At 42.3% G+C, this 122304-nt stretch overlaps 1 protein-coding gene across 16 annotated transcripts; it reads right to left on the reverse strand.

Annotated features, from left to right (window-relative positions):
• Positions 1–47874: 47874 nt before the first annotated feature.
• TRIM33 (tripartite motif containing 33) lies at positions 47875–121439 on the reverse strand. 16 transcript variants are annotated; one of them, XM_084853524.1, is made up of 21 exons: positions 120833–121438; positions 88013–88131; positions 87737–87884; positions 85945–86077; positions 83393–83509; positions 82081–82195; positions 78095–78241; positions 75521–75638; positions 73520–73696; positions 70408–70655; positions 70007–70168; positions 69190–69390; positions 67176–67308; positions 65575–65638; positions 63260–63419; positions 61815–62161; positions 59824–59947; positions 57611–57685; positions 56418–56570; positions 53124–53174; positions 47875–53042 (listed from the first exon to the last, which is right to left on the reverse strand). In XM_084853524.1, exons 1-21 carry the CDS (start codon positions 121347–121349, stop codon positions 52830–52832), a joined length of 3522 nt encoding a protein of 1173 aa, XP_084709650.1. In that variant the 5' UTR covers positions 121350–121438; the 3' UTR covers positions 47875–52829. The 16 variants fall into 16 exon arrangements, with proteins under 16 accessions (XP_084709650.1, XP_084709647.1, XP_084709649.1 ...); XM_084853521.1 differs by having other exon boundaries at positions 69998–70168; XM_084853523.1 differs by having other exon boundaries at positions 73520–73699.
• Positions 121440–122304: the final 865 nt, after the last annotated feature.

The raw sequence follows: 122304 nt of genomic DNA on the forward strand, positions 1-122304 counted from the left end.
GCCTCATCTCCTTGGCTGGTGTGTGTCCCTCTTGATCACCACTTAGTAGTGGTGTGGGAGACATGCAATGATGATAACGTTTGGCTCTTAAAGGTACAGGCCCCTTCTCTTAGTTGTAACTATTCGCGTCTACTTCTCTGGATTCCAGATGTGAGGTTTGCCATTGTTTTATTCACAATTGTATTTTTGTGCAATTCTCTGTGTGTGTGTGTGCGCGCGCGCGCCATTTCCCAAATTAAGCCCTAGCTGCCCTCATGTTGAAAACTAACAAAATACAGAAGAAACTGGGACCTCACCACCAATCACAAACACTTCATTGCTAGGGTTAACATCTGGATGTTTTGTTTTGTTTTTAAGGACAGAGGAGGTGGTAAAACTAACAGGGGCTCTCTGTGCTTTTAACTTCCACAGCAGATAGAAAAATCCATCTTCCCGGCAGGAAAAACTGCATCTATTGAATTTCTGCTTTTCACGTACTTGTTGAATGCAAAAAGACTCTCTCTGGGGGAAAAAGTTGACCATTCTACCTACAAACATCCCATGTGGACATATCCACTGTCACTCCTAGAACAAGTAATAAATCATGCTACACATATAAGATCAGAGTATTTACTGAAAGGTGGTGCAGGGGGGGCAAAAGAGGTGCTGATCTGTCGCGGGCTATTAGGCTAGAACAAAGAATCCAACTGATGAGGCTTGCCGCAGGACTAACTTGTTCTCCTGCTGCTGGAATCTAGCTAGAATCTCTTATGAGCTGCAACCAGCACATTTAACAAATGATCAAATGCTTTTGTAAAATATTCATTTCAGAAGGGAGGGAAGCACAATTACACAAGTAAATGCCAAGCATCTGCTAATGTGCTAGCAATGAGCAGGCACACATATCATTCCGATCCATTATTCATGCACTATTCTTAATCCAGGATTTCAACAATGCACATGCGTAACCCAAGAAACACTTTGGAGGAGCTCATGCTTGCTGCAGAGTATCTAATGAGACTGACGGGAGCAAATGGGAAAAAGCAGTTTCACACCTAGCTATATGTCCTCAGTCCTGGCATCCGGCATCTGCTTATTGAGGATGTAAGGGCTGAGCAGAAGACAGGGTGCTCTGGGGCAGAAGCGTGAATACAGTGTTATCTCTGGGAATCTTGCTTCACATTCAGAGGATTAGAACTGAAGATTAGGAACTGTGTCCAATGTTAGTCTAACTTAAGTCCCATTCATTTCAGTGGGCCTACTCTAAGTAGGGCTAACATTGGATACAACCCAAAGGATGCTTTTCTCCAGTGAACATATTCCTTTTGTGGGCGACCAGAATGGTGATTGACTAGACATCCACACAAGCCAGTTTTCAGTCCTTCTGATTCCCATGCTGATTGCTAGTAGTCCAAATTAGGTCTGTGCACCATTTCGGTCCTCAGCCTGAATAACGAGGCAAAGAGGGCTGATTTGGAGGTGCCTTGTCGCGATCAGAAGCAGATCAGGATAGCAACGAGGTGCCCCAAAGTGAAGTGGCTTCATTGACCAGGCGCCTCGTCCGCCTCAGAGATTTGTAGCTCTTCTTATGCCTTCTGAGCAGCCCAGACAGGCTGTCTCCAAAATGTATCAGCTTGTGAAAGATCACATGGAGGAAGAGGAGGAGAAGGAAGGGGGAAGGGGAGAGGAGACAGAAGTGCTAAATGTATCTATTTGAGAGAGATCCAGCCATTGGGAGGGGCAGAAGACAAGGAGGGATGGGGGAAGGGGAGAGGAGGGGGAGGAGGAGGGAGTGAGCTTTGCTGTGAGTCAGCCTCCGTTTGCTCATTGTGAGAGAGGTGGTGCTACTGGAGCAGAGAGGGCTGTCTGAACGTTATTTGGCTAGAGCAATGGTCTCCAAAGTGGGGTGCACCCACCCTAGGGGGCACACAAGATGATCCATTGAGGTGCATGAGCCACCTGATAATTGGCCTGATGAGCTGTCATTGTGTGCAACAGTGGTGGTGGAGATGGCAGGATGGGATGGGAGCCGAGAGGGACACTCCATGGCATTTCTCCCTTGGCTCCAGTCCTATCCTGCCTCTGCTGCGGCCACCGAGAGCAAATGCACCAGTCTCTGCCAGGCATGGCAGAGGAAGCCGCAGCACTGGAGCAGCTGGCATCCTGCCAAAGGAGAGCGGGAAGGAGATTAACCCTTCCCACTGTTTTTTGGCAGAATTAAGCCCAGAAGAAAGCACATTCTATGACAGCTATGTTAGTCCCTCCCCATCCCACCCCACCCTTCTGTAATAGGTTTACCATTCATTCTTCTTGTTTGTTCATTTAAAAATCCAGAAAATTCCACAGCAGTTGCTTATCTTCCCCCCCACACACACACACACACACACCCTTTTCACTTCTCTCTCAGCCATTAGTTTGCCCTCACTTTAATTCTGTCTGGATTTTTTTTATAAATGGTTAAGACACTGAACTGCAGACTGGAAGGTCGGCAGGACAGCAGTTGGAGACCCGAGTGCCACATGACGGAGTGAGCTCCCGTCTTCAGTCCCAGCTCCTGCCAACCTAGCAGTTCGAAAGCACGAAATTGCAAGTAGATAAATAGGTACCGCCTCGGCGGGAAAGGTAACAGCGTTCCGTGCACCTCGGTGTTCAGTCACGCCGGCCACATGACCACGGAAGCGTCTTCGGACAGCGCTGGCTCTTCGGCTTAGAAATGGAGATGAGCACCACACCCTAGAGTCGGACACAACTGGTTGGGGACACCTTTACCTTTTTTTTAAATATAGTACTTTCCTTTCCTTGTTCTTGGCTCCCCTCCCCCTCCCATTTCCTGTATTCCTTCCCTTCCCATTTGTATCGCTTTTCCCTAAAAAATTAAAAATAAAAATAAACCCCCTCTCTCTTCTGTCAGAATTATAGTTAGTCTCCCCCACCCTTTGCTTGAAGTTTAGTGTTTGCTTTTCTTTTGCTGATGTGTGTGCGTGTGCGTGTGTGTGCTGTGTGGACAAGCAAACGGAGTGTGTCAAAGGAGGACACAAAGTCCACATTCCCGAAAACAGTGGGCAAAGCACTACACACATTAACAGCTATTATTTAAATAATATAATACTACACTGTGTGTTGCAAAGCAAGCAAGCCCAATATGAGGCATCTTCGGGGTCTTGGCAGGGGCAGAGGTAGGCGCGGTGCTGCTGTGCCCTCCTGGCAGGGTTGCTATGTTGCTCCCTGCCTCTGTCAGTCCACAGACAACTGTCCTTGCTCTTCATTCAAGTCAATGTGCCCACCTGGCAGGGTTGCTGTCTTTGTTTGCTTCCTGCCTACCAGACAGTGTTTTCCCAGTCAATTCAGGCAAAGAGAACTCTGAGGTTATTGACTGTCAAGAAGTAGTACTAGGTGAAAGGGGTTATTTGCACTTCAAGAAACCTACAGCAGAGTTTCAAGATAGTGACCTCCTCCCCACTTCAACACCTGAGGGTGCAAGCCTATGGGGATAAGAGGATGCCTCCAAGCTCGGAGGCGACTGCCTATCCAATGCAGGGCAAGAGAAGCACAGAGGAGATAGTCCTCTTCCCAGTTCAACCTTGCTGCATTTGCAGCAATTTCAGCTGTCTAGCCACAGGAAGGCAGAGCAGGGGAGAAAGCTGCCAGATAACACATAGGATGTGTCGTACTGGCATTTCTGCCTTCCCCACCCCAGAATGCCCCCCAGAACACCCCATTTTCACCACTTCTCACTCCTCTTCTGAGTGGGGAGCGCAGGGCCGTTCCGACCTGCCTAAGAGGCAGCGCGGGAGGGGAGGAAGGTCGGTTCTCCAGGAACTGACCTCAGACCACAGGCTCTGAGGTCATTTCCCAGAAACCCACATATCCTATGGCCGTCTATTATTCCTGTATGAACTTTTGGTGAACCACACATTTTACCTGTGACTAGCACAAACCCCCCTGGGCCAAACTGTCTGAAATGTGGCAGCTGGGATGCCCTCCAGGAGGGCTGTGCATTCCTCAGCTTTCATGCATTTCTGTGCAAGCAGTGAAAAGTTATAACTCTTTGCTTTGAGAGATTTCCTTGAAAAAGCACATTTCACCTGTGCCTAGCACAAAAGCTATTGGGCAAATTGCCTGAAATCTGGCAGGTGGACACCCCTCCAGGGGAACTGAGAGTTCCCCAAATTTCAAGTATGTATCATGAAAAGTGAAAACGTTATGGCCATCTGTGTTTTCCCATGCAAGTCAATGGGGAAACTCCAAAAACGAGTGATTTGGATGTCCGAATCTCGCTTCAGATTCAGATCTGAGTCAAAGCGGATGGGGTCCAAATCAGTCCGAAGTGAAGCCAGGCTGCTTCGGAAGGTCTGAAGTGGCAACTGAGGCGAAGCAGGGGTCCCGTGTACAGCCCTAGTCCAAATGCACTTGCATGATTGTAGGGGAGGTGGGTGGAGGATAGCAGTCATTGTACGCAACCAACCAAGGTAGTTCCAAAAGTGGTGCATTTGCTATGAGATACTTCCTGTTTCACTTTGCACTGGATAACTGGATATCTGGAGGGATGCTTTGTATCTGGATATCTGGGGGGATGCTTAGTATCTGGAGGGATGCTTAGTATCTGCCCCATATCTGGATATCTGGAGGGATGCTTAGTATCAGCCCCTGTATCTGGATATCTGGGGGGATGCTTAGTATCTGCCCTATATCTGGATATCTGGGGGGATGCTTAGTATCTGCCCCATATCTGGATATCTGGAGGGATGCTTAGTATCTGCCCCATATCTGGATATCTGGAGGGATGCTTAGTATCTGCCCCATATCTGGAAATCTGGGGGGATGCTTAGTATCTGCTCCATATCTGGATATCTGGAGGGATGCTTAGTATCTGCCCCATATCTGGATATCTGGGGGGATGCTTAGTATCTGCCCCATTTCTGGATATCTGGAGGGATGCTTAGTATCTGCCCCATATCTGGATATCTGGAGGGATGCTTAGTATCTGCCCCATATCTGGATATCTGGAGGGATGCTTAGTATCTGCCCCATATCTGGATATCTGGAGGGATGCTTAGTATCAGCCCCTGTATCTGGATATCTGGAGGGATGCTTAGTATCTGCCCCATATCTGGATATCTGGAGGGATGCTTAGTATCTGCCCCATATCTGGATATCTGGAGGGATGCTTAGTATCAGCCCCTGTATCTGGATATCTGGGGGGATGCTTAATATCAGCCCCTGTATCTGGATATCTGGGGGGATGCTTAGTATCTGCCCCATATCTGGATATCTGGAGGGATGCTTAGTATCTGCCCCATATCTGGATATCTGGAGGGATGCTTAGTATCTGCCCCATATCTGGATATCTGGAGGGATGCTTAGTATCTGCCCCATATCTGGATATCTGGAGGGATGCTTAGTATCTGCCCCATATCTGGATATCTGGAGGGATGCTTAGTATCTGCCCCTATATCTACCCCTTCTGGCTGAGTTCAGAACCTAACAAGCTTTTCCCAGGGTAACTGGGCAGTGCCACTCTTGGGGCAAAACTACACATTAATGTTTAGTTCCATGATTCTTTTTGTAGACTTTTTTATTTTAGAAAATGCAAGTGACAGTGACTGGGACCGAGAGAAGATTTGGGTTTTGTTCTGTGCCTGTACCGCACCTATGGTATGGATTGTATTAGGCTGGTCGGTGCTGGCTTGATATTATTTATAGGTATATTTTTTGGGGGAGGAATAGCTGGACAATTTAGACTGGGGTGGATGAACTGTATCCCTCCAGATGTTTTGGCCTACAACTCCCATTTGCCCTAGCCAGCAAAGCCAGTGGTGAGGGATGATGAGTGTTGTAGACTAAAACATCTGGAGAGCCCCACAGGTTGCCCCCCTGATTTAGATGAACAGAGAATATTATGTGGGGTCTGCCTCCTAACCCCTGTGGGTGTTGTCCCTGGGTGCCTAGGGTGGCCAGACACAAAAGAAAACAAGGTTCCCGCCCCTTTAATAGATATGCAGACGAAGGGATTGCTGGACACAGCTCTTCCACACAGCTATTCCAAGTGGAGGAGCCCTGTGCTCTTTTGCATCTGGCCACTCCAGCGCATGGTCTCTGGCCCTTGACCTCCCAGATACTTTACAAGGCCAACCAGCACACACAAGTTTCACACTGTTCACAATAGTGCCAACCAGGGGATAAATAAGCCTAGCTCAATGCAGTTTGAAAATTCCAGTAATTGTCCCACATTAAATATACATGGACACACACACACACACACACACACACACATACACACAAACATACAGCAAACTGCAGTAAATAGCACCATCTGGTGTGTGCTATCACCAATACAGTCTGAATTAGACCTGTACAAGCTCTGAAATCTCAGACAACTACCAAATCAAAAAGCCAGCTCAATGCAAAAACAATTTTGGACATCTCCACTTTCCACAAGTATGCACATCTGGGCATGCATTTTCAGAATGTCTAATTAGGGCATATCTACACTACAGCCTAAATTGTTAAATATTCACCCCCTCGTTTAGGGTATTCAATGAACTGTTGGTTTGTGTGGGAAGCTAGGCAGTGTTGACAAAGAAAGATGAAATGACTATTAAACTAGTTTAAGGTGTGGTAGCTGCCCTAAGTAGAAGGAAACTGGTGGACAGGCAGAAAGGAAGGCCAGGTGCTGTAAGCTGCTTTTCCAGACTCTCACAGCACAGTCCTAAACCCGCTTGCCTGGGAGTAAGTCCTATTGAACTCAATAATACTTACATCTGCGTATGTGCTCATAGTCCCTTCTCATGGCAACTTCCTGAACCCTTCCAGTCACTCTGTTTCTTTGGGCTAAGCTACACACTACGTTACATAGGTAGCGTGCAGCCAGGGCGGCCCATCCATGTAGGTGAACTAGGCGGCTGCCTAAGGCGCCACGTTAAGTGGGGCACCAAATTCAAGGGAAAAAATACATTAAAAAAAACAAAATAGCAAAGATATCATTATTTCAATTCCCATGCTGGCTAGGGAATGCTGGAGTTGCAAAACATTTTTCTGTCTAAACATGCATAAGGTTGCACCCTTAACTGAGTAAAAACACAACCTTTTGGTTGTATTTGGAAGGAAGGCTGGGACACTTGCTGAAACTAAGGAGACGATCCATAGTTACTCATGAGTGAATCCCATTGAGCTCAGTTGGTCTTACTGTTGAGCCAATATATATGCATAGTCAATCAACATGCATAAAGAATTGGACTGTATGGGTGGGTTCCGATGAATGAAAAGGAGGCTGACATCCAGGTAAGGGTGTTCAGATCCTGGTTTCACTCATAGGTAGGGATGTCAGAGAATTCCGCCACGGTTCTCAGTGAGGCCGAATGCCAGTGCATTTGGTCCCCCAAAATCCATGGCAGAACGAAGCCCCCACCCCCCAACCCATGAAAGGCGCGTGAAACGGAGCACTTACCTGCTGCCATCTGCGCTGACTTGCGAATGGCGGCCACCCTGCGCCCACCATTCGCTTCTTCATCATAGCCGTGATAGGCTACGTAAGTATTTACGTAGCCTATCACGGCAAGCCAAAAACAAAACAAAACAAAACAGCGTACGCAAATGGCAGCGGCTACGGCGGCCGCCATTTGCATTCCCTATGTTTAGCCGTTTTAGCCTACGTAAATATTTACATAGGCTACTACTGCGAAAAAAAGGGGAACCCAAATAGCGTAGTGGCGCCATTTGTGTTCCTTTTTTTCGCCATTTTAGTCTATGTAAATATTTATGTAGGCTATTACGGCGAAAAAAAAGGAACGCAAATAGCGCCCACTATGCTATTTGCGTTCCCCTTTTTTTCGCCATAATAGCCTATGTAAATATTTATGTAGGCTAAAATGGCTAAAAATAGGGAACGCAAATGGCGGCCACCGTAGCCGCCACCATTTGCGTACGCTGTTTTGTTTTGTTTTGGCTTGCCGTGATAGGCTATGTAAATACTTACGTAGCCTATCAAGGCAGCTTCGCTGGACACAAATGGCGGCCGCTACAGTGGCTGCCATTTGCATCCACAGGAGCCCGTCCGCGGCCGGAACTCCGGCTGCAGATGGCCCTGGCCGGCGGCTCCGCAGAGCCGCTGCGGAGCGGAGCCAGCTGGGCAGGATTCCAGGGGGAGGAATGGATCGCCTCCCCACCCATCAAGGATTTCGGGGGGAGGGACGGAGCACCTCCCCCCCACCGCGGATGTCCCTGGACGAAACCAAGTAAGTGCTTTGTACATCCCTAGAAATGAGCCTTACCTTTAGCTGTCTGCCTGTAAAAGATGGGTACCATAGGACACAGGCTTCCTGGACTAAATGAAGAGGGATGTTAGAGGAGCTGGCAGTAACCAGAACCAACTGTTTGCTGAAATACTTTTCTGTTAAATAAAGCCAATGGAAAGACCCTTAATCAGATCATTTGTCAGGAACAAGAGAAGTCCCATCCAACCAAAGTTTCATGAAGGGCTGTTCTGACTAGAACAAAAGCTGTCAGGATTCACATTAATATCCGTGAACCCCGTGTGACATCTCCAAGCCACAAACTCTCCCGGAGTCAATTGCTTTGCAGACACAGATACTGTTAAAGCAAAGAGAGTTGCAATATCATCCATCAAGCAGTGGTGGATGGAGAGGAAATAATATCAGACCAAGGCGATTCAATCTCATCCATCACTAACCTACATCAGGAGCAGAGATTTATCTGGGGACATCATTCACCCTACAGCAGCATCCATTTGCCACAAGATGTACTCGCTTTCTGAAACAAGCAGGAAGGGCCACGCCATCTTCCTACAAGTAGAAGGACAGTTGTGGCCTGCAAAGCTGAAGGCAGCTCTTGAGGCTTGTTTACCCAGACAAGTCACCCAGGTTTTATCTCACACGTCTTATCAGCTGCTTCAGGAGTCCTATTGGGGTGAGAATGTGGACAGTGCTGGCTCCAGGTATTTGAGGGCCCTTTGTCAAAACAGCTACAATGGGCCCTGTCCCTCAGTGGTATTCTCACTGCCTTTGTCACCAGGTTTTTGCTCCTCATCCTCTTTCTCATCATTGTTGCCACTTGCTTGCTTGACAGGCAGGGAGCCAGTGAGCAGGTAGGCAGTGGCATCTGCTGCTCCTCTTCCTTCTCATCACCACTGTTGTCTGGGCCAGAGCAAGAGGCAGGAGAACAAGCAGGTTGCAATGGTGAAGAGGAGGAGCAAGTCTAGGGGCTCTTGTCTGTGGGCCCCCTCTGGGGTGTGGGCCCTTGGCAGGCACCCAACCATGCCTACCCTTGATGCCGGCCCTGGATGTGGAGTAGACATGCAAGACAGGCAGAAAATATTACAGGATTCCTATATGGAGGTAATGCATCTTTAACGCATGGACAAGACCATCTGAATTATTTAGTTGTTTAGTACCTTTCTATTCCATCTTTCTTCCATCATGGGGCTCAAGGCAAATACATGAGCTCCACAGGCAATCTCCCATCTAGGCACTGACTAGATCCAAATATGTTTAACTTCAGCAAGTTGGTTGCATCACGTGCCTTCAGTTCATAGCCATTCATATTGTGGCTCATTCATACACGACCGTAATTCTCTGTGGATCTGTGTGAACACCATCCATCTGCTAGCGTTATCTAGGAGCTTTGGATGAAAGAGAAACAAGTTAGAAGCCTCTGATCATGCTCAGGGTTCAAAACTCTTTTGCTTTGATTTCTGATAGAACCTTAGTATAAATAATCTAGAGGTTAGAGTGAGTTCAGGTGTTGCACTCAGGACAACTATGTCAACAAGCCCTTTGTGGGGTAGTCTGGTGTAGTGCCGGCGCAGAGCCAGTAGGGATGGTGCAGGCACCCGTTTCAGTCCGCAAATCTGTCAGACCATTGGCACCCGCACCCCCCAAGCTGTGCCCATTGAGCCCTTCCCCCTGCTTGCCAGTCCCTGGACTGCCCTCCTGCATTTGGTAAGCAGCCCGCAACTTGCCTGGGCCCGTCCGTCTCTGTCCAGATCACCATGTTTTTAAAAAGCATGGCGATCGGCAGCCTGTGCCCATAGGCTAATATGCAAAATAGTGCTGTGAATCTAGAGTATATGGGCGATTCACAGTGCTTTTTGCATATAAGTCTATGTGGGCACCTTTTAAAAATATGGCGATTGGGACAGAGCCGGACAGGCCCAGGTTAGTTACGGGCTGCTTACCGAGTGTGGAGGGGGACTCAAGTGCAGCCCAGAAGTCCAGCGAGCGGGGACAGGGGCTGGGCAGGCGCTTGGAGAACCCAGACAGGAGGGTGCTCATCCATCCCTAAGAGCCAGTGTGGTGTAGAGCCAGTGTGGTGCAGTGGTGAGATTGTTGGACTGGGAGCTGGGAGATCCAGGTTCTAGTCCCCACTCGGCCATGGAAGCTCACTGGGTGACTTTGGGCCAGCCACAGACTCTCAGCCCAACCTACCTCACAGGGATGTTGTTGTGAGGATACAATGGAGAGGAGGGGGATAATGTAAGCCACCTTGGGTTCCTTGCAAGAGGAAAAAAGGCAGGATATAAATGAATAAAGAAATAATAAATTTGGTGATAACTATCATCATTTGGCATCTTGGACAAAGGGAATACAGGCAAGTGTTTACCACATGGGAACTCATCACCATATGCATATAATCACTTGCTAAGCTGCCTGCCTGAGCCCATATCGACAACCATTCTGCCACACATTTGCATGTGAAATGTGGAAAAATCTCCTTGAAACATGGCAGGATGATACAGGCAATAAAAGTATCCCAGGAACTCCTTGGGGTAGTTCGGTTTTCTGCATGGGCTCTCTGTGTTGTCCTGTGAAGTGGTGGAGATAATTGTACCACTACGGCTCCTAGGCTTCCACAAATTTCTGATCAGCTGCAGAAAGGTGGTAAAACCCTAACAAACCACCTGTCGGGACAATGCAATTGATGCCTTACTATGCAGTTACAGACACATAGCGAGAGATACCACATGGTAAATGATCATCTGTATCCACTGTCGGTCTGAACAAAACTAAAGCCATCGGTTCTAGCATTTACCAGTTTCCTTAGCAGCATTTAATTCACCTCTTCTGGAATATTCAGCACAATTAGTCAGCCCATTCAAATTGGAATCCCTCCATATCCTGCTGCACAGAGGCCTCTGGGTGTCTAACTTTCACAAAGAATTGCTGAGACACTGGAAATAATGGCTGTACAATTAATATTTGTAACAAGCAAATGCTTCAATGCTCAGCAAAAACTGAACTCCCAGCTATTATTTCCAGCACTAATCAGTTGCTCAGTGCTTCAGGACATAGAGTAACTTGCAGGTAAGCATTCAGCCCTGTTGCAGCTTTGTGGGGCACAAATTTCAAAGCTCAGAATTTTTATTTTTTATCTTTAAAGAAGTAGAAGGGACAAACAGCGTAAGTTGGTCTGCATTCCCCACAACTTTCAGGAGAAAGTAGAAGCAAGCAAGGAGGGAAAAGTTTGGTGACTCCAGACAGACCATACAAAAGGTAGCTAATTCCATCTTTCACTCCTTAATGGATCTTTTTCTGGCAAGAAAAAAGATGGGAAAAGTTATGAGGAAACATGAAAGGGTTACAAATGGAAGATGATGTCAACTGGACCCCTCCCCCATAAAAATTCTGTGGATGAAATAGGGCGTTGCACAGTAAAAGTTTTGTTTAGAAGCACCCTGCAAGACAGCTAGCGTGGTCCAATACCATCAGCATCCAAAAACTGTATCCAATTGCTGGAATTGGAGGCTGATGTTGCTGGAAGTTCATGATCAGTATCCATCCATGAGTGCTGATGTGGTGTAGTGGTTAGATTGTTGGACTAGGACTGGGGAGCCCTGGGTTCTAGTCCCCACTCTGCCATGAAGCTCACTGGATGACTGTGGGCCAGTCACTGACTCTCAGCCTAACCTAACTCAAAGGGTTGTTGTGGGGATAAAATGGAGAGGTGGAGGATACTGCCTTGGGCTCCTTGAAGGAAGGGTGGGATAGAAATGTAACAAACAAACAATAGTTCAAGAAAGGGAATTTTACAATATTGACTCACCAACATTCAAATGCAAACAACCCCATAGGAAAGCAAGGAGGAGGCATTCCTTGAAACAAACTAAATAGGTTTAGGAGTTTCAGTTCCCAAAACCATATGCAAGATTCACCATTTCCTAATCTGGAAAGGCAATTCAGGAACTCTTTAAGGAAGTGGGAGGACTGAAAACCAGGATGGAGAGCAGGAGAAACACAAGTGCAGATGTGGGCCAGGTGGCCATAGCTTTAGGACCAGGTGCCAAAATGCTGGGGGACACAAGTAGGAAGGTGCTATTGCTCTCATGTCCTGCCTGTGGTTTTCCCCTAGGCATCAGTGGCATTGGTCACTATGGGAACCAAATGCTGGACTAGATAGGGCTTCACTCTGACCCAGCAGGGCTCTTCAAATATTCACTCTCTCAAGCCATGGCTTTTTTCTACTCTGTTCACATATTTATCAGGAGAAAATCCCTGGTGATGGAAACTCATGACTGCACTTTTGGTTGGGCTTACACTCCATAACTTCCATTATCGTCAAAAAATTCTCTATTGCTTCTCCAAATCCCAGTGCCTCCCTGTACAGTTGCTGAGCTAATTTTATCAGACAGATCCTGTGGACATTGGAGAGCAAAGTTTCCAACATTGTATAGATTTAGTAAGCTGCAAAACCCTGCTTGTTTCACCTGGTTTAGAAACAAGTCAGGTGCAGAAAGAGGAGCAAATAAGAACAAAGAAATAGACGGGATGGTAAAAACAGCTTGGTCTAGTTGTCCATTTAGCTCAGTACGATGAATGGATAGGGGGAGGGGGGATGAAAAGCTGGAGGATTCAATTCACATCAGCTCTCAAAACCTCTGCTTGATAAGGACAGGCAGAAAAATAAACATTTTGAAGCACTTTCTGTATGGGTCCAATTTTTTATTTTCATGTACTCTTCCACTGTGTGCATGCACATACTGAAACAAGCATAAAATCACTGTTGATTCAACATTCTGGTTTTTTAGGCAGACAGATCTGGAGAAGTTCCAAATGAATGACTAGGACAATTGGGCTGGATCTACACTTACCGCCTTTTTTTGCTTCCAATGAGGTTTCACCACCCGCCTCTACGCAGTAGCCGCCTCGAATTGGAACTGGAATTTCCCACTTCCGTGCTCCCATTTTCAATACCCTAATATCCCGGTATTTCCCCTTAATGTGCTCTGATTTTCCGCCTTCGGTACTGTATCCGGTCGTAGTCCCCTCCCCCGCCTGTCCATATGCGGCGGTGTTTGTATTTCCCTCCTGTCCAATCACAGCTCTCAATGGCCCCATGTCTTCTTCCAGCTACCGATCACATAGCTTCCTCAGCAGCCCCTGTTTCCTCAGCAACAAGCAAAGGGCTGGATGTGCGCACACTTGTCTGATCTCAGAAGCTAAGTGGAGTCGGTCCCAGTCAGTGCTTGGATGGGCGACCGCCTGAGAATCAGGCTTCTGGCACTGAGCAGGGGGTTATTGTATCCCTTCAAATGAGACTAAGTTTTACCCCCTCCTATCCCCCATTCGGGATGTTTTTTTTTCTAATTGAGGCATGATCTTCGAAGCTTCGAAGTTGTGAAGCTTCACCAAAGTCATTGTGATGGCAGGCACAATGTAGATCGGCCCTTGATCCTTCCCATAAAAGAAAGCAGAGAGTTGAGTTTTGTTGATGCCACGACTCCTCTAACTTTCCAATACGCACCAAGGTTACAAGGGACCGAATGTATGTAGGACGTTTCTATCCTATTTGAGGGCTGGGATTTTGCCAGCCAGCCTCAAGCAGTGCAGGTCACCACCAATACCCAGAAATTCAATTATTACTATTATTATTATTATTATTATTATCATCTACTACTACTACTACTACTACTGTTTTTACTATTCAGACACATAGCTTGGTTCAGTTGCAATATGAACACAATTTTGTATAAATGTAGGATGAACTTTCATGCATTCTAATAAATATCCTGTAGCCCTTAATTGATTTATTTGTTTAGATTCATAGGCCACTCTCTCTTACATAAGATAATTCAAAGCAACATTCTTTTCGTTGGATTATGATGTACTCAGATCAAGTCTGTGGCTTCAGCAAGTAAGATGAACCTTTTCAGAAGCAGAGTCCATCATTTCACTGGTATGTTATTTATTGGATTTATATTATACTCTATCCTCTGGGCTCAGATCAGGTTGCAGTGGTTTTTCCAAATAAAAACAAGCATGTTGCTAAGGAACTCACAGGCTAGAATCCTATACACACTTACATGGAACCACAGCTGGAATTCAGAGTGGGGCAGGGCAGCTGCTATCTACCTACTTATTGGTCCCAGTTTATCTAGTTATTATTGCCTTGGAGTTTCAGTATTTATACTCATGCTTGTGTTAGGTTAACAGAAAACAATGGACGTATTTAGAAAATTAAATTTTACTAGTGTATCCCATCTGTAAAATTAATATTTTTTTTCTAGCCTGTATACTAAGGCAGACTGGAAAAAGTTACCTATTTTACAAATGCGCAATTCCTTGATTATATGCTTCATATATGCATGTTATATGTTTTCTGACTTGATGCCTAGTTTTGTCTTGACCTGTAAGCTTCCCAGAGAATATTTAATGATGGACAGCCATCTACATGTAATCAATTGAATCAAATCAAAACCAAATCATGTCCCTGAGCTATTACATGCTCTGCACATATTTCTAGTTGCTGCTTTGTGCTTGTAGCATATCGTACTGGTCTGGATTGTGGTAGATCGATAGCAGTGGCTTCATATAAGCTGTGGAGGCCCACCTTCTTCTTGAGTTCGAATTCCATCCCTGCCTGGAAGCAAGTCCCATTGGGCTCCATGGGAGTGCTGAGAAGACATATATAGGGCTGCATTGACAATCTAAGTAATTAAAAGATCGGGGGTAAAAAATGTAATCAGAATGCCAATCCTATTTCTCTGTAGTGTCCGAGTCAGGAGAGGCCATGCACATTCTGAACCAGTAAAATTATGGACTGGATGAGGGCCTATAAACTGACACGTAATCCTGATAACCCTATGGGTTAGTGGTTCCCATCTCTAGGAATTGAGTTGTTTACCTGTTCTGGACAGGACTGCACTCCCGCCAAAGGAACAGGTCCCGGTCCTTAGTTTGGGGGTGCTCCTGTATCCATCTTTGTCACTAGAGACCCAAGTGACCTCATTGGCTTGGAGCACCCATTACCAACTTCAGTTGGTGCAACAACTACACCTCTTCCTGGATAGGGATAGCCTAGCCACAGTGTTCATGCACTGGTAACTTCACAACTAGATTACTGTAATGCACTCTATGTGGGGCTGTCCTTGTGCCTAGTTCAGAAGCTGCAACTAGTGCAGAATGCAGCAGCTAAAGTGCTCAGTGAGGCACCCAGCCACATTTACATTATACCTGTGCTAAAAGAACTGCACTGGCTGCCTATTAGCTACTGAGCCATGTTCAAGGTTATGTTGTTGACATACAGAGCCCTAAACAACTTGAGACCAGGGTAGTTAGCAGACTGCCTTCCCTTATATATACTTAGCTAACTTCTAAGATCTTCAGAAGAGGTCTTTTTGGTGATTCCATGACTAACAGAATGTCACCATATAACTTCTCAAAAGCTTTCTCAGTGGCTGTGCCCACCCTCTGGAACACCCTCCCCCATGCTGTTCAGGAGGCAGAAAACGTGGTATGTTTTAAATGCCTCCTGAAAATGCACTTGTTCACCCAGGTTTTCTCTAGCTTATAATTAATTGCAATTAATCATATGATGTTCCATCTTACTGTTCTTTGTATTGCTTTTTATTGTTGTTGCAGTTGAAATGGCTTTTAATAGTGTATTTCAAATAGTGATTTTAATATTTATATGTAAGCTGCTTAAAGATTTTATTATATTAAGTGGTATGTACTGTAAGTATTATAAATAAGTTAATGAGACCAAATTCATTAAATATGTTATAGACGTTAAAAGTGACATCTCCGAGTATTTATATAGGTATCAGAAATTAAGACAATATGGCCTACATGCTGATGGGCTATGATGTCCCTAGATTGTTTACCTGTTTAAAGGTTGCAAGATGCATAAAGAAGGAGGCCATCTTTAAGGTGCGTTGATTTGTGGATTATGTAAAGATGTGAAGTTTGCCTTGGAAACAAGGAAGTATCAGAGGTTTGTTTGCCATTATGTTAAAGTAGGCAAACAATCTTCATCTTCATAACTGAAAGGAACTGTACTTACTTGGGATGGACTGCAAACCATTCTCAGGACAAAGCAGGGGCAGTGTGCTGAAGAAAAAGCAGCCAAGCCTCCCAGTCCCCTTTCCAGGTTCTAGCCACAGAGTTTATAACTTGGTGTCAGGGCCCAGCTTCAGTGAGCCTTGTAGGTTATAGCCAGGATTTGATTGGAAGTAGCCTGGAAGGGCTTGGGCCTATTCAGCCTCTGAAATGTCAGAATCTGCGTGAGCTTATCCCTGATTTCCTCCATGATTTCTCAAAGATAATAGACAGCGGTTCTGAGAGTTCTTCTGCCAGTTCCTTTATTACTCTGGGATGCAGTTCATCTGGCCCTGGAGATCTGAACTCATTCAAAGTAATGAGGTGTTCCTTGACCATATGCCTATCGATCCCAAGCTGCACTCCTGCCCCTTCAGCCTGTACTTCGCCTTTGCCAGGGGGGTCATAGACCCTCTTTTGGGAGAAGACTGAGCCAAAGTAGGAATTGAGCACCTCTCCCTTTTCTTTGTCATCTGTTCTCATTTTGCCATCCTTATTTAATAGCTGAACCACCATTCCCTTTCCATGTCTGGGGTTGGAACCCCGTGAAATGATTGTCTGGGTTAGGTGCCCAGGAATCCAGAGTCCCTTCTGTTGAGTTCAGAATCGTGGAGATGGCAACGGAGAAGCCGCGTTGATGAGGATCTCAGTCATGGTAGTAGTGTTTAGCTTCGGACTGTTTAGGGGTGTACGGATTCCCACCGTCTGTTCCGGTGGGGAATCCGTAGGGGGGGAGGCAATCCATTCCTCCCCCCCGGAATCCTCCAGAGCGGTTCCGCTCCGCTCGGATTCTGGGGCGGGGGACTGGCTTGGGGGCGCTTACCTTCCCTCCTGCCAGCCAGAGCCATTCACCTCCTCCCTGCCCCTGACAATTGCCATGTCTTAAAAAAAAAAAAAAATGGCGATCAGGAGGATGTGCCCATAGACTTATACGCAAATAGGGTCATGAATCTTGCATATAAGTCTATGTGTCCATAGGCTTATACACAAGATTCACCACTCTATTTTGTGTATAAGTCTATGGGCACATCCTACTGATTGCCATTTTTTTTTTTTTAAGACATGGCAATCGGCAGGGGCAGGGAGGAGGCGAACAGCTCTGGCTGGCAAGAAGCAGCCGAGTGCCGTTCCACCTCCAGTCCTCCTGGAGCGGAAGTAAGTGGTCCCGATCCGCTGCGGATTCCTGAGGCTGGATTCCAAAGAATCTGGCCTCATTTGAATCTACAGCGGATTTCTCTGACATCCCTAGGACTGTTCTGTAATTACGTAGAGCCTATAGCTACTGACCATCAGCTATATGATTTCTGAAGCGTGTAACCATTAAGCTTTTGCCGTGGGATTCCCTGCGATAAAGAAATCTCACTGATTTGGGTGTCCAGTGTCAGATTGCCTGAGCGTGTGCGCTGGGGGGATCAGGAAACCTGACACTCGGAACCTCAGTGCCTTTGCCTTACTTATGAGAGAAAGCTGCTGGTGAGTGGTGAAGTTCCAAATGCATTATTTTCTTTATTTCTTTATTTGTGATATTTTTATAGCTAAATATAATAAAATCCCTCAGTGGTTCACATATAAATATTAAAATTGCATTTAAATACAATATTAAAAACACAACATTAAAAGCAATTCCTGTTATAACAAAAGCAATACAAGGAGCAGTAAGATGGGGCAATATGTTTAACTGAATTACAAGCCAGGGAAAGCCTGGATGAACATGTGCGTTTGAAAGAGGCGTTTGAAAGATACCACGTTTTCTGTCTCCTGCACTGCACAGGGGAGGGCTTTCCAAAGGGCGGGTGCCACCACCAAATAGGCCCACAGCTGAGGTATTGCGTGGTGGCGTTCCATTAATTTCGGAATGACCAACAAGGCCTCCTCCGACAATCTTCAGGGTCAACTAGATATATATAAGGGAAAGCTGTCTGCTAGATTATCCCATGTGCTTGTATAAGGGAAAGCTGTCTGCTAGATTATCCCATGTGCAGCCTGCTTTGTGCTCATACTAGCAGATCCATATGCAGAAGTCAATGGCTAGGGTCCAACTGTGCCCCAGCACTAGCGCTGCTGACATTGTGCTAACATAAACCAAGGCTTGCACAGTGTAACTAGTATTTGCTAGGTCAATAAGGAACAGTGGTGATTTGCTGCCGAAAATCACAGGTGGCACCAAATTTCAGCATGAAAACCCGCCAGTTTCCCTATCACATGGGCCCCTCCCACTGAGTCAGGCAGATGTTCTTTAATGCATTTCAGTGTTTAGCCCACCCTTCCCAGTTTTCTGAGTGGATCCTTCCTTTTCTCCATTTCAATCAGGAAGCATTATGGCCTCAAGAACCTCCTTCCAGTTTTTCACATTCCCTCTTGTATGACTTTATCCTTCCAATTACTTCCAGGAAGTCTAATTGGTCAGCTTCCAAATCGGAGGCTGATGGTCATTTTGAAGCAATGTCTTCATTGTTCCCAACCCATAAATGCTTCGGTCAGTTTTCCAATAAATAAAATATAACTCCAGGGAAACAAACCATTGAGGAAGAAACACGACTCAGGAGCTGTTATCAGTGTGCCAGAGACAATCACAGGACAAGCCATCTGTTTTACTACAAAACAAAACAATAAAACTCTAAAAGACCTCAAGAAGGAAACCATTTCTTCCGGTACAGTTCAATATTTTTCCATTTTTGCCATGACATCTGTTAAAAAGTCAACATTCTGCTTTAGGCGTAACAGCTTACCAAAATGGCTTAAGACACATCACACCAATTTCTTGAGTAGACAGTAGTACACTCTGCACAGGCAAGAGCTGAAGAGGCTATCAATGACTACTAATGGTGATGGCTGTGTATTAGCTCCAGTATCAGAGGCAGTATGCCTCTGTATGCCAGTTGCTGGAGAATACAAGAGGGTGGATGCTATTACATTCATGTCCTGTTGTGGGCTTACCATAGGCACAGGGCTCAAGGTTAATTAGAAACCTTGGAAAGTTTCAACAGCCCTTCAAAGAGAGGATGACTTCACGAATAGATTACAGTAGTGCACTCTGTGCAGGGCTGTCCTTGCGTGTGGTTCAGGAGGTTCAGCTAGTGCAGAATGCAGTCACTGGGACACCCAGCTAGGCTCACAGAACACCTGTGTTAAAAGAACTGCAGTGGCTGTCTATTAGCTACTGAGCCATGTACAAGGTTACATTATTGTCATATAAAGCCCTAAACAACTTGGGACCAGGATACCTAGCAGACCATGTTCCCTTATACATACCCAGGTGAACTTTAAGTTCAGAGGAGACCTTGCTGGTCATTCCGAAATTAACGGAATGTCACCATGCAATTTCCAATGGCAGGCCTTCTCGGTGGCGGCACCCACCTTTTGGAAAACCCTCCCTTGGGCAGTTCGGGAGGCAGAAAATGTGACATCTTTTAAATGCCTCCTGAAAACACACTTGTTCACCCAGCCTTTCCCTGGGTTGTAATTACATTAGTCATGCCGCTCCATTTTACTGCTCCTTGTGTTGCATTTGTTGTAATCAGAAGTGTTTTTAATGTTGTGTTTCTAATGTTGTTTTAATGTATTTTGAACTGCTAAGGGATTTTATTATATTTAGTGGTAAATAAGTGCCATAAATAAATAAATAAATAAGTGTTCCCTGTAAAGTGGCACACATGGCCACCCTACTCCCTTTGCCTTCAGATATTTGACTGGCTGGGGCGTGTGATGGGACAGGGGCAGGAAACTGCATGGGGAGGGGAACAGATGACCCCCCCCATGAACTCCATGGGCCAGATGTCTCAGGGGATGTGGTACAGCTACCCTGACTTTGGAGAGTGGGCCATGACCCCCTCAGGCACCAGCCGAAGAAATGGCTCGAGCACCTCCAGCTGATGCCTTGGTCTGGGACCCAGCTTCACTGTGCGTGCAGTGAAGCCACCCTGACCAAAGCACCAGCTGGAGAAGCTCCAGGTGGTGCCTTGGTCAGGGATCTGACTTTGGAGACCTCCCAATGCGGAGGACACAGGGCAGGTGAGCAATTAGCATGACACACTTAGCACACTCAGTGGCTGACCTGCCGCTTAGGAATGAACCATCTTGGAAACAGGCATGCAAAATGGCAGAGAGGCAAACAGACAAGGAGCCTACAAATGTAGGTGCATGGTCCAGAAGGACCAAAAGCTGTATTAATAACATGGCACTTTTGGTAAGAAAAATCGGAGGGAAATTGAGTAAAGAAAAACAAATTATAACCCAAACCACCCGGATTTCTATCCTGGCAAAGAGCCACTGCTCAGTTTGATGTCACAACTTTGTTCTATGCAGCAGGTGGCAGCCAGGGAGATGGCTTCATAGGTGCCGCTTTCTGCTTAGCCAAATAAATGTAGCTTCTCTTGGGAGACCTGTGTCCATTACAGGTGACCACCACCACCCCCGGCCAAGAGGCCCCATATTACAGAAAGGTGTGTGTGCAGCTCATGATTACTGGGGATTTTGTGTTAATTTAACAAAGTATTCACTTAAGGTTTCTTGTCTGAAAAACACTCAAAGCCAGTCAATGCTGCTAAATTTGGGGGATGGGGCATATTGAGCAGTTGAAAGCTCATTGAAAAATTGAGATTTTGTTTTATTTTTTACAATAATGAAGCTGAAAATAAAACTTTTTAAAAATGACCCTTTTGGCTCAGCTCCATGTATTTCGTTCGGCACCTCCTTCTTCCATGTCTACCATCTGTCTCTTGTCTTAACTGCAGTTCTCATCTCTCTAGGAAGGGGATCATCAGGCTCCAGATACTAGGACAATGGACACTGCAGGAAATATGGATCAGGTGGAATGGAACCCCAGGGCTTCTGGCTGTATTGGTGCTGGGATAGCCAAGGAGTGATTTATTTAATCACTGAAGGTTTGGAAACAATGCAAAATGTGACAGAAGGAGTACACCTACCAAACCAAGCAGAATATTGATCTCTCAAACTCCATTTCATTTGAAAGGAAAAACAAAGCCAACCTGAGACATATAAGAGCAGGAATGAGCAACCATGATCCATAGCCACTCACAGTTTCTGGAACCTCAAAGCAACTAATTCGCAATCCTCAGGGGACCATAACAAAAAAAAAATGCAGGGATGTGGGATGGTATATAAACAAATAACACAGATAAAGCCAGTGTCATGCAGTGGTGAGAGTGTTGGACTGGGACTCGGGAGATCTGGGTTCAAATCCCCACTGAGCCATGAAGCTTACTGCCTGTCTTTGAGCCATTCACTGACTCTCAGCCTAACCAAACTCACAGGATTGTTGTAAGGATAAAATGGAGAGGAAGGGAGTCATATATGCTGCCTTGGGCTTCTTGGAGGGAAAAAGGCAGGATATAAACGTGATAATAAATAAATGAAATAAACTGACATTCACAGAGGTTGCTCAGTATCACTCCATGTGTGCTATTATATATGCCAAATTGACTTATTCCAATTGGCCCATTCTCTTTGTAGGCAGAGCAGCAGGTATAACATAACACTCCCAGCACCAGCAAAGGTAAGCAGCACCTATAGCAATGGGGGCAGGGAGAATTTATCAGTTCACATTTCTATAAGAACGTGCCAACTTCACACCTCACGAATCAATATACGAACTGGAGCACAGTTAGCCAAACTTCTTAAAATGTTGCAGTGTGAACAAAAAAATACACACACAAATGAATGTATTATGTGAATGTGCACATAAAAATGTGTTTATTCAAGGGGGACACACAAAACCTTGTATTAAGGAAACTGCTTGCAAAACGTGTTTGTTAGGCAAATGTACATACAAAAATACACGTTTGGATAAATGTGCCCCAAAATTCATGTGAATGTTGATGCTGACATTTTTGTTTTAAGTTGCAAACTGATGTGGGAACAGGATGGTGTGAAGTTAATATGGGGAAAATGAGCAACAGATAGAAGATGCGTCCATCCCTAGGTACCTAGAGATGTAGGTATTGTTTATGTTTATTAGTTGATTCATTTCATTTATTACATTTCTATACTGCCCAATAGCTGAAGCTCTCTGGGCAGTTTACAAAGATTCAAAACCTTAAAAATACATTATGCATAGTTGCCTCATAACAAATTTTCTAGGTAATGTACAACCAATTAAATATAAAACAAAAAATTAAAAATATAACCACAATACAATCAAATTAAATACAATTCACAGAGATATGAGAGCTGTAGTCCAAAATATCTGATGCGCAGTGGGTCACCTACCCCTAGCCTAGAAATATGCTCTACTGTGTGTGTTACAGTTCTGTAGGAGTGTACAAATACTGTAGAACATTGACCTCAGAATTCAATTTCTTGAGAATCATACCTGTTATTTTAAAAAGAAAAATGTTTCTATCCCTCATGGTTGTGAACATTATTATAATGTAGAATATAGAGGAGTAGCTGAATAAGATTTCCCATGGTCAGAGAGTATAGGACTTAAGTGCCCTATGTAGCTCCTCCCTTGCAATTGCAGGCAGAATTATGAAAAATAGTATAACTGTTAGGAAAAAACAAGTAAGTAATACGTTATTGCTCAATCCAAAGATCATTGCAAAAGATATAAAATTAAAATTTAAAATGCTATTATACAATGTCAAAATGTACACATAAAGTTAAAACAATTAAACTATAAAATACATATCAAGTGTTTACTAAAGTTAAAATAGGGTGGATATGCAACCTCAATCTGCGCCTCAGGAGTTTTCTCAGGCCTATTTGAGATGCTGAAAATAAAATCATGTCATCAGAATACAATAATACATTTACCTCTCTGTTTAAAATTTTGGTAATATGATAACTCTGGTTATGTAAAAATGCCACCACATCATTAATATAAAAATGGGAAAGAAATGGTGCTAAGATACAACCTTGACAGACTCCTTTATGTGCTGGAATAAGATCTGTAAGGGCAAAATCTGAACCTGTTCTCACCTTCAAATAGGTTTCTGAGTGAAGTGCTTTTATTATTAATAAAAGCCTCAAATCTATATCTGTATTTGCCAGCTTTTCCCAAAGATTGCATCAGTTTATAGAATCAAAAGCTGCACTTAAATCTATAAAACCTGCAAAAAGTTGTCCATCCTTAACGGAATACTTAGTTATGACTTGGTGTAAAATATAAGAGTTATCCAGGTTAGATCATCCTCTTCTGCAAAAATTGTGTTTTCTTCCACCCAGTCCTCTAGTTTTTGTAAGAGATGCTTAGCATAAATTTTCGCCGGAATATCAATCAGACTGCTTGGCCTGTAGTTACTAGGGTCCTGTTGATTACCTTTATTAAATATCGTATAATGATACTAAAATTCCAACCCTTTGGGATACAACCTGTGTTGTTTATATGAGTGAACAATACAGCCAATAGTGATGCCCACCAATCTACGTTACACTTGAATAATTCAGGAGGTAAAAAATCCTTACCTGGTGGTGCTTTATTGTTCTTCAATGACTGAATAAGCAATTTGATCTCAAGAGCAGTTGCAGGTGACCATAGAGGTAATAAATATACATCCTGTGCCTGAGGCAATTTAACTACTATCCTTGCTTCCCCCCCCCTCTTTAAATAATACCCAATAAAAAATTTCCCATTTTGCAGCTGATATAGGGATATTGAAAGTAAATTTTACATCTTTTAATCTGCTGGCAACTAAATGCCAAAAATAGCTTGAGTTTGACCATGTTGCAGCTGATTCAAGCTCAGCCCAGATAAATTTCTGAGACTGTGATTTCTTAGCTGAAATTAACTTTTTATAATCACGTCTAAGAATTAACATAGTATTGTGTGCTTCCTGATCAGCCACAGGATGCACTCTTTGCATCTGTCTCCTCAACTTCTTTCTCAATACTCTGCACTCACTATCAAACCATAAGGACTTCATGGGCTTTGGTTGATTGCAACTTACGTCCATTTTTTTTAAAAGGTCTCATATTGTCACATATATACTGATATGCTTCCAATACTAAACTTACGTTGGAGCCAGGAGATAAGATTATATTTCGTAATAAGATACCTATGGTTGAGTTCTGGAACTCTTCAAGTTTGTTTACTTTTACTTTTTGCCATTTCAATCTCCTCTCCCCTGTATTTCCAGAGTCTGTGCTAACCACTGATCTGAATAGGACACTTTCGTCATACTAGATTTAGCGGCTATTTTCAGCGCTATGGGCTGATGATCACTGTCTTCTGTTGGATTTACTATTATACCAGAAAATAAATGAGTTCTTCGTCTAGGAACACAGACATAATCAAGCACACTGCCTAAGCGCTGAGAAAAATAAGTAAAAGGGTAAGGAATATTAGGGCACAATCCTATGGCCACTGGACAGTGGCTAGATGGCCATAGGATTGGTCGGTTCCCAGAGAACCGCCTCCTCACCCCTTCCCCCACTGCCTCATAGGCAGCACAGATCATCCCCGTGCTCCGCACTCATAAGAGCAGCACAGAGCGTGGGAAAGGGGGCACTCCCGGGGGTGGGCCAGGGAGTTCGTAAGTGCTGGTATGACACTTCCTATGTGTTGTCAGGCCTCCCCACCCCACACTCTGATGTGCCGTGGCTACACAGCCAAAATCGGCCATTTAGCCGCAAATGCAGGGTGGCTGGAGTGTGGAGGAGATAATCCCCTCTGCCCTCCTCCCACCATGCATTGGATAGGCAGTCGCCTCCAAGTTTGAAGGCAGCCAACTATCCCCATAGGATTGCTCCCTTATAGTCGTTATTACCTACTATGTGCAACCCAAACATATATGTTACCCTAAATAGGTTTATATCCGCATTATTTACCTTTGTATTCCAGGATTTCCAATAAGAGTGCCTTGGACTGCAAGAAGATCAAACCAGTCCATACTCCAGGAAATAAAGTCAGACTGCTCACTTGAGGGAATGATCTTAAAGGCAAAACTGAAGTACTTTGGCCACATAATGAGAAGACAGGAGACCCTGGAGAAGATGCTGATGCTAGGGAAAGTGGAAGGCAAAAGGAAGAGGGGCTGACCAAGGGCAAGATGGATGGATGATATTCTGAAGGTGACGGACTCGACCTTGTGGGAGCTGGGGTGGTGACGGCCGACAGGAAGCTCTGGCGTGGGCTGGTCCATGAAGTCACGAAGAGTCGGAAGCGACTGACTGAATAAACAACAACAACAAAATAATCTTGCGGGTTCCACACTGCTCAGCAACTTTTATCAAGGATGTTCCTATTCTGGCATTAAAATCACCCAACAATATAGGCAGGCCACTGGGGAACCTCCTACTCAGCTCTTCCAATAGATGTTCCAAATGCAGCCAAACATCAGGTGTATAGTATTGCGAAGATATTGCCAGTATATAAACATTTACGACAATTAACATCAAATCCTGTGCCATAAACTTTACCGCCAATATGTTCTTATCCAAGGCTGCTGTATCAGCCAGACTGCCCTCCCATCCCAGATCTTCCTTGGCCAGGATGGCTAAGCCACCATTAGCTCTACCTTTATCATTCAGTTTCTGAGCGGAGTTTGCCCATGTTTTAAATCCTAGCACTACTAATTTAGTGCTTTTCTAAAAACCATGTTTCTTGCCATGCCAAAACTGAATGTTTAGATAGAAATGAAATAACATTCTTATCATGAACTCTAGCCTTCTACCCTGCTATATTCCATGACATAATACCTACAAGCTTATCATCAGGCTCATGGGTTTCGAGTGACCTCTTTAAAGAATTTACAGTTGATATAACTGATGATTGGTCAGACACATCTACCTCCTGCTGTTTATACAGTCAGTTTGAATAATCTAAAGATATCCTCGCTTCCCCTGAGTTACCGACTCCTCCTCCTCCAGGACTTCAGTCTCGTCCATCTGTGGATATATCCTACTAACATTTGATATCACAGGGTACATTGAATTTCCTAAATAAGGATTGTTCCCTCTAGGATACTCCAAAGTTCCCAGTTCTGTATCCTCTAAATATCTCATATCAAGCCATGATTTAAATTTTAAGGTTGTGGGATTTGTTTTTGATGCTATAGAAGTTGTACCATTTCCATTACTTCTTGACGCAATGTTTATCTTTGCAGTAACCAGGCAGTTCTGCATACCTCCCATTTCACTAAGGGGCACTTGGACATCCCCCATCCCTACCTTCAGCTAGGGATGTACAAAAGGGACTTACCTTGCCCCGCAGCTTTTTTCGCAGTAGGGGGGAGGCGCTTCGCTTCTCCCCCCGAGGTTCATGCGAGGGGGGGGTGTCTTCCCACCTCGCCCGGCTGAAATTCAGGCCGGGCAGGAGGCGCCCCATCCCTCGCCGGCGAAAGTCAGGCCGGGTAGAAGCGCCCCGTCTATACCCGGCCGCAAAAAAACAAAACAAAAAAAAACCACCCCCCGTGATAGGCTATGTAACAATTAACGTAGCCTATCACGGCTAGATTTGCAAAGTCAGCCGTGATAGGCTACGTTAATCATCACGTAGCCTATCACGGGTGACTTTGAAAAAAAAAAAAAGCGCGTACGCAAATGGCGGCCCCCATAGGGAGCCGCCATTTGCATTCCTTATTTGGTCCCTGTAGTCTACGTAAAGATTTACGTAGACTACGGCGAAAATAAGGGCAACGCTATAAGGAACGCAATAAGGAACGCAAATGGCGGCTCCCTATGGGGGCCGCCATTTGCATACGTGCTTTTTTTTTTTTTCCAAAGTCACCCATGATAGGCTATGTGACGATTAACGTAGCCTATCACGGCTGACTTTGCAAATCTAGCCGTGATAGGCCACGTTAATCGTTACATAGCCTATCACGGTGGTGGGTTGTTGTTTTTTAACTTTCCTTGTAATGGCGGTGGCGGCAGCCGGTCAAAAGACCGGCTGCCACCCCCGCCCCTGACGAAGACCCGACGAACCGCTGCTGGGACCCACCGCCGGGAGGGACATTCATGAAAGGTAAGTCCCATCCCGGGGAGTGGGGTGGGGGGGGTGGCGGAGAATTTCACCGCCGATTTTGGGGGGCCGAATGCGTTGGCACTCGGCCCCCCGAAGTTTCGGGGAGAAATTCTCCCCCATCCCTACCTTCAGCCCATTTTCCTATTGTTCTTGACCGCCATTTACTGTCCTCAATTGTACACCCACATTTTCTGTTTGTCTCCCCTGGAGTACTTGCCTACTTAACAAATGCACTTTTAAGGACTCTAATCTTGCAATGATTTAATTTTGTGCATCAAGTGGCAAAGCACTGAAAGAGTCTAGCAGTGCTTTCTCCTCATTATTAAAAAGGTCCTTTCCTTTAGAAAGTGCTTGCCACTTTTGATCTCAAACAGCAGAACTCTTCCACTTAAAGAGTAAGTCTTTATCATCCTCCCCTAACCCTAGCTGAACTTTTTGCCATGGCTTATGTTGTGTCTCTCCTAAATTCTTTAGATTCTTTTTCTCATGGCAGTCAGGGTGTGTGTGAGTGTATGTGTATATATATATATATATATATATATATATATATATATATGTATATGTATATGTGTGTGTGTGTGTGTGTGTGTGTGTATATGTATATATATATATATATATATATATATGGGACTTCCAGATCATTCCACTGAATTAGGTCACCCAGATTTCTCTGTCTGGGTGACAATTTTCATATTGATCCTCCCTTAATTTCCCCCTGACTAGGGGCATAGGGGAAGCTATATTTTCAAAAATCCTAGAAATATATAGTCCTATTTTTTGAAAATCAGACTTTCTGCTATATATTTTCCTGGCCATTTGACATTCCTTAAAGGTGACCACAGCATGTGCATATTTATAATTAAAAAATAAATATTCAATGTGGGTAGTATCTGCTATAATAAGTTCCCCGGGGGCAATTAGTTCTAACGTTTGTATTAGGTGAAATTTATGTTGTAGCTGTGTTAATATACCCTTAGGTTTTGGAAAGTTTGAAAACACTAATTTATACTGCATACGCCTCAGCTTCCAATTTTGTTTGGATGGATTCTCTGCCTGGTTAAAGATGTCCTCTAGATCTTGATCCAAATCATTTACTCCCATTTTGGGCCTTGCCTCCTAATTTTTAAGTACCTATTGCCATGGGTCATTCATTTCAGTAGGCTCACAGTTCCTATCAATACTAACTGTAATACTAAGCTGATGTTTTATTTAGCTGCTCGGATAATGGTGTCTTCTCAGCTTTCTTTCTTTTCCTCTTTAATCAACTTTCCACTCTTAGATGGCTTTTTGGGCTGTACCTTCTTCAGTTTCTTATCTATTAATTTAAATAATTGTCCATATTTTATTTTCCCATCCCAGTATGTTGCCTTTGTTTTGTTTTGTTTTGTTTTAAATCTATTTTTATTTTGTTTTTACAAATAAAATAAACACTACCAACAATATAATCAAAATCTTCAGTTTCCAACATTACAGTACACTAAAAAAAAAAGAAAAGAAAGGGAGGATAGCAAAAAAAGGAAGAGGAGGAAAAAGAAAAAAGAAAAAAACAGAATTATGTTAAACTTCAATAAGAACAAACCAAATATCCAAACAGTCTTATAGCACAGAAATAGAAGCAAACATTCCATTTCCATTAGCCATAAATTACTATTCAGTTAGCACGTATTAATAAACATTAAAGGTTTAGCCAGCAAGGAACAGCAACAACAATAATCCCATAGTGACATTAATAGTAATAATACAAATGAAAAAGGGAAAAAAGAAATTTAAGAGAAACACAAAAAGAGGAACAAATCATTTACATATTTTAAGTAGTGTCATATCTAAAAATAGGTTTATATGTGTACTCACACATACACGCACAAATATGCACTTTATTACAATATAACATAAAGAAAGAGGAGAAAGAAGAAAAAAATGCAAACATTTATCTTTGGCTTACTGCCCAACCGCTCCCAGTATATTGCCTTTGAAGCTACCTTTCCTTTGTTATTTTCCTTATACACTGTATTTTTATACTTTTGCCCTTTTTATTTCTTTTTAAATTTTCTTTGGCTTATAGTGAGAACATACTTCGTTCACTCATAGTTGGTGAATATCCACATTGGCCTTTTGAACAGACTCGGGTTTTATTTCTGTTTGTGTTGGACCAATATTCCCCCTTATACGTATCTTCGCCATTGTAGTTAACAGCCCATTACACTCTGCAAGGAAAGATTTAATCAACCCTAACTCCTTAAAGGTATCATTCACCCGTTTCTCAATTTCAAATAGCTGTTCAATTATTAGTTGTCCACCCTTAATTTCCAGGTTACTCACTCCACAACTGGGAGAATTCCTCTTCTGGGCAGATGATGGGGAATGCATTGCTAATTCAATTACCTGCTTGTCCATTAATTCATCTAAAGAAGTTTATGTTCTTGTGCTCTTATCTGGGAAATATTATCAGCAAGGGCCAGCTCAGATGCAAGGTCTCTAGCATCATTGTCTGCGATGTCTCCATACATAACACACTTGGGGTCAATAGACCAATCTAATACAGAGTTAATTGTGGAGTCATTTCCCACTCCTCCTTCTCTTCTAGGAGAGAAAAATTGTGGGATTATTGGCTGAGATTTCAGTTTCTGTTTCCATCTTTCAGGTAAAATTTTGACTGGAAGGCCCAGAGTTTTATAACCTTGCCTGGTAAAAACAATTTCTTCACTTATGATCCAGTCTGTCCCATTAACAACTGAAAACCAGGAATTAACAATTATTACCCATAAATATCTATCACTTATGTAAAATTAAATTCATAAATAATAAATCTTGAAGTAATTACAACACCCACTTTACAAAAATTAAATATTGGTGAGACCAAATCCCATAAGGGTTTCTTCAGACATTTCAAGATGAGTCCTCATGCCCTGATGAATTCCAGTATGATGTAGTGACCGCTTTGATTGCAGAAGCAACAGGACGTAGGTGGCCTCCTGTGTGAATCCGAGTGTGGCGCTAAAGCGTCACACTTGGCGTGACGCCAAGGCACTGCCTCTGGCAGCCCCTCCTTAAGTGCCTGGTCGGGCAGGGACCAACAAAACTCAGCCTCAGGGTCCAAGTGGTGCAGCTGGTCCTCTTCCCCTCACACTCCTTCCCCTAGGAAAAAAACAAGCAAATGTTTTAAAACCATGTAAATTTGCTTGATTTGCATAATTTATACAGCTTACAGTGTTCCACTTTTGATTTTTGTCCACATTTGACAGTGAGTTTTGACAGGTGTTATGCTGAGAGCAAGTGGGTACCTTACACAATTCCAGATACATTACTCTTAACCTAAGGTAGGTAAAGATACCTGGTTACACAAACAGGAGTTAAATGGTGTCAACTACTTACATTTAAGAACCAACATGAAACCTTGTAGTCTGTTTCAGTTTGTGAGCATTTAAAATTACAGCCAGGACTGTGTCTGGAAACTAATTTTCACAATTAGCTGAAGAAGTGGTAAGCCTGTTGCTAGACAGAACTAGACTACAGGAGGCTCACATGATGGAATGCTCATCTATACAAAATAAATAAATATGAAATCCCTGCACACAGAAAATAATCATGTCGAGGAGAAAGCCAAAGTAGAAGCCTTTTCCCTGACATGCTGGTTTTCTATATGCAAGGACTGATTGATTGATTGATTGATTGATTGCTCTGCTGTGCAGTCAATCATGTGTGAGCCACCCGCAATCCACACTTATTTATTTATTTATTTATTTATTTATTTATTTAATTAAATTTATTAATCGCCCATCTGGCTGGTCACCCAGCCACTCTGGGCGATGTACAGCATACAATAAAACAGTTTAAAACAATAACATTCTACAGTAAAAACATTTTCTAAACTACCCTAACCCACCACAAATGCCTGCCTGAACAACCACGTTTTTAATGCACGACGGAAGCTCATTAAAGAGGGGGCATGGCGGAGTTCCCTAGGGAGGGAGTTCCACAGAGTGGGGGCCACCACAGAAAAGGCCCTCTCCCTCGTCCCCACCAGTCTAGCTGTCCTGGCTGACGGGACAGAGAAAAGGCCTTTTCATCTGTTTGTGAGAACTAAACCAGATGATGGTTTTCTATCTGCAAGGATTTTTTTTTTGTATGGAGGAGTATTCAGTCATGTGTGTCTCTGCCTGCATTCCGAACTGGTTAAGTCCAGAAAACAGATTTACCACTTCATCTGCTGTTTTGACTAGGTCTGGGTGTAAATAGTGTGTGGGTAGAGCTGGACTTCATTCACAACAATAACTATAGAGTGTGTGTGGGGGGGGGGAGGCTTCAAACAACTCTTGAGACATTGAATTAACTTGCCTAGAGAAATACAAGAACAGCTCATAGGAAACAGTTGAACAAGGCTAGTTCATGTCTGGTTCCATTTTTACATGCATTCTATAAGGCCTTTCCAAGCCTTTATCAAAGTGTGGTTATTTCCTATTGGTTTTTTTTAAAAGCCTTATCCAAATTTGTTTGTCAAGGTGCATTAGGACATTCTTTATTTAACGTTACTGAAATGTTTACATTGTGAATGAACTTGACTGGTGTGTAAACTCCAATTTAATACATTTACATTCCATGTGTACCTTCTCCACACTGCTTTTCATCACCATTTGGAAAAGAGCTGCATGAGGAGCCAAAACTGCAAGGTGATATGGTCTGAAACCCAAAATCTCCTGCCTTGAGAGTACCGTGGCTTCATGATATCCCACTTTTATAAGGAGTTGGATTGTCTGTCTGTTATAGAAATTTCAGTTGTAATATGTTTATTATCCCATGATTTTATAAGCTATGCTATGTCTCTTCTACCTCTGTGTGAGATTGTCATGCTAAACAAAGACACAGTGCCTTATCAGAGACTCAGGAATGCCAAGAATGTATTTACTTGGAATGTAGTTAGAGTACATGACTACCTCTCTGCTACCTCTCTCTGCGCATGCCTGAGTATGTGAAAGGCGTTGCCTGTTTCCTGTCTCCTTCTCAGCTAGACAAAGATTAACAGAGCGCAACCATAAGGCAGCCCCTGGAGACTTTGTCTATATAAGCTTCTGGATCACATTACTTGATTGCGATCTTTGCTGGTGCGTTAGCCCCAAAGGGTGCCTTATTCTGCAGAATAAAATCGTGTTGGACCAGATCTCTGCCTCCTCTCATTCTTGGTAAACAAATTGGATGAGTCTACCAGGGACAGAACACAGTTTTTGTAACATGTCCACACTATTGGTGACTATCATGTGTTTGAAGACTCTGAATACTTGCTCAGAGAAAGAAAGCACTCAGAGAAAGATGTCAAGAAAGAGTTACCCAACCATTGAGGCAAATGTCTAGGATGCCAAAGTTCCAGGGACACCTCCCTCAGCTCTGTAACGTCTTGGAGAGAGAAAGAAAGGGAGTGAGAGACTTTTCAGGCAGGGTGTCCAGTTCCTGCCATCTCTGCTACGTAAGTCATCTCCCAACCTTACCAGGAGCAGTTATGTAAGGACCAGGAAGATCAGACGAGCAGGGAAGCTGTCCAGCAGAGAGCACAGTGAGAAAGGTGATGCTTTAACAAGGACTAGGCTCCAACTGAACAGCTGTATAAAGAATGCTGATGCCCCTCCCCTTCCTGGCTTGTCATACTGACCCAGAGTATGCTTCATCTTCACAAATAGAGCTTAAAGATATCTGACATACTGCCACATGAGTAGTTCGTTTCTGGCTTTGAGCTTCTGTCTGGACCTGCTCCTGCCTTTGTTTATGGAGTCCTGGGGGTAAACCTGGGGGGCCTGAAGCAGGCAGGTCGGACCATTCCTGTTGCTTAGGTTCCTTCAATGCCACAGCCTCCTCAAATGGGGCACTGCTTCCAGTTGTGGTCTCAGAAAGGCTATCGCCAACCTTCAACTTCCCCTGAGTTTCACAACCATGAGGACTAAGGTCAGCATCCTCCTCCAGGGCAGAAAGATGTTAGGCCATGTCACGTGAAAAGAAAGCTACACCCCTGGCAGAAAAAAGGCTGGGTTTTAAGATGAAAGATAGAAAGGGTGTGGAGGTGTTGGATGGTTTCAGCCTTCAGTTGACATATTAGTATTTTAACAAGTAATAAGATGTACAACTCTATTTTAACAACTGTAAGATGAAAGATAAAAAGGGTGTGGAAGTGTTGGGTTCCAAATGGCTTCAGCCTTCAGTTGACATATTCGTATTTATAACAACAGATCTAGAGATGTTGACTTGCCTAAGGTCAGCTAATAAGTTATATAGCTGACTGGGGTTTTGAACCTGGGATTTCCAGATCATAGCCAAACTAAACACTCTGTGTCTGCACCACACTGGCCATTGTGGGCTAGGGAAAAGTCATATCTAAATGGTATTCAGTTTTGAGGTTCTCTGTTGTTTCTCTGTGGACTGAACTGCAAGCTTTTCAGGAAAAAAGATCCATTCTGTCTAATATTTATTGTAACCCACCTTTAGCCTAAGGGATAGGGTGGCAAAGATATAAAAATAATTAAATAGAGCACATAACTTTTTACCTGACACATGTATGTGTAAAAAATCCCCACATATATTGGTGTGGTTACTTTGACATTACAAACACTTTGTACACAAAGGTAGACCTGAAATGTACAAATATCTACACCCTCATCAAGGGAGGCAGATCCATGTATGGAAGCAGAGGTCCATATGCATATCAGGAACTATGAGCACAAGCCCACCCCCTTTATTTATGCCATTTCTATACCACCCAGTTAACAAAATCTTCTGTGAGGTTCGCTAAGCTTCAAAATCAACAAAATACAATCAAAGAATTTAAAAACAATCCACATAGTATGTAAAACCAACACAGAAGACAGTGTAAAACCATAACAGAACAGTATGAAATCAATATAAAAATAACACCATAACCCATGGGGAAAGGAACAACTAGTTTGAAAATCTAAAATATGAGAGTATTTTACAGGAGAAAGAAGCATGAGAGGCAGATTTTAAAGCAGATGTTCTCTTAAGTGAGGGTATATCAGTTAGGTAGGAGAGATTTCATCCCATAATGAACATCCGGAGTGTATTCATATCTGGTTCTTTTATCTGTAGACTTCTGAACTCATACATACATACATACATACCCCAGAGCAGCAGGCACAAAGCAATGTTAGGGCTGGATGATTTTTTTTTTTCACAAGGGTGCTTAAGGTTTAATATCTCTAATGCTTGACTGACAATGAGTGCACATTGCTTTATTTATGAGAGGAAGCCAAATCTGCCCCTCCGGAGTTCCCCAAATGGGCACACCTTCTTCTCCTGCCCCCCCCCTCCAACCACCAATCATTTGGTGGTTTCACAGCTTTTGTGCCGTTTTTCCCCATTCTAAACCGTTGAAATGCCTTTCCTAGGGTTAGTATTTTTGGCCCCATTCCTTTTGCCTTCGGTCACATCCACTACTGGAATGGAGCCCCCGAGAACTTTTCCAAAATGGAATTTGGCCCTTGGGCTGAAAGAAGTTCTGCACCCCTGATTTATGGGCCTCTTTGTACCAGATTTAAACTCAGCAACCTTTAAAGGCATAGAAATGTGCTAACAACAGATCTGCAATTCATTTCAAGGCTCTCTAGCATTGCTGTTCTGAGTTTCAGACAGTTGGATGGACGTTGACCTGCTCCTGTTGAACTCATTCACACTCATTTTTTTTAGGACAGTCTATGTACATTAGTCTTTTACAACCAGCCTTACTTTAAAGTCTCTCAGAGCAGCCATGGGACAGTAAGCAATTGCTAAAGGGAGAGCACTGGAATGTACTGCAGCTGAGTTGGCAAATTAACATGGCCTTTAATGGTCTCTGGGTTTAAATCAATCTGGCACAAAGATGGCAGTAAAACACAGATATGGGAGCCTGCATTCTTTGTTAAGTGTTAGAGATAGCAAGCCTTAAGCGCTCTGTCAGGAAAAATAACCCAATTCTAACTTTCCTTTGTGCCTGCTACTGTGGGATTGTTGTGTTTCTTTTGATGAAGGCAATAAAACTGACAGATTAGTCTTTGTGTGTGCGTGAAGTGGAAAGCACTCGTTTTAAATAATGTTAGCACTCTCTGTGTCTCAAGCTGCTAATTACCGACACAGCCCCAAGTTAAAGGCCTGTGTTTATGGGAGTGCTGCCTCCAGCAGTTTATTTTGCAAAGAAGCATCTTTATTAATTAGGCCTGAGTGCCACTTGATTCATTTTATTTGTCTAGCAAAAGCAGAAGCAAATTGGCTGCCTGGACTGGAATAGCTCAGGAGTTCCAGCATGATAAAACAATGGCAAAATGGTGTTAGCATGGCTAGGTCTCTCACACCTTTCATGCTTCTCGTTTTGTGGCTGCTGATGCTTCCCCAAATCTCTGTATGCTCACAGAGAGTGGATGCTGGTGGCCTTGGATAGCTCCTTTAGAGTTCTGACTGGTTCTGGCTGAAACCCAGAGTAGATTCACTGCCCCATTGACATCACAGCCACCAGCCTCTGCTGCTCACAGATCATACAGACTACCAATTGCAGCCACTCTCACAGAACTCTGAATATACAAACATGCTTATCTGTTGTCGAATGTGAAGCATTGCAACCATTTTGACATGCCTCATGTGCCTCATACCATGAAAACACCCTCAGCTAAGAGCAGTAGGGGCAACAACTCACAGTTCAATTATTTCCTGGAAGGCAATGGATTTACCAGAAGCTCACAGTCATGGAAACTTCTGGGCTGCTCTGCACGATATTCACCTACCTGTTTCCCATTTGCTCCACAAAGTCCTCATGTCTTCTCTTAAAGCAGTACTTCTGTAGTGTGAATATTTTAATGATTTTAAAACAATTATAATTGTTATTGTTGCTGTTACTGCTGTTAACATCATTGTTGGTGTTATTGCTGGCTTTTATTGTTGTTTTTAACATTTTTATGTTTTTATCACTTTTAATATTTTAACTGTTTTTATATATTTTATTGTTGTAAGCCGCCTTGGGAGGGCTTCCGCCCTGAAAAGCGGCCAAGACATATTTTAAATAAATAAATAAATAACCATTTTAATGATCGGTTTTATTGAATTTTACCATGATTTTATCTTGTAATCTGCTTTGAGATTTTTTTTAGAAATGAAAGCAATATAGAAATTTTCTGAAATAAATAAATAAATAAATAAAGGCAAGTATAACTCCTCTTCAGAGCTTGCTGTTCAATGTTGGGACCAGGGTGGGGTGGGTGAGGGGGGGCTGCACACACTGGGATGTAGCGGGAGGGACCAACAGGTATACTCACACATTAGTACACCCTGTTCAGGGCTAGTGACTTCTGAGAGATGCCCCAAGAAACACAAAAACCCAGCAGCTGTGGTAAGCTTCATTTTACTAAATTAAACAGGAAGCCAACTGCACAGCAGCATATGATTTAAATGGAATGGTGCATCACACCTTGTACTTCAGGATTCTGTTCAGCCAGGGTAATAGAGAGTGTTCAGTGATGGCAGCCAAACCCCAGAATTAAAGTGTAATTCTACACAGGGCTACTCAGAAGAAAGTCCCGCTCATTTCAATGGGCCTTACTCCCAGGTAATTAGGCATAGGATGGCAGCCCAAGACTCCTTTAAAAAAAAAATGCTTACTCTGTATGCTAAGTCATCTTCTTGTGTTTTGCAGCTTCTCTGCTTGGGATGATGATCATTCAGATAACCAAGCTACCATGAGGTGGGAGAGCTCACCACAGAGCAGGGATATGCAAGATGGCACCCATGGGCACCAATGCACTCCTGGATACTTTTCTTGATGTCCACCAGAGTGCCCTACCCCTCCCACTTAAAAAACAAAAACAGAAACATTTTCTTCCCATGAAATAGGTGCTGTTGGTGCTGAAGAACTGTGGGTTCAAAGAAATTTAGTGTGCTGGGGCTCAGACCCCACCTTTGCCTTACACTCATTCATTTGGGCAGGTTACTTGTCCTTTGCCTTGCCTCCCTTAGCAGCCATTTTGTGGTGGCGCTCAGGACAGTTTCTCAAATGGCCAAATGTGCCCATGGCCCAAAATGGTTGCCTACCCCTGCCACAGAGTAATTTGATCATATCTGTATGGGCTCTGAGTTGGGAGGAATACCAAGGCCTAACTCAGGCTGATCTCCAATTTTCTGGGGTTGTTGGCTGATGAATGAGAAGCAGTTGGGAGTCAAGTGCTCTTAAATCAGGGGCCATTTAAGCTTGAAAAGCTTTTTTATTCCACTTCAGGCTATGGAAACACATTCTGCTGCATTTTTTTTATATCTATCAGGTACTCCAGTATTAGTAACACAAGGACTTCCTGACTGCTTTCTGTGTAGTGTAAAATAATCTAACTGCAGATTGACATTATACATTAGTAATTCAGTTGCCTTCTTGTCACTGTAATTATCTCATAGGTTGTCACTATTTGCCTTCTGCTATAGAATTACCTAAAAGACACTCATAAAGCTGAAGTTATTACAGATGGGAAGCTGGGCTGCCAGCTGCTGATCCGGAGAGAGTGTCTGTTGCTTTAACAGCTCAGGGGCTGTGACACAGCATGCAGCAGATGCTCCTATGCTGGGGCTGAATACTTCAGTTCCCTTGCCCTCCTGACTCGCTTGCTGTAGTGCACAGGACTGATTTGGCTTCATAGCAGGCCATGGGGAAAGATGGGACGCTGATGTAGTGGGACAAGGGAGGAGACACCGAGAGCGAAATGGTCTGGGAACAGAATAGCCAAAAGGATTGCATGTTCCTATTTTTAAAAAGCCTGCAGCCCAGCAGCCAAGGTGATAATCATCGGAATCTCTTCTGCAAAGGTCAGGCAGGTGGCAACTAGAAAGAGAGCCTTTTCTGTTATCAAAACTGTAAAATTCCCTCCTGAAGATCCTACGGGCCTGGCCCTACCATAAGGCAGTGAGGCAACCCCCCCAGGCAGCAGATACTGGGGGCAGGGAGCAGTGGCAAGGCGTTGGAGGGCAGAACTGTGTGTACCACAAAGCCTGTGCTGGGCCCCCTAAGCTAGCTTGATACCCTGAGGTGTAGTGGAGGAGGATGTCCCTTCACCAGTGTGAAGGTAAGATTCAGCTGCCAGCCTTGCTAGCTCCTGTGCATAAAAATGAGGGGTGGGGGAGACTACCATGTTGTCCTTTGCTTCAGGCACCATAACGGCTTGGGCTGGCCTTGCCATGATCTCCCTGGCATCTCTATTACTATCTTTTTGGTGCCAGGGAAAATCTGTCCTGTTCAAACAGGCCTTCAGTGGATTAATTTAGTCATTATGGGGTTCCTCCCCTTTTGTTTTGTTTTCTATGCTTCTAATATTATTTTCAATCTCTGTTTCAGAGGGGCTTTTGTTAACATGTGTTGTATACATATATTATGGTAATTTACTTTATTTTTAATGGCTTTTTATGTTTTACTGACGTGTCCTTAACCACTTTGGATTCCATTTCATGGGGAAAAGTGCATGTGTATACACACACGTGCATACATATACCTGTATAATTGTAAGCTGCCTTGAGTGCCATTTTTGGTAGAAGGGTGGGGTATGAGACAAACAAACAAACAAGCATATACTATGAGAGGGGAGAGAAAGAGAGGGAGGAGGAGCAGGTGTATCTTGCTGGCCCAGGTCTCTTATGGCAGCAGGCACTGTATCCTGGTCACCAGCTTGCCCCCTTAAAGGAACATTTATTTATACACTTTGCTTAACATAATTCTGTTTCTCAGGGCCAGGTTACATGTTACCCTCTTAATAAGAGAACATGTATATCAAGTCCCCCTTGTGCCCATACTGGTATCTAGACAAACACAAAAGGCTTCCTTCAGCAGCAGCCAGCATAGTCAATAGTGCCTAGATTTCTCCTTTACAGCAGTCATTCTCTCCCTTCCTCTGGTGGCAGCAGCAATTCCCTAATGAGCACAAGTGTCGTAAGGCAGGGCAGAAGACTCCAGCCATCGCCACCTTCAGTGGCTTCCTGGGAGAGAGCTAGTACAGGCAGAGAGAGGCTTGATGATATGCATTCCTTTGTAAGGAGGTTAATGTGAATCACCCAAAGAATTTAGAGTGATTAAAGTGTTTGTATGTATATATATATATTTATATTTATATTTACAAGCACTGTGTTTGTGTGTGCATTTACAAGCACACAATTGGCAGATGGCAAGGTAAAGAGTGAACATCAACAGGGAAGGTAGAGAGACTGGGAATTAGAAAACAGTGTCCGATGTTAACCACAGCAAAAGACAGTAAAATAATACTTAAGAGCCATCTCCTATACATAATGGAGAGCCAAGTCCCACTCTGGTTTCTGATTTTGGCAGCTGTGAACAGTGACTACATATTTTTATAGTTTCCGTCTACTTTTGTAAGCTACCCTGCTAACTGTATATTGAAGGGCAGTATCAAAATCTAATAAAATAAATATAAGCAAATGGCTATCAGTTCTCAGAGAATGCACATGCTCTCTTCAGTGTTCCATTGAACCATTATTGTGAAATACTTTGATCACCTGAACTGTTAAACTGCCCCAATTTGACTTCTACCTGGGTCCCACAAAATCAGGCCACTATTCTCTTTAACAGGCGCAATCTTCTGATAATATCAAAAAGAGGCAAAAAAAACACCTTTCTGATACTTTAAAACTCAGTACTCTATTAAATTGGTACCTTTAAATAATGCATAAAACCATTTTATCAAATGATAATAGGATGAGTGTGTCTGGCCATCTGATCCATCAGCATCACAGCGCCAAGACCATAACCTAGACACCTAAAACTTGGCATGCATATTGAGGGGATTCTAGGAGTGTGCACCACAAGATTGTTTTTAAAATGCATTAATTAATTTTAATTAATTTAGGGAGCAATCCTATGGCCGCTAGTCAGCGGCTAGATGGCCATAGGATACGTCGATTTCTGGGAACCAACCTCAGAGCCAGCTTTCCGAGGTCAGTTCCCTGAGAACCGACCTTCTCCCTTCCTACGCAGCCCCGTGCTCCGCACTCAGAAGAGGCGCGCAGAGTGGTGAAAACGGGGCGTTCTGGGGGGCATTTTGGGGCAGGGAAGCTGGAAATGCAGGTACGACACATCCAACGTGTCATCCAGCAGCTGCTTCCCCCGCTCTGACTTCCCGCAGCTAGACAGACGAAATCGTCTGTCTAGCTGCAAATGCAGGGCGGCTGAAGCACAGAGGGGACGATCCCCACCGTGCTTCTCCTGCCCTGCATTGGATAGGCAGTTGCCTCTAAGTTCGAAGGCAGCCACCTATCCCGGTAGCACAGGTTTCTAAGGACAGGCTTCCTGATCATGTGGAGGCTTTTAAACCCATTTAGCTGAACGCTCTTAGAAACCCTCTTCAGATGTTTGCGCTGAATGTATAAAAGGCCTGAAGAGGAGTTGTACATGCAGGGATTTGGGGGCAAGTCTTGCATGCATCCCTATACACTTTTAACCCTTGGGTGTTCAAACACTTGAATAGGGCAAGAGAAAGTCACTTATGACAACCAGCCCTAAATGTGAACCTCTGTTAAGTGAAAGCTGGATCGGACACCACAAAGTTGAGCAAGCACTCATGTCTACTGAAAGAGCTTTGGACTCATTTCAAGGAGCAGAATTCCCATATGAGAGATTTCAGAAGTGTTAACTGTTTTTTTCTAGAGGACCTGACAAAGGGGTTAATAATTTGAGACCCACAAGACCTCTCCATCTTGACACACCAACCCTGCTTCTCATCCCAATTTCCAGTGTCCAGCTCTAGTAAACCTTCTCTCTCTTCAGTTCCTTAGCCCTGGCGGTTTCCAGGTTTCTGATGGATGCTGCACATGCATACATCAGAAATGTTTATAACACACTTGGATCTCCTTATCCATGTGTTTGGCACATATTTATATTCATTGATACATAACTCGCATTATTAACACAAACGGCTTGTCAAATAAAAGGCAGAGAACTGCTAAATAGCTTAGTAACTTAATGTAGATTAAATGAAGATATTGGTATGCAGTGTGTTTTCGCTGCATTTTAAACTCTCACACTTAAAGTCATGCAATTTTCAGTTTGGAGTTAACTATATTTCATCAGGGCATATGAAATGAAATCCCAACAGCCTGTGCAAAGCAACTGGGGGCGAGGCGGGATTTGGAACAAAGAATCAGGGAGAAAAGTGTTTAATACCTTTGCCCCCTCCCCACTCCCTCCCAAACAATTTTCCCTTGCAGTGTTTCAGGTATCTGTTTGCAAGGTCAGGAACCGCATGAGTGGTAACAGCAGCTGGGGGAACTGTAGAAGAAAAACGGCAAATGGTGTAAGATTTAAGCATCCACCATCCACACATCTCTGCTCCAAATTGCCCACTCCCACTATTACTTTGCAACAAGGAAGCAGGTCATAGGTTTTGTTCCACACATTTACAGGCAATGTGGGGTTTGACCCATTTGGAGCCAGACACACTAATGCAAGCAAATCTTGCCTGTAGCCCAAGCTCTGAGGTTCCCACTGGGACAGTTCCCATAGCTGGTTAGGCAGGTTGCTGTTCAGTTCTAGAATTATCATGCCTTTGGGGTTGTGGATCTTGCAGCAGTGAACATCAGAGAGGAAGCCCAGCTGAGTATAGGGCACTCCTTTGGGTCACAGCCTGCCTGGGAGCCTGCCCAGATGGCTGAAGTGTCAGGGTTGATGCTGTTAACTGGTATAGCATTATATTAATTACAAAGTAATTTGCAAAGTCAAAGAAGCCAGTTCCATGTCCAGAAGAACTTAATCTAAAATTTTGACACAGGAAGTGTTTGTCGTGAAAGCAGTTACTTATTTATTGTGGGGGTTCCAGGCATCGTGACTCAAAGTAGGACTTCTCTTGTGCGGAACATTGTATTTGCCCAGCATGCAAGCTTCAGTATTTTTTCACCAGGGAGAAAAATGCACCTGACTCCAAATAGCATGTCAGTTGCAACTGGCATCCCTGACCTCCACACAGAAATCATGATCTACCACAGATCGTATAATTAGTGGCAAATAACTCTCCCCATGAATTTGTGTACTTTATGTGTTGTTCTAAAGAAGCAACAGCCAAGCACTTCCACTCAGTAACCCTGAAATATAGGAGGGGGAAGTTTCAAATAACAGGTTGTGCCTCCCCCCGCCCTTACACACCCAGGGCAATGTCCCACTGTCATGTAGCCATTGCTTATTATTTCAAGTTCACTTCTTCGCAGGTCATTTGTTCTTTACAACAATGGAGCATAGATCCACATCAACAACAAAGTCATCCCATTGCAAGGCTATTCTCTACCCTACCCTCCATTCCACAAGGATGAGATTTAGCATTGTTGTCTCTTTAAAGAGATGTGGCAGATTATTGTACTAAGATTAAAATGGGGGTGATGACTTCGTTTCCTTGGTGGTACATAAAAACCCTGAGAGAAACCAGAAATTGCAAGGCTTGGAATTAAAATGCCAAGGATCGGGCTTCCACTTTTCTCAAAGGCCGGGAAAGTGCTGAATCCATGGCAATGACGTGCATTTTCAGCATCTCTCACACACAGAAGTCATGTCAGGTCATCAATTTTTAGGAATGTACAAATGAATGAGATCTTTGCTTCTCAATGGCTCCTCCTCCCAGATATTTTCTGAAAATTCTGCTTGGTTGCTTTGAAGCTTCACAGTACACTCAGCAGGATTTATTTCCTAAACAGTCATGTGGAGGCACATATTACATCAGACAAGGCGCTTAGAAAGTAAATAGAAAACTTTATATAAAAATGACCTTTTAAAAAACAAGGCATGCTAGCCATTTTTTAATATTTTAGTTCGCTAATACTGTAATTAGCTCCCAACATTGCTCATTAGCAGTCAAAGGAGAAAAGATTAGTCATTAGGATGGGTAACGAGTCCATCCATCATATTACAAGCATCCTCCTCCAAACCATGCCACCAAGCAAATATTGTTATAATTACCATTTTATAATGCAAGTAGGTTTGCAGCCATACTCCCCCTGACAGCAATTTAAAAAAAAAAACCCAGTCATGATCCTCTAGTGCTGAGACTATCACGAGGCTTCTGATGGGTCTCTATGCACATTTATGCAACGCCACGGCAAGGAAGGTTTTACATTTTGCCCTTTCATAGGACTGAAAAGAAGGGAGAATAAAAGTAGAAGGGGCCACTCATCTGAGGCACAAGACAGAAACATTGTGAAATGGTAAAGACTGATATGCCTCTCACCAGAAAAGCAATCTTTATGGCCCTGAAGAAACGGTTAAGTGCTATGGTGTGTTTAAGCTGGTGATTTGCAAACCACAAGGGATGTGGATCCTGCAGCGAGCAGGGAACACTTTCCCTTAGAAGTTAGATCAACCTATGACAAGTTGATTATAAGTAGTGTTTGGATGGCACAATGAAAGCTACAGAAGCACAGAATATATGAGACCTTCTGGCCACAGAACCTTATGCCTCATTTCCTGGCTGGCTGGCTTCAGAAGGGGTATCTAAGGGCCAAACTAGATGCAACATTAAGCATGCAATTGGGCCTTGCATGCTTACCTTTTCTTTATAAAGAGCTTTAAGATGTGTGAGATCAAGAAAGTGGCATGGGGTGGGGCTTTCACCTTTTGTTCCCAATACAGATCCTCCTCCGCCCCCTGCACTGTCATTTTTGCTGTAAAAATGGTTTCCCCAGATGCTTTCCAACCCTAAGGGAAAGACTTAAACAGCCTTTACCCAGCATTGCTGCAAGCAAATTTGTAGCCCCCCTCCTCCCCCAGACAAACATTTGGAGACCGATCATGAAATTCCTGCATAACCAGTGAGTATTATGGCCCTTACGCAGCTGATCTTCAGAGCTTGATTTTATCTCCCATCCTGTTTAAGATTTACTAAAGTACAGAGTGAGGTCAGCCAGGAGTTTAAACAGTAGTATCATCAAAATTCCGACTTATCATCAGTATGTTTGCTGATACCAGCTCATTTTCTCCTTTTCATCTCATTCGGGGGAGGTTGTTCAGTTGGTTTCTGGAATCACCAATGGTCTGCATTTGGTCTAAAACACTGAAGCTCAATCCATACAAGAGCTACTGCAGGTGGGTAGTTCATCCAAGCTGAGAGGTGGCTTTCAACCTGTTCTGGATGGAATTTTACTCCCCCTGAAGTGCACAGTGCTTTTGGTTTGACCTGAGCATTTGTCACCGAAATGGCATCTATGGCACCAAGCTCCTTTCACCAACTGATGCAACAGCTGCATCCCCTTCCTGGATAGGGGTAACGCGGGCACTGTTGTCCATGCTCTGGTAACATCCAGACCGGGCTACTGCAAGACAACATACATAGCCCAATCACGTGATTAACCTTCATCTGGTCAGGAACACAGGTACTAGAATGTTAATTGGACAGGCCATACAGAGTATGCCCCTCCCTGTTCTTAAACAGCTTCAGTGGCTATGGGTCCATTCCCAAACTCAGTCTATCATGTCAACAGTAACCTTTAAAACCCAATACAGTTTGGCACCTGGGTAACTAAAGGGCCGCCTACTCCCACATGAACCTGAAAGAATCTTAAGACCACCTCCAAGGCCCTTCTCTAGGTGCTCCCACTTTCTGAGGTTGGCCAGGGGACAACTGGGGAAAGGGCCTTTTGTGTTGTGGCGTCCTGTCTGAGGACACTCTACCCAGAGCAGTTTGTCTGGCATCAAGCCTTCTTTCATTTTGACACGAGTTGAATACTGTTTTATGCACATGGGATTGTTATAATGCTGGCTCTTCTGGCAGCTGCAGCTCTTTTTTTCTTCTGTCTACACAGTTGCTTTTAGTAATGTTTTGTTTTATATGTTTGTTGTTTTAAAAGCACATTTTTAAATAACATGGGCATTATAAAACTGAACGACAGTGCAATAAATATTTAAAAAGCTAACCCTCTACAGACACTCATACTCAGTGAACATAGTCCTCTAGGACTAAGCATCCTATGCTTGCAGAGAGTTCTCTCAGCTAGCTCTGAATTTCATAAAGATAAGAATATCGGGAGTGCTCTCTGCTGGCACCATAGAGTAAATGCACCTCTATCACATTTCCCCTTGAATGGAAAGTTATAGAAGACTGGGGGCCACCCTAAAGGGTACCCTCAAGAAAACCAACTCTCTTAGCTTTCAGCAATTTGTATAGCCCAAGCCTCACTCCCCAATTTGTAGTCCAAGTAAAAGTAGCATCTCATCAGACCCAAGTTCTCTTTCCAAAGCTGAAAAAGAACTATTTAAACAAAGCACAATGAATTTAAAAAGTGGAATGGAAATCATATGAAACTCTCTCAAGTCTGCCAGATATCACTTATTCCAGGAGAGCAACATCCTTGTAAAACAAAAGATATCCCTTATTTTTAAAACATGCCAACTCAACAGAACAGGTACTACCATTCTAGTGCAACCCAAATGTATTTTTCCCACTTCATGCGTCTGATGAAATAGACTCTAATCCATGAATTCTTACGCCATAGTAAAATTGTTCATCCTTAAAGTGTCAGAAGATCTGCTTTTGACAAATATAAAAGACGATCCTGAGAGCAAAAAAAGCAAGGAGCAATCCAAGAATTCTAAAGAAACTTTCTACTTTCCAGCAGTGCTTGTTTGTTCTACCTCAGATGTTGCTAGGCTGTTAGTTTCTCTAATTGCATCTTCAAGGGGCAAGCAAGCAATCCTGAAAATGGCTGAAGAAATGAAATGAAGTTCATGTCTGACTTGCATCTGACTGTTCTATCACCACAAGGATTTAAGACATTTATTCCTCCACTTCCATAAGGAGAGAGGAATACTGCTGCATGAAATCTCAGCATAAGAAATTAGGCTGAAATCTCAGGCACACATTTGGGACTCCCTATGAACAGGACCAGCCCCGCCATGAAGCAGAGTGAAGAAAACTGCTTCGGGTGGCACAATGAGGGGTGGGGAATAGATGGACTGGACTTAAGTGTCTGGCTAGTGCAGCAAGACTTTTTAGAGTGTTGGCCCTAGGCAGGGATGGGGACACCATTTGGGCTCCACTTTAGACAGCACAATGTATTGGGCCAGCACTGTGAATTCAGTAGAATATCCTTCCAAGCAAATATGCGTAGGATCAGCCTGCAAAAACACTAAAGTCCAGAAATTTTAAAAGGCCAGTCTGGGCTAGATGGAAAGATGAAGTTCACCAATAAGGCTGACATTTTTTCCTCAATGTTTTAACACTGATGGGAAGTGGGAGAAGCGCACTGCTTCTAAAATTAGCTAAATGGGAATGGGTAAAAATGGAAGCAGGAAACAGCAATCCTGTGCAAGGAAGTTCATCTAGGTTCTCCTCCCACCATGACTGAATTGGGGAGTGTACAGTCCTGATAAAGTTAGCACTGGCCTTGTATGTTGGTGTGTAATTCTGCCCATGTGCAAAACACACACACCACTAGTAGCCAGAGGCCATTCTGTGGGGAGTATTGAATAAAGAAGAGATTATATTGTGAACTCCAAAGCTTAAGATTCAGATCTCTCCCCATCCAGAAATTCAACAAGAGGTGCCCAGCCTTTCCCAGGACTCTAAACTGAGACAACACAACAGGATGATGAAAGCTCATAAGCCTAGCCACAAAGGTAGCCAGGCTGAACACCACAGCAGGGAGGGAGCAGATGGGCTGGCAGCAGTAGGAGCAGATGGGCTGGCAAGACTAAGCCTTGCCCTTCATTTGCAAAGAGAAGAATGCATCGCACTTGATGCTTGAGTGACTCACAGCACTACCCCATTTGGCCCAGAGCCTTCATCAGTGACAAGCAATTCAGCATGGTGGTCAGTTGTGAAAGTGGAGTTTGCATAACCCTCTATGGATAATAGGCAATAGCAAATTGTATCCAATAGCCAATGTTGTGTTCCTTTCACAGCTGATAAATGTGCATCCATTTATGTGAGAAGTCCAACCTGACAGTCAGGGCATTTCCCCTGTCCCTCAACCAGAAACAAAAAAATAATTAAGAGATTTATGTCATGAGGCATTTGGGATGTATCAAGGCTAATTTGCAAATCAAACTCTTCACATTTCGTTATTAGACAATGCTGGTACATTCCTTACTTTCTCCAATACGTTTCTATTGTTATAACCCTCTCTGAGGCTTCCTTGACAATCGTAAGTAACCCAGAACCCACAAATAGCCCCTTCAGTCTGTGTTGTCGCACAGCGCTTTCTACATCAGTGCACCTACCTACTCTCAGATGCAAATAGGTGAGTGAAGTGGAGGTGGAGGGCAGCTACCCTATGGAACACAACTTTGTGTTCAGAACGGAAGGACATTCCAATTAGAACAGTACAAAAGAAGTACATTTTTTACTACAGTTACAATATTACCTCTTCAGTCTCATTCCGTTTGCCATCACGCTGAAAAGGGGAATTGTCTAGAAGATTTCACTCTTGTATGGCACTTTCAAGATCCTGTATTTTACAAATTACATCCACCCCATACCAAGATCTTGAAAAGGCTGATATGTATTGAAGACTGCAGAACTAGAAACTTCATTCTTAAGAAATGTTGGAGGTACTCCCCTCAGTTTGTTTTTTGCTTACTTTTCCATCCAAGTAATGATCATGCAAAACAGTAGCCCATTATTTTCTGGAAGGCTTTGAGTTTACAAAAGAATACTCCATTTGAAAGATTCTTTGTTTTCTAATTTAATAGAAATAACCAAAACAAAGTGGTTTTCAAAACAATGCTTTTTAAAACTGTTCTAGTACAACTGCTACACCACATTCCAGAGCATTTAACAAGAAATATTTACAGGCTGCTAAATGTATTAAATAATCAGGTAAAGGAAAAATGCCTTTATTACACACCAGCCAAAAAACACAAGAACTGAACAATTAGAAACGTTAACTTGTTAAAAAAATTAAATATTATTCAGAGAATACAATACCACAGAAACAGCACTTTTTTGAAGTATCAGTAAAGTTAACTATGTGCAAAAAGTACCAGTTTTAATTACCAGAAAGAAAGAATGTTGGGAATTGAACCCTTTGATTTTTATGTTTACATATAAAATTAAAACAGGCTTTCAATTGCACAAATCTTTATAGACTTGTTATATACATGTTTAATGGCATTTTGAACTGAAGAAATGCCCACACCTGTGGGCCTTTAACATGCATCACCTTCCATTTTGAAATTTAGGTTCACACTAAGGGGAATGCTGAAACAAGTGAGAGATCTATAAAACTCTTTGCATTTCTTTGTACAAAGTCGCAAATCATTTTAAAAGAAAGCAGCAGCTCCTCAGCTTTAAAAAGCACTCAAAAAGAAAGGGGCAAACTGCATTTTGTTATTGTAAATCAGCTACTAAATTAAGAACCAAAACTGCTATTTTTCAAAATGTGATTCAGACAAATTTTAAAAGGAGAGGAACAAGTAGGCAAAAACACAAAAAGCTACAATGGATGGAGTTACTGCATGTGCAACTTTGAAAAGGAAAAGTGGTAGCCATATCTGACATCACAAGTCTTATGCATTAGTCTGAAATATGTCTATGTAAATTGTGGCATATAAAGTTTTTAAAAAAGTACCTCCATTATTTACTCAAACAACTACTTTTTAAAAAAATATGTTAACTTTCCCCAATTTTTAAAATAAAATGCCACGCTATAACTGCACACTTTATTTTTTTTTAAAAGCTAGACTTGGGTGATACACATACAAAAACTTTCCTATAAAACCACTATCCAAAGGAAAAGGATTCCTGCCATGCTAAACAGGCAACAGACAAAGCAGTTTTATTGCTTTTTCCTAGGAAAAGGAGGAAAAAGGGAAAAAAAGAAGCCTACATCCAGTACATTACATACTCAGTTTCAACATACTGTTGCCTTTACCTACACTTAAATAGGGCTGGCTAATAAACTAAGTTATACAACAGAATGGCAAATTGGGGTCGTTTGTTAAAAAATATTTGTTGGTTGCAGTGGCTTGTAGAAATGTTTATAAAACATTCCATTTATCTATCCAGTGCTGAGTGTGCTGACAGTCAATGCCACATCAAATAGTATTAATGGGAATCTTTTCACATGAAAAAAGGTTATCTACATTTAACAGCATTTCTACTTTTAAAAGCTAGGGGGGAACACCCTTTTTTGGATAGTAATTCAGCCTTAATAGTATATGATAGGACACTTAATTCCAGGGCACAGTTAAGTAAGACCTGAACATACTTAGCTGGTTAAACTAACACTAATCACTAGTAATTACATGGCAGGGGACCTGCTGAGGTAATTGAGAAGTCCACAGTCAGCACGCTGTACACTTGTCGTCCTTCCTGTTTCAAAGCAAACTGCCTTTTTCTTCTTTGGATTAACTTAAACTTTCAGAACATATACAACCAAGAAGAGAGATCTGAGATTATTATTTTTACAAGAACATTTAAAATCAGAGCTTAAGAGTCAAAATAAGTGACAGAGGATCTTGGGACCACGTTACACAAAAGTTACATTGTAATTTATGCAGCACAGGTAAATCCATATCACATGCAAGGGAAGCTCCACTATCCATTGCAAACCGGATCTCTTAATATAAAGTCAATCCTAGTATAGCTCAATTATTGCACAGACATCCATGAATTGCCAAATGGAGGCTGCTCTTAAACTGCACCAGTGGCAGAAAAGTTACTCTAACTGAATAAATCTTGTCAACACTGGGAAAATGTATCCAGCCTAAAAAGGTATCACAAACCAAATCTGTCTAGTTCCTACATCCTTCAGGAACAGAATCTGGCAATTTGTAGAATTTGTGTATAACTTCCAAATTTATATACTATATTTCAGGTGGTAGATAATCAGATGGAAAAAGCAACCAAAAATATCAACTTGTCCAAGAAAGCTATTCATTCTTTTGTTAAAAAAAAAAAAAATTAAGTATTATTAAAATTTGAAAACAATACTATTTTCTCTCTGTTTGCATTTAATTCTGCAAAATTGCAAGTCTACAAAAATCAAACTGTGGACAAATGCCACTTGTCACTTGCAGAGAGGGATCTTGCACATAGTTTTGTTAAATGGCTCAGAAGAGTAGACCGACCTTTATAAGTAACATGGAAATATGGAATTAGCCTAAGAAATCTGAAAGGATAACGCAAATGTTGACAAGATTGCAGCTTTCAGTTAATATGGAAAGCCAGGATATAAAATGTTCTACAAAGTACAGAAAACAAAATGTCTAGATGCTGAGGAAACTATACAATTCAAGATTCATGGAGCATATCCTATTGCAAATTGAGACACTAGAAGATATCATGTACAATAACATTCAACTCTCATCCAATATTTTTTTAAGCACCTTGTCTTATACTTCCCTACTGACATTCAGTGGTTCTCCCAAAATGCCAGTTATAAGTGCATGCACTAAAATTTTGTGGGATCTTGTGAGGAAGTCAACGCATTGAGAGAGGGAACAAATTCTCAGTTCACACATGTCATCCCCTTAACTGCATACAGAAGGTAATATTCAAACTGGGTTGCACTGCTTATCTGTACATGAGAATGCCCTAGCTCCATGATCCCATTGCTGGATTGGGGGACAGGGGGAGAGATGAGTTGTTCCCATGTATAAGAAAAATATGATACAACCCAATTTCAGTTCTGTCTGAGACTTTCTTCCACTGCTACTACATTGACTTTCCAACAAAGAAAGTAATGTCTGACCATTAAAGGCCATTAAATAGGGCAACTATTGACTATATTCAAGCCCACTATATTTAAATACAGGCAATTTAAAATTACTTCATTTGCTAGACAAAAAACTTTTGAAAACCCTTGAAAAATCCTAGAATTTTGTTGAATCCTTTCACTTTAATGCAATGTTAAAGATTATCTAAGAAAGTGAATCAAAGCCATAAATATCTTTAATCACTTAGAATCAATTTCATCCTGCCTACGCCTTTAATCTGTCTGCAGAGAAAATGGAAACAGGCATTTGTATTAAAATTCTCTAGAGCATCATTGGGACAATACATTGTGCAATAGAAGCTATTAATCTCTACTGTATAGATCAATTACATTTCTTTATACACTGTGAAGTATTGGCCATGACAAATTACGCTCAATATCACAGCTAAATTTACAATTTGGTCACCTCAGTGTGGTTTACATTTTTGAAACTGGCATAACAATAAAAAATATTCTGTACAAGGGCTTGAAATTGTATTACCTGGCACTGTTCAATACAGACCAGGCCAAGCATATAAGGAATTTTACCTGTTCAACACTGAATTACAATAATGCAGAGATATTTCTGCTCTCAATATTGCCATCAAGGCAGAACTGAAGAATTTGTTTGTATGCAGATTATCACAATGGTGAGCTGGCCCGTTTCCACTAACTATCCTGAAGTCAGTTGTCTGATACACTGGTCCATTCAAGTTTTCTATTTTAAGGATGGACAAGTAACTCAGTCTCATTGGGCTCGTTTTTCCTCCTCTTAGACATTTCATTGAAGCTGCTTCTGAAGAAAGCTCTGAGTAGCTCTAACAAAATAATATAGAACCTCAAACTATGAATAGTTTTAGAAATAGAGAACATATTACAAATCTGCTCTTGATTAGGAACATTAGTAAGAATACATATTAGCTTAAAAACAACCCAGCAAATGTTGCTGTCTGAAATGATTTACAGTACCATTATTTACAAATAAGACAGAGTGAATACAGGAAATTTTACACATTTGGTAGTTGACAAAGTTACTGTTTTCTGATAGTGGACTATCAGACATTGTTATTAGGGAAGACGGGACAGTCACCAGTTATTAAGTCCATAATCTAATTCTGATTACTAAAATCTATATAACCAGTATTGCAGCCAACATCCTGCCTTTTCAGGGGAGAAAAATAGGATTAATAAATTCCAAGAGGATACTCACTTAACTGTTCTGTGCATAGGACTTCCACTTGACACCATGAATCCTACTGAAAAGCATTAATTGCAACCAGACTTAATGAAGCACATATGAAGAACTCGCACTCCTGCATTCTCCAATTCAAAATTATTTAATGATCATTACAATATTTCTATACAAGGTCAGTAAAAGAAAGCAGAACCTAGCTATCTGACCCAACACAGAATATGATACTCGCAATACCATTTAGATGAGACGATGAATAAAAACTATCCAATTCACACTTAGAGTCGCATGAAGAGAATGCTGAGGAAGGTTTCTTGCAGTTTAAACTGCAGTCCAGTATGAACATGAAACATGACTGCCTTGGTCCAGTCTTGCAGAAATGGTTACTAAATAGCGATAAGAGTTCACCGTTTGTACAAATGTCATTATATAAAAACTTGCTTCTTTATCAACATTCATCCCACACCTCTGTATCTGAGAAATGAGGGAGTGAAAAAAAGAAAATGCAAATCCAAACACTAAAAAAACCCAAGACACAAAATCAACAGAAGTTGAAAGCTTTTTTCCCCTTTTGACAAGAATGTTTCTGTACAAATGCTTTTTGTCATCTAATACTGTCTGAACATTATCAGCTTCAATAAGATGGCCACTGAAGGCATGATAATATTCCAGGAACACTTAAATATGTTTTCTTTCCTTTTTACAATAGTTTAGGTCTGTTTTAATCAGATTACTTTATATGTACTGGTCTCTCATCTGATTTTAGACGTTTTCTGCGTGGCTGTATAAAATCTTCATCGGAGTCATCTGTTATTTCAGCATCGTCCTCTTCTTGTTCAAATTCAGGTAAAGGCTGGAAGGTCCTGTCTGGGTAGATCTCTGTAAGTTTATCTTCAAAGTATAACGCAACTGCCTTCCCTGCCTGTGCTACTTCTGAATCAGCCTGCAAAGTAAAAAGATAGTAACATTCACCCATTGGTAATGCACATCCCTTCAGCAAGTGTGCATGGTCTGAAACGCTTACCTTCAAATTAATCTCTTGTGTTTCTGCATAAACTTGAACAACTTTCATCATCTAAAAAGGATACCAGAGTCAAAAAAAAGGAAATTATAATCCCTTCTAAAGTTATGAGATCGCACAGGATTGGATGACTAAAGTCAGCCATACCAATTTATTTCTAAAATTCACTGATGTAGAGTGACTCTCTTCATAAGGCCCTGTTACTCAATTTTCAGTATGTGAACCTTAAGCAATATATTGTTGCAGAAACTGATACCATGCACAGAAGCCCAATATTATTAGACTCATAGCAAAGCAAGGTGAGAACTGTGTCATAAATGCTCAGTAGTCATTTCTTCCATCAGGCTCCTGTGTAATTTCTTCTAAAGAAAGGGCTAACTGGCCCACTGGTGTCCTGTTGGGTGTTTTCTCACTTTGAAACCTCAATTAAACCTTTTATATATGGACTGTGGACCTGATCATGTCAGAAGTATATCTACTGCTGCAGTGAAAGAGGCAGACATTCTTCACGGGTTTTGTTTCCTACCCTATAATTGCATCTATCCATCCTTAAGAGGAGTAGAAGCGCTTTCCTTTCACAGTGAATGTGTGATATGTTCCTTTAAATCAATATAGTCTGAGAAACACAACTCTTCACCTCACCTGTTAAAGCTCAGTTAAAAAGGTCAAGTCCCATCTGCTTCCACAAAGTCTATCTTGTGTAGCAAATAGGGATGTTAGACAAATCCGCAATGGATTCAAATGAGTTCGGACTTCTATGAATCCGACCTGCAGATTTTGCAGTGGACTGGCTTTTTCTGAGTCGCGTGGATTCTGCGGACTACCTTTTTTACTTTTGGGGGGAATTTGTACTAATGCACATTAGGAAATGCACACTTGCAAACAAGAATGAAATTCTCGTCCATTCCGTTAAAAAAATACAATTCCATCAATAAGTGGATGACGGAACAAAAGACTGACAATCTGTGGAACACAGACAGAATGGATTTAACAAATCCATACATCCCTAATAGTGACTCATGCCTTTTAGGCTTTAAACTTTTACTGGTCTTATATCTTAAAATAGGAACGGTATATTTAATATGCAGATATTGATATGTAACTGTTTCAAAAAACCTCTATTTTAAAGCACCTTAAAACAAGTGAAACTATAAACTGAAGACTACCATCAAGATCTGTCCCATTCTCTTCATGTCCAGACAGTTCAATATCATGCATAGTCTCTAAAGCTACAATCCTATGCACACTTACCTCTATTTAAGTCAATAGGACTTACTTCTGAATAGACATCCATAGGATTGAGCTCCAAATCTGGTTTATCAAGAGGTTTTAATATTGGAGCATATGAGTTGGACTTAGTCATGACTAACCTAAGCCCCAGTGATTTCAATGAATCTACTTTAAGTATGACTAAGTCTGGATTCAACTCTATATTTAAAAGGCCTGGAGTCAGAAAACCTCCCACATCCATATTAAGTATTTGCCTGTCCACTTCAGTCTATCATTCTTTTATGTCTTTTGTATTAAGTAAGGAATATGTGCCATGTACAATAATTGATTTCAGGATGCATGTGTAATAAATATGCATCAAATCCTAGAGTACTTCAGAAGGCTTTTATATCCATGTTGGTCATCTATGTAACATTGTCTATCTCTCTTTTTTGGATGACTATATGCCTGACATTCACAATCACAAATGCTTGACTTTATTCTAAGTCAACTATGTTATCTGAACTGACATGGCGTAATAAGATGGGCTTTCAAGCCTTGCAATTAGAAAGTGACAGAGCTCTCAGTAAATATGAAAGCCCAGCAGACTAGCTTGAAGAAAGAAGGGTTTTCAAGCTATTTGGTTTTTATCTTTTTAAAAGTATGAGAGATTAAGAGCAGCCCTGCTGAATCAGACAGAGGGTCCATCTAGCCCTCTTTCAAACAATGGCACCAGGTTCTATCAGGATGCTCACAAGTATGGCATAAAGGCAACAGTCCTCTCCAATTCTATATCCTTCAAATTTGAATTCATAAATATACTGCCCCTAAATATGGCAGCTCCATTTAGCTACCATGACTGACAGCCATTGCTAGCCTCTGAATTTGTCTAAACAGAATGCTTTTAAGGTTGATTTATTCAACATAATCACTTCTCAGAACTTACAGTTCACTTAATGAATGTGGAAGGGTTTAGGGTTAAACCTAATACATATACAAAATGAAGACACATCATGTATTTAAGTCATAAATAAGGTTACTCTTGATTTTTCCCACTGCTTTTAATGCTTTTCACATATCACTTAAGTCAGGGGTGTGTAGACACCAAGCTTGCCGGATGGGTTTTGGTTTTGACTAGTACTTCGAGATCCACCAAGCAGAGCTGGATACAAATATCTACACTTGGAATGAAAGAATTCGGAGCCCAGGTATTGATTTTGAGTAGAAGAACTGAACACAGCTCACAGACCTTGCACAGAAAAAAATTATCCCCTGGTCACCCCAAGCTTTCTTCATTTCAGTAGTATCATTGGGGGGGGGGGGGGATGATCAGTCATTTTGTTGCTATTGTTAAACTATTGGGAGTCAGAAATCTTTGCCTATCTTCTGCAAATCTTTCAGTAGATCCAGATCTACCTTCTGCCCAGCCCTGACTTATGACATTCTCACAAGAAATTTGTCTGGGCCATTTGTAGCACCTCTCTTCAAGCAACAGTGTGCTAACATGGAGAGGTTTACTCCATGAAAAAACCAGGCAAGCTTTAATCACAACTTGCTATATAGTTAGACAATACACACAGATACAGTCTTCCCCAGGCAGCCACATGTTGAGCCAATCCAATTTCACTAACATAAAATATAACAGCGTTATAAGGATTATGTTTATAATTCCAGATTATTCACAGGGTGGCATATAAAACGTACACTGGTGGGGTGCAAGACAGCCTCACCATGCTCAGTAATAAGAACAGGGCCTATGCACATACATTTAAATGCAAGCAAGCAACACTCATGTATCTGCCCACCATTAAAAAAAGGGTGAACAGATTATATGACCAGGCATTTATGTGCCTAGGATCCAGTTCACATTACAGATTCTGTGCACACTCGGACAGTGCAAGTCCAAAGCGGAGTCCTGTGCCCCAACATGTATGTGTACAACCTACATACTGGAGCTCTGTATAAAATAGGTGTACATCACTCTCACACACAAAATTTGGAAACAATTGTGACTAAGGGCTGTGTGCAGTACAGAATGAGACTCTCATATTAAAACAAAAGAATTCTGTGGGATGAAAGTTAACATACTTCATTAAACCTTTCACAGTTCTTGAAGATCAGCCGAACGTCTGCCACAAAATCTTCAGGCGTCTGGTAGTGCTGGGAATGTTTCTTCTGCAGTTTCTTCTTTACTGTAGATAAATCCATGGGTTTCTTTATTATTTTATAGTAGTTTGGTATCTGTTGAGAAAAGATGTCGTGTGTTTACAACAGAGTAAAATTAAAGAATATGCACATTACGATGGAATTTCATCTGTGCAGCAGTGAAATGTTCCCACTTTTACAGCCAGATTCATTGAAGCTTTTTTTCTGAGGTCTTCAGATGAGACAGAAGTGGTGCTTCTTAACGCACCGCCGCCCCCTGGAGAATCCCTGCTGTTATCTGCAACCTGAGATCAGACAAAACAGCGAGGATGCAGGTCCCGGCCGAGTGGCTACACCACACAACGACGGGAACTCAGCCTGCACTGGGAGAAGCAGCTGTGCTTCCCAATGCCAGCTGAGTAGCTTTGAGGGCTACCCCATGGGGACGGTGTGCACTGTGCAAAGCCGGGACTCGCCTGGTGCTGGAACAAGCAGTTGCCATTCCCAATGCTGGGTGAGTCCCCCTCACCATGCTCAGACCATGGAGAACGACAAACTGGGGTGGGCAATGACACCATCCAGCCCATGGAGGGCCTGACGGGGGGCAATTTGGCCTCCCACCTATTTCTGGTTGTGCACCCCTATTATAAACCCCCAGTTCAGTTAATTATCCTTAAGCAAAGGACTCTGTGACCAGATAAACTAGAGCCAGTGTGGTGTAGTGGTGAGAGCGTTGGACTGGGAGCCAGGAGATCCGGGTTCTAATCCCTACTCAGCCACGGAAGCTCACTGGGTGACTTTGGGCCAGTCACACACTCTCAGCCCAACCTACCTCACAGGTAGGCTAAAATGTTGTTGTGAGGCTAAAATGGAGAGGAGGAGGATAATGTTAGCTGCCTTGGGTTCCTTGCAAGAGGAAAAAAGGTGGGATATAAATGCAATAAATAAATAAATAAAATAATAATAATAATAAACTACTCAAAAATATGGACAGCAAAATAACGTTCACATTGGGTTTTGTCCAATGTCGTAAGAGCAACAGTGGCTGTCAAATGCTGGTCACTCCAAATTCGGGCACACTGAAGGTACAATCTGCATGTTATCATTTTCAAGGTAATATGCATCAAGTAACTCACCGAGGCTGGGACTGGCTCTTGGAACTCAATGCTCAGCTCGTGGCAATACAGGTAAAGCAGGAGGCGCTCACATTTCTTGCAGAGGAAAAAAAAATTCCAGTGAATTTTGTTTCATTCCAAGAGACTACGTTTTAGTTAACCAGTTTCATACTTGTATTGCAATTTTCATGAAAATAGGAACAAGATTCTCAAAGTCTTAACTCAGTCTGAAGCTCTGCAGTAGTCCCATCAGTGTCAGCAAGACTGCTTGGAACAATTGCAACCTATGGCCAGGATTCAAAGAGTTACGCAAATAATTCCTTTCGCCGAAGGAGTCTTTGGACTTTAAACAACAATCCTACACGCCACAAGGTAAAAACCTTTTAGAATTGTGGGGAATTTCAACAGCAGTTAATCATGTAGTATAAGGAACATATTCAAAGTAAAACACATACAAAAAGCCCGATTAGGTTAAAGCTAGCCCATCAGGGAGGCTCACAAGCCAAACAAGATTGGTGTTTAGATATGTGCTGCCTCTGAATGTAGAGTACGCTTTCTAGCTAAGAGCCATTGACAGACCCATCATCCATGGATTATGTAATCCTTTTAAGAAATCACATATACTATTGGCCACCACAATACTCAGTGCAACATATTCCATGCGTCAGTATTATTTGTTTGTTTAATTTGTATCTCACATTTCCACAAACTGGTGGAAGGCAACAGTGATAATATGAATACAATTAAATACAATTAAGGTGTGTGTGTTTTTCTTAAAAAAGTTAGAACAAGGCAGATAAAACGTCACTAAAAGCAACCAGTGAAAACCAACTACAACATGTTTACAAGACCAAAGGCCTGTCTAAATAAAAATGCCTTTGCCTGCCAGTAGAAGGTCATCAGCCATGCCTCCTTTGGCAAGATCACTGATGTTAGAACACTTTGGGGAAAAGCCACTGCCACAGCTAGAAAAAGTATCTATTGCTTGTACATAGTGTTCTCTTATTCATATAAAAATGTATATACCATCTTTCTACAAAAATGGTGCTCAAGGCAATTTATAAAAATCATTAGAACAGCTATCACCACAACATCTCATCAATATAGAACAAAGCATAAGCATTCCAGCTGCTCCTACAAATTCTGTTTTTGTAGCTAAATGCTGGTACTAGGAAAATTCATACCCTCTAAATGAAAATGTCATATGCTCAGTTTATTCTAGTAATCTGAATGATTTGGTTCATCTGTATCAAAAATCAGCTCTGTCATGAGAATATTTCAACAGTTTTGACATCCGTGTTGATAATTCAGACAGACCAGCGCATCTCTAATATATACATATATTAAGCAATTCTATGGTTCCTGGGAGAGTGTCTGTGTGGCCACAGGATTATAGGGATTCCTCCTCCACCTGTGGAGAGACGGACTTGTGGGTGAAGGAGGTCTGCCATTGTAAGCCTCCTCTGTACGGTGGCAGATGCTTCACCACTGGAACTCCATTGGTGGAGGCTAAAAGAAGGCATTCTGAGGGCAAATTGGGGGAGGTGGATCCAAGGGAGCACTGGATCCAAGACCCCCCCTCTTTTGCTCCATTGACGCGAGTCCAGGGGGGAATAGGAACTGGTGATTTAGCCAGCCCAGTTTCTCCACCTCTCCCCTGGGATTGATCTGTATTTTAAGTCTTTTACTAGAAATTTAAGAGCATTTCCAAAAGTCTCATGTCGTATGAATTACGGCAGACCCCACTAGAGCCATAAAGCTTAAAATAAACTGCTGTCTAAAAACTAGTCTAGCCTTGCCACTCTAATGCACACACACACCATTTGAGACAGAAGTAGCTGCAGAGATGTAGCAGGGAATGGAACTGAACATAAGAGAAAGGAAATAGAACGACTAAGGAGACAGAAAGTGTAGGGGATGAGAGGGGCTGGAGAATGAAGGGTAAATGAAGTTGGAAGGGAAATATAGCTCTTGTTCTAAGCAGACGTCTTCTAAAAAAATCATGTACTTAACTAGCAGAATGGACAACTTGACTTAAGCACGAAACAAAGCTGAACATTTTTTTTTTAAAAGAGTATAGTCAATGCACGATGCCTACCTACCACTGATTAAAATGTTCAGTACAATTATCTATGTAAAAGAAATTTTAATTTAAGTCAGGAGAATATAGCAGCAGAAAAGCCAGAAGCATTTTGTTAAAATGGTTTTCAGTACATACATTATTAGAAACCTACCCTTTGGTCCACAGGACTCAAACCTTGTGCAGTTTTCCCCTTCTTGCTATGCTGTAGGTTGTCACAGTCATATTCCACTTCAGGTTTGCTAAGATCGCGACAAAATGTGCATATCCACTCTCCGCTAGAAAGGAAAAAAGAAAATTAGTCCAGAAATCCAGGCAAAATATTATAAAATGGCCCCTAAAAACCTGTATAAAGAAAATCCAAATTTTGTAAGTGAAATTAATCAAAGTATGCACATGCATATACATAATTTATATTTTACAGTTCTTCTGAACTGTGCTTCTTTTCAGGCAGAATTTAGATCCACCGCTACCACAATAAATAATCAAGGAATAGGGAAAGAAGACCTGGAGCCCACAAGGGGCTGGGCACAAGGACTGAAGCTCCTTCATGGGAAGCTAAGGGATATGTATGGAGAAGACAGGTTCCATTCCCTGTCTAATGACAGACTGATTAAGAGCAGCTTTCACTAGAACAGGAAGGTCACAAGGGCTAGAACATTTTCTGTTAACATTAAATTATCTTAATAAAATTATCTTATTTCAGAAGAGCTATTAATTTCTGCACTTGTAGTCTTATTCCACATTTCACAACATGATCGCTGTGATTATATTTAACAATACCCTCTCAAAAATGAAGGTTTTCCTCCCTAGACTCTAGGAATACTGGAGAATTATTAATAAAGTACTCACTATTACCCAACCTTTTTTTAAAAAGTAACTGAAACACAAATACGAAGAAATACACAATTATTGGATTGTAAACCTGGCTACTAAATTTTCAGTTCCTATCATGCCAGAAGGCTGCACCTGCCAGCTCGCAACTTACAGACAACTGCAATTACCCAAGAGCCTTTCTGACATATCTTGTGATCATGAGGCATGTTTGCCAGAAGCACATCAGAGAGAAGATGCTTTGGCTGTTTTACCTATGCACTACTCAATGTGACAACAGAGTCTGATTCACCTGGTTCACACATAATGCCAACTCAACAAGCCATGAATTGGTGGTGCCGTGCAGGAGTACCAATTCCTGCCTGCTTGCCACTTTTGTTTTGCATCTGGTTAACAAAACAACCCAGGAATGCCCCGCTCCCAACTTGTTAGTTGTGACATCCAAACCCGGCACACTGTGTTGTTCAGGATTAAACAACCCAGTGTTTTAACCCAACAAGCTATGGGTTCAAACTAGGGACGGATGAACCCCCTGACATCCAGCCCAGGGGGTATCCGCTGTGGGGAAATCCAGGCTGCCTGGGGACTCACAGATTTCCCCAGAGCCCTAATGTGTCCACCGGATTTCACATGGTGGTTCTCTGGCTTTATAAAAGGTGGGACAGGCTAATGGTGGCTGCCATTAATCTATCATGGGAAAAGTATAGCTGTAATTAGCATATTTTAGGCCATTTGTGGCCATAAAGCACTTCCACCTAAATTAAGGCCATTTAGGTAGCCGCAAATGGCGTAAAATATGATGACCATTAGCCTATCTCGCTTTTTATTAAGTGGGAGAGTGGACCCATCCGAAATCCAGAGGATGTGTAGGTAAGGGAGGCTGTGGACCATGCAGGTCAGATTCTTGGGAATCAGGCTTCATTGGAGTCCACAGCAGATTTCTCCAGCATCCCTAGTTCAAACTCTGGGTTGTTAAATCCTCAAAAACCAAGAGTGCTGGGTTTGGACGTCATGACTAACAACCCATGAATGAGGCTGAAGCGGTGAGCACAAAGCAGGCAGCACACGTGCTTGCGCTTGGCTCCAATAAGCCATGGGTTGAACAAGCCATGGGCTGTCACGTGCAAACTGGGCTATTGTTTCCCTCAGAACAACATGGCTGCTGGAGATCAGAACAAGCTATAGCTGTTACTGAACAGGCGTGGTGTAGTTATCCATGGTCTGATTGAAGTTGGTTGATTCTGTTATACCCTCTCACTGCAAATATTCATGTCAAGCCCTATCGTGTAAAACACTGCAATATTTTCATACCTTGGAAAGCTGAGGAGAGTGGGTACGTGACATGTAAGGTGGAAAACTTTGGGGCACTTTTCACAACATAAAAGGTCTCCTCCATTTTGACACACAGCACACCAGTCTTCATTAGGATCATCATCTTTGTTGTTGCCTTCTCCTCCAGTCCTAGCTGATCGGTGCATGAGGCTACGTACTGGAGACTTGCCATTTACAAGACCATGTCCAGACTGCTTGCAGCTTTCATTCAAGTCCGCTGGTTCAGTTTTTACATGGTTTTCTATACTTCCCAGTGCTTCTAGCTCACTTTCCAGATGCAAGTTTGTAGAAAGCGGAGGTGTCAAGCTGCTCTCAGGACTGCTAAGCTAAAATAAAGGCACATGATGAAAAGCTAAGAGAAATTCCCTTGGATGGTGAATCCTCTGCCTCTTACACCTTGCTCTCCCTCAGGTCCTTGCTTCTTGGCCATTCCCTACTTAGCACACTAAAATACAGACAACTTGCATCTTGCCTCTTCATCCCTTAGCTCCCTGACTCTTTTTCCACTCAGGCTTTTTCTGTCACATTCCCGCCATGGCTGGTTAGGATGGATTCTAAACATTCAATGATAACAAATGGATTAAAGTACTTTGTCATAGGGGATCAGTTTCGAACTGAGCACTTAACTAGGGTGTGAGCAGTACTGGCTCTGCCCACTGCAAGTTGCTACTGTATTTTTATTTTTTTTTGCTTCTTCTCCCTGTTTATTTTCATTTATGCTTTTTTACTTCTTAAATTTTTCTTTTCTGTTGGCAACTGAAGAAAAGCAGGGGCAATTAAACATAAGGACATAGGTAAAGGGCTCTTTAACCCACCCTTTTCCCAAGTGTGCACAGCACTCAGTCATCTGAGTTGCTGAGTTGCTTTAAGATACATTTACCTGTATCTTAAAAGTAGTCACAGGAGTCAGCAGCTGGGCTGTCTAATGCAAATGCTCTACCAAAGCCTCTCTTAATATACATGGATCCATCCAACCCAATGTGGATATCCCATTCTAAGGAATGTATCCTATGTCAAGGATAGACTCAAGGAGAACCAAGCACACCAGTGAAGTGGAATGCAAGTGAAATAGTCCCAGCAGTACAAGTGAGCTCTTTGAAACACATACTACTGATTTTCTAGAATAGCCATATTGAGATGCAAGGAGTCATTCCTATGTTTATTTCTGAGGTGCCAAAGACTTTACCTTTCACAGGAGGAGGCAAACTATGTCTGCAAATAGTTTCAAGGGATTCTCCCTGACATGGTAAAGCTGCTTGAAACTAGTCCAATGTGATAATCTCCAAACAGCTCCCCCGCATGAAAACAGTTACTGAAATGACTGCATGTTTACTTTATCTCCTCAAAAAAACCCAAATGTCTTCAGTTCTTCATTGCTTAGTGATCATGTGACAGAATGGCGCAACATACAAATAGAGTTTTACCATGCAGGCACTCCTCCTGCCATCTTCTGTTTTTTCTTGCTTCACTGGTCCTGAGAAACTGCATACTTCTTCTTCTGTGCCTGGCTCTTGCTTAACTTTCACATGGTCAGGCTTGAAACTAATATTGTTTTTCTCAACAGCTCTGCCTGATGAGCCACAGCTGGAAAGAATACATATTAAGCAAAAAATTTAATTGCATGTCAAAATAACCTACTGCTAGAATTGTGATAATTAAACATTCCCTATAATGTAGTGAAAGGTACTATGCCTATAAGTGCAGGGAGCACTTGGTTATGAGGCATCATAACCAAGTTTCTTAGAGTTCCCGAAATGGCTCTATAGTTAAGATAGAATGGATTTTTAGCATTTTGCCATGCATAAAATTGATATGATTTTTCTTATTATGGACCCTGGTATGAAGAACCTCAGATGTACAAACTGACCATTTTTCAGAAAAATGAGCAACTTACTGTAGCTTAAAACATTCGAGCTAGAGGAGTGAGAGTCTTTGTTTTCAACTATTTTATTGCTGATAAAAACATGTTTTAAGTTGTTTTGTGGGTTGAAATAAATTCAAAAATTCAAGTATGCCACTGGATTGTCCCTTTCATTGGTTTGGTGTGTTGTTTTTAAACTCAGGAGTTGTTGACTTCTAAATGTTTGGTGAAGCAGGACTTCTCTTCTCTTTGAAGAAGCCATGCTAATTCCTCCTCATCAAGGCTCTTTTCTGTATGTTCAATAATTGTCTCTTACAAGTTTACTCATGCAGCAAAAGCTTGAGTACATTTGAATGTTAAGGTTCCCAGAATACAGACAGTGTGCAGATATTGTAATCATTTACAGTTTATGCGAATGCACACCCACACTTTCCCTGTGTCTTTTAGTCCTCTGTAAATCAGAGGCAACAATGAAGCCAAGCAACAGCACAGGGGCAATGAGCACCTTACTGCACAATGACCCCTTCTTTCCATAAATGAAGAGACTGACACCCATGGGTCATATATGATGGTGATGGGGAGCAAGGGGGATAAATGCAGGATGTAGAGGAACGCAAGACTGGAGGAAACCAGGCACTGGATCATGTGTCTGATCTTCAGAAGGCAACACTAGTAAGGAAGAGAAGGAAGAGGTAAGGGCCTTCTGAGATGCAATGCTAAACAATCATTATGTACACAAATAGGCATGAGCCTCGGGCTCATAAGTCTCCCTCCTCCTGCCTCTTGCATAGCCACAAGGAAGAGATTGGAAGCTTTTGCTTCCTCTTTTAAACCAGTTTCTTGCTACATATAAACTCAGGAGAACTTTGGTTAGTTTAAACTCTGATTTGTTCAAACAAGCCAGGATCAAACAATGATTTGTTTGAACAAGCCATGGTTTTAACGAACCAAAGTTCCACTGAGTTCAGATGTAACAAGGAACTCTTCTTTAAAAGAGGAAGCAAAAGCATCCCATATCCTCTTTCTGGACATAGCAGAGGAAGAGAAGGGAGGAGGGAGCATACAAGCTCAAGACGCATACACTCCAGTGCTAAACTATCTGGTAGTAAAGTTTAGTACGAGTGAAGAGGATTGGGCTTTGCAAAAGGACCACTCATTTTAAATAAATTAAATCTTTAGCATTTATAACCTGAGCAGAGCAGTCTGATGTTCTAATCATGCCTGAACAACAATTTTGCTAGTTTGACTTTGGTTCAACATTCACGAGTTCGGGTTCGGCAGGTGAAGATAAGCCTTGCATGAGGTTGATTTTCAGAATAAAAGATTCAAATTTACAAGCATATACATTATTAACCATTAACCTTGCACTGATCCCTAGCTTCAGTGTTCTCCCAACCTGTAAAGCAGAGGTGCAAAAAGTGCAGCCCATGGGCCGCATGCACCCGCCAAGCCATTTCTGGCAGCCACCATGGCACTGCCTGAGGTTTCCCCTGCTAATGCTGCTAGCGAGGGAATCCCCAGGGTTATGTGCACGCATGCATGTGCAGCCCCCGGTACTGCCCGATGCAGCCCTCAGGGCCAAAACGTTTATGTAGTCCTACTGTAGAGGAGAGAAGTGGCTGAAGGACCAGGAGGAAGTGCATTTACATATAGTCTAAAGTGCAAGTGAGCATAATGTGAAACTGCAGAATGTCTGTACTCCTTTTATGGTGCAGAAGTTAATATGGAAGCCTTAACTTACCATTCCCATGCTTTCTGGTGCATGTGTGAATTTGTAAACGCCTTAATCCTTCACTTAAACTGGAGTTTTATGTCCTGTACTATGCATTGAGTTCTATAGACTTTAACTGTAGCTAGTTTTGAAGCCATCCAACTCACCTGCCTCTACTGCCTGTGCTGGAGGTACTGGGTGGCCTCACGGGGGTGTGAGAATTGGATAAACCTAAAGGAAGATGAATCAGCATTTACATCAACAGCATGAGTGTACAAATACACATCTGTACATCATGTATATAGTATAGATAGCACCACTGGTAATGAAATAATTCACAATAACCATTCAGTTAAGTATATACATTAAAGTTACTCACATCTTTTCCCCTTATGAATCCCCCAAACTATTTCATTTGGTAGACATCTAGCAGGTTCCAAGCCTTAAGTCCTTTCTAATTTTGTTTCATTTTATTCCAATGCATCCATCATAATCAACAAATGAAAATCATCTATGTATTTTTGGAAGTAAAGATTTATCTCATAAAATGTAAACTATGCTAAAAGTCATTAAATATAATTAATGGCTGTATATTATTAACATACATATATAACACATTTAAAGATAATGCACATTAATTTAGGCTGATAATGAAAATAACTGGAGACAGGTAAAAGGCTGGAAGGGTGCAGGGAAAGTTTGACTGAAAGCTGTTTTACAAATTATTAGCAATATTTTTTGAGGGAGATACCACACACTGGGATGTACAAAGTATATTTCAATGTGATTTTAGCACTCTCATTCATCCTAAAGCTCTCAGTTCCCTCCACCTCCTGCCACCACCGTAATTTTACACTTCCTTCCAACATTCCACAACAGTGGCACAAATAACCAAGTTATACACTAGAGTGAATTTTGATCGTTTAGTTTGATCAACTGTTGAATTTTGGAGAGGGGGCTTCAGGTCCACTTTAGCACCAAATATTACCCAGCTGCAAGACTTTATATATTTCGGAAGCACTAGAGATGCTATTCAGCTCCATACCAGCCACAGCACTTATACCCATTTTATGAATTACTGTTGCATTTTATGATAGTGATTTTATTGTGTTTATGTTTTTGGAAACCTGGAAATATGGAAGGGTGGTGAGTACATTTTATTTTAAATTAAGTACCTTTTTCCACATGCATTGAGGACACTAGTCAGGAGGTAACAGATGCTGGTATGTACTTAAAAAATAGGATGCTGTTGGAATCATACGCCACAATAATGTTTTTATTCTATTTCTGGCTTCCACTTCCAAGTCTTCCTAGACAGGACTTCTATTACTGCACAGACCAGGCCACTCTTTTTATTGAGCCCTGGGCTACAGTGTTGTTTTATGACCCTTTCATTTATAAGTTATTACATAAGCGGGGAAGTTTATCTATTTATACTGAAAAAATTATTCCTATGAAGTTGGACTAAATAGTGACCACGTAAAAGGGTACATAGGGGATTGGACTTGGTGGTCTTATAGGCCCCTCCCAACCCTATTATTCTATGATTCTATGATAGACAGAAGAAAGAAATGCTCATCAGCATTATTGCGTAAGTTTTTAGAAATAACTGGATGACATTAAAAAGTGGGGAGGTTAAGACCTAAGAAAGTTGCTGGAAGCATCCAATTTCTTAAGATGTCTCAAGATACTTGGAGCATTCATTACTACAGCTGCTGGTTCTTTTACGCAGAAAAGTTAAGATGCCCACTGCCTCTTCCCAGCTTACCTGATGAGCCTGGAGACAGAGCTGAGGGCCCAGGGGAGGGATTCATACTGCTTATAGTCTGAGTGGGTAGATGGCTGCCTGCGATATATCTACTTAGTAAATTATCTAAGTTACTGGAACCAGCATCTTCCAGCTGAAATAAAGGAGGACAGCCACATCGTGATTCTGCCAAGTCTAAAAGCAGCATGTTAGAAATGACAGCTTGAGAATCATCTGTATTTTCACTGAAGGATATTAAAGTACTAGCACTGAATCATATAATAAAAAAGGTAAAGGTGTCCCCAACCAGTCGTGTCCGACTCTAGGGTGCGGTGCTCATCCCCGTTTCTAAGCCGAAGAGCCAGCGCTGTCCGAAGACGCTTCCGTGGTCATGTGGCCGGCATGACTGAACACTGAGGTGCACGGAACGCTGTTACCTTTCCCGCCAAAGCGGTACCTATTTATCTAGTTGCAATTTCTTGCTTTCGAACTGCTAGGTTGGCAGAAGCTGGGACCGAAGACGGGAGCTCACTCCATCACGCAGCACTCGGGTCTTGAACTGCTGACCTGCCGACCTTCCAGTCTGCAGTTCAGCGTCTTAACCACTAAGCCACCGCGGTCGAATCATATAATAGGGGGAAACAAATAGCTGAATATTCAATTTTTTCATTATTTGTGTTTGATCAATTCCTGCCTGCATAATCAAGGAGCTTAGGAAATGGCATGACTAGAAATGAACAGTAAACCTTAGCACAGAATATCCATAGCTCTTACAAAATTCTAAAATTCAATCAATTTTAAGAAACAAACAGGTTTCAGTCTCTCTCAGTTGTGTCAGATGGGGGTCTACATTCAGCAAAGTTTCCACTCCCTGTTTATAATCCTCATTTCCCACTCTGTAGTTCCTACCCACTTAATTGTCCTGATCCATGCTCTATAAGTTTTAACAAACTTTCTCAAATACAGGACAAGAAATGTAGACAGAGGACCTGATATTTGCAATATTGAAAAGGTCCAGAGGTTTGCTGCCAGAAGAATGAAACATATGCCATTTACTTATTTACTTAGAACTGATCAAGTCAGGGAGCAAAAATAGTTTTGAGATACCTGATCTGGCTTTAATCAAGGAAACATTTTGTGAACATGTAATCTTAATTAAGGCTAAGAAACCCAGAATTGAAAACATTTTCTATCATCTGAGTTTCAACGAAAAATATGTTCAAGCATAAGCTAGGAAACGGAGGGTGGCCTCCAATTAACTCATGCCGCTGATGGAATGGCTTCCGTCAGGAGAAAAGGGAGGGCATTTCCCCCTTACCCTCTGTAGCCCCTTACACACCCATAAAACCTGCTCTGGAGGGGCTGGGGAAGATCTAGGGATGGTGTGGAGAGCTGCAGAAGAGAGCAGAGGAGGAGAAAGTCTTGTTGCATGAGTGGAAGTCCACTCGTTCTGTGTTGGATTCCACCCTAAATAATGTACTATACAATCATTAATGCAAAAGTGGGTAAAAGCAAGATTCTCAGTCAGTATATTGATACTGAGTAGTGTACTGTAGGATAGTTTTTCTACTCACTCTTTTAGAATGAACTCATTTATCACCATAAGCAGGATTTCATCCCTTTTAAGAATAAAGGATTTTTCTTTGAAAAATGCAGTTTTCACAGAGCTTTCTGGCACGTGATTACAGAATACTGTACTAATATCCCTCCTTTCCTCCAAGGAGCACTACACAGGTGTGCAAATACGGTTTTCCCCTACCATCATAAAAATCAGTAAGGAAGACTGAGCTGGGACAAAGACATTTGTCCAGTGAGTTTCATGGCTGAGTAGGGACTTGAACCCAGGCCTCCCGAAGTCTATAATCAGAAGATGGTCATTCCCCCCATATTTAGAATGACCCATGCGGGTTGTATCTTTTCAATACAGTTTTTAAACTGCTAGCGCCATCAAAAACACAATTAACAACATAAAGTAAGGTCTAAAAATTTTAATGTGAAAAACTAGCTTTCACCTCATTTGATGTACTTTACTAACCTGTATGGGAGGAATATCTGGCAAGGAAGGTAGATTCTCTGGGTTGGTTACTGAAGGAATAAGCTCTATTGCTGCTACAGATGGGCTTGTTGGACCACGGTTAGCATTGGCCATGGTTGCTGTTGTAGGGCTTGTTGGATTGATAGTATTATTATGCACTGAAACAACTGGAAAGGGACCTGCATGTCCTGGGTTTGAATGCTGCCAAGAGAAAGGAAAGAAGGAAGAGGAAAAGAGAGACAGAATTGATTATTATGATAGTTACAAAAGGGGCAACCTTCCTCTTTCACATGCAAAACTGTAAGCTTTCAAAACTAGTTCCTTTTGTACAATTCTCTCTTTGGGGAGTTTTCCACTGCCGATAATCCTAGTTATTTTTAATATTCAAATATATTTTGTATTTCATTTATTACATTTTTAAAAAATCAAAACATCCATAGTAATTTTAAGAATAATCTTTTTTTCTGTTCATATTCTAACTTATTCTGAGCTTCTTACTCTTCCCTAATGAGAATGAAACCAATATTCTCACAGTAACGTGTGGATTGTCCAAACAATAAACATATGAAAAACATATCTTAGCTGCAACTCTATTTCATTAGATGCCCCATGAACCTGAAAACTCTGCATGATGCTAATAAGACTTAAGATTCATTGCACAATTCATATTATCTGGTTCCTTAAAGCCAGTAACACAGAAGTAGAGATAAGTTATTCTTTTCAAAGGGTTTTCCCAGCTAAATATATTGATATGACACAAACTGAATCACATGTCTAAAATAAAAGGTGGGAAACAAAATGTGCACACAGCATATACTTGTCTTTGTAAATGTGGCTGCATCATGGAGTACTGGGGCCCGTTGTGGCGTGGTATCCCTGGGAGACGAGCAGCGTTCTGAGCCATTCTCATCTGGTGGGCTTGGAAAGCACCGCAATTCATACCCCTCTGCATGGTCTGCATACTTATCAACCTTGGAGGCTACAAAACATTATGTATTTAAAACTCTTGCTCTTAAGATAAGAAGTAGTCCCTTTCCCCAAGAAAATGCATTTTTAAAAAACTTTACAAGAAAGCAACATCTTTCATTTCAATGAAAGAAATAGAACCCAACAAAATATTGTCTTATATAATCTTAAAATATATTCAGTTTCTATGGCGGAGGCCTATCTTAGTGTTTATAAAGAGTGTCTTAATTTAGACAGTCTGAAAAAACTTGCCTGTTGCTGAAGCATCTGTGGGCCAGGCTGGCGAGCGATCTGCCCTGCAGGCTGCCCCATCCTCATCTGTTGTAACTGCTGGTGTTTTTGTTGTGCGAACACCTGCTGTTGCATATGCTGAAGTCGAAGCTGTGCAAGATTAATTTGCCCTGGAGGTTTGTTGATGTGGTTTGTTCCGGGAGGCACTTGTCCCACCACTACATTAGGAGTGTAACCTTGGGTTGGCTTATTTTCTATAACAAGATTACCTAAATAACAGGAGAGAGAATTGGTTAAGTATAAAACCTTTAACCTTAACTAAATGTAAACATTCTAAATAATTTATGCTTTGTATATGCTGGCTTCATAGAATGGCATGAAGTCATGAAAGCACATCACAAAAGTACTTTTAATCACAAGGTTAAGAGACTTGTAATTATCATAATTGCTTAGTGGCTTTACATAAAATATTGGTTCTGATGTATTCATATCCTGCTTTGACTTTGAGCTTCCTACATGCATAAAATTAATATCAATGACACATTTTTGCAGAAAAATTATGTGTACCAATACACATGCAATTTCCTATTAACTTTGTTCCATAACTTTAGAGGGAAAAGCGTTAAAATTCACACTAATTATATCTTGTGTATGATATTTAAATTGCTTTAATTGTACATTGTCACTTTAATCCATCAAGAGATTTAGAGAGAAAAACCATTTAATAGTCAGAGAAATTGAAAGACAGAAAATCACTCAAATACAGCTCTGCAATGCTTATATCAGTGCAAAATGTCATAACACTTGTAGCCATTGTTCTATTCTAGGGGCTTTGGGGTGTTTTCAGTATTTGCTTATATAATTCCTGCAACAGGCACATTAAACAACTCTTTTTGCCAACTGTATCCTTTGGCATGCAATGAATATGAACTTGAGCACGCTCCGGGAGAGAGCGGAGGACAGGAAGGCCTGGCGTGCTACGGTCCATGGGGTCACAAAGAGTCGAACACGACTTAACAACTGAACAACAACAACAACAACAACAATCCTTTGGAATTGTAGTATTACCTTATTCTTACTATTATTTCTAGCACCCTTCAATATTACTTTGTTTCTGTACAGCCATTCATAAATGAAATACATTTGGTATTTCCAACATTGCCATAATCGTTTAATGAAGTATGCAGTTTCCAAGGTTATAGAACACCATGCGATAACTGTATAATTTATATGGCTGACTATTAGGGATGTATGGATTTTATTAAATTCACTCCATCGGTGTTTCATGGACTGCCAGGCATCTTTCAATCTGTCATCCGCTCATTAATGGAATAGGATTTGTTTTACCAAAATTTCGTTCTTGCGCTAATCTAAAGTTGTGCTAATGCACACTTGCACTAATTTGCATTAGTTATTGTGCATATGCACTAATGCACACTTGTGCACATGCACTAATCTGCATTAGTTACTACACATCTGTGTTACTGTGCAGTAACTAATGTGGATTAGTGCATTGTGCAAGCGTGCATCAATGAAATCTGCACGTGCGCTAATGCAAATAAGTGCAGATCTCCTCCCTCCCACCCCCAACAAAATTAAAAACCAGTCTGCAGGTCTGCAGGACTTGGAAAAAGCTGGTCTGCTGAAAAATCCGCAGGTCCGATTCACAGAAATCCAAATTCATTTGAATCTATTGCAACTGCAACAAATTTGTGAATTTCTTGTAAATAAGGCCCTTCTAACTTAATCATATGATTCTTCTGTTTCTAGAATCATTAAAGAGAGTGATTGGCAAGATCAATATTTAATTTAAGTATTTCAGCCTAGATTCAAAAGAATACTGAAAGCTTCCAAATATGCAAGAATGCCTTTGGGGCCAACCTTTCAAACCATAGACCCTTTATTGCAGGAGAAACCACTTCCTCAACTTGTGGAACCTTCCACAGTGACCTCTGACCTACCACAAGCAACTGATGTTAGAGGGAGTCCTGCTGTGCACATGGTGGCGCTTGCACATGCCTGCGCTTGCACATGCCTAACAGGCTCTTGTATCTTGGACAAGTTGGTTTTGCAGAAATCCACGTGGGTGTATATCAGCATAGGTCTAAAGTAGTGTACTCGTGCCACCAAAACTGAAACTAAACATTTAATTGTAAGTTTAGTGGCAGTCTTATGTGCTGTGCAGAGTTGCCCTGTTTATACACAAACATGAGCTGGGCATCACAACATGTTATCAGAAATACCGCTTTCTATCCAGCAGTTGTGAATGATTAATGGTCCAGAAATAATACATTTCTTACATTCATATGTTAAGCCATGCAGGCCTTCTCCTTCTCATTTTTGAATATAATCATTTAAAAAACTTCTTGTATTTCAACAGATCCAAATTTGAATTATCTATTTTCCTCTGAAGATTTTTCAATTGTTAATTGATTGAGAACTTGTCTATAAATGATGAAATTTGAACTCTCAGATTAAAGTGTCCTCTCCATTTTTAAACAAGCAAGAGCCTCTCTTTTTTGCCATTTACAAACCAACTGTTTTTGGTTTATTCCTTTATTAATAAACAATCTTCTGAATTTTATAAAGTCTAATAATTTCCTTGAAGCTATTAACTACTGAAATCTGCAATTATGTAAATTTTCTAGATTGTTTGTTCCTTATGTAAACAATAATTGTTAACCAGTATGTTTTTAGGTGTTCTTGCATCACCACGTGATCTAACCTTCCAAGAAGTTTGGGAGAATCTGTTTCATGTAAACAATATATCATCTAAATGGAACCCCCTTTTATTAAATGCAAGAAATAAAAAGTTCATTATGCTTTTGAAACCTTTTCTTCAGTGTCAACGAACATCAATACACTATAGTACCATTTACTGTAATGGAAGATCCTCCTCTTAACAGTTTATTGTGTTTAGAAATTTGCCAATAACACCGATGGTTTTCCCAGCTTCAAAGTTCTCCTAGCACTGATTATAGCAATGCATTCTAGCCATATACAATTGTCAAAGTCTGTACTCGAAGTTCACCCCTCAATAAATTAAAAGACAAGGTTTTTATTCCCTGCTCCTTCTAGGATTCCTCTGAAAATATTTTTCTTATGTAATTGTTTAAATCTTCAGTTCCAATACCTTTTTCAGTTCCCAATGTATAGCCCCAATCCAAAGGGCCGCATGGTGAGCTCTGCACATGTAGTGGGGGGTTCCGGTACCTCCCCCTTTCCAGAAGCATCCCCTCACACTGCCCAACAAGCTGCCCTGAAGCTTGGGGAACCTCGAAAGTGTCCTCCAACAGAGTAAGAGGAGTTGCTGCTGGAGAAGAACACGGGAAAAACCTGGTATGGACATGTAAGCCTTTGTACACACCTAAGAGGCTCTTTAAGCTATTTTGGTCAGCGTCCTATATTGATTCTTACTTCTCCAACCTATAAATGCTCTCAATGGGATCTAACTTTTAATATCATTTGTAGTTACCATGGAGAGGTATATACATTTAACACATGGAGGGAGGGGCTTTTTAATACAAAAAATTCAAACTAAATTGTTGGAATTAATCTGTTATTGCTTTTCCCCTTTCTGTATATGCCAAAAGCAAGATCTATGAGAAAAGACAGAATTCTAATTTACCCCCAGACTTTTATCTCTCATTTGGTCCTAGAATATCTCCATGCCAAGCCTTGAATGCCTTGCTTTACTGACGGCATCTCGTTTTTGCTAATTCTAATTGTTCTACTGTAAGAAAGGACTGCAAGTCTTTATATGCTAAAAGCTGCTACCTATGTTAAGCAACAATATTTTGGGACCATTTGGAATACAGTGCCCAATAATCTAAGAATATCTAGAATTTGCCACTAAAAGACCTGAAAGGCTTTCAGTTCATTTTTAATTGGCATCAGTTTTATCCATATTGCTGAGTCTATAGGGCTTCTGCATTTTCAATTTCTTCTCATTGCTTTCTACCTTTATAGAAGTAAACAAGGTATTAACTAAGCTGCAGCCTGACAGCTTACTAACAACCAACCTACCCTCCTCTGGATGCCTGAATGAGGCTACTGGATTGATTCCAGATTACTTTCTTCAACGGAATACCTTGATAATAGACTGTCACTTTCCAGTGTCCTTATTACCAGAGAGATATGGAAAAAAGGAGTAACCATCAGGGGATGTGGAAACATATCACTCAGAGTAACCTTGCAAATAATTCAGTAAGCACTCTCCATTATTCCTCCTCCATGACTGATATCCCTCCCTCTCCTCAATTCCTGCTCGACACCCCACCTCTCTTGCCACTGTCACAGTGCTTTCCTGAAAGCCAATTCCAGCCATTTAAAGCCTGGAGAAGCAACCCAAGTAGACTATCACTACTGTCTTCAGCCAGTGCAATGCCACCTATTAAGGAAGATCAATTTCCAAGTGAATAAAGATACAATAAATTGTAGAGAGAACTACTCTAATGACAGGACTTACATGCAAAAGGCAAACAAAACTGATAGTTTGAGAAGAGACCACAAGGTAGTGGCTGCGTATGTATCAAAGTCACTGGCTTGGATCTAGCCACCGACACAATCAAATGGAAGACATTTCACCATTTGAACTGGGGGGGGGGTCACCAATCCCCCTCCGCCCTTTGCAGCAGAGCCAGCCCTACCATAAGGCAGAGTGAGGCAGCTGCCTCAGGCAGCAGATCTAAAAGGGCAGAAAAGTGTTTGCTATTCAGTTTAATATTGTATTTTTACTGCTAGAGATGAGGATAGGTGCTTGTAGGATTTTCTGCTTCGTGCCTAAATAATGTGCCTGGCTTTGCATCCTATGCACCTTCACTTGGGTGGGTGAGGGGCACCATTTACTGCTCCGCCTCAGGCAGCAAAATGTCTTGGCCAGCCCTGCTTTGCAGGCCCTCAAGCCCTCTAAACAACTGCTCTGAGTGGTCCCCCGACCTTCAAGAAGGGCTTTTGAGAGGGTTTGAGGAGCTGCTGCTGGAGTGAAAAAGCCCCCTGGTATGAACGGATCCAAACCATTACCACCAATTTTAATGGCAGTCTACAGAAAATACTGCCTATTTCATGCCACTTATCATATTAAGTATGTTTGCACATTCAATTCAGGTTTCAGAGAAACAGAACACCCTCTCACCTAAGTTGACTACATTCTTTGCCCAGAATGTGGGATCACAATGGAAGCGTATTGCTCCATTAGCAGCTGGGACAGGATCACATCGTGCTTTTAAAATATGTCGCAGCTGGAACGTGATCTGTGAGAAGACAAACACTCTCAGATTAGTGATGACATTGCGGAAAGAGTCAACAAGAAGCCAACATAACAAAATGGAAACTGTAAGTAACCGGGTTGCTTTGGGCAAGTAGCTCTCTCTCATCCTAACCTACCTCAAAGGATTGCTATGAAGCTAAAACCCCACTCTGAGACTTTTGGAGAAATTGCAGGATATTTCACAAGAAATATTAATGCACATACTGCTAGAGGATACAAATATAAGCAGGTAGCGTTGAAGAACAAACAGGAGTTCACAACCATATTTTAAAACAATCTTAACAGTTGACATTTTATATATACCTGACTTTAGTTGTGCCCACATTCAAATATTTATACACAAAGCATACAATAAGACAGAGTTTAACTATTCTGTATCAATAGAAAGCAAACCATACCATTTGAAATGGGAAAAGGCAAAGGTAAAACCTCTAAACCCAAACTTTACATCTGATTAAATGATTGAATCACCCAAAGGTCAAGCCATTAAAGTGAGAAAGAGGTGTCCTAAACAAGGTGCTATACTTCCTTCTTATCTTCAATTACAGATTGCAAGAGCTATACCAACACTCAAAAATCCCAGCAAGTGAACATTTCTACAGGCCACCCTTTCATGAATATAGAGGCAGTGTCTCCCTTGCTTACCTGATAACCTAATAATAACAATACCACCACTTTTTACTCAGTGTTTAGTCTGAGAATATTTAAACAAGATCATTTCTTCTCTCTATGCCTACAAACAGTTAATGCTGAAATGTTAGTTGCCTTTTTCAGTTTTATCCTTATCCTTGACAAAAGTGCTACTGGTAGGCCAGTGCTAAAAATGTAATAGAACAGTATGCTTACTTCCTTGCACTGAAATCAAGGCACAAAATCTACTGAGAGTTAAGCACAAGTAGTTTACAGCAACTGCTGATAGTAACCCAAGGTAGCAAGCAGCGATGTGGGTACTATTTCAAAGTCCCACATCAATTGGGATCTGATTTAGGGTGCAATCCTATGCATGTTCAGACAAACTCCTACAACTCCCAGAATTCCCCAGCCAGCATGTCTGGGAATGCTGGGAATTGTAGGACTTTTTTTTTTTACTGTCTAAACGTGCATAGGATTACACCCTTTGGGTATTTATTTGACTCATATTTAGTAAACACAATTTTTTACAGTATACATGTTAGTTTTATGTGCTGTGAGCTGTAGCCAACATTATGCTAGCATAAAAAGTACTAGAAGTGGGGTTGTTCCACTAGCACCTGTGTAACTGCTAGCAGAACAACTAGTGCAAGCAAAACCTAGCTCAATTTAGTTGTAATGAGTTGAGGAATGGCTTGCAGAAACAGAATCAAAGTACTGGCTTTGACACTTTTGCAAGGATGAAAATGGGATTTCCATATGTGGTAAAAGCTTTGTACTAGCAGAATTACACCTGTATAGATTTCATGTTTTTCCTATAGCCAAAAGCAGTTCAACTGAAATACTGAAGCTTCTTCCTAATCAAATAAAGTACACCTAGATAGGGTTTCATACAGTCACAGCTTTAAGTTTTGCTTTTCCCTTCATCTATCAGATAGAATAAGAACTTTTGTTCTGACCTGCAGCCATTAGATGACATCTTCAATGCTTGACTTTTGTTTGGAAGATTATATGTACGTTGATTTTAAGTTATCCCCCTGTTTACCAATAGCTAGACTTAAAGAGTAAGTGAGTGCAAAATGCACATATTCTTCCCAGGGACAGTCATGTGAAAAAAATTAATTACAACACTGAAACTGCCTCACTTCTCTGGTATTGTATCCATTCATTATCATAAAACAATGCATTTTTAAAAATGAAAAAAAATCCACAGAAAAATATAGTGGAACAAAACGTTCTGGCTCACATCACTGGTAGTGAGCAAGGTAAGTAGTAACATGACCCTAAAGTTTCAAGGGTTGCCCAACAAGTGGAATTGATTGTTTTAAATAGCCCTTAAATCCATTAACTTTATAAAGAAGCCAACAATTTGTACTTCAGCTGACCAACATGAAACCTGGCTAGCCACTAGAAACAATCCAGCTTAACATCAACTTCTGTACAGCTGTGGAACAGGTCACAGTCCAAACTGTGCAGCCACTACTAGAAAAACAAAGACACCCCCCCCCCCCACTTCAGCATTCAGTATTCAAAAAATGCTAACACTAACTACTGTGATGTTACATCGTATTTTTGATGAAGTAACACGTCAGGGATAGCTGATTTACAAAAACAAGATCCCCTATAGTAACTTAAATATCAGTGTTTGCAATGAAGCATACACTGAAAACATTTGCGAAGAGTTGCATGGGCTGTACTTACCTGCAAAATTTGAGAAGAGTAAGAAAGATCCCATGATGCAGAATTTTCTCTGCTTTAATGCAAGAATAAAGAGAATCTATGTTGAGTCAGACTGAAAGCTTTTCTTACCAGTCGCTTGCTATAGAGCAATGCTGTGCTGCTACCACTTGCAATGGCCCAATTAGTAAAGTTCATCACATGTTTCACCTGCCTTGACAGACCACTGATATCATTCTGCTGTTGTATTAGCTTCATCTGTCTCTCCTTTGTCACAGTCTGAATAGAAAGAGTGCACATATATTGAATACAGATTTAAAAATACCAAGGGTAAGAATTAAAACATCCAGTTAGACAATTTTTGATATTTGGTACTGACAGAGACATCAAAAGTATCCCATAATACATACTAATTTTATTTTAAAATAACATGAAGCAAATTGGACTCTTCAACATCATATAGGAAGAAAAGGCATCTTAAATAGTCATATGCAGATTAATGCTAAAGCATCCAATTATGGTTACTAGAGGCAGTCATTTCTAAAATAGATTCATCTATAAGACTGAAGTAGCAACTGTAATTGTATGAAAAGTGATGGCAATGCCAATGACTAAATATTATTACATTTATATCTACTTTTATTTCATGACAGAACTCGAGTTGAAAGGGTCCTGCTTCCATGTACTGACCAGAGCTAGGCCTAATGAGCTTCAGTAAGGTTGCTCTATCATATGCTTTCAGACCATGCCCTTTTTAATGTTCTTTTTCAACATGATAGTTCTAATTTTCTGTAAAGTCAGTAATGGGATCTGAAGTTACTTCTTGTCTCCATAACAGTTTTTTAATTTCTTTTAACAACAGATACCATCTCCATATCTTATCACAATCTCCATATTGTATCACAATATCATACCATATCAAAATCTGCTTTTGAAAGCCCTCTCAGTTTCAAAAACAATTTGCCATTTGGCATAGGGGACTACTAAAAAAATACAAACCCACAAGCCCAAAGGCCCCAGACACGCAGTTGCACAGTTCTTTGAATCCTGCCAGATGCGTGACAGCAGTTAAAGACTAACTCCCAACTCTCGAAGCTCACAGATGTTTGAATGAAGGAGAGAGCACCTTTCAAGTGTCTGATAACAAAATCAGGCAATGCTTTGTTTCTTGGTAACAAATATCTGCTCACCTCATCAACCTCACTTTTGAATTAATACACAAATATATTCACAACTTTCTTATTTTATATTTTAAATTTATACAGTTCATCCACCTAAGCTCAAAGCAGTTCACACCAAAAATCAAAACCAAAATACATTACAGCATTGTAATTGTTCCATAAATTGCATTGTAACTGTTTATACGGCAGAAGGGCTTATCTGAAGGACACTGTTAAACCTAGCACTTTATCTGCATTTTGACAGAGTTTGGGAGGAATTTTATGAGTGCACCCTGCCTGGCAATGAACAAGGTGACAATCCCTAAGACTTAAGCAATTATCAGCTACTTAACCTATCAAATAAAGACAGTGCTACTAAGGGTGTAGTTCTATCACAATCGCCTTTGATACTCATAAGCCTCCAAACCTAGAGGCTTACGAATATCCAGTGCAGAGCGGGAGGAGCGACAGAGGCGATCCTCGCCTCTGCTGCACCTCCCACTCTGCAATTTAACTAGACAGGCTTTTTGTCCATCTAGCTGAGGCATCAGGGAAGGAGGCTGGGAAGGTCTCTGGATATTTTTTAAGCCACCTTCCACTGTCCCCCACCCACAGAACTGCCCCCTTTCCCTCCTCTCTGAGGTTGCTTTTGCAACCTTGGAGATGCAGACGCGGTTCTCTCTGTGTCAGCTGCAAAGGGGAGGGAGCTCAGATTCCTGTGTCTGACCTTGGATCCAGGAATCTGAAATATCCTCCCCACCCCCGATTCTGTGTAGGGGCCATAGGATTGCTCCCTAAGAGGCAAAAATAACCCCACCCCATCCCACTTGATGCTTGTTATTATAGAGACTAAGGATGTAATAGCCTTGCTTTCGCCTATCTCAGTAACTCATATCAAACTTAAATGCAGAAATAGGGCAACCCATGTCTTTCAGAAGCGCAAGAGCAGACAACACGGAATATAACTGATTTCTTGGTAAATTTCCCTGATAACTCTGCTACACTGAAGGTATTACAATATTTCAAATCACTCCACAGAAGCAAGACCACTCTGATATGTTGTGAAAATTTTAAAGAAAGTTTTCCAGGATTATTTTTCTGGAGAAAATTTAAAAAATTACAAATACACTGTTTCATAAAAATTAATTAGGAACATCATTAATGGGTAACTCCAATTAAATTTGGGCAGTTAAAGTTATAATTAACTTTCTTCAGGAGCATATCTGTATTATGCACATACTTTGGGTGTACTAAAATTAATACATTAACCGTTTTCAGTGTCTTAATTTATCCCTTAAAATTTACAAGGGGAAGGGTATGTTATTAAGTTGCCATACTTCAAATATTTACAAATACTCCAATAAAAATAACTTCAATATAAAAAATTAAACCACAACTACTTACTGCTATTTGAAATATTTCTGTCTGAAAAATAATGTGGCTTTTCTTGCCTACGGTAAACTTTATTAATGGGCTTCTGGACACTCATCAAATGCAAACCCCATATAAGAAGGAGGAAAGAAGATAACCTGATTGTAATGGCATTAGCATACATGCTAATTTGAATGTCAACTGATTTAAGCCATCATAAAATTCTGAATCAAAGTTTTCCAAGAATCCAGCATCACCAAGTCAATTTTCACCTACAATCGGGGGACTCAGCAATGAGCACCACATGTCGTTAAAAGACAACTAACCAGTGTATACTATTTTAACCACCATAGTATTCTAGTCTGGAAAAATTAATCTGCATCATACTCAGCATATTAATTTTTAAATATAGGTTTAATAATGGTCTATTTTTCCTTGTTTAAATTCCATTTTTGTTTTATGTAACTGTTTTATTAATTTTATGTTCATAGAATCGTAAGAGTTGGAAGGAACCCAAAAGGTGATCTAGTTCAACCCCCTGCCAATGCATCCCTGATAGGTGGCCAAGCAGCTTCTGTTTAAAATCCTCTGTCGCTACAACCTATGGTTAAACAAATAAGCAATGTTATTTCTCAGCAAGAAATAGCCTCGCAATAATCGATGCATGTTGTATTTCAGGATATGCTTAAATGGAAATTATGTTGCCTTCCTAAGGTAAAATCTATTAATGGGCTGCTAGACACTCATCAGAAGGTAAACCGTACATTAAAAAAGAGGTTAATCTGGTTTTTAATGGCATTAGAAAACTTACAAATCTGAAGAGGAGAACAAGCACTAGTGAAAGACTTCAAATAAAACACATTGCACTAAACACAAGCTAAGATTTTAATGAGACACCACAGGTAAAGCAGTACAATTAGAAGTCAAATGGCTTCTACAGTTTCTGCCTTTATTCCGGCATGAATGTTTACAATCCATGTAGATGTATTTTAGGTAGCAAATGCCACATTGAGAAAGGGGGGCAATGGCCTTTTTCGCCCAACACTAAACTTTAGCTTAACAAGCAGCAGCAAGCCTTGGGCTCACATGCATCCCCCCGCCACCCTCCCTCTTATCTTCCAGCATGTCCGTGAGGATATTGGAAGCATCCGCTTCTAATCCAACTAGAGTTACCTGTTTCGTCCAACTGCAGAAACTCTGATTAGCTTAAACAATCAGATGTTAACAAGCCAAGATCATAAACCACTTTGGTTCTAGCTGGTCTGAACAAACCACAGTTTAAACTAATCAGAGCTCGCCTGACTCTGGATGCAACAACAGACTCTAGTTAGTTTACAAGCAGAAGTGGATGCTTCCAATAGTTTCCTCACAGTCATGCTGGAAGAGGGGAAGAGAAGTGTGTGAGCCTGAGATTCGCTCCTGCATGTAGAGCTAAACTATGGCTTAGCATTACAAGTGAAACAGGCCAATGATTTCATAATGGACAACACCAAGATGGCTGTTCCAAAACAGAAGAGCCATACACATGCAAAGATCACACTAGGACTCATGCAAAACACTTTTGTTTTTGTTTACATTTAACTGTACCTCAAGCTGCTGTAAGAGAGATTTTCCCTTTTTATTGATTTCATTAATGAGGGTAAAAATAGCCACTTTGATTTCCTGTTCTACTCGTTTGTTAGTGTCATTTACTTCTTTTATCCTGAAAGAGAGAAATGTGTTGTGTCAGGCAGTAACATTACAACATCTCCAAAATTATACTTTTTCACTCAAGTGAAAATTCAACCTATTACATAAATAGATGCAGAATTACATGATGTATGCTCACCTTAAGTAAAAGAATATGAAACCATAATTTCTATTCATTCTTGGAAGAAAACTTTTGAAGTAATTTCCTTTTACAACCTACTGTAAGAATCTTCTTCTGCATTTAAATCACCTCCTGCATTTAAATCACCTTCTGCATTTGCTAGATATTTATGCTTCACATGTTATGAAATTTTTATCCTACTGCTTTCATTGCTTTTTTTGATGGGGTAAAACTAAGTCAAAAGAAATAGTTTACTAGTAGTGACAATCTGCTATTTCAGTTATGCAATTTGCTACTCACCTACCTTCCTGGAGGAGGTAGCAATTTGTTTCCTGTAAGTACCTAGCTATCTTTGACAAACCTGCCATAACAATGTGCTATGGTCCCTGGGGTAATGGAACACACTGCAGTGCTGGAGTGACTGCACACATGGTGTGCACATTCTATCTTTAATCTAGGATAGCCAGGGAGGTTGCCTGGAGGATGTATTTGTTACTTCCCTGGGAGGAGGGAAGGCTCTCCATGCCAAAATGGGTGTTTTGGGAGCCTATTGTCACTCACAGAGCACAATGCCCCACATTGTGCCAGCTAATTTGCCATGCCTACACAACTCTATTATAGCACAAGGGGGAAGGGGAGGAGTGAAGCAGGACACTATTTCCATGGCTGTGTTATAAGTAGGCAGACAAGAGAGCTTAGAAGTTCTCTTTTCACTCAACCATCCTGAGCCAAAGAAATTGGCAAAACTGCAGAGGCTCAGTGCATGCAAACAAACAGCACCTACTCCACCATTTGTGTACAAGCTTCTACACAGTTATCTGTATGGAAAGGCACCTTATATTCATGCACTGCCACATTGCTACATGCAAGCTACTGTCTCCCATGAAACAGGCTTTTGTGTATCTGTTACAGCAAATCCATTTGGAGAAACAGGTTTGTGGATTTTGTCTGCTGGATCAGGGTAAATGGCTACGATTGCTACCAGCTGTTCTGCTTTTAAGAGATACCATCAGAGGCTGGAATTTTTGTAGTTCTGTAAACTAGCTCACTCAGATTTTTAAAAAATATGGAAAATTGACCATCACTTACCTATTTTGTACTTGAGTAGCTGCAAAGTTAACATAATTCTTCTTTTCAAGGAGTTTGGCTAACAGATTCTCAATAGCACCCTTTTGATTCTGAAATGCTTCTTCCAAAAACTGATACCTTCCAAAATCAGAAGACAGCACACAATTAATGATGAAGCAGCAGCACTGCAGTAAAATGATGCACTAGATGTTAACTTAGGTTTGCTAATGAGAATGGCAGCTATACAAATACCAATGGTAAGGCATCTTCAAAGACAGATGTGTTATAACTGATTCTTGACAGTGGTGTCATAGTTCCAGAGTCAGAGCATCATCACATTTTATTTATAATGTGCCTAGCCACTCTATAACAATACCCCCACCCCCAGCTTTTTGTATCTTAGACAGTTCACAACAACAGTTTGGTAACTTCTGCTGTACAGAACAAAACAATCTCTAAGTCGCTGGCAACTTATCTAGCCTGTTTCAGACCTCAAAATAGCATGCCTTAGAATTCAAGAGTCTAAGCAACATGAGAAATTTGTAAAGAATGGTTTTGTATTCTGCACAAACACTTTATCAAAAAAATTCATACATGGAACCTTGAGTCAACTCAATGGTAAAGGGGCCATGCTTTTGGAGACTGATAACATCTTTCTTTGCTGCAGATGCCCACAGATATTATTTCTGAATGTACAGCTGAGAATGGTGGATAAGAACTTCAGAGAAATGTTCTTTCTTTTATCACCAGGATCCACATCTCACAAGTGTGTACTGTACTTGTCCAGACTACAACCTACATGAGATATGAGTCTAAGCTTTTGCACTGGTCCATCAAAAGGCAGGAAGGTTATGACTTTGATGTCTTTATTTCAATAAACCAGACCCAGTCAACTGAATGAACACAAGCAAGCAAGCTTCCAATTCTTGACTGATATAGTTCACATAGTACACTACAACCATCCACACACAGCCAACAACTAGACTAACATCAGCAACAGATAGATCTGAACAACACGAGTTTCATACCCCCAAATCAATGTAACAGTGAAACTTTCCATAAGGAATTGGAGTACTTAAACAAAGAAATTACCTTCAAGATATACCTCAAAAGGTACAAAGACAATAGCCTGGATACAAAGGTTCTAAGCGTGCAGTGGAAGACATTTCCACTCACTTTTTCCCCTCCTCACCTGTAGCCCTCTGCACCTGAGAAGCTGCCAATTTCAAGTTCACTTGCACAGGGGAATCTTTGCATCTAAGCCTATGTTTTCAACTGGAAGATAACTTAAAAGTCTTTCATAAAGCAGAACTCATGTCACAGAAGCATCAGCTTCTTCAAAGTACTATGGAAGTTAAAACAAGCATTTGTTAAATGCAGCCTAGACACAAGCAGTACAAACTTATGCATGTTTACTCAGACACTGTGTTCAATGGAACTTACTCCTAGTAAATGTGCTTAGGACTGCAGCCTAAGCATAATTTTATGAGTAAACTGAAATATGTTTGCACATTAGAATCTTTATGCCACTGTATAACTCACAGCTAAGCCAACTGTCCATGTCCTTTAACAGGTTCACCATTACTCTATCCTATTGCATTTCTCAAAATCAATTAAAACAAAAGGGAAAACTCTTAAATTCTTTATATCATTGCTATATCTAGTGACTACTTCACGCATGGGGCTAAATCGAATGTCATGCAAGCAGGTTTTGATTGCACAACGGGAGTTTCTCTTCCCCCCTGGAGCCTCCTGCACACCCCACCTCTGCTTCAGAGGGTCCCCCAACCCTCCAGAGCAGATTTGGCAGTACGCAGGAAGATGCAAGGGGAAGGGGGAATTCAATCCACCAGCAGTGTCTGTTATGTTGGCAGGAGGACACCATTCGATACAACCCATAAAAAGCTTCCTACGAGCACATCACTTCAAGATAGGAAAAAGATTGCATGCCATATTTATACCACATGATCTATCTAGTTTGTTCATGTGCACATGGCGAGAAATCACAGAGAAAAATGATATGCGTTTAGGGAAGTCATTATGTGCAGGTGCATCCAAATGTGCAATCATAGCAAAACAGATACTTGCATAATTTTTGCACATCACCTGTGTACACATTTTTCTGCACAGAAATTATGTTCCATCCACTCAGCACAATTGTATTTGCCAAAAAAACCCTATTTGCTCTATTATCTCATCTCCCTCAAATCTTTGCCATTTTAAAACAATTAAAATTATTCTAAGATGGTGCCTGCTGCAAGCACCATCTCAAATCAAAGTATTTCCCCCCTTAAAATATTGCTTTATTAATAAGCAAATGTATATAGATTTAATTAATCAATTAAAACTCACATGATTGACTGATACTTCTTTAATAAAATTACTGCTCTATTAATTTTACTTGTCACTTAACCCTCATTAGAATCAAGACTGGAATTAAAAGCCCAGAGCACTACCAAGTCTATTTGCCATAAAACAAATCAAGATTTTTTTATCGCACAAGTACTTGAGGATTATTCTTTTAAGCAACCTGTTGTAAGAAGAGGCAGCACAGGAAAGATGGATATCTATACCTATGTTCTTTGTGTTCCAGTAATTGACAGTCTCTACATGTCAGTCTGTCGCAGGTTTCACAGAAAAGTTTTAACTGTTCTTGTTTATGCACAGGACAGAAAACAGGACGTTGACCAGATGCTCCAACAGCCTCTGTGTTAAAAGAGAAAAAGGTTTTGTATATTAACATAAAGATTGAGTCAGTATGTCTGTCTGTCTGTTTGTGATACTTCTATACCGCTTAATATAATAAGATCCCTAAGCAATTCACATACAGTCTATAGTCTTGAGACTAAAGCTGCTAGAGGAGAGTCCATAGCTCATGGAAGGCCAATTCCACAGTGTAGTGTGCAACGTAGAGGTACAAATAGCTAGGAACGTAGGGCAGTACAAAAACCTAAACAATTCAAGACCAGGATATACACACACACGCACGCACAAACACCTAGTTGACTTTTAAGATCTTCAGATGAGACCCTGTTGGTCGTTTCATGACCAACAGAATCTCGCCACATAGCATCTCAGAAGCGAGCCTCTTGAGTACTGGCGCCCACCCTCTAGAACAACCTACCCCGTGCAGTTCAGGAGGCAGAAAATGTGCTATATCTTAAATGCCTCCTGAAAACGCATTTGTAGCAGGCTTTCTCTGGCTTGTAATTAATCATAATTAATCATGACACTACTGAGGGAGGGGCTGTAACTCAGTGGGAGAGAACAAGCTTTGCATGTAGAAGGTCCCAGGTTCAATCCCCAGCTTTTCCAGATAGGGTTAGGAAACAATCCTGCCTAAAACCCTGGAAAGTCATTGCCAGTCAGTGTCAACAATACTGGGCTAGAAGGACCAATGGTCTAACTTATTATAAGGCAGCTTTCTATGTTTCTGCTCCATTTTACTCTTTTTGAGTTGCTTTTATTGTTTTTTTACTTTAAATTGTTTTTAATAGTGTATTTTAAGCTGTGATTTTAATATTATAATCTGTAAACCACTTAAGAGATTTTAGTAAATTAAGCGATATATACGTATTAATAATAAAGATACATACATATATACATAAATGGCTTGGGGCCAGGTTATCTGATGGACTTCCTTCCTCAGTATGAAACTGTTCAACTCTGCAGACTCTGCTTGTAAGCCTGCCAGTCAGATTAGGCTAGCAGACAGGCACAAGGCCAGGGCTTTTTTAGTGGTGGCCCTCTTAATTATGTAACTCCCTCCCAATAGAATTGCAAATGGCCTCTTCGGTATAAGACTTCAAACAGGCCTTAAAAATTAATCTGATTTGGATTGCATTTTCCTAAAGAGTTTTATTGTTGTTGGTTTTGAAACTATTGATCTATTTAAAATTGTTGTATGTTACCTTTCCTGGAATGTTTCTTGCCATGTTTTAAAGCTGTTATTTTGTTATTAAACTGTTGGGTATTTTAATAGATTCGACATTATATTGTGTAAACCACCATGTGAGGGCTAAGCTCTGAAAGGCGTCCTAGAAATATTCATATAAATGAATAAAATAAGCAACTACAGCAAGATATAGAACTGAACATGACTTTTTGTTGTGATATCTAAACATCTGATTAGTATGAACTGAGTAAAATCTGCTATTACATTCAATGTTATTTGCTTTCCAATGAAATCAAAAACTGAGTGCATGTAGTTCATCAGCATCTCTTTACCAAAATCCAAAAATGACTTAGCGGCATGGATTTTCAGTATACTACACAACTGATATATCTAGTCATACTTGATATGTTTAGTCATAACTATACTTGATAAACACGTATGAAATCTAAAGTTAGAAACAGAAATTTCACCTGAAGAGACATCTTCCTTCTTTCTGATCATATGATCCTTAGTAAATTTTACTCGTTGATGAGCTTCTATGCATGTTTTGCATAGCCATTCTCCACATTCCACACAGAAACCAACAGCACTAGAATTATCTTCACAGCTGGTACACACCTAAAAGCAGGAAAAAATATTTTCAAATCTGAAACTTCAGGGTGTCAATCCAGAAATTACCAAAGCCTATACGCTACATAAGATGCAAACCAAACCACATTGCAACAAGAATAGTGGGAGTGTCATACCTGTTCAGATTTCTCATCAGAGCTGCTAGGTGCTTCAGATGTGTCTTTGACAAAGTAGTTGTCTACCAAATCTATTTGCCTGCATTCCTGACGACAGATTGGACACCTTATCACACCAACTGCAACCAAAAGAGGATACATCTTACACTTCTCTGCATTGTCATAACTTGTTCGTTTGTTTTTAAACTGATGTTTGATCATTGTAAGGGTTGCTAATGAACATACAGAATCTTCTTCTAAATCCATTTGCATAATGTGCCCAGTGATAATGGCATAAGAATACTTTCTATTCCAGTGGTCCAGATAATACAGAGTGCCCCAAAAGTAGGTATACAGTTGTTTAGAATGTTGATAGGAGAGGGAGAGAATGTGTGAGTAGAAGATGTGTGGGTGGAGTGAGAATGACAGTTGGGAAGAGTGAGTGAAAGGGAGTGACAGTTAAATCAGTTAAGTGTAGAGACTGAGGGGAGTGAGGCTCTTAAGTAGGTATAATGCAAATAAACTATACTGTATACCTACTTTTGGGCCACTCTGTATGTTTTACTCTATTTGTTAACAACTAAGGCCAGACAAAAAATATTTCAAATTCCTATGAGGCACATCAATTTTTTAAGTACTTGGGTAACCAGGCAGCAATGTTTTTTCCAGCACCACTAAGTGTTCCATACGCTTTCAGAACAGTGTTGGTTTTGTTTTACAAAACATCTGCTCTTAGGGATAATGCGAGTTATGGAGCTAAATAAATAATAATGCAACAAATACAGGTAGAAGGCACTTTATACAGCAAGTCTTTCATGCCTGCATCTTTTGTACCTTAGTACTTAATAGGCTGGATTGAAATTAAGTTAGTTGCACTTGGGTCCCACTTATTTCATAGGACAAAATAGTGAATGCCTTAAGTCCCATTGAAATCAATGGCAACTTAGTGCAGATCTAACCCAATGCCTTTATGTCACATTAACAGAAAACAGCAGCCACAACCACAGATATGCTTATGTGGCTCCTACAGAAAGGCAGTGATAGTTCAGAGAATTCTGTCATTATAATTTAAGTATGAAAGTTTAACGTTTAATGTATATTTCATCTCTCGCTATTATCCAATCATCTATTAGTTTGAGCACTTTTTGCTTTATTTGCAACTTCTGAGAATACTGGCCAGTCTTTAAAATTTTCACTAATTAAAAAAGCAGTATCTTTTTTTTTTAATGGTTGAATACAAATATATCTTGTGCTGTCTTAAGTACATTCTGCACAACCCTTAGTTTGAAGAGGCCCCCATATATACTAACATAGCTGTATTCAATACTACATTATACTCATTTTCATAAGACAAACTATATTATAAGGCATGGATGGACAACCTGTGGCCCTCCAAATGTTGTTGGGCTCCAAGCTGGCTGGGACAGATCTGAGTTGGAGTCCAACAACATCTGGAGAGCTGCAAGTTGCCCACTCCTGTTTTAAGGAGAAGAACAGCCATTTTTCTTTTTTCTAGCCATCTAAATGATAATAAAATGTTGCTATGACCATGTAATTAATATGCCTATCAACCATCAGCAGCAGATGAAAACCACTTTTCAGAACTACCATGCTGCCCCGGGTATTAGTTCCTTTACTAGTCTAAGCAAAACATGAAACATTTCCATGTGTATGAGAAATCCTGTGTATTCCAAAACTATACGGCAGGATGTGGAATCTGAATCAAAGTGGTACTTTTGCTGGAGGAAGTTTGATCTTCTCCATGAGCTAAGTGCAAGACAAACGTTTTAGAATTATGCCCAAGGACAAAAATGTAGATGGCATGCTGCTGCACGATCTTGAGGATGTGGCCTTCTCTAATTTCAGAATTATATCTGTTTTTGAGGAGCTGAGCTGGTACCCTTAACATCAAACTACAAAGGCTGAAGTAAATTAACTGAACATTTTTTTAAAAGTTGTTGTTGTTCAGTCCTTAAGTCGTGTCCGACTCTTCGTGACCCCATGGACCACAGTACACCAGGCCTTCCTGTCCTCCGCTCTGTCCTGGAGTGTGCTCAAGTTCATTTTAAAAAAGTACTACTCTCATAATTAACCCCTGTGGAAGCTCATATGGAGCTGAGAGGAGGCAAGAGACAATTCATTAAAAATATAATGGGTAATGAAACTTCTGATTCCCAAGTTAGAATCTATAACAAAATGTAAAAAATATTTTAAATGTACTCATAGTAAGACTAAATTATGAATAAGGTCATTAAGTGATAGTTATAGTTACCCCATCAATTACCACATAATAGGTAAAGCAATCTTTAATAGAACCAACTTTTGTTCAACAATCAACACTGCCAGGGGTAGGCAACAGAAATACAAGTGCAAGGGGATCAGGGGTTTGGCAACTCTCCTGAAAATGCAAAAGTGAACGATTTTATTTAATCTATTTATGTACCAACGTTCAGTGCAACACTCCTAGGGCTGGAGACAAAACTAAAGGTTTGGTATATCAAAACTATGAAAGACATCCTCCACAGCACAGTGAAGGATATGAAGCCAATCTTGGTTTTGCTGCCAGTTGAACAGATATGCACTTCTTCCTATAATACCTTTTGTGAATATATTACTTGATCTAACAGAAGTGAATATGTACCAACCCTACAGCTCTTACATGCAACCCACAGCATCATTACGGTTCTCAGGAGTGTAGCATTCACTAGAAAAAAGTTTCTAGCCATCATGGTTGCAAAACTGGTAGGGCTCTACCAATTCAGTTGTCAGACCCTCTTGCTAATTTGGCAACCCTCACAAGACCAACACAAAGATTCCTACCCACAGCTGTCCACCCACAAACTACACAAAGCTCTTACAGAAGGGATCTCTCACTGGGATTTTACAGAAACAGTGACCAAGACTCGCATTGCATGTGACCTGTGCAAAAGCCCTGTGGAAAGTGAGATAAGACCCATCCCCTCCCCCAAATCATCTGGCAAGAGTAGATGACTCATGGGAGAGGTCTTTTCTATCACTTTGCTCCATTCTTTGGAGAATTAAACTGGCTCAAGTCCTTTCTGGTATCTCCCCAAAACATAGTTTGAAGATAGAGATGTGTGTCTGCATGAGGACAGTGGGGAAGGGAAAGCAATAAGCACTTCTTTCCAGCTATGGAGGCCAGCAAGTCCTGTCCCTCCTTCAAATTCTCTGGCACATGCAGGGTACTTTGGAGAGGAGGGAGTCTTGTCTCATTATGCACTGGGCTTGTACTGAAAGTAGAAAGAAGACAGTCATTGAAATAACAATCTCGCTTCAGCAAGAGCCCAGTGTAATGAGACAAGACACCCACACCTCTCTGAAGTCTAGGAGAAAGTGAGAGACAATCCCTCCACTGTTTTCTGTACATGATGCCAGAGGACCCAGGGGAAGGAGAATAGCTGGGGGCAGCTAAAGTAATGGTGGTTGGCTGGTTTGCTGTTTATTCGGTCAGTCGCTTCCGACTCTTCGTGACTTCATGGACCAGCCCACGCCGGAGCTTTCGGTCGGCCGTTGCCACCCCCAGCTCCCCCAAGGTCGAGCCCGTCACCTCCAGAATATCATCCATCCATCTTGCCCTTGGTCGTCCCCTCTTCCTTTTGCCTTCCACTTTCCCTAGCATCAGCACCTTCTCCAGGGTCTCCTGTCTTCTCATTATGTGGCCAAAGTACTTCAGTTTTGCCTTTAATATCATTCCCTCAAGTGAGCAGTCTGGCTTTATTTCCAGGAGTATGGACAGGTTTGATCTTCTTGCAGTCCAAGGCACTCTCAGAATTTTCCTCCAGCAGGAAAGGTTGGCTGGTAAGACCAGCTAAAATTTGTGAACCCCCTTAAAAATCAAGAGTTCCAAAGATGGGTAGGTTCAGTATTTGGCCCCATCTAACAACATTTGTAAGACGAGGGTGTGAATAGAGACATCCAACCCAAGGTGACTGAGAATATCCCCTGGCTGTAGAAAAAAAGTATAAATTCATGCATAACCAGTTGTGATGACCCATATGCTGGCAAATGTGTCAGTCAAGTCCAAGAAATTAGATACTGTCACTCTAGTGTATGCTATAGTAACTATTCAGTCCTATTCCTCCCACCTGCTACACTTTTGTAGCTCTCCCCTACTAAGGTGAGGAGAAAGCAGCAGAGTGACAGCCGGAGTGCATGCCTGAATCTGCCATAGCTAGGCCCACTGACACTCCTGGTCCCATCCTGGAATGCGACAAACCCCAGTGCTGATGACTCTCACAGCACTTATGCCAGTGGTTGGCCAATATGGACTGGCATATGGAACTGCCACAGGATTTGCCAATGTGGAAAGTGATGCCAGAGAATGCATGCAGACAGGCTTAAATATGTTTTCTCAATCTTAAAGGGATTAAATCTCACTCCCATACTGCAAAGGTGGAGCAAAGGATCAGAATCGGAGCAAAGGTACTGCAAAGGATCAGAATTCACCATATCCTTAAGGAATCTTGGATAACTAGCTAAAAAGAGCAGCTTTCTATGCCAAGTGATACCAAGTTATGATGGTGTTAAGTAGCTCTTTAAAAAAGACAAGCAGTCCAGTATATATTTAGGTGTTTCTATTTTAGAAGTTTAAAAGGCAGGAGGATGCAAATGTAAGTAGTCCTGTAAGAAGTCTGTCAGTTTGCCTAGACTGAGAATTTTCACTTAGTAAAAGATAAGTGTATCTACCAGCCAAGCACCACCCCACTCCCAGTTGCAACACTGGAGTTGGGGCATAAAAGCTGGGGCATAAAACCCACGCCTCTGCTGACCTGGGACTCTTGCCATCATTGCTGAAAGGAGAGGAAGCCCTTCAGTGTTGCAAGGCAGGTGGGATCTGGTGCTTCTGCTGCTGCTGCCATGCTGGAGCTCTACCTCCACCTGAGGGACTTCTACTCTGCCTCCTTGCAGACCCAGGTCCAGCCAAGCACCACCCCACTCCCAGCTGCAACACGGGTGGGAGCCGGGGCATAAAACCCAGGCCCTGGTGGGGGAGCTACTTCGGGGGAGCATGAGGGCGAAGGCCTGTCCCCCTGCTTGAAAGGAGGGAAGGGGACTGTTTGCCTCAGTGTGGCCTGCTGGACTGCCTGCATTAGGTATGTGTTTTTTTAATGAAGGTGTTGGGAGCCAGGGAACAGCCATTACAGCTCTACAGGACAGAGAGAGATAGGGAGGGGGGAGACAGTCACACTCTAAAGACAGAGTGTGTAACAATAGGGTGCTGACTGTCCCTAAACTGTCCCCCAATTCAAATAACCTGGATGGCCCTGGCAACAGACCCCCTGGGTTGAAACTGTTGCTGCTGAATGCCAGGTCAGTGAATGGTAAAACAACTGCTCTCCAGGACTTGATCCTGGATGAACACACTGACCTGGCTTGTATTACCAAGACTTGGCTGGATGAAGCGGGGGGGGGAGGGGGTCATCTCTCTCAGCTCTGCCCTCCAGGGTTGTCCAGGGTTGTCTCTGTCCAGCAGCAGGCAAGACCTGGGGGGTGGGGAGGTGGAGTGGCAGTGGTCTATCAAGATTCGATCCCCCTCACCAGGTGCTCTATCCCGCAGTCTGCTGGGTTCAAGTGTGTGTATTTGAAGGTTGGGTGCCCGGGACAGAATAGGGATTCTGTTGGTGTACCATCCACCCCGCTGCTCAACAGTCTCCCTTCCTGAGCTAGCCGGGGTAGTCTCAGGGATGGTGTTGGAGACACCTCAGCTTGTTGTGCTGGGGGATTTCAACATCCATGCTGAGGCTGCCCTGTTAGGAGCAGCTCAGGACTTCATGTCCACCATGACAACCATGGGTCTCTCCCAGAAGGTATCTGGCCCCACCCATGCTGCTGGGCACACTCTGGACCTCGTTTTCGGTGCTGGATGGGGTGATAGTGATTTGAGAGTGGAGGAACTCTCTATAATTCCGTTGTCATGGACAGATCACTATCTGGTGGGGTTTAGACTTGCTGGCACTCGGAACCTCTACAGGGGTGGAGGGCCAATTAAGATGGTCCGCCCCAGGAAGCTGATGGATCCGAATGGTTTCCTGACAGCTCTTGGGGATTTTCCTGTTGCCTCGGCAGACAATTCTGTGGAAGCCGTAGCCCATCTCTGGAACAGAGAAATGACCAGGGCCATGGACATAATCGCTCCCGAGTGTCCTCTCTCACAAAGTGGAGCTGCACCAGCACCCTGGTTTTCTAGGGAGCTGGCAGTGATGAAACGAGTGAGAAGACGACTAGAGTGACGTTGGCAGAAAACTTGGGAGTGAATCTGATCAAACATGGGCTAGAGCCTACTTGAAGGCCTACTCTGTGGCAATACGGGCAGCAAAGAAAATATTTTTTTCTGCCACTATTGTGTCTGCAAAGAGCCGTCCAGCAGAGCTGTTTCGAGTGGTTAGGGGTCTTTTACACACTAGCCCGCAAGCGGATAATTTAAACCGCTCGACAGCCCACTGTGAGCAATTTGCTCAGCACTTTGCAGACAAAATCACTCGGATCCGCTCTGACTTGGACGCTATAGTTGATACAGACCCAGTGGAAGTAACTTTGGCCCCTGCTTGTCCAGTGTTCTTGGATACTTTTCAATTTGTACAGCCTGAGGATGTGGACAGGATCCTTGGAGAGGTGAGAGCCACCACGTGTGTTCTAGATCCTTGCCCTTCCTGGCTCATAAAAGCAGCCAGAGGTAGACTGGCCAAGTGGGTAAGGGGAGTGGTTAATGCCTCCCTTAGGCAAGGCAGAGTTCCAGCCTGCTTGAAAGAGGCGGTGGTGAGACCTTTGCTAAAAAAAACCCTCCCTGGACCCCACCATATTTGATAATTATCAGCCAGTCTCCAATATTCCATTTCTGGGCAAGATATTGGAGTGGGTGGTGGCCTCTCAACTCCAGGGATTCCTGGATGAGACAGATTATCTAGATCCATTTCAATCTGGCTTCAGACCCGGTTATGGGACAGAAACAACTTTGGTCGCCTTGGTGGATGACCTACGCCGGGAACTAGACAGGGGGAGTGTGTCCCTGTTGGTTCTGCTGGACCTCTCAGTGGCTTTCGATACCATCGACCATGGTATCCTTCTGGGCCTAGGGATGGCAGAGAATTCCGCCACGGATCTCGAGGAGGCCGAATGCCAGCACATTCGGCCCCCCAAAATCTCTGGCGGAACGGCCTGCCACCCTCCCGTCCCCCCCGCAGATCCCCCGGGACGAGACTTACCTGGGGCAGATCTTCCGGGCAGCGGCGGCTCCGGTGGCGGCGGCGGTTTGGCAGCAGCGGCCGGTCTTCCAACCAGCCGCCATTTCCCGTGTTAAAAAAAAAAAAAAGACATGACAGGCTACATAAAGATTTACGTAGCCTATCACATCTGACTTTAAAAAAAAAAACATTTGCGTTCTTTATTTTGGCCCATCTTAGTCTACGTAAATATTTACGTAGACTAAGACGACGAAAATAAGGGGAACGCAAATAGCATCCGCTACGCTATTTGCGTTCCCCTTATTTTCGCCATCTTAGTCTATGTAAATATTTACGTAGACTAAGAAGGGCCAAAATAAGGAACACAAATGGCGGCGGCCATAGCCGCCGCCATTTGCATATGCACATTTTTTAAATTATTTTTTTAAAGTCAGACGTGATAGGCTACGTAAAGATTTACATAGCCTATCACAGCTGACTACAGGGATGCAAACAGCAGCGGCTACGGCCGCTGCCATTTGCGTCCCTGCTAGCCAGCGGCCGGATGTCCGGCTGCTGGCGGAGCCGGCCGGCAGCTCCGCAGAATCCCTGCGGAGAGGAGCCGGCCAGCCAGGATTCCGGGGGGAGGGACGGAGCGCCTCCCCCCCCCCCCAGAGGAACCCAGCGGAGCCAGGTAAGGCCAATTTCATACATCCCTATCTGGGCCGCCTCGCTGGGATGGGACTTGGAGGCACTGTTTTACAGTGGCTCCATTTCTTCTCGGAGGGGCAGACCCAGAAGGTGGTGCTGGGGGACTCCTGTTCGACTCCCTGGCCATTGGCTTGTGGAGTCCATCAGGGTTCTGTTTTGTCCCCCATGCTATTTAACATAAACATGAAACCACTGGGAGAGGTTGTCCGGAGTTTAGAGGTTCAGTGTCACCAGTACGCTGATGACACCCAACTCGACTTTTCCTTTCCATCTAATTCCAAGGAAGCTGTTGGGGTGCTGAACCGGTGTCTGTCCTGTCGGAAGTAATGGCCTGGATGAGGGCAAACAAATTGAAGCTTAATCCAGACAAGACAGAGGTGCTCCTGGTCAGTCGAAAGGTAGATCAGGAAATAGGGATACAGCTTGTGCTAGATGGGGTTGCACTCCCCCTGAAGACACAGGTCCACAGCTTGGGTGTACTTCTGGATTCAGCCCTGAGCCTGGATGCCCAGGTTTCAGCGGTGGCCAGGAGTGCATTTGCACAGTTAAAGCTAGTGTGCCAGCTGCGCCCATTCCTTGAGATGTCTGACTTGGCCACAGTGACACATGCCTTAGTTACATCCCGTTTGGATTACTGTACCACACTCTACGTGGGGCTGCCTCAGAAGAGTGTTCAGAAACTTCAGCTGGTTCAAAGAGCTGCGGCCAGACTGTTGACTGGGGCTGGTTACAGGGAGCATACAATTCCCCTATTAAAACAGCTTCACTGGCTCCCAGTCTGTTTCAGGGCACAATTCAAAGTGCTGGTCATGTTCTATAAAGCCTATACAGCTCGGGTCCAGGTCATCTGAAAGACTGTATTCTCCCCTATGAGCCTACTCATGCCCTGAGATCTTCAGGGGAAGCCCTTCTCGCCATCCCGCCATCATCACAGGCACGCTTGGTGGGAATGCGGGAGAGGGCCTTCTTGGTGGCTGCCCCAAGGCTCCGGAACTCCCTTCCCAGGGAGGCGAGAGTGGCACCCTCCTTGATATGCTTTCATAGGCATGTAAAAACTTTTTTGTTCCAGCAGGCCTTTGGGGATAACTAGTCTGGACCTGTGAAAATATGACATATGGATACTATTTTTGTTGTTGTGGTTGTCTTTTAATGTTTTAATATTTTTACAATTTTAATAGCGATGATTTAATTATATTTTTAACTTTTGTACAGTTGTATTTCTATTTCTATTTATAGGTTTTAATTGTAGAAGTTTTAACGTAAAACTGCCTTGAGTCCCAGTATTGGGAAAAAGGCAGGATATAAATATTATCATCATCATCATGTGTAGTCAAAGTTTCTCTCTTTTACCACATGTTACCTGACATCATCTCCTCCCACTACACCACCCCAGTTGCCAGGATAGAACTGCCCTGCTGCTTCCGCTAGAAAAATGGCAGCCCAGAACAATGCTACCCATAAGAGGACTAGAGCAATTCACCCAGCTCTAATGCAGGATGGATAAAAATCAATGGGGGGGGGGGCAGTAGAGCCTTTGGGAACCACCACTTCAAGGCACTCCATGTACCTTGAGGCAACAGCTTCTGACCAAGCCAACTTCGCTCCCCCTCACCGAAGGGCCTTGGTGGTCTGGATGGAGAAGCCTAGCAAGCCAGACTTGGCTCAGAGGCTTGAGATTCACCACCACTGGCGTAAATACTATTCTAGTTGTAAATTAACATGGTTTAGTGGTCGAATTTGTACCTTTGTTTAGGAAATATATGAAGTAGTATGAATTAGAATCTTGATTTACATGAATAATTTAGCTTTTTCCCTCTTGCTGAGCTTGAAATTCCCAGCTTGAAATGGCAGCACAGCAGTGCTCCAGGATTATTGGGGTTGGACCAACAGATAGGATCCTGTGGCAGTGGTAGATGTTGAGAAGGAAGATAAAGAGGATAAGCTACAACAGGAGGAGGACGGGCCAAGTGCAGTTTGCTACTCAGCAAAAGTAACTAATCCATGGCAGGCAAGCAAGCAAATCGTACATTACACCACTGAAACAAATGCTTTTAAACACAAACATTTAAGGAGAATTTGCCTTCCAGGCACAAGCACATCTTCCAAGCTATTAGGAAGAAGCTGGCAAGTTCATATATTTTAATGTATTAAAATTATTTATATCCTGCCTCATCCCTACACCTGAGGTGCCTAACAACAACGAAAACACACCACCACCTCATGAGAGAAAACATAAAAGCAATAAACAATGAATCACCCAATGAACCGCAGCAATCAAACCAACTCATCTGAAGTTCAGCTCCTAAACAGACAAGTCTTGCAACGTCTTCTAGGAACCACAAATTAGCTTTCGCAAAACTCTTCCAGAAAGCTATTCCACAAGCACTGGGCTACCAATGAAAAAGCCCTGATCTTTGCTGAAGTAGTCTTGACATATCACAATGATGGAACGTGGAACAGGGCACCTGACGGAGAACTTCATGGCTGTGGAGGAAGTGCTTTAGAGGTTTAGATCCCAGGCTTTAAAAAGGTTACAACCAGCACTTTTTGATTGGGCTCGGAAGCTAAGTGCTGCAGAATTGATTGTATGTAGACCCACTTCCTCACCAGCTGAAGCTTCTAAGTCATCTTCAAGGTCAGCCCCACACTACTGTAATGTGGTCTGTTTAGGGATGTACGAAACACTTACCTGGTTTTGTCCAGGGACATCCGCAGTGGGGGGGAGGCGCTCCGCCCCTCCTCCCGAAATTCTCCCCAGCCTGCTCCGCTCCGTGGCAACTCCACAGAGCCGCCGGCAGGGGCTGTCCACAGCCGGACATCCGGCCGCTGGGCTGCACAGGGACGCAAATGGCGGCCGTCACAGCCGCCGCCATTTGCATCCTTGTCTTTTGCCATGATAGGCTACGTAAATATTTACGTAGCCTATCACGGCGAAAAAACAGGAACATAAATGGCAGCGGCTACGGCAGCCACCATTTGCATTCCTGTTTTTTTGCCATGATAGGCTACGTAAGTATTTACATAGCCTGTCATGGCAACAATGAAGAAGCAAATGGCAGCCGCAGACACGGCCGCCATTCGCAAAGCAGCGCGAACGGCACCAGATAAGTGCTCCGTTTCACATGCCTTTCGCGGGGTGGTGGGGCGGGGGGCTTCGTTCCGCCATGGATTTCGGGGGGCCGAATGCCAGTGAGATCCGTGGCAGAATTCACTCACTGAGATCCGTGGCAGAATTCTCCAACATCCCTAGGTCTGTTACAAAGGCATGAATGAGGAGACAGCCCATGTTATTGACGAAAGATTTTACGCACAAGAAGTTGCTCTCTCCCTGATATTGATGAAGGACCTCCAGAAAGAGAATCAAAAGGAACAAAAATCCACAGTCTCCCCATAGGCTTTATGTACCAAACTTGCCCCAGTCACTAAAGATCATATTTCCATTGTCTTGCCAAGTTGGAGGAATGTGACAAAGGGCAAAATAAAACAGACTGAAGTATTTCACTTGTATCGTGTTGCTGTTACAAGGATTAGACATTTCATAAGCTTCCTAACAGCTCCCATAAGAAAACTAAGACATGCCAGCTGTAAATACAATATTTTTAATTGCAAGATTTTAGGAACAGAAGTACTTGTGGCTATCAAGTAGTCATTTTTAAATGGATCTTGGAAGACCAGGGGAAGGGGAATATAGGGTAAAGAGACAATGCCTAAGCTGTTAACTAAGTTCATGGGCGGGGGGGGGGGGGAGGTTGAACTCTGCTGCATGAAAAAGCAGTTGCCTCAATCGAAACTGTTTCCCCCTCACACACACCCCAGTACTTACATTCTTTCTGACAACAGTGGATCTTTTGTCTTCAGGTGTAATCAAAGTAAACTAACACTTCAGTAAATAGTTTCTGAAACTCATGAGCACTAATAAGATATGTATTATTTTTAAGTTCTGCCAAAGATACTATTAGAGATAGAGTACCCAAGACATTTTAGTAAACATCAGCTTAAAGGCAGTTAAACTTCAGATGGATAGTTTACTCAGAGAAAAGTGTTATACATTTCTCATTAGCAATATATTTCTTTGAATAGATAATTGTTCTAATGATTTGTTTGTAGTTAAACAACTAGAAGTTCAAATAAAATTTCAGATAATATGCAAAGCTAGCAGCAAGCCATAAATTTTTTAAACTGCTTCACCTTACATGTCAGCCCACACCTCCAGCTGATATACAGGGTTCTGTCCTCTGGCTGGGAGAGCCCTGAACTCAAAGTCCTACCCCCAAGAAAGCAGCCTGTGCCTCGTCTCGATCCAAATTCCCTAATGCATGTTGGAAGACCCAAGGGCTGGGGATCATGACATACGGAAAGAGGAACCCTTATATTTACCAGACTTTAAAAGCAACTGACAAAATCACACAAATGGTAGAAGCCAACAGTTTTCAGCTATGTGCTGCTCCAATCTTTCAAATACACACCTTAAATATGCTACTTCTTCCTTTATAAGTCTTTTATTATTTCATCTTGGAGTTTAACATAGTTTAACGTAATAACATCCATATTATTCATATCAAAGTCTCTCTCTAAAATGATCAGCGGTGAGATGTAACCTTGTATTTTATTGAGAAACACGGGTTGATCAGTTCTTTCAATTCATAAAGATTTTAAGACTTTCAATTCATAAAGATTTTACACACAAGAAGTTGCTCTCTCCCTGATGTTCCCTGAAATGACAATTTCACTCCTGAGGCTGTGCCTGCCCAGTAAATGGAAAATAAAATAAAGCTCATGTCAGTGGGACAAAAACAAAGGGTCTTGTAGCACCTTAAAGACTAACAAGTTTAATGGCATAAGCTTTCATGAGCTAGAGTTAACTTCAAATCTATAAAATTATTTATGAGTTGTCTTTTGGGCCAAAAAGGATCGCCAATGAGACTTACAACTGAAAAACTCAGATGCATCTGATGAAGTGGACTCTAGTCCACAAAAACTTATGTCATAATGAATTTGTCAGTTTTTCAGGGGCTACGAAGCTATTTGTTTTTCAGCTAAATGTGGAGATCTGAAAGACAGTTAGGATGACTTCACAGCCATTAATGGGGGGCTGTTCACACATAATGACAACCCATTAGTTACAACAACTAACTATGGTTTAGCCCCTAAACAACCCAATGATCCGGGTTCACACATCACGTAGCACAACTTACGAAGGAGCTGATCATGGGTTGTGCTGTAAAGCATAAGAGGTGGATGCGCTACGTGGCAACCCATCGGTTTTTACACTGATGGGTTGTTGTTACATGCGAACCAGGTTATTAACTGTTGGGGAAAGTGCTTTTTTGTTTTAATTTCTATTGCAATTCAAAGAGTTGACTCCAAGCAAAGCAACAGAGATTTATACTACTAATAAAAAATGATGACCTCAGACAATCAATGGGCCCAATCAAGTGCTAACCAAGGGCAATTAGCCATATGTAACACCTGGTGACGATGGGTGGCATTCAATAGGGCTGGTGCATGCACAACCTGCCCCTTCCAGAGACCAGTGTTCTCATGCGCTTTGGGGCTTTCCCCCAGAAGCACTATGTCGCAGCCGCATGCAGACCTGGGCTCACAGGGCTAGGTGTGTGCAGGGCTAGCCACGTGTGCACTTGCCCCATTGGATCCTATCCCATGGATGGAAGTGTGCATTCTCATACACATCAAGACACATACCCAGTGGGATTCCCATAAGAGTAATGCAGATGGGGATACAGCTGTGCATCCTGACATGCATCTGCACTGACACATGTGTGAAAAGTTGCTTCCTCACATGGATTTACTTTGCTGGAATAAGGAAAAGATAGTTTATTTCAAGTACTAAATAATTTCCACTTAGATTACCATTAACAATAAGGGACCTATACAAAGAAAAAATCTATTTAATAGCCACCTCCATTTATTGATCAGTCTTAGAGCCAATTATGCGAGGTGGAAAATTTTCCAGTGCTCTATTCTTCTGTGGAAAATGTTCTATTCTGTAAGTTCATTAATAACAATAAATGGATACCAATTACAAAAACAAGATTACACAAGCTTGGCAGTTTCAAAGTTGTAAATAAGTGGTCAGCAGCATATCATGCAGTTTTGGGTACTAAAATTTATTATTGTGTCAACTGTTTTCATCACCTTTGTTTTTTCTTCTTCTTAAATTTAAACAAAGAAAGGAAGTACAAGCTATTGCCTTTAAATGTTGACAAGTATTCCAACAAAAATTAGATATAATGTAACACTTAAATCTCATGAAGTGTTTTAATGTTTTTCCTCAAATCTTTCAGGTCAAATACTTAAGAACATAAGAATATAAGAAGAGCCATGCTGGATCAGACCAAGGGTCCATCTAGTCCAGCATTCTGTTCACACAGTGGCCAACCAGCTGTCGACCAGGAACCCACAAGCAGGGCATGAGTGCAACAGCACCCTCCCACCCATGTTCCCCAACAACTGGTGTACTCACTGTCTCTGGTACTGGAGGTAGCACTTAGTCATCAAGACTAGTAGCCACTGATAGCCTTTTCCTCCGGGAATTTGTCTAACCCCCTTCTAAAGCCATCCAAACTGGTGGCCATAACTACCTCTTGTGGTAGCGAATTCCATAGTTTAACTATGCGCTGTGTGAAGAAGTACTTCCTTTTATCTGTCCTGAATCTCCCACCAATCAGCTTCATGGTATGACGCTGGGTTCTAGTATTTTAAGAGAGGGAGAAAAATGCCTCCCTATTCACGTTCTCCACAACATGCATAATTTTATAGACCTCTATCATGTCTCCTCTTACCCTCCTTTTTTCCAAGCTAAAAGTTGTCCCAAGATACTTTTGGTATCTTGGGACAAAAAACTAACATGGGGTACTTTAATCATTGCTGTTGACTAAATGGGCAAGTTCACACATCACCTTAAGCCACCCTAAGAATAAGACACAGTGCATGGGTGGCTTGTCGGTTATTCCTGACAGATGATTGCACACTTGATCGGTGGCTTGTTTCTCCCTCAGTCCTCCAAGCCACTGCTAGCACGTATCTCAGGGGCTTTGGGGCAAAAATTCCTAGTTTCCTTGTTCCCTATGTCAGCACCCTTTCTGCAATTGATCAGCTGGGGTTGCCAGCTCATAAAGGAAACTCCCCCCACCCCACCCCCAATCACCAAAGGAATTTAGCTTTCTGAGCCCTTATGAACATCAGAGTGCGTTCCCAACAATTTTTTTTAGGGGGACTTGCACAAGCATGCAGTACAGCAAGACTGCCTGTCTGCTACTGAGCCCAGCATAGCCATATCCCACTCTTGTCAATATTTTTTGTCAACTTCATCTTCCACTTCCAGGCTTCTCCAGCAAAATTCCCCTGCCCCTGCATCAGATCACAAAAAGGAAATAATTTTCTGAGCCCTTATAAACACGGGAACACATCTGCAATTCAACATTTTATTTTTTGGAGTCTTGAGCAGGTGTGCAAGACCACCAGTCGCCTATTTAGCAAACTAATATCCCCTTCTTCTCAATGTCCTTGTCAATTTCATCCTTGATTTTTGTGGTTCCCTTGCTAGCAAACACCTTTTTTTTTTTAAGGATGTTTCAGGTTCTACTAAAGTAACAACACCCACCCTTAAAGCTCCTTCTCTCCTGCAGCTGCCAGTCACTTTGGCTCTCTCCCCTCCCCTTCATGCTTGTTGCTTCCCTCCACTGGTCTCCATTGCTAGCTGTAAGATGTACATGAGGGCTACAGAGCAGTGAGCGGGATTGCCAAACATATGCAAATTTCAAGGCAGAGAAGAGAGGTAGTTCAATAAAAATACCCAAATTTCATGCCAGAGGAGTAAAACGGAGGGGGAAACTGTGCAAACTGCAAGGCAGAACAGTAAAATGGAAGGGGAAATTGTGCAAAATTCCTAGTAGTGGACGTTCACTCCTGTGCACTTGCGCAGGACTAAAAAAAATTGTGAATGCATTTAATACACTCTCCCGTGTCCTTTCTTCAAGATTTCTATGGGAAAAAAATCCATCCTGAAGCAGAGGGTGCTGAGAAGGGATGAAGGAGAATGCTGGTGGCACTCCTGAAATTATGAGGAGCAGCTTGGGTTCCACCACTCTTCCTGGCCAGCTCTCTAGCCATTCCCAACAACGCACGATAAAATTGCTCTGCCAGGTTCGGATGTCATGACAAGCCACCCTAAACAACTCTACTACAAGCCATGAGTTCTCAGGTTGGTTGGTTTGCAAAAAACTAGCCAGGGCAGAAAAACCGCTCTGGGTTTGGCTGTCAGGCTAAGCCATCCTACAACCACCCAAAGTAACAACCTACCATAGCTTAGAGTGATGTGCAAACCAGGTCAATATAAGTAATTTAAACATGCTCTAAGGCATCAGAAAATGTTCCAATGCATAAGAACATTTTTGCATAAGAAAATTTTCCTATTCAAAATTTTCCAGAAAACCCACATTACTACTTAGACCACAATCCTATGTATGTGTAATAGGAATTAAATTCTACTGTGCTCAATGGGGCCATTCTTCCTAGTAAGTGTGGTCAGGATTGTAGTCTTAGTTATAACTAGCAAACCCTACTGCCAGATAACTTCAATATGTCCAGGAGGTATTGCCAACAATATACTCTGAGAGGTACAATTAGGTTTTAGAGCAGGCAGGTGAATGAAATTATGAATGAATTACATTATTGTCATTTTGATTCATAAATGCTATGCATCCCCTTCTTCACAGCAGACAATCTATGGTTTTGTAGACTTTGATACACCTTTTAAAATATATATATATATATATATATAGAGAGAGAGAGAGAGAGAGAGAGAGAGAGAACGAACGAGAACAACATATGAAGTGTTTGGCCATTTGTTATAGATGGCAGCATAACACAGTGGCAAGGTTTCAACTTAATCCCTAGAGCAGGGGTCCCCAACATGGTGCCAGCAAGCACTTTCAATGGCACCTGCACAGCTCTTCACTGCCTACCCCCTTCAAAAACAATTTTAATAAAAAATTGAAAAATGTTTGGGTGCCAGGTTCTCCTTCCTGTTCCTGAACCTGCTGCTGATCAGCAGGCAGGAAGATAAAGTAAGGGAAAGGGGTAGAGGGGAGAGAAACAGCTAGGTAAAGAGGTGGCGGGGAGAGAAATAGGGAGGCTAGAGGCTGGGAATGGAGAGAGAGCACAAGGGGGAAAGGTCTGTGTGGACAGAAGTGGATTGGCCAGGCCAGGAAGCAACTCTTTCCATCCCCTCCCCCTCCCCCGCAGCCTCTAGCCTCACTATTTCTCTCTCATCCCCTTGGCTAGCCAGGCCCCCTTGGCAGGCATTATGTGACTAGCGACATCCTCCATGGGAACCATTTTGTGCTGGCACCCACAACAGTTTCTCCAATTCCCAAATGTGCCCATGGATCCAAGAGGTTGGAGACTCCTGCCCTAGAGAAATTGATCTACAGCTATCTTAACACATTTTGCATAACATGATTGTCGTCTGTTTACTACTCACGATTCTACACATTCCTAAGATAAGAAAGTGCAGCCAATTGCCATATTAAGCATGCATCTATTATCCCAACAACTATAAAGTTCACTGTGTGATCTTCGATAAGTGATTAATCCCAACCTACATCACCAGTTTATTGTGAGGTTACACTGCAAGAGCCCATGCATATACTACCCCAAGTACCTTGAAAGAAACCTAGGATACAAAAGTGGTAAGTAGGAAGACCAATTTGTTATCACTGGTGGAGTTAGTACTATAGTAATACAGCGACCTGTAAATGATCCAAGATAATCAATGGGGTGTGCCCAAGATTTCCTTGTCTATGAAGACAGAGCTTATTGGTACATTATGAATGTTATGGCTTTGGCCAATATAACTAAAATGGACTGCACCTGTCTAGTACAACACCTAAACTTGATGGTGTAACTGTAAAAAAAAAAAGCAACAATATTAATACGTTGATAAGCGTTTTCTGCAACTTCAAGCTAAAAACTTTCACCAGACTCAGCACCCAATCCTGGGCTTGCTCAGTGATGCTACTCAGTGAATCTCATAGATAACCCGAGCCAGTGAGACTCTGGAGACTATTGCAGCACATTCCTGACAATCAATCTCTTGTCAGGACGCAGGCCACAGGTCACCTACACTCCAATAGGGAAGCCCTAAAATAGCATCAAGTGAAGAGCAAGTTAAGATATAGGATAAAAATGATTGCTCATTTGTTCCGGAACTAGTAGTACTATGGTCATGCAAGTGTAAATGACACTAGATATATTTAAGGTTCAGTGGCACCAGCAACTAACAATGAAACAAGAATCATTCAAAGCAGCAAAGCATTAAAAAATTACATTTAAAGCAGTAACATTCTATGGAAGTCATTCTTCAGCTCTCACACTTATATACTTAGACTTAAGATCACAAATTATAAATTCTCACATTCATCCAGTACAGGTGTCCAAAGCCTGTCAGCACTCTTCAGATAACCCCTTCTATCTCTCTATCAGATGACCCAAAATATTCAAACTCCTTGCTTGGATGTTTTGGGTAAGGTCAAACACATATATAACTCTTATAGAAACACATAAACTTGCAAATCTATGTACACTTAGTAGGGAGTAAGTCCCATTGAACTCAGTGGGACTTACTTCTGATAAAACATTAGGTTTGTGCTGTATATATGGGCTTAAGTTTGAAATGATCCACAGCACATAGAGTAAAAGGAGCAATCTTCTCAGAACAGTTTACAGTACCCATCTAATGCACCTCTAAAGCTCTTCAGTTCATTAAACATCACTCAAAGTTTGTGCAGAAATATGAGACTGCACATTTTAAATACAATTTCATAATTTAATTCCTGCTGTATGAAATTACACATCCTTACTGAAAGCAACCCCATGATCAGTGCTGAAAGTGAACAAAAAAAGCAGCATGAATGTTCATCAAACCATGATTCTGAATTTTAAACAATGCACCAAATTTTACCTGAATATAAAATTTCACTGAAGTGCTAAACCTCCAAAGTTCTAACAACCCTTTGCTTGTGGGCTTACTTTAAGCTGCCAAGAGGCCCATTGATACTACCTAACCTTGTACTTATGAACTTGAGCACGCTCCGGGAGACAGCGGAGGACAGGAAGGCCTGGCGTGCTATGGTCCATGGGGTCACGAAGAGTCAGACACAACTGAACGACTGAACAACCTTGCACTTTCTGCTGATTTTGCTGCACAGAGTTTTGTTTTGGATGGAATCTGGCACAACAAGATGAAAGCGGGAACAATTATGTTGGAAGAAAGACCTATTGTATCACATGTGACTAAAGTGATCCTGCACACTGAATAATATACACAACCCTATTCACTGGAGGTCAGTGCAAACTGTGAACAGTGCAACACATCATTGTCTACATTCAGAACCAGTTCATAAAACCTTTTAAAATAGGTTGGGAAATCAAATTCATAATCTGGATGAAGACAAGGGACAGTGGGATGAACAGGAAGCTTGTATTCCTAAATACTTCTCTACTAATCAATGCAGGAAACCACAAATTTTGGTTGGCTGAGGCAGCCAAGCCAAAGTTAGCGGTCATCAAAACCCTGCCCTTATTATGAGGCTGCAATCTTGTGCATGCTTACATTAGAGTACATCCCATAAAATTCTGTGAGACTTACTTCTGAAAAGACATATATAGGATTGGGCTGTTGCCGGATGGTCCCTAACCCCACACTGTGTCTATGCACAAGGTCAGGGACAATCCTCTGTTTCTCTCCTGAGCCCACATCTGGAGCTTGAAATGGGATGGACAGAGCCCCACAGCTGTGCTGCAGTTTGGAAGGGCTCAATCTCAACACAACTTTGGGACACAATTACTGGCCCCACTTCCACTTCCAGCCCTGACAGCAGGAAAGCCTGGGGCTTATTTTGGCAATGAGTGCCAGAGGTGCTTCAAGTACATCTGCTGTCAAGGGTGTAAAGATAAGCTCCAGCCTTCCTCTGCAGCTTGGCGTTCAACATGGGAGTGCAGATCTTCCCCATAACTGTATTGTACCGTCTGGACCTCAGTACAATTGCAATTAACAATCCTGTCACTTCCCCAGTTTCATGATGGAGAGGAAGGTGAGTCTCCTCATGTCAAGCTGGCCAAAAGGCAATGGAATATTCACTAAGAAGATGGCAGAGCATGGAACTGTGGAACACTGATCAATGTATTTTAAGTGAATGTTGATCAAACTACTTACTATTTCCACAAAGAAAAACATTTGCATTTGTAACCAACTTCTGTTGAACTTACCTACTTTTCCCTTCTGCCTAATGAAGAGCTCTATGCAAAATAGCCATGCAGTATGCCACTCACCCACTTCCTGCAAAGAGCAGCAATTGTCCTTGGCTAAGAAGCAAATGCACAAGAATGCCAACTTCTTCTGCTGCCATTGCCCTCCTACATCATTGTCATCATCATCATCATCATCATCATCATTATTATTTATTACATTTCTATACCACCCCATAGCCAGAGCTCTGTGTGGTTTACAAAAGTTTAATACATTAAAATATGCAAAGTTTAAAAAACATTACATAAAAGCATACAGACAGTATATACAAACAACATACAACTAAAAACAACTTTGAACTAAAAACAAATTTTAAAATCCAACAATAAAGCACAGCTAAAACAGTATATAAAAGTCAGCAAAAGGAACAAGAGTTCTAAAAAGAAAGGCCTGCCAGAATAATAGTGTCTTTAATGCCTGTTTAAAACCCTTCAAAGAGGTCAGCAGGTGTATTTCAACTGGCAGGTCATTCCACAACTGAGGGAAGGCAAAGGAAAAGGTCCTCTTGCATGAGGCTGCCAGTCTCACATTAGGCAGCCGCAGCACACAGCCCTCAAAGGACCTTAGATGGCGGACTAGGACGCAGGGGAGAAGGCATTCCCTAAGGTACCTTGGACCTAGACAATGTAAGGCTTTAAAGGTAAGAACCAGCACTTTATATTTTGCTTGGAAACAAATTGGCAGCCAATGTAAAGATTTTAAAACTGATGTAATATGCTTTCCATGGGATGTCCCAGAGACCAACCTGGCTGCAAGTTTACATGCAGCCCCAAGTACAGCGCATTACAGAAATCAAGCCTAGAGGTTACCAGCATGTGCACCACCATTACCGGGTCCATATGTTCTAGGAATGGGCGTAGGTGGCGTATCAGCCAAAGTTGTTAACAGGCACTTCTCACCTTTGCCTCCACCTGGGGTGCCAGGAGCTGGGTTGGGTCAAGAAGCACCCCCAAGCTCTGAACTTGCTCCTTCGGGGGGAGTGCAACCCCATTCAGAACTGGTTGACATACCTCAATACCTGAATTAGGACCCTTCATGATGAGCACCTCTGTCCTGCCTGGATTCAAGTTCAGCTTGTTCTCCTTCATCCAGCCCATTACCGACTTCAAGCAGTCATTCAGAGGAGTCATACCTTCCTTGGATAACGATGTTAAGGAGAAACAGATTTGGGTGCCATCAGCATACCGATAACACTCAGCCCCAAACCTCCCGATGATCTCTCCCAGCGGTTTCATGTACATATTAAACACCATCGAGGATAGAATGGAGCCCTGTGGGACTCCACATAATAGTTCCCTTTTTGAGGAACAACTATCCCCAAGTGACACCATCCGGAACCATCCTGAGAATGGAGCGGAACCACTGCAGAGCAGTGCCCCCAACTCCTTCAGGCAATCCATAAGGATACCATGGTTGATGGTACCAAATGCCGCTGAGAGATCCAAAAGAATCAACAAGGATGCACTCTCCCTATCAATTCCCAGGCGAAGATCATCCCCTAAGGCAACCATGGCAGTCTCAACTCCATATCCTGCTCTGAAGCTGGTTTGAAATGAGTCCAGGTAATCAGTTCCACCCAAGAGTTGGATGAAACTGCTTCAAGTTGAATGGACACCGCCTTCTCAATTACCTTGCCCCCAAATGGTAAATTACTTACTGGGCTATAATTATTGAAGTCTAGGGGGTCAAGGGAAGGCTTCTTCAGAAGAGGTCTAACAATTGCTTCTTTCAGACATGATGGGAAATTACCTTCCTTTAGGGAGACATTAATAATATTCAGCAAAAATTGCTTTACCATCTCCCCTCCCTGGACTACAAGCCAGGATAGGTAGGGATTGAGAGGGCAAGTTGCCTTTTTGACCAAACTAAGCAGCTTGTCCACATCATCAGGAGTCACAAGCTGAAAATGATCTAGTTTAATCACGCAAGCAGAGTTGCTGGACACCCCACTGTTGATTTCTGTCCCCACAACAGCATCCAAGTCAGCTCGTAACCAAGAGATTTCACCTGTGAAAAACTCATTAAAGGTGTCACAGTGAGCTACCAAAGGCACTAAGATCGGCTTCTGTGTGTGTGTGTGGGGGGGGGGGGGCTGACTCAGCTCCCTAACCACGCTGAACAGCTCAGCTGGGCACGAGTTTGCAGACATAGTACGTGTAGAGTAGGAAGCTCTCTTCGCTGCAATTATCACCACCCCATAGGTCTTCAAATGATCCCTATGACGTGTCTTGTCGGATTCAAGTCAAGTTTTACGCCATCGGCGCTGTAGTTGTCATCCTTGCTGCTTCAGCTCCCTCAGTTCTTCTGTAAACCATGGAGCTTGTTTGGAAGTGGGTAGGAGTGGACGTCTAGGAGCCATTCACAGTAGCCACCATAACACTATGCATTCTCCAGCTGAGCACACACATCAAGACTCTGTAGCCGTTTGCTTCAGTTCTCCCCATCAGTCAAGGGGGTGGGGGGAGAGGAAAATTACAAACAGCAAGATCCTTCCCCAGGTCAGGCAGATACAAAGAGGCTCTTCAGCTATGCTGCTTTCTCCCTTCCTCTCTCCTATCAAAGGGTGGAAAAAGGGCAGTGCTAACATATAGCAGCAAAGAAGGGAAAGCCAGGAGATGTAAGCAACGGTGGATACCTGCACCTACAATACTTGCTTGCAAGGTAGTAGCAGACCTTTTTCAATACATATCTAAAATTCACACAGAACATTTATGAGGATAGTGACTTGGTGCACATGCCTTGACAACCCATGGTGGGTTGTCACCCTTGTTTGTTTCAGAGTGGCTTGTCGTGACATCTGAGCTCAGAGTGGTTGCCTCAGCGTGGTTTGTTAACCATGCACAAGCAACCCTAAAAACCCATAGCTTGTTATTGGGTTGTTCAGGGTGGCTTGTTTTCAGAGTGGTTTGTCGTGACATCCAAACCCAGCAAAATGCCTTGTGCGTGGCTTGTCAGAAAGGGCTACAGAGCTGAGTGGCAAAAAAACCTGGCCGCTCCTCACAATCTCGCTAGTGCCACCTCCATCTTCCCTCGTCAATGCCCTCCACCAACACATCAATAACAAATGACACTTGATAATTTTCTTAACGCACTCATAACCTTTGGGTGGGGGGAGACCTTTACAAGTGCGCAGATTCGCCTGTCCGCTGTTTACTTTCTTTGATAGTGCAGTTGTTAGTACAGTAGCCCAGCATCACAATATCCCCTGCCGCTGTATTACATCTTGAAATGACACTTATCAATTTCTTCCTCCACTTCGGAGCTTCCCTTAACAGCGAACTCCTTTTAAAAAATTTCCCTCATCCCACACACGTGCAAGTGCACAGATTCGCCTGTCCACTATTTACATTTTACGGTCGAATGTGAAATTTGCACAACTTTGCCGTGTTCAATTTGTGCAAATTTCCTGAAGTGACACAAATTTCCTCCATAGGGCAGAATCTAACCGGCTGCTTACATCCCTGCCAATTCCTTTCCGCTCCACTGATTCCCTTCCGCAAGCAGTGGGTCCCACCAATTCTGTTGTGCAAATGGACCCCACCACTTACATAAGGGAGATTTAGTGCTTCCTAAAGAAGGCCCCAGAATGAATGGAAACACTCATTTCTGGAAGAAAGCAGGTTGATGGAGCTCCCTTATACAAGCTCCATCAACCTGCCTCCTTCCAGAAACAAGTGTTTCCATCCATTTCGGGTTCCCCCAGAATAACTAAATTACCATTGTGCAAGTGGCGGGGAACACTTGAGCAATGGAATTGGTGGGACGGAAGAGAACCAGTGGGGTCAGAAGCACCCCATTGGATTCTGTGCATGGATAAAGCAGGACTGATTCAGTCTACATGGGAAATTCGTGCAAATAGCAAATTTCTGCCTTTTTAATTTCATTTTATCCTATCACACTTGCACAAGTATGCAGATTTGCCTGGCCAATTCAATACATGTTTTTATAATCTTCATTATCTCAGCTATGTAACCCAATAAAATGTTTCTTTGCAACCTAGACCTTGTGTTGACCCATATGTATATCTGACATCTATGCAGCGATTGGATGGGGGGAGGTGGAAGCCGTAAGGACCACAAGTTTATGAGGAGCTGTGTTGCAAAGGCCACTGGAATACATGCAGGGAGGAGGACTAAGGGGGAAATAAGCCACAGCAAGCCACAGAGTGCCTGATCATCTGTCAGGAGTAATATTGGTTAGCGAGCTAACAACCAATCCACCATACTTTATTCTCAGCAGGGCTTATCATGACATGTGAACCAGCCCTATGTTATTTATTTATTTATTTATTTATTATTAAATTTATTAATCGCCCATCTGGCTGGTCACCCAGCCACTCTGGGTGATGTACAATATACAATAAAAACAGTTTAAAACAATAAAATTCTACAATAAAAACATTTTCTAAAATACCCTAACCCACCCCAAATGCCTGCCTGAACAACCACGTTTTTAATGCACAACGGAAGCTCATTAAAGAGGGGCATGACGGAGTTCCCTAGGGAGGGAGTTCCACAGAGTGGGGGCCACCACAGAAAAGGCCCTCTCCCTTGTCCCCACCAGTCTAGCTGTCCTGGCTGATGGGACAGAGAGAAGGCCATCCGAGGCTCATCTTGTTAAGTGACCTGTCTGGTGTTGCTGGAGGCACTCCTTAAGATAGGCTGGGCCAGAACCATATAGCGTTTTAAAGGTCAAAACCAACACCTTGAATTTGGCCCAGAAAACAACTGGTAACCAGTGCAACTCCTTCAGCACTGGAGTGATGTGATCTCGCCGGCGGCTGCCTTTAATCAGGCGAGCCGCTGCGTTCTGTACCAGCTGCAGCTTCCGAACCGTCTTCAGGGGTAACCCCATGTAGAGCGCATTACAGTAGTCTAAACGAGAGGAGACCAGGGCATGTACTACCGATGGGAGCAGATGGTCGGGAAGGAAGGGGCGCAGCCGCCGTATCAGATGGAGTTGATACAGCGCTGTCCGGCTCACAGCTGACACCTGAGCCTCCATGGACAGCTGGGAGTCCAAAATGACCCCCAGGCTGTGGACCTGGTCTTTCAAGGGTAGCCGTACCCCATTCAGCACCAGGTCAACATCCCCTAGCCTCCTCTTGTCTCCCACCAAAAGTACCTCGGTCTTGTCAGGGTTCAGCTTCAGCTTATTCCTCCCCATCCAGCCACTATGTAACACCAAGAATTGTAATTGTAGTTAATTTTGCTAGCTTATTAGTTTGGCAACACCAAAAGTGTAACCCTATCCACAGAAGCAAAATCCATTTACGAAATGTGTAATAAACAGGACATATGAGTAAAGCATAAATATTGCATGCAGTACAATACCTACATAATTATGCTAAAAAAGGCAACGAACGCATGGAGCTTTAAATACCTCAGTGCAAAGTTAATTAGGTATAGCAGAGTAAAACTGTGACATTGCATGCATTCCTTGCACAATATTTCATAAAACAGCCCTCAAAATGGGCCAGTTGGATTCTGCCCTATGGAGGAAATTTTTTCGTAAAATCACCTCATCCCTTACCAAATAGTGAATGCTAGTCTCTGGAAAGTAAAGTGGGCTCTACAAGGCTCAGCAGAGGCTATGCCATCCTGCTTTACGTATTTCATTGTTCACACTACAGCTTGTTGTGCCTGAAGGTGAGCAAGGTCACACTTACTATAAAGCTGACCCCTTCTGCAGGAAGCAAGTCCTATCACCACTGCTTCATGACATCCTGCAAGCTGTACTCCTGCCCACTTTTAGACAACCATTTTGCTGCACTTAAATGCTTCCTTAGGCATCTTAAGCTCTTAGTGAAATCAATGAACCACTCTTAAGAACTAAATAATCCAATTCATTGTGTAGGATCACTAGAACTTGAATGACTACCTTAGACAGAACTTCTGCTGGCCTATCTGAACACTGTTATGAACAGAACACACACACACACCTTTCTACTCGTTCACCAGATTTAACAGTTTTTCAGAAATATGTTTGCTTCAAACACAACTAAACTAGGCAAGACAAGCTGGACAACCCATTCATAAAATATACTACACCTTACACCAGGGGTTCCCAATCTTTTTGTACCCATGGGCACAGTTGAGGATTTGAGAAACTGTTGTGGGCACCACCACAAAATACCTAATCAGTGGTTCGCCACTTTGGCATCTACCTGTCACATCTATGGACCTTAGGCTGCGTGTTATTCAGCAAAACCTTTTGGTTCATGTCTATTGGACACTGCAAAAACTCTTTAATAAGGGATTGTCTAATTCGGCTAATTACTGGTGATGCAATACAGCTAATGCTTCTTTTAAATGGATATTTTGGCAATGTCTCGTGGTTGCTATTTTTTGAGAGGAGGTTATTACACAGATAAATTTTGTACTGGAACAGCTTTTAATATTCGCTGATGTACACACTCTTTAAAATTATTTAGCTGCTTCATGGAAATTAACAAATGGTCAGCATAAATAGATTCTTCACACCCTTTTGACAGCTAAAAGGCTGATATTACAATACTGGAAGGATAAACACTCACCTCCAATAATGCAATGGATTGAGGACATTACAGTGCTTTCAATATTTGAACGGGTGACATACAGATGCCACCTTCAAATGGATACTTATTTGGATATTTGGTCCCCTATGTATAATTGCTACAATGTTCTAGGAATTTCATATGTATTCATTGCTATGGATATATACAAATCCGTGTACGTATGTATATTAAAACAGGAAGAAATGGGGGAAATAAAAAAAATGAAAAAAAGTTTTGTGGATACCGTGTTGGGGACCCCTCCCTTACGCCAAGTCTTCTGCTGCACAAAATCCTTGTCTAAAACAGGGGTGGACAACACACTGCCCACATTGGTTCCCTTTTTTATATATATCAGAAAAAAGGGGAGCAGTTGTGGTTTGCACTATGCAGGCTCAGAATGGACAAATTTAACTTTAAAACAAACTAAATGTGTCCATTTTAAGCTTCCAAAGCCCCCTGCCACCAAATTTCTATAGCAGACCACTACTTTTTCCACTTTTGTGTGATAGCAACAGGACTGTAACCTGTGCCAGGTTGTGGGGGAGAACTGGCTCCCAAACCTGCCAAAGTTGCCCACCCTTTGTTTAAAATGAGGCTCTAATTATGTATTACATTATATATTACATTATTTTGGTCACAGTACATCCGGAGTTACACCAAGATTCATTTACATCTTAAAATGAATCGCATCCAAGTCCATAGCAAAGACATTACTTCGATGTTAAGTTTTTGTTATTTCAAATCCACACAGAATGCTAAGAACCACCATCACCCCCGCTAATTTCTTCATAATGGAAGGCAAAACAACCAACTTGTTGCTCTCCAGACTAAGACAGTAGAGTAGCTGAAATATATGCCTCCAGACAGTTCAGATCCTCAAAACTAATTAGCAGGGATTCTCCTCCTTTAAGTCATGAGGTGAGGATTGAAGGTAGACAACCTAAACTGTTACTGAATCGATTTATGATCTACTAGCTCTGTGCTTTGCATGCAGAAGATCCTAAATTCAATCCCTAGCATATCCAGCAGAAAAAAACCTGGAAAAACCTGGAAAAAACTCCTGACTGAAACTCTGGAGAGCTACTGCCAGTCAATGTAGACAATACTGAGCTAAATGGACCAATAGTTTGACTTCGTGTAAGGCAGCTCCCTATGTTCCAACACAGCAGCCAACTTCACCAGCTCTCTCTCATTCAAACTATCCACTGAGTAGACCATTCCAGGACTTTCACATAGCTTCTACTTCATGGCAGGTCAGTTGCAAGAGTTATGAAGTGAGAAAGCTATTCTTGTAATGCTGTGTTAAAGCGGCACACTTTCCTTAACAGAGACTCTGTCACATTAACAGGGCAGAAATTCAACAATTGACGCTTTCTCCATTTTCTGACAAGTCAAACAATGACTTGAAATTATGTTTGATATGTATCTGAGGAACCTACAGATATTTTCTCAGGAATCAAAGAGTGACAACCCTAACCTTCTGTACTGGCGGTATATTTCAGTACAGACCTATCACTTCTTTCATTTTATTGGAGCTGTGGTGAAACAGATAATGGCTGCGTTTGGACATAATACCAAACTAAACCACAGTTTAGTGCTACGTGAATGAACCTGGTCTCCCTTCTCCTCCTACAGTGCAGTTGAAAGGAGAACAGAAGGAACCACTTCAGTTTTCGACTAACCACAGTTTCTTGTTACGACTGAAACAGGACATGCTGTGGTAAGTTTTAACTATGGTTTGTTTGAACAGGCCAACTTCAAATAGTTGTTTATGACCCTGGCTTGTTCAGACTAACCATAGTTTGTTCCAGTTCAGACATAACAAACTGCAATTAGCTGAAAATGGAAGCAGATGCTTTCAATCTCCTCCACATAGCCACAACAGAGAAGGACAGGGAAGAGGGAAGCAGGCTCTTGCACACAATACTAAATTATGGTTTAATGTTGATCCAGGCCATCAAATCTCAGTGTTTTCAGGCTTTAAGCCTAGCACATCCCATTGGCTCAAATGCACTTTTTATTTAGGTTATTTATATACAGTCCTTTATAAAACTTATCTGAAGTAAGTAGTTATGTGGGTTTTCAAAAAAAAATTCCAATCTAAATTAGGTTAATTTGCATATGGTGATTTGCATAGGAAAAATTCAGTGTGCATCAGAACATTTTCCAACGCAAATTAGGTTAATTTGCATAGGGTCATTTGGATAGGAAAAATTTCAGCTTGCATCAGAAAATGTTTTGATGGCCTAGAACAGGGGTGGGCAATTTGTGGCCCTCCAGACATTTTGGCCTACAACTCCCATCATCCCTCAACATTGGCTACGCTGGCTAGAGGTGATGGACGCTGCAAGCCAAAATATCTGGAGGGCCAGAAGTTGCTCACCCCTGCCCTAGGGAGATCTAATTTAGCATGTTTATTTTACCTGTATTTAATAAACAATACTAAAGTACTCAATGTTATTTTTATATCAATACACCACAAGTATTTGACTTAAAATATTTGAAGGGGTGGGGTGGGAATTAAAGCACACTAAATGTGACTTGAATGTTTTCTTTTGTAGAAGTGTTTATTGGAATACTTGTAAAAAATAGCATAAATAGCATGTACTTGCCTTACATTGTTAAAAATTAAGAAAAAATCCAAAGATACTGAAAACTATTGACACAGTAATACATTTTAGCAGCCCAAATAACCCAGCATAATATGCTGACAACCACTCATATATTTCAACATAGCTCAACTCCCTTCCACTGGGGTTTTTCGGGCACCTTCAGTTTCACTGTCACTATTTATTAATTCAACATCACACTGAGCCATATATGTATTTCATTTGGCATACACTGAGACCCAGTTTGCACGTAAAGGCCAATTCCTGGGTTAAATAACCCAGGAATTGGTATGGCCATGCTGGAGCAAGCAAGCACGCTGCCTGTCTCCTGCCCACTCTTCATTTCCAATTTCATTGTTTTTTTCTTGGGTTAAAACTCTGGGTTGTTGTTGGGTTTACAGGTCATGGCAACAACCCAGGAATGGGCATTTCTAGATTGTTTCCGAAACTGGAAGTGGCAAGCAAGCAGGAGGCAGCTGCTCGCTTCTATATGCCCACACCAATTTCTGTGTTGTTTAACCCAGGAACTGACTGTTATGTGCAAACCAGGTCATATTCTCTCATATACTTGCTAGGGATAATCACCTGGAAAATATTAATTACAACTTTGAAACTGCCAAGCCTGCCTAACATTGCATTTGCAATTGGCATACATTCATTTTTACTAATTAACTTATGAATTTTTTTCCACAGAAAAATAAAGCTCCAGAATTTTTTTCTCAGAAAATCACCCCACGTCCCTGGAGGTAAGCTAGTGTGGCTAACATGCAATGAATCTTTACCTGACTATTTGAAATCTGTGAACCCAGTTCTAGGAAACCCAGTTTTCTATGTCTTCAAAGTTTCAAGCCTACATAAGAACATAAGAAGCTGCCTTATACCAAGTAATGAATCAGGAAGTCCCCAGTTTGAATGTCATCGCTGCCATGAACTCACTAGATGTCCTTAAGCAAGCCACTTTCTCTTAACTGCAGCCCCCAACTACAGTATTGAGATACTGAGTATTGCAAGGATATAAAATAAGAATGTTTAAAATACTTCAAACAAACTACTACATAAGTACTGAGTATTAGAATTGCTTCTATATTATATGCAACATTGATTTCATAACAGAGTGTACCAGTGCCCATCTTGGTTTATTATTTCAATCACCTCAAGTGGCTAGATTACTGAGCAAGCACAAAATATAAGATGTCATTGTTTCACTGAAAATAAATGGCGAAGTTGAAATTAGAGAAACCAGAGCTGAAGTATGAACACTTCCAATGAAAGTAATGACAATATGCAATTTATGGGCAGTGCTGCATGAAAGCAGTTTCAGATATGATTATAAACTACTTTTTCTAGGAAAAAGCTGCACATGTGAGACTGATGTACAGGAAAGCAACAGCAGCTTCCAACCATACACAAGCACACACACAAAAAGAAGCAAATACAATCGCCACCTGTGACCTTCATGCTGCTTCCAACTGTTTTCCCAAATGACAGTGCTTTCATGGAGGAAAATCATTAATATTTGAAGAGATCCCAAATGAAGTATTCCAGCAAAACCAAAGCCACAAAAGATAATGCAATGCCTGCTGCTTGATACCCACTCAATTTATACTAGGTAAACTTGCTTCAATATCCACTTAACTTTTGTCTCCAAAAGTTGTGAAAGGCAAACTAATTGCTGCACTATGCTATGTATTAAGTATTTAGGAGATTCTGGATTCTGCCAAAAACACACACACCCCAACAGGTCAGCCCCTCCCTCCCAAGTGTCAGTTTCCCCCATATTTTCCATCTTGACATTGTGATAAATGGCTCCACTTTCATTCATATAGTTGAGTGTGTTGGGCTTGCAGTAGAGATGAAAGCCAGCAACACTAAAGAGAAACTCAGAACAATTGCCAAAGCCAGCATCACCCAAAAACAACCTGTGCACCCATTAGAAATAAACAAATCTAGTAGTATTGGCCAAACAATTAATTGCATACCGTGGGTTGCAATGCATAGTAAACAAATACTACCCAGTACTATCTCCAGTGAGGAATATTCCTTACTTAACAGCTTTTTAAAGGCCCAGATTGGCTACAGATATTTGATTCCTAACATAAATCACTACTGAGAGTTTGGCACAGTACTGATCAGTTCCCTAACCTTACAATTTTTTCCTGAAAAATTTCATGCCACTGAAGTGAATAGTGTTCTGAATGTGAGACTGAATGGGAGGGAGGAACTGCTTGGAGTATGGAATTTTAAGGTAAGAGGAAGGGGGAATCTACTGGAGGATGAAATCTTGGGGAAGGAACAGTTGCAGTGTAACAGTTACAAAACAGCGAGACTAGAATATATGCAGTTCTTAGGTTAGAAATAGGTCTAGAACAGGGTGGGCAGAATGTAAATCAGGTTCTACTGATAGATCTCTGGTTGGTCGTTCTGTGGTCCACTGACTTCCAATTGTTTAACATTAGCAATCAAACAATGACTCTTCTCCTACCCTAAACTACACTGCTGAAATTAAGAAAGTTTTGGGGTAGGGTAAAAACAGGATTGGAATTTTATGAGGAATTACCGTGGCATCCATACAGCTCTGGTATTGAAAATAAATTCCTGAGATCAAAATTATTTAATACTAAGTGTATATCTTTTGCACCAGGCTCTGGTTGATGGATCTCAGGATTCTAGATCCTGCAAGCCTGAGGTCTACCCACCCCTGATCTAGAATATCAGATCACCTGTTTTGAAGGTTTCTGCATGAAAAGAAGAGTAAACAAGAATACAGTGTTCACACCATAAGTAATACCACTCTCACTAACAAAACTTAGCTTCTTATTCATTTGCTTTCTGTTCTCCAGTGAATATAATCTGTTAAATAGTTACTGCTAGTCAGTCTTCCACGGAATCCGCTAGTCAATCTTCCATGGAACCCACATCTTAAAAACTTGAACACCCACTCCGAAACAAAGTATTCACAGTGAGACCGTGATCTAACATATGTTCTCTCCACCACTGACCATCTCTAGATATGCTTCCCAGCACCTGGCCTTGATGCTACAAAGCCAGCCATCTCCTGGCTGTATGCCTACAAGTGTGCCAAGTTCTACACAGACGGTCTGCTCAGAGTAAGCTCCAAGACATCATCCGTATGTATATTCAACATCACTAGTAACCATCCTATCCACATCATCCCCCTCGACACGAACCTCCTAGACAGCAATCTATCCACCCGGCGGGATTGCCTTCCGTAACCCTCTCACACTGGGCTACTGATCTGAGCCACTAGCCCAGCTCTCGATCTGTGCCCGAGTTGCCCCTGCTTAGTCACGAGCACCCCTCGCAGTAACCTGCCTGCCTCCTCCACTCGCTCACCTTGCTCAGCGCCCCTTCGGCCGGGTCCGCCCCTACCTAGCAGGCCATCCTCCCCAGCCAGATCTCCGTCCCCGGCCGGCGCCCCCTGCCCGTGCCCATGCCCGGAGCCTCCGCACTCACCCTGCTGGATGTCCCCGTTGGCGCCGCCGGGCACGGGCACGTTCAGCTGGCGTTCGGGCTCCGGCAGGCAGCGTCGGCAGAAGGAGTGCAGGCAGGGCAGCAGCTTGGGCTCGGCCTCCCGGCTCTGCAGGCTCTGCGCGCACACTGCGCAGGTGTCCAGCAGCGACAGCGGGCCCGGCGCGGCGCTGGAGAGGGCGGGGGGCGCGGGGCTGGGGCCCAGCGGCGCCGCTACGGCGGCGGAGGCCGGGCCTCCGCTCACCACCACCACCGGCGCCGCGGCCTCCGCCTCCCCTGGGCCCTTGTCCGCCGCCGCAGCCAGGACCACCGCGGCGGGGCTCTCCCTCTCCTCGGGTGGGGCGGGGACCGGAGGGGACGGGGACGCAATTGCCGCCGCTGAGGTGACAACGACGGCCGACGCGGCGACGGCAGGCTCGGGCCCACCCCCCGCCGGCACGGCCTCCCCAGCCCCCTCCCCGCCACCACCGCCTCCTCCTCCTCCTCCTTTGTTTTCCGCCATATTTCCTCCTTTGAACCCGACTCCCCGCTTTGCTCACGCACAGGACCGCGCATGCGTCCGTACGCACGCCATCAGCTTGCGCGCGCGCCTCCGACGCACATCTGGCGCGAGGTCCGCTAGAGGGAGCTTTGGGGTGGTGCCTGGGGCGCGTGCGCGCGCTTTAACAAAAAAAGAGAGAGAGTGTGTGAGAGGTACAGGGGCTGGAGAAAGGTGGCCAGCTATCGGGGGGGGGGGGGGCGCAGCGTGGAGTGGTATGGACGTGAGGGAGCGCGCACGCGCCCTGGGAGAGCGCGCACGCGCGGGCGCACGCCAAGGCCTGGAACGAAAGTGACGCACGCGCAGAAGCGCCCGCGCCCTGAGCTTCGGAGGCTTGGCCGTTCTTGGCGGTTGCAGAGTGGAGGGAGGCAGGGTCGTGCGCGGGAGCCGTTTCGAAGCCTCGGCAAGGCGAGGAGGACAAATGGTTCACTGAAACAATCGGGCGCTGGTGCAATAGTGAATGACCCAGCCCTGCGTAGGAGCGACCTGGAGTTTCGAGGTCCTCCTAGGGTCGCCAGTGCAAAAGAGGACAGGGCTCCTGCGCCTGTAATAGAGGCGCAGCGAAATTCCCTCTGCTGTGCATCTGTTAAAGGTGCAGGAGCCCTGTCCCCTTTTGTATCTGGCCAACTTGGGTCTCTCTCTCTCTCCTTTCGGGAGTTCCGGATGAAATTATTTTATTTCTTTATGTAAAACATTTGTAGACCGCACCTCAGGACAGGAGCCCCCTCAAAGCGGTATGTTGTTGTTGTTGTTGTTCAGTCGTTCAGTCATGTCCAACTCTTCGTGACCCCATGGACCATAGCACGCCAGGCCTTCCTGTCCTGCGCTCTCTCCCGGAGCGTGCTCAAGTTCATATTCATTGCATCCGTGATGCTATCTAGCCATCTCATCCTCTGCCGTCCCCTTCTCCTTTTGCCTT

Source organism: Heloderma suspectum, chromosome 4 (genome assembly GCF_057233095.1).
Source record: "Heloderma suspectum isolate Gila_16-S chromosome 4, 16-S_ref, whole genome shotgun sequence".
NCBI lineage: Eukaryota > Metazoa > Chordata > Lepidosauria > Squamata > Helodermatidae > Heloderma > Heloderma suspectum.

Coding starts and splice junctions, on each gene's coding strand:
- TRIM33 (XM_084853517.1), bottom strand. CDS start 121,349: ATGGCGGAAAACAAAGGAGGAGGAGGAGGAGGCGGTGGTGGCGGGGAG. Junction 70,656..73,519: donor TACATTGGGAACTGAAAAAG/GTATTGGAACTG, acceptor CCTGTTATTTAG/GTAATCTTGTTATAGAAAAT. Junction 56,571..57,610: donor AAGAGCCAGTCCCAGCCTCG/GTGAGTTACTTG, acceptor TTTTCTCAACAG/ATACCAAACTACTATAAAAT.